At 45.8% G+C, this 144,179-nt stretch overlaps 3 protein-coding genes across 3 annotated transcripts in view; 1 reads left to right on the top strand and 2 right to left on the bottom strand.

Moving 5' to 3' along the window:
- The window catches only part of LOC149363323 (serine/threonine-protein kinase PLK1-like), a 15,877-nt gene extending 4,969 nt beyond the window's left edge, over positions 1 to 10,908 (top strand). The window contains exons 4-10 of the mRNA XM_089568454.1: positions 394 to 707; positions 1,509 to 1,708; positions 2,642 to 2,761; positions 3,725 to 3,805; positions 4,823 to 5,132; positions 8,836 to 9,079; positions 10,717 to 10,908. Coding sequence (XP_089424580.1) covers positions 394 to 707; positions 1,509 to 1,708; positions 2,642 to 2,761; positions 3,725 to 3,805; positions 4,823 to 5,132; positions 8,836 to 9,079; positions 10,717 to 10,908 — 1,461 coding nt within the window. The remainder of the gene's footprint in view (positions 1 to 393; positions 708 to 1,508; positions 1,709 to 2,641; positions 2,762 to 3,724; positions 3,806 to 4,822; positions 5,133 to 8,835; positions 9,080 to 10,716) is intronic.
- A 45,745-nt stretch (positions 10,909 to 56,653) lies between these two features.
- LOC149363322 (serine/threonine-protein kinase PLK1-like) lies at positions 56,654 to 77,252 on the bottom strand. The gene is made up of 10 exons (XM_089573455.1): positions 77,142 to 77,252; positions 75,243 to 75,350; positions 69,381 to 69,497; positions 67,636 to 67,949; positions 67,249 to 67,448; positions 66,120 to 66,239; positions 65,598 to 65,678; positions 64,101 to 64,413; positions 62,290 to 62,539; positions 56,654 to 57,200 (listed from the first exon to the last, which is right to left on the bottom strand). The coding sequence occupies exons 1-10, from the start codon at positions 77,250 to 77,252 to the stop codon at positions 57,009 to 57,011; spliced, it is 1,806 nt and encodes a 601-aa protein (XP_089429581.1). The 3' UTR covers positions 56,654 to 57,008.
- A 5,949-nt stretch (positions 77,253 to 83,201) lies between these two features.
- Positions 83,202 to 109,919, bottom strand: LOC149363321 (serine/threonine-protein kinase PLK1-like). The gene is made up of 10 exons (XM_089568453.1): positions 109,806 to 109,919; positions 108,389 to 108,496; positions 107,021 to 107,137; positions 101,675 to 101,988; positions 100,564 to 100,763; positions 99,287 to 99,406; positions 98,192 to 98,272; positions 87,729 to 88,044; positions 85,065 to 85,311; positions 83,202 to 83,410 (listed from the first exon to the last, which is right to left on the bottom strand). The coding sequence occupies exons 1-10, from the start codon at positions 109,917 to 109,919 to the stop codon at positions 83,225 to 83,227; spliced, it is 1,803 nt and encodes a 600-aa protein (XP_089424579.1). The 3' UTR covers positions 83,202 to 83,224.
- Between the last annotated feature and the right edge of the window lie 34,260 nt (positions 109,920 to 144,179).

The following is a 144,179-nucleotide window of genomic DNA, read 5'->3' as shown; positions in this document are numbered from 1 at the left end:
GACATTAACCAAATAACGCTATCACATCATACCCTTAACCCAGATCTTAAAAATCCCCTCAAGTCTTTCATGTAGTTATTGGTGCCATCCTCAGTACGCGATCGGCGGGGATCCGTGACGAGTAGGTAGGCATGGGTGCATGAATATAGAAGCTTGAGGACCGCAGATGTTCTGCCCACGTGTAATTGGGCTCGAGAACGGCCGCCTGAGGGTTATGGAAGGCGACGACTCCACGCATGGTTGTAGCGTTGGCTTACTTAAAGTTATCTTGTTCGTTTGTTGGATCTCGCTATGAGCATTCATTCAGAGCCAAATTTCAACACTCGTCAAGATCGCCGGGTTGAATGGGATTGCGGAGCTAGCTGCAAGCCATTTTTCTGCTTTATTTTCCAGTCGCTCATGGAAATGCAACGGCGGCGGATAACACTGACGGAAGGCGAGGCCCGATACTTCATGCGCCAGCTTCTACTGGCCTGCCGATACCTGAAGGAGCAGCGTGTGATCCACAGAGACCTGAAGCTGGGCAATCTGCTACTTAACGAAGAGATGGAGCTCAAGGTGGCAGACTTTGGTCTCGCCACCCGCGTCGGCCTCGGGCACGAGCGCAAAAAGACCTTTTGTGGAACTCCGAACTATATCGCACCGGAGGTCCTGTCAAAAAGGGGACACAGCTTTGAGGTCGACGTATGGTCGATCGGATGCATCTTGTGAGTCTTTTACGTCTATGGGCCTCATCACTCTTTCCGAAATACTGTGCAGCTCTCTTAAAAGGTTTCCTAAAAATTTCAAACAAGATGCAGTTTTTATCAAGAATGCACTGCAATTAATTGAGCAGTTATGCAAGGCACATGTAACTGCAGAAGCAGCTAGATGGGGTTTTCGAAGAGAAAGCTTTTAATAAGTTTTATGTCTGTTTGCACGTAGTTGGGCCGCCTAGATCACGTGAGCTCTTTGGTTTCCGCAGGCGCCGATCACGGATAATTAATAATTAATGATAGTTATTAATAATAACATTTTATCTACATAATTTTGCATGATGCTTGAAGCCTGCTGAAAAAGCTGCCCAAAAGCCAGGTCAACAGTCCGTTGAGAGAGAACGAAAGAGTTGCTTTTATACTATTCCACATCTTAAGCTCTTTCCTAAAGAATTGCAAAACTTCTTTGAAACAAAAACTTTAGTATAAATGAAACATATTGAGACCGAGGGCAGTGCCAAGTCTTGCACACACTCATAAAGAGAAAGTTTGAATAAAGGAGGGGACATTCAGAGACACCGAAGCGATGGGGCCTGCATATGAAGACCTCTGCTCTAAAATTAATACACTGGCCTGTTTATGCTTCAGAAACTGTTATTCTCTTTGATATACAGCAGTTTATGCGAGCGATGCTTGCTTTCAGTTCTTACATTTGCTGGTTTTCTAGCCTAAGGCGGACGCGAAATGCGTGGCTGTTGTACAGCTAAAGAAGCAGAGTGGCGTGAGTGACTGCAGTGCAGCTGTTCTCTGCAGGTACGCAATGCTTGTGGGCCACACTCCGTTCGAGGCTCCAACCGTCGCTGAAACGTACGCCCTCATCAGACAGAACAGGTACCACATCCCTTACACGGTGAGCGCCCCAGCACGTGACCTCATCCTCAGGATGCTTCAGAGGGAACCAGGAAAGAGGCCAAGCATCAACGCCATCCTGGAAGATGTTTTCATTACCGGAGGTATATTTCTTTTCTTTATTCCTCAATCATTGCAGCCACCTTTTATGCTGAAGTGTTCTTGCTGTAACCACACATCAATTCGCTAACCCTGTGTACAAAGGATGATGTAGGGAACGATCACAGCCAAAAGGAAGGCGATGACACGGCAAGAAAGAGTGTGAGTAACAGCATAAGATAAAAAAAAATCGCACTATGAAACGTATTATACGCTGTGTAACAGAATAGCTAACATAGAAGAGAGAATGTGGATTGATTATATACAGTGAAGCTGGAACGTTTATGAAACGTGGTAACATATACGGCTATGCGGTTGGAATGGAAACCTTTTCAGCAGTGGCCGTGCCCAGGTTAGGACGTCTTCGATCGAACGTTCACGAATTTTATTCCTTACTTACATCAACTACTAGCAAGAATCCTTTTCAGATGTGAATCCATGTGTTCGAGATTAGATTTCGTGTACACTTTTATTCAAAATCGAGCTGGTATACATAATGTCATGACCTAGACTGGCTCGGAAAGGGAAAGCAGCGATGATCGGCAAATTTTGTGTCGAGTACAGCTAACTGAAAATGAACTAGCCAGCTAGAGTAAAAGAATTTTTTATGGGCCATCATGTTGGCTATACGGTATTCGAGCAGGTTAATGAACACGACACTCATAAAACATCAGCATTGGGTAGCCGAGCTGGAGAAAAAGGCGGTTGTGGAAGCCTTGTGGAAGAACGCACGAGCGACGGTGCTGCTGTATTAATAGCGGAGGTGCCCAATCGCTACAGCTATCAGTGCTCCCGACTTTTTCCAGGCAGGGGATAGATTACTTGCTTCTTTGTTTGTCTAGGCATTGTTGCTTTGCACCAAAACCGCTGGTACGCGGAATTTATCTCGCTACACAGCACGGCGAAGATATTCATTTTCCTGTTCCTTCTGTTTATAGGGCCTCTACCATCGCACCTGCCTACATCCTGTCTGGTCACACCTCCGCGCTTTGACACTCTTAATGCCACCGTGACCACTGACGGACGTCGGCCTCTCTCGGAAAGAAACGCACAACGTGGTGAGTTGACGAACAGTACCGTCTATACCGCAAACGACAAAAGAAGCTTCCTCCATCGTCCGACACAATACAGTATATGCAGATAAACGCAACGTACTCGTGCGCCTCGACAAAATGATGGTCGCTGAGCCCTAGACGTTCACAACCAAGGTCGCAAGTGTGTCCTCTATCATGCCGGGTCGCAATCTGTTGTTAAGGCGCCCACATCTCAAAGGTTATAATGACCGCAAGCACGAGAACACGTAATACATGAAAGGTCATAGTTTCACTGCCCAGCGAAAACTAAGAATACAGTTTTATGACTTTCTAAAGCAATGAATGCATCTACTTCGTGGGCCTAGTGCATGTAATTGGTGTGCCTGTCCCACTTGGCGATCGTCTTGGTAAGGGCACACGACCTTAATGCAGACTTGAAGTGGTTTTACCAAGGTTACCTTCAAATTTGGTGGTGTATTTTAAGCATCCATTTTTCCCTGCATATTTTTCAAAAATTTCCCTTCCTGGTTCCCTTGAACGTTCTCGCGGCGTTCCTGAAGCAAATATTTTAACTCATGCCAAAAGAAGCTCTCATAGACCAAGGTAGAGAGAGGGTGTGGTAGATGGTCCTTGGCGATCACAAAATGAACAAGGGAGGGGAAAACCTCAGGGTGCTTGAGCCAACGTTTCGACAACGGCACTTGTCTTCGTCTGGGCAAGACAAGACGTCTTGTCCTGTCCAGACGAAGACAAGTCCCCTTGTCGAAACGTTGGCTCAAGCAACCTGAGGTTTTCCCCTCCCTTGTTCATTTTGTGATTGTCATAGACCAAGAACGATGTGCGCATCAAAGGCAAAAGTTTTTCAGGCACTTTTTATTATTGCCTAGTATTAAATAGGGACGTAGATAAACCGCAAATCATCGTATGTATGGCATGTCGGACCTTTCACCTAAGCACAATCTCTGTTGCACGACTATGCTTTTCCAGAGCTGGAGGCCAAAGTGACTCCTCTGAAGAAGCGACCCGAAAAGGAGGCAAAGCCGGCGCAAAACCCGCAGTCAGAGCAACGTGCGTAACATTTATTGTTAGCCCTCTTTTGCGCACTGAAGGTAAAGCTTGCCGATTTGTCTAGGTATGAAATGAGATGACCATCAATTTCCTGTCTTAAACTACCCTGGCCAGATACCGCATATGGCACGTCTGTCGTTTTGATATTGATTGGGAGTAGAAAATTTGCTGCCCGACGTAGACGAAGGACGCATCGTATGCACGCATGCGGACTTCACGCTAAACTTTCTATCGCCGATCTATCTGGCAAGGGCCCAGATTACGCCTTTTTGTTATCACGGAACTTATAACGTTACATTACTAGAACTCAGGTTAATTTTGTGCCAAAATTGTAAAAATAACTTTACAGGTGCTTTAAAAACTGTCGGGAATATATATCCTGACCATTCGTGTCTGAAGTGAAGTACATGTTCTCAACTCGACCATTAATTACATCATTTACAAGCGAAAGGAGGAGGGGGGGGGGATGTAGGGGTGTTGAAAGAGCGAGGGCTTATTCTACACGGGCACCTGCAGAAAACAGAAGCTGCGATGCTGGCAGCACCTGGCCACAGTGACAACAAATTGCCATGCTCACCGTCTTCTTCCCTGGAGGCTGCACGGTCTTTACGCACTCACGCTTGTCGGTTTTCTTACTCTCACTGAAAAAGGTACCCGAGTTTTCAGTCGCGCAAATGGATTCGGGCAACGCTAACCCAATCGCATCCTAATCTGTTTTTCTTCGCTTGTTCAACCGGGTGTCTCTAATAGTGTGCGAGCTGATAGTAGTGCTGTTGTCATTACCACCGCCCTACCCATCTAACCTCCCCGCACTGCCCACGATTCTATATTCCCTTCCGTTGTTGCGCACTTTTTTACACTAAGGTTTCAGGGGTTCTCTGTCCGCAATAAAGCGCTGCCTAAATGGTCATGATTTCACCTTGGGTGAAGGGCACACGCGCAGCTGTCAGCATTGCTTTGTTGGGCTTGTTGGACTTCTTTGACTTATTCGACTTGTGGGACTTCCCTACGGAGCAGCCGCAAGAATTAAAGAAGCTCAAGCGCCATCTCAAGCAGATATATTGACCCCGATGCAACGAGGAGTGCACCGACAACATCACCTGAAAGAGCTCCAGCTTCTCCTGCAGCAGCTGTTTATAGCAGAGCCGCCCGAGCGTTGCTTCGAACGCCCTGACGAGGCGGAGGACCCTGCCTCCGCGCCAGTCTTCTGGGTGAGCAAATGGGCGGACTACACCGAGAAGTACGGCATCGGCTACGAACTGTGCGACGGCAGCATAGGCGCGCTCTTCAACGACGACACGCGCCTCATCCTGCTCAACAATGAAATGTAAGTTTCTCTCTGTGCCCGTGCAGTTGCACCGCAGCACCACTGCGCCAGCAGTCATATGACTCCCAAACACCTATGAGTGTGAAGCAAAATTTGAAAGTTTCCGCGTATATGAGAATTAAGCCATTAAAGCTATCGCATCGCACCATAACGATGAAGCTTAAGTGACCCTTCCAATGTTATTTCGCGAATGGAACGGCTGTGGTCAAGCTCTTCAAGACAAACTGTCTGACGTTAAGAAGCTGGTCTGGTTGCAGGAGACAGAAGTGTGTTCAGTGTTTGCCAGAAAAGTCTGCACTGTTTTTTTCTGGCTCAGACGAGACTTGGAAACTTATCCCGCTTAGCCCCTAAACGAAATTACACTACCATAGTCTGAGCACAAGAATTTAGGCACAATTTTCGCTACAAAACCGGCATTCCTGAGCCCCATGAGTGCCTTAAATCTGAAGCCGCCCGAAATCTAAATTTCAATTAGAAGGGAGAAACAGCGCGAAGGAATACGGACACACGAAGAAACGACGCACACACGAGCGCTGTTTATTTCTTGAGTCAGAGGTGAAACAGCGCTCGTGTGCGTGTCGGTTCTTCGTGTGTCCGTGTTTCTTCATGCTGTTTCTTCCTTTTAAATGCATTACCAACTAGCCCGGAACCTTGCTCATCTAAATTTCCTAAAAGTGCTGTAGCGAAAATCGTCTGGATTTCACTGGGCATGCTTGTTACATATTTACCAATCTCTGGTGAGCATCTCTTTGCATTTGTATTATCGGCGCATAATGTGTGGCTCATCCAGACGTTCATAGTTAAAATATCTGGTCCCCGGGTACAACTCAGGTTGGCGTCTCTCATTAAAGACATCACCCATAAATAGCTTTTACGCAGAAACTAATGAATGCCCCGTGTAGACAAGACTAAACCAAGCCCGCATGTGCGTACATCGTTGAAATACGGTACTGCCGAGACTTCTATGCTACCTAATTATCGCTGATTTCCCTCGAAGATATATTCTAATAAACAAAGATCAGTCGCAACGTTGCTAGTACGGTTTCAAGACGCATGCCTCGAACTGTACTTACTCGATAAACTGCAACGTATCGCACATGAACTTAACCCACTGCCTTCCAAGATACGACCTGGATCGGGCATGTGATTTCACTGGCACTGCTCGGCAGAAAACAAAGCCCACAAGAACACTGAACTTTATAGATAAATTCTGAGAATTACACCATGTTAACTCGATAACGTTAAGGAGGTCGTGTAACATAAAATAGGGCTTCACCTTCAGCCTCGTCGGTGTTGTTGACCCTGAGCAAAAAATCAACGCGAAATCCCCAAATAAGCAACCTAAGAAGCAGGTGGGCCACATAGGTTACGTGACCATGTAGCGTTATAACAACCTGCCCACCATATGTGAGCAAACTGCGCACCGTAGCAGGTGGCAGTTAAATCAATGCTTTGTCGCTAGAGGTTGTTCGGCGGGAGCAACCTAGGTCGAACAAGTCCATCAGTGCTGGCACCTCATCTCAGGGCAGTGGCGCATCGCTTAACAATGGCATACGGTACCAGGGGGGGTATGAGGACTCCCAGGGACCTGTGAATGCTAAGCAGAGAATGACCATATACTGCATGTATGGGCATTAACCCATTAAGCTATCGCGTCATTCTCTTAAGGCGTGGCTTAAGTGTCCACTCTATTTTTTTATGCAGACTGTCCAAAGACAAAACTCCATAAAACTGCAAGTAATTTTTGCTTTGCAACGGCCACTAGCTTTTATAGCTATCGGTCCAAATAGTCTTTGTGTGTATTACCTGTTATCGCAATAAAGTTTTCATTTAAAAAAAAGTGGGAGAAAGTAGCCCATTATAATGCCCATCATTTCTAAAGTCGAATGCTACGCTGTCAATGAATGATGCTCTCCAGAAAATACAGAAAAATATGGAGAGAAGTGTTATTCACATTAACTCGCAGATCGTACTAAAAGCCCTAAAACCCTCAAACACAGACCAACCCCTGATTGGACCCCTGATATTATCAGTCATACAGCAGCTGCCACGGTGGCTCAGTGGTTAAGGCGCTCAGCTGCTGGCCTGAAAGACACAGGTTCGATCCCGACCGCGGAGGTCGAATTTTGATGGAGGCGAAATCCTACAGCCCCGTGTGCTGTGCGATGTCAGTGCACGTTAAAGAACCCCAGGTGGTCGAAATTTCCGGATCCCTTCACTACGGCGTCCCTCATAGCCTTAGTTGCTTTGGGACGTTAAACCGCAATAAACAAAGCCGAACCGATAATACAACTGCCGCAGCACAAAGACAAACCACCACATTATGGTTGGTCCCGAGCGTGGTGCATACCATGGGAAACTCACTGTACACCAGTGGCCAAATACCACTCCCGACCTTCCAGTTCTACCCTGTGATCGCAGCTTTCTATCAACCAAGCAGGGATACTTCGCCGGCATGAACGACATGGAGGAAATATCTCTTTGCCATAGAAATCGGATGCTATCACACTGCGTGTGTCTTGCCGTTTGGCAGGCCAGCTGCCATTCAGTGCAGCCACGCCATACACGTTCTGTAGGCGCTTTTATTTTTTCGAAAATGTGCGCTAGACTTTCCTCGTTGCGAGGGACGCCAAACGAGAGAACGTCAGACAAGAGTTACTGCTTTGTCGTGAAAGCGGCGGCTTTTTCCTGTGTAACAGATTCAAATTACGCCCAGAAATGGGCCGCTCGGCAAAGGTACAACTCGTTTTACCTAGTGGAAATGATGTTGGTTACTTGATATCGGCGTGTGATGCTGTCTCTTCACCTACAATATCTGATACCGTAACCTCGCATCGGGCGACAATCAGCTGGAAGGAATGAGTGGACGTATTGCTGGACAAGCAAAAATAGATCTCCAGGAAGTAAACATCACCTACTAATACTGCATGAATTTAATAGAACGTTAGGCAAGAAGCAAAAGGCAGGTTATAAGTGGGACAGCGAAGACATCCACCTAGTAGAGCTTACCTTAGGTGACTGGCAACGATGTAGACATCAAGAACGTTTCATCTAAATCATTTTGCGCCGCCTTCACAATGAACACACACCGTGCAAACCACATGTTGGTAATTAAACAAAACAAACCTGCCCCTGAAAAATTCGTACACAAGATCACAGTAAACTGCATTTTAAATGCTTTTCTTAGGACATGAAACACCGAAAAAAAGCAATTTTACTCTTCTTAGAACGAACACATTGTATGCGATTGTAGATATGCCATGAGTATACCGCTTTCTAAAGGAATCAAATGTTTCAGACTCACTTTCAACACCTTCAGGTCTTCAAATGCAACAAACGAACTTAGCCCTATGCCTGGCGCCTTAGCTGGTTATACGCTACAAAACAGAGAACAACAGGCAGGCACGAAGAGATCAGTTGACTCGTTCATTTACAACTGAGGCAGTTGTAAGAATAAGCTGACCACTGCATCATATTACTGGCTGGAGATCCTGTTGAATGATTTCAAATGAACCGGCAATCGCTGCTTCCGGAATCGGGCTTTCTGAAGCACGGCGTGTGGAGTTTTTAATGAAGGCCATTTTTCCTTACCGTTCAGGGGTAAAATTTTCAATCTCCTTTCTTCTAAGAACACCGGGAGGCTGGAAATGTGCATTTTTCCGCAGTATCCTCATCGGTGACGCTTCCACATATTTTTTTCCAGGAGTATGATGTATGTGGACGAGGACGGCTTTGAGTACTACCATACTTTAGAAGAGTACCCTTCGCCACTAGAAAAAAAAACCAGACTGCTGAAGTACTTCTTGACCTTCATGAAGAGTCTGCTAAAGACTGGCGAACACGTCAGTCCGCGTGACTGTGACAACCTTGTTAGGCTGCCTTACCTGGGTTCATTGCTACGCACCCGCCAGGCCATCTCCTTCTACCTGACTAACGGGACGGTACAGGTAGGGATAAAGGCGTTCGCTCTCTTTGCCCAAAGTACACCACCGCTGGTTTTAACGCAATAGCCTTAAGAGTCTTGTTCAGCAGAAAGCCCGTCGTCGTCGGTGGCGTGAGCGAAAAATCGCCAAAGAAGCGGGTGGCCCACCTGTTGCCTCGGTCACGTGAAGTTGTGACGTCATCACACCCTGACCACCACGGCAGTTGGCAGCGAAATTAGTGACGTCATCACACGCTAACCACCACGGCAGTTGGCAGCGAAATTAGCCGTTGGTCGCGAAGGGTTGCATTAGAACGGCAACCTCGGTCTCACAAAGCCCCACCGGTGGCTGGGTTGGAAACAGGCACCTGCCGGAGTCTCTGCCTTGGCAGGTGGCTTTTTTCAACACAGCCACGACAACAGCGACGACGCCGGGCATCGCTTAACCGCTGCACTACTGCACCAGGAGTGGCATGAGGACCCTCAGCCATCTATGAATATGAAGTAAAAAATTACCAATTCCGCGTATATGGGCATTCACGCATTAACGGCATCGCGCCATACGCTTAAGACGGAGCTTAACAGTCCGCGCCTTTTTTCTTGATAACAATCGCGGTCTTTTTCATGAAGACGTTTTGCTGGTAGGCGGCTTAAAGCCCGAACGGAATTCTGAGCAGAAGCCAAGAGAAAAAAATTCACTCCGATATCGTATTTGAACGCTCGAGAGAGAACAATGAAATCTAAGGGGCTATAAACGGCGACGCATTTATTTCCGATAAGGGGCGGTTTGATTCGTCCCCATGTGTATGGGGACCACCCCATGTATATGTAGTTGCTTCTCAGGCAAACATTCTTTTAAATAGACAAGGAGATACTGCATTTTTGTTCAAAAACTGGCATTATAACGTTTATTTTAGAGAACCCTTGCTAGACCTCAGTTGTGGTGCCCTGCTTCCCATTCCACACACTCAGCCGCTACAGTGGCTAGGTGGTGGTTGTGTTCGGCTGCTGATCCGAAAGGCGTGCGTTCAATCTTGGTCGCGGCGCTTCTATTTCGATGGAGGCGAAATGCTGCAGGCACGCGTGTGCTGTGCGATGACAGTGCGCGTTAAAGAACTCCAGGTGGCGGAAATCATCCGGATGGACTAAGTCATTACTCGCAGCCTGAGTCGCTTTGGAAAGTTAAACCACATAAAGCTACCAGCCGACCATTCCAAATAAGTTATATATGAAATCAAGACAGCCGTTGTCTCTGCGTATAGCAACTTTTGTCGAGAGCAGCGCACGATGTTTCCACAGATGTTTTCGTAAAGTTATTTCTTTTACTTTCCCCGAAATTTGTCAGTATGAAACCAGCGTTAGTGCCGTTGACTAACACGATGCTAATAGTTAGCATGTTGTCATTGATTAACAAGATACCATTTGCTAACATCTCATCGGTTAACATGAAGCCATTCGTTTGCACAAAATCGTCTAGCGCACTGCGCAAAGTTGAGCTGAAGCGGGCGCACTAGGCAACCCAGGACTAGAGGCGAAGTGGTGAAATTTTGTTTATTTATTCTAACTTTCAGTGATCAAAATCAACAAAATTTTTTCAGCAATGGACCAACTTTTATAGCCTACAGCAGCAACTCTACTTTTCATTATACTCCTCCTCCACAGGTTAACTTTTTCCAGGACCACACGAAGCTTATTCTCTGTCCCTTGATGGCCGCGGTTACATACATCGACGCCGACGGTCTTTTCCACACTTACCGGCTCAAGACACTTCAGGAAGGCTGTCCACCAAAATTACTACTGCGCCTCCAGTACACACGCTCTCTGCTCGGCGAAATGGCCTCCGCATGCCCGTAGCAGAGCAGGGTCACTGTTCTACCCAACAAGCTGGCCGCAATGTGCCCGCCGTAGTATCAAGAATAAAGGGCGTTGCATGGGGGTCATCGACTCACATATGCGTATTGTATTGTTGCAATAAACTTCAGTAATATATTTCTGTCACATGCGTTTTTTTTACCCTCATGCTCATAAACGCTAATTTCAATCGCACATGGTTCACAGTGCAAGTGAGCCACGCGAGGCAAGTTATGGTGCGATGCGACACAGTCATCAGTTTTGCAGTGCACAGGCATGCAGCTTGAACCACGGGCCTTGATTGCACAGATTTTCAGTTGCATTCCCACCTTCTGCCGCGTTCATCTTAGTTTGCCTCGCTCTACCACATTATTGAGCGACCTCTTCCGAAGATTGTTTTGCCCTTTTTGAATTGAAGGCTGTGTTCTGCTCTCACCTGTATGGACAAAACTTCACAGCCAGCGATATGAGAAGGGCGCATATCGCTTCCCTATGATTTGCGCGTCACATTATATTGCAGTGTTTATGTTCTTATTGTTCTTACTGTTAATCTCTTTTCAGCTTTTTTTTTTCATCTGTAAGCCTTGGAGTGAGGCACGCCAACCATTTCATGGCACTCACAGCCTGCCTTGCGGTGCGACTCGTAGCAAACTGAAGGCCAGTTACTCTCGGGCCTCTTGTCTCGTCATTTGCATTTCCCCGTACCTTCGCAATTTGTATCGCATTTACTTTTTGTGTGGATGTGCATTTCCACAGTACGCTTTTATATATACATAACATGTGTTTTTATGACGACAATTTCATTTGTATTGCTCTTGCTTTTAGTAGTATAGTACTGCATTCTTACATCAATGTAAGCACTCGTTTTCAACGTAGTTCTTTATAACTCCGTCGATAAACAGAGAAAGAAGTGCACTTATGCTGTTTTCGAGCATCCTTGCCATTTACTTCTGGTGACGCTGTGGGAGATGTTTTCGAACCTTAATATCCCACGGTACGGTGCAATATCGACAGCCCACCACCGTTGTGTTATAAAACCCATACATAAAATGATAGCATTAAAGCCACGATAAGAATGAAAAGCCTCAGAGGTCAACCACTTGGTGACCTGCAAAACCAGCCATAAAACGCTATGGAAGTACTGTTCTTCCAAAAGCGCTTTACAATTACTACTGTTGAGAGGGCAAGCAATAAAACTTCATGCAAAGGAAAAGACAGCTAGAGCACACTGTCGTCATTGTATCAGTCATGGTGACTGACAGTGATGTACGCCAGTACGTGTCGAGGGAACGAATGCCAGCAGTCGTTTATTGCACCGTATATAAAGCCACGTTGGGCGAGAGGGTAGTGTGAGGGTAGAGGGTAGGAAGAGTTATGAAAGGAAACGTCGGCACGTGCGTGCTTGGAAGCAAAGATAAATGCGCGCACAAGCACATATGATACATCCCCCTCCTCAATGAATAGTTCATTTGAAAAACTTTCGCCGTCACTTGCTGACTTGTTCAAAGTTCCTGCTTGCATGCGTAAGCGCGCTGAGATGGCGGCCAAGTATGGAGGCGCAGGGAGCAGCCGGCTTCAAAATATGTGACGTAAGCACCTCTCCTTGGTTCTTTCCTTCCTTCATGGTTCATCCCCTTTCCTTGACATGCCCTCTAGAGTGCTCGGCTGTGCTCAGCCCAGCGGGAAGATTCACTTTCCTGAATATGGCTCTGAATTTACCTTCTATGCTAATTGCGACTTTAACATAACGATTTTTAAGAATCAGTGAACTGGAAAAGGATCAGCAATTTTGTTGAGCCCAAATACTTCCTACTGATGATGAGGCTAATGTGCGACGTATAGCGCTTCTCGTAGCATTGCAGAAAGATGCACGCCAGACCAGAAAACTGCGCCTCGAGAGAAGGAATGAAGCAGTTAAAAAGAAGGAGGAAAGGACAAACGCTTCTGTCCTATCTCAGGGAAGTGTGGCGAGTATTGTCGATATCTCTTTCTTTTTCTTTTCTCGCTGCCCGTTTCTTATTCTCTCGTTCGCTCACCGTTGCACCCCCACTGGCATCATCACCGCACCTTTCTTTTCCTATCCTCTCCGACTCGTTTGCCGGGTTGGGTTCCTCGCTCTGCTGCTGCCTGCTTCTATTAGCCACCATGATCGTTTTCTCAAACTTCGCCATTGGTAAGGAGGCGGGTAGTCTTGACACCATAGGAAGCATAGCCCTCTTGGTATCTTACGAAGCATAAGAAGGCTCTGGCATATCTTCCGCCAACCCCATTTGATCAGGTTCCTACATGGCACTACTGGTAGGGCAGGACGTACTACGTCCGCCGCTATGGGCAAGGGTGGGGCTGGTGAACACTCCCAAGATTAGGTTTCCCTACACATAAATACTCCCGAAACAGAAGAATGGACAACCGTCGCCGCAGCTCAGTTTGTAGAGCACTACCCGCTCTTTGTGTCGCCGTTGAGCGTACCAATCGGAAAAGCCCCAAGCTATGGTTTATTTTCACTGGTTCCAAAGCAGGCATCCAATATTTACAAGCTCCTTTTCGCCGCGGAAATCTGCGAGTACATGGGCACGACATTATTTACCAATGGCTACCAGGACATAGCGGCAGGGCAGGCAATCACCGCGCGGACCAAGCCCCGCGAACTGCCCACCACTACGGCGAATGTGTGTCGATCCCCATTTCGAGAGCAGACGCAACAAGCAGTCTTGGCTCACTGACGCGGGAGGTCCCGCTTGCATCATGGAATATCGGGCAGTTTTCGAACTCACGTCTACAATCGCTGGGCCCTGTCTTGGAGCTCCGGCTCCTACCCAGCCTACCACGACGGCGAGCAACTTTGTTGTGCCGCTTATGGCAGGGTGCAGCTTTCACGAACCATTGCTTTTACTAAATGTGTGTGTGTGTGTGTGTGTGTGTGTGTGTGTGTGTGTGTGTGTGTGTGTGTGTGTGTGTGTGTGTGTGTGTGTGTGCGCGTGTGTGCGTGTGTGTGCGTGTGTGTGCGTGTGTGTGTGCGCGTGTGTGCGTGTGCGTGTGTGTGCGTGTGTGTGTGTGTGTGCGTGTGCGTGTGCGTGTGCGTGTGCGTGTGCGTGTGCGTGCGTGTGTGTGTGTGTGTGTGTGTGTGTGTGCGTGCGTGCGTGCGTGTGTGTGTGTGCGCGCGTGCGTGCGTGCGTGTGTGTGTGTGTGTGTGCGTGTGTGTGTGTGTGTGCGTGTGTGTGTGTGTGTGTGTGTGTGTGTGTGTGTGTGTGTGTGTGTGTGTGTGTGTGTGTGTGTGTGTGTGTGTGTGTGTGTGTGTGTGCACGCGCACGCGCACGCGTGTGAGCGTGTGAGCGTGTGTTCGCTAACGTGCTGATGACGCCGATGTTGAAGCTCTCAGTATACATATGCTGCTTTTCCGGCGTCACACACTGCTGTTCCTTCTGATCTCTCTGTTGTTATTATATAGCGGTGTGTAATAATGATTTACTATGATATTTCCCCACGCTCCACTTTGTCTCAGAAGTTCAAGTTTTTAGCAAGAACGCATTATCTCAGTGCTATGTCACTGCGACAATCTACGGCATGCGCGAAATGCAACCACCTGTCTAGCCTTAAGCAGGTGGCATGCAGTCCACAATTCAGTGCAGGTGCAATTATCAATTGAAATATCTGACCATTTAACGCGTTGTAACCGCCATGATAATGCCGGCGGCCGGCACTGTATATTCTCCTAAGTATCCGAAATATCGCCTAAAGATCCGAAAGGGTTTTGATAGTTACAGCTGAGTAAACGTCAGCAGGAGAGCTCCAGGACGCAGTTTCCTGCTCGGACGTCATCTTGAATGACACGTGCTCAATTTTATAGGCCTGATACTAGTAAAAGCTATTTTGTTCTGTTTATCGCCATCGCCATCACTGGCATTACCATCACGACCATTATGGTTTTTCCGTCATGTTTTATTTAAAGTAGTAGTAGTAGAAGACGTTTATTCGGCCAAAATTTACAGGCCGAGCATATCGACCGCCTGGGCGACCAGAAGTCGCTGTTCTTCCTCCCCTTCAGCGCCAAGCCAGTCGAGCCAGGTGGTGATGGATAAAGAAGGTGGGGGGTAGGAACCCGACTGCTGAGCAGCCGGGCAATAGAAGAGGCAATGGGCAAGGTCCGCATAGATACAGGGGCAGTTGGGACAGGAAGGGTCCGATCGATAGCGATGGAGAAAGAGGCGAGACGGGGTGATGATTGCATTCATTTGAACGTGCCGAAGAAGGCGAGCCTCCGGCACTGTAAGTGATGGATGAGGGGGAGGGTAAAGGCGTTTGTCGAGGCGGAGCTCGAGGTAGACCTCTTTTATGGTGCGGCGAAGGGTGAGTCTCCCACCGTCCTCCGAGGGCTTGGGCCAGGGGATCAACGGTGCCCGGAAAAGTGTGTCACGGGCGAGCTGATGAGCCAGCTCATTGCCGTCAATCCCTGAATGCCCAGGGACCCAGCGGAGGAAAACGATGGAAGGCTGCAAAGCGGAGACCGCTCGTTCGACCTCCTGTTGAAGAAAAGGGGTTAGGGTGCGTTTCTGTATGTGGTGTATAGCGGCTTGTGAGTCTGAATAGACTGTGTACTCTTGAAGAGAGGGAAGGAGGGCAAATGACTGGAGGGCATGCGCAATGGCGAGGACCTCGAGGGACAATGCATCCGGAGGGCGTAGAAACGGCCCGCTGGTGTGAGTTTCAGGAGCGGGGAGGTGGGGGTGGTACAGGGCGTAGCCGCAGGAACCTCGAGGAGCCACGAAGGAGGCATCCGTGTAAGCTACACCCTGGGTATCAAAGAGAGGGGAATGGTGCTGTGCGGCCGCATGACGACGGCCGGCGTGCAGAACGGGGGACATGTTGGACGGAAGGGGGAGGATCCGAAGATTGGGAGCCGGGGTGGGAATAGGAGAGGTAAACGGGGCGCAGGGAATGGGCGAGATACCCGCTTGAGTCAGTAACCACTGACCCTGACGGGTAAGGGAAAGCCGGGCAATCTGCGAGTCATGATGGAGAGAGAGCAGAGAACGGAGAGGATGAAAGAGGCCTGTTGCAAAGATCTTTGCAGTAGAGGTAGTGATAGGGAGGTTGAGAGCTGCCTTGTAGAGGGCCACAAGGGCAGTCTCAAGAGCGTTAAGTTGAGTCTGATTTAAGGAAACGTAGGGTGCAAAGTACAAGACCTTGTTGAGGGCCAGCGCGTGGGCAACTCGGCACGCATGAGCCTCGTGGAGACCTGAGCGCCGAGTGACCACGCGCCGCAGGAGGTGAGTTACGGAGTGGCAGGTGGTGACAGCACGGTGGAGGGCTTGCACGTTCTTGGCTGCATGCAAAGGAAAGCCAAGAACTTTGCACTGCGTGACGACAGGAATGGGAGAGCCAGAAAGGTGGAGAGAGACGAATTGGTTGTGTGAGCGCTGGTATGAGGAATGGTTGAGGAGAAGGAGCAGGAGAGAGGCCAGCAGTGGTGAGAAAGGAGTCGATGAGATCTAGGCCACGTTGCAGGGTGTCCTGTACGTGACCGGGAGAGCCAGACGAACACCAGAGAGTGATGTCATCGGCGTAAAATATATGATGCAGGTCGGGAATTTCAGCTAGCTGGGAGGCGAGAGGGGCCATAGCAAGATTGAAAAGGGTAGGAGAGAGAACAGCACCTTGAGGAGTGCCTCGGGTGAGGTTGTGGGTGTCGGACAGATAGGTGTCGACTCGAAAGCGAGCGACTCGTTTAGAGAGGAATGAGCGGATATAACAGTACATGCGGGAGCCACAGTCTAGGGAGGAGAGTTGGGAAAGGATGTGGTCGTGGCAATCACCGTCGAAGGCCTTGCGAACATCGACGGTCACAAGTGCTTGAATTTGAGTGGGGGTAGGTGACAGAAACGTGTGCTGGAGAACTAGAAACATGTCCTGTGCACAGACGTGGCGTCGGAAGCCGATGAGAGAATGAGGGAAGAACTCCCTCGTCTCGAGAAAATTAGAGAGGCGAGTCAGGGCCATTCGCTCAAGGGTCTTACCAACACATGATGTCAGGGAGATTGGGCGGAGGTTAGAGAGAGAGGGAGGCTTGCCCGGCTTTGGAATCATAGAAATGAGGGAGGAGGTCCAGGAGCTGGGCAGGCTGCCGCTGTCCCATGCATCATTGTAGGTTTTAAGGAGGAATTCTTTGGCGCAGTCAGGAAGGTTGCGAAGTGTGGTGTATGTAATGGCATCCTCACCGGGAGCCGAGCGTGTGGCATTAGCAGCCAGAGCCGATTCGAGCTCCCGGAGAGTGAAGGGTTGGTCCAGATCGGGGTTAGGTCCACCGCAGTACACCGGGTAGGAGGGTGCCAGAGGGGGCGGGAAATATCCAAGAAATTTTTCTCTCGGTCACGCTCACATTGCCGGCCTCTGTAGAACACGGGGCACAATTAAGTCGTGTCAACAAAGCTCGTAATCGACTCTGCCAGCTGGCGTTGACAAGGCACGTCATCCCCTGAACGACCGAAGTGAAGCTGCATGGCTCCGGCCTGTATTCTGGCTTGCCAGTTCGATGCACTGGGCGCATGCAGCATCCCTCTCTCCAAGCGTTCAGGATAAAGAAAGAGAACAGTAATTTGAATTGGCACTCTTCGCAGCTTTTTCGCTTTTTAACATGCAGTTCCTCTCACGCTTTCATTCTGGTGGAAATGTGGGACTTGTACCCACTGTGTCGCCACTTCTGTCGCCATTTTCACACGGGTGCGAATTAACTAGTAGTAGCCAGGCATCGGCAGAGTTGGAAAATTACTTCCAACGGCTGGTGACGATGCGATTTTTTTCGGCAGAGGAGCTATGCTAGTACTGCACGTAATTAGTGAATCCAGAGAAAAATACGGAGCGACGTCCTCCCAACAGCTGTTGCTAAAAGCATCCTCTGTTTCCTCATCCACGTGTGCCTCAGCATTCCTCCTAAGGCGTGTCGGGCGGGCATCCTTCATCATTTTTTTCTGTTCTTGCCGCTTGAAGTGGAATAATGGCTTCGTACTCCTGCCAGAGCCTGTCGGAAAACTTGTCAGCAAACCTGTCGGAACACCTTGAAAGGTTGGACGCTGCTTGCAGGTGATAGCCCTGTGCACAAAAAATTTGTGTCCGCCGTCGTATTTAATGCTTGCAACAAACGTAGCTAGCAAGCATCGTCATGGAAACGGCCCCTTTTGCAAATTGCCACCTTTTACAACGCTTTGAAATTATGGCATATTGAGCAAATGTTGTTTTCATTAGTTACTAATTACGATGTAAGCATTCGACATTTGTGTCGCTATAAGCGTTTAGTAGCGATTGCCGCATTCTCCTGCGTGTTGTATATGGGAGCTTTCGCTAATGTGCCCTCCGTGGTCATGTGATCTGGCTTGCCTTACGCACTGCCTGCTATCCCAATACTAACAGTGCTTGCAATGGACAAAGATTTGCATTTGTATCTTTTGTTCGCTTGTAAGCCACCTTAGTAAGAAATACCGCATGAGTGTGAAGCCACATTGCTCAAATGATACAACCAGAACCCAGCTACTAATAAAGATCGAAGCCAGCATTAGCAGAGCAGCTAAGGCCTTAAAGCGCCAGCCCATAAGACAAAACGGCATTCAATAAATATGTCCCTTTAGGATTGTTTCTCCTTTTGTTTCCCATAGCCTTTTAGGTAGTGCGAAGGCATGCCGGCCACCTGAGTTCTTTAACTACACACTACGATAGCATGTTTGCCGTCGTTTTCAAAACAGTACAGCTTGTAAATATCGGTACCCTTTTTATCTTTTGCAGTCGCCGCGGTTTGCCGCTTGCTTCCTTGGACTAGATTTTGTTTGCAGTAATAGATCCATAAATAAAGTAAGGGCACTTAAGCTCCGTATTTACGGGTATGATGGGAGAGCGTTAATTAACCCGGTCAGTGTCTCCTCTTGCTGTTCGGCCATAGCCGCTGTAGCAGGAAATCTGTCCCCGGCGACGGCAAAATCTCGATATATGTCCAATCAGACCACATCGGTAAGAAACTAGCTGGTCGCGATTATGTTCTAGGTGACACTCCTCGTAGGCAATGTCGAAGCTGTCATCGTACTCCGGCCGCTGGTGGCGTTGAGGACGAGCTGGCGCACTGGGGTAAGAACGGGTGATCCGAGCAGCGTCGTTGGAATCGATGCGAGGTTCACAGGTAGGGCCGTCACTGGACAAACTCCAAGGAGAGGAACTCTGGGTCGAAGCTAACTGCAGATAACTGCTCTCATAAACGGCGGCACCCAAGATCTTGATGCCGGGAGAGTTCGTCACGGACGATTTAGCCAATAAAGTCAGGAGGATTCACAGCATTCACGGGATCATGGAAATCCATGCCAGCGACGGTTATGGTCTTTGAAATAATGCGTCGTAGCTTAAAAACTTCAAACGTTCGGCAATGTTTGATAATATCTGTTGCAGAATACAAGTTGTCTTTAATAATAAGAAAACTGTATACGTCCTCTGCGATGCCCTTTGGACATCAACAACTCGGTCTTCTTTATACATCCCTAGACTCATCACTCTACAGAGCTGCACTGCTCTCTTTATGTATGGAATCCACGTCTCACCAGGTATTTGCGGTATCCCCGAAGCAGTTGCGGATCTCTTCCACAAAGCAGCCCCAACTCGTTGAGGACGCTTCATGGCTTCCAAATCAGTTAACGCAGCACCCTGAAAAAAGCAGGATTGGCCAGCGCATCCCACCGGTTGTATCGGCTGATCCGCTCATAATTGCGGAGCCACTTATTTAAGCCTTCGCCAGCTTTTCCAGGAAACATCTGCACTCTGCGGTAGTGCTGCCAAGTGGGCGTTGCTGTTCCTGGCAAAAGTGCGTCGCCTTCCTGGGTCATGTTCACTGGCAACGCGGGCAGTCCGGCGAGTCTCAGCAATGTCAAAAAGGTTTCGTGGTAATCGACCCAACACCTGCACCACACTGTTACAGGTTCTATTTACAAAGGCTGCTAGAAAGGCGGGTCGACCAGAGCTCTGTGTGTCAGCGCGAAGATGCCGAGCTCCTGTTCTTTTGTTGTTGTCGTTGTTGTCATTGTCGTCGTTGTTGCTGTCGTTGTTGTTCTCGTTGTTGCTGTCGTTGTTGTTGTCGTTGCTGTTGTTGCTGTTGGTTGTTGCTGCTGCTGCTGTTATTGTTCCACGTCTCCACTTCGTTGTTCCTTCAGTCTCCGTACGTAGCGCATGAGAGTTTAAAGCCCCGCTTTATCTAAGCCATACGAACGTACCTGCGCAGCCGTTATCGTGCTTGACTTGCAACCGAAGAACCAGGGGGTTGGATTCGCAACTAATTACAGCGATTTTATTTTCAGCGTTCTATTAATTTTTTTTATACGCTTACATGTCCCAATGCTGTTTAAGTCAAGTTTTGACCCGCTTATCAGCATTCCACATGCTTATCAGCATGTGGGACTTAGCTACCGGTTCGACCAGTCCTGATTATCTCGACACAACTCTGGCGGACAACCCCTTTTCGTTTTTAACGCTGTTGCTTTTGAAAATCGGATCATGCGCACGCTTACAGTTGCTGGCATGTAGAAGTTCTGCGAACAGGCCAGACCGGTGAGCATTACCACCTAACAGTGGACATGCACAAGCACTAAGCACATTATGCACATATTTCGTGAGCGGTTCCTCCCATTCCAACACCAAACTCAAAAGAACTCTCTAAGCGATTATAAGCACGCGTTACACGTCGAGAATAGCGCGCTATCTCGGTATCTCGGTGGATGTTTGAATCTTGATAATATCCCAGCAGGCAATATAACCGGTTGTTTTAGGCAGAAGCTCCGGCAACAATTTCAGCGCCAATGAAGGCGCCGCTGCAGCTACTAAACTCAGCACAGGTACTGGCACTAACGCGGGAGTAATACAATAGCATCGCAAATAAAAGTTCATTAACAGTATTTGATGTGTTAAATGAGCTTTATAGGTAGCGCGTTAGTAAATGTATGTGCAGTGTTCCCTACATTCCTCGTTAACACTCTGTGCTGCAAATAGTTAATGATGGCCTATTTTATCCGCACACAAGAGCACCACAGACGGGGAGAAGGCTTACCAATATGACTCTTTTATGTGAATACCATGTGTCACTACGGGGCAGCAATACTCTTTAATACCATTAGGTGACATGCAGGCATCAAAAGATAGTTGAAGTGCACATCCTATTGGTGAAACGATGAAAAGACCCAGCCAGAAAAAAAGAGGTGTGCTAACTAATGAAGTGAGTGAGGCAAAGCGTGTCGAATTCTCGCCTACCCGGAGCTTTCTTACGCGCGCCGGAGAGCTGCGGATCCAATTGTCTAACTTCGTTAGGCCGCTCGATAGTAGCCAGAAAGCACGAGAAGTCGGGGCGCTAACAGGAGAGAAGAATACCGAGTATTGCAAGCTTCCCGACTAGAGAGCTCACAGGGGCACAAGCACTCGTACGTTCGTTCGGCTAGATTGAGGGCGCATGTAACTCAAACTAGATTCCGCCCCATTAGGAGGCGAACTAATATTGCAGACTTCCAGCGCTCTTAATGACCGACATTTGTTCCCTTCATGCTTATTTTCCCCCGTGCCGGTCTTTAGAGAGCATTCAAGTACGTAGTTTCAAGCTTAGTTTTGAACTGAGCATAACTTTTTAATGAGCATACGTTTAATGCTAGTGAGTGTCCACAAATGAAGCAGAGAATTAGGTAAGCGGATAAGGCTGGGTGAGCTAATGGGCAGAACTGGGATCAGCAGCGAGAGTTGCCGGTAGTGCATTCATTATTTCCTACACGCTTGACTGGGTTCCACTTAGGTTCCGACCAGTAAATTGAACTTTGGTTTCACTTAATTAAAATAGTGGTCTAGCAATATAATTAGCGGAACCGCGGATAAATTTAGAAGGCTGTATGTCGGGATGTTTTTGAAATTCGGGCATCGAAATCAATGTACACCACACTTGAGCTGGAGGCTTGGCAGTCTATATATTCCTGGGCTACATGTATTTTACAGGCACGGGATAGGCGGACAGCTCGCGAACAGAGTGCTTAAATAGCATACGTGGCGCTGAAGAGTGTGCATAATGCCAACACCTTGGGCAGTTGAAGCACATATAGTTCATCAAGAGCCCTTGAAGAGTCAGCGCTCTCACTCGAAACCGTTCTTACTGGGTTCCACAAAATCACAACACGCGGGTGATATAACCTAAATGGGCTAGATTAAGCAAAAACATGGTAATAAAAAAATAAAAGCAAGCCAAAGAAGGAACACACAATATTTATCACTTTACTCGTATTAGACACAAACGGACCACAGCGGCCGCCTTGAGGTTTGAACATTTGCCTCGCATTCGGGAGGTGCGGTGTTCGATCCCCAAGGCCGCCGGAATCCGGAGGTAATACTGGGGGCACGAGCTTTCCCTTGGTCTAGTGCTCTGCTTATATAGAGTGAAATTTTTGGCAAAGAGGTTTTTGACCCCAGCTTCTGTAGACGAAATTACTTTGTGTCATCGCATTTCTTGGCCAAAGCTGCCGTTGCGCCATAAGAACTCATAATAATGATTATGCACAAAATTAAAAGACAGTTCAGGGACAAAGGCCCAGAGGTGCCGCACAATAAATGTCCTGATCACGTGGGAAATAAGAGGTATAAACGAAGGTTTTGTTACTATTGCTGACGCAAAAACAGCAACAGAGATGGCGCAGTAATTTCGAAAAGACCTTGCCGAACCTTTTGTTTCTTTTTCGGAGAAAAAATTACATGAGAAAGCTTATGCAACACCAATTAAAAATTTTGGCTATTTTTTGCAGTCGTCTTAGTACCGGTTTCATGGCAGTACGAATGCAACCTCTTTCGCAATGAATCTCTACATCTTTTCGCTACTGTCGCGAGCGCTTGACTCGGAGGCTTGAGTGCGCCGGCGAAGCAAATATAATGTGTTGCCCCAAAATGCGGGTTTCGCGTCAGCAGAAAACGAAGGGTGGTCTATGTAAAATGTGCGCCACTTGCTTGCAACAACCTTCAACATCCTGGCGGTTCGCAATCTAGAATTTTATTTTATTTTTCTTCCCTGCTCCCTATATGGAGGAGTCTCAGTAGCCACTGCTTCAATCCTGGCGAGAACTGTCCCTAACGTCGTGTTGCTGCAGCGAGCGCGTGTTTCGTTACTTTTCCCAAGTAATGCCGTTGTATGATTGTGACACTGACAACGCCCTGACGTCGAGCAGAGCTCCTAGAGCTCGGGGCCTGTCGCATCTACAGTCGTAAGCATTTTCATCCTTTTTGACGGAGTGACAACGTTGTGCCGCCTGCTTATTTATAGGCAGGCCGTAAAGTAGCCTGCAGCATTACAGCCGTGTAGCAGACAGCTGACGCTGGCACGCTGTCGAGGAGAAAGACGTCGCGTATGCGGCAGCTAGACGCGCGTGGCTCTTGTTTCAAAGGCGATATTGATCTGCGATTGGAATGCGTGGGAGCCTGCAACTGTCGTTTTCTTCGAGGCCGCATGACACGATATTCTAGCTGTTTGCTAGTTCTCGGGTTGCGTTTTCGCTTAGTTTGCGCCTTTCTATGGCGTTGAAAACGTCAGAAGAATGTAGCAAGGCAGTTTGGATAAGACCTGTCAGTATTCCAGAAGTGTCTCGTAATAAAGAAAAAGAAAAAATTGTTCTCTCGTTTATAACACACACTACAGGAAACAAGCAAGCACTACGATTCATTAGCTGTCAATGTAGCGAAGTCAAAAATAGTAATTTTTCTTCCCAAAAACGAGATATGACAAATATTCAAAGACATTTACTGAAGGTCAGATAGAATTCAGGTGACGCCTTTGCAGTGCAGATTCAACCTATGAACATTGTCTGTGAAATTGATTATTATCTACATTAATAGATCGCGCTCAGTTTTCATACCACTCCTGGCACAGTGATGTAGCGGTCAAGCGAAGCGCCACGCAGGTTGGCCTTCGAGAGCAACCCCTCACGACCAATCATAATTTAGTTGCCATCTGCCACAGGGCGCAATGTGCTCATGTTCCGGGGCCTAAGTGGCCGGATCTAGGCGGCCGGAGGGCCACCTGCTTTTCCTCTCTGAACCCAGACGACACCGGCGTTGCATTTTCTGCACAAGAGCCTTAACGCTCTAGCGTTAAAGTTTGCCAAATGCATATGTCGCCGCCGTCACAGAATAGCGGTTACTTGCTTCTGCATCTTCCAGTCCGAACATGGCGGTCATGTGGTCTGTCTCGACCAACCAGGGCTACCCATCCGGGCAGGTTGTGGTGACGACACAACGTCACAGGACCTCTCTCGACCATTCAGCGAAATTTGTGACACCACCATCGGCGAGGCTTTGGTGGGACGACACGTGTAGTGCTATTGCCTTAAAATTCTGTTGCATGTGCTAAGATCGAGCTCATAGCAACGTTATTCAGTATATTCTGTAAAGTGAAAGCATCGAAATAATCATCGAGACTCAGTCCAACTGCATTCGGAGAATTGTCGCTTCAGATGCCTGATCTTCCCGTAATATTTAGTTTCCAACTGTTTGCCGCTTCTTTTACGCATATGAAAGTACAACACTCTCTTGTGCTTTACTACATAGGAAATGCAGTCTAACCTTACTAAATCAAGTCCCTTAATTCGGAGTATATAGGCAAACAAGACCCTGGTTGTCTATTCCTTCTGCTATTGTTTTTTCTATTACAATTTTCACTGTTCTCGGCGCACAAGAGACTGCGAGCGCCTTGCTCCTTTCTTTTTTCTCCTATGTATTAGCGCCGTTAAATGTAAGCGATGCAGGCAACCGAACGCCATCTCGATGCCACCGTTATAACATCGCGCCTCTCGCAATTCATGAAAAACATGGCGGCATGTCTTCCACGGCTTGGCAATCATTTTCCGCTTTCATGGCAACCTAATTACACGCACAACAATTGCGCAGTTTCGTAATTCTGCGATGAGAATTTCCGGCGCTCCCACACACCTGTACACGGGCTCGTTCTTGTGTGTGCTAGCGTAGCAAACGCGATATTAAGTACCGCAGCGTTGGCAATTCTGCGGCACTTGCTCGTTAAGGGAAATGAGTAAGCAACATATTATTTGTTTTCGGAGAGCTTGCAGCCCAAGCGATGGTTTCCCATCTTCCTTTCTCCCGCATTAACTCTGTAGCAATTTTTTCAAGAACCATTTTTCATCCCCCGGTACTCAAACACCGCACCCTTTCTTAGGCAACAACACGAAAAGAGTTTCATAATGGGCGGATGAGGGCACAAGAATCGTCTTTCATTTATTTCGTTCTTCCTCTCACATTCCTCTCTCCGGTGGGAGAGTTTATTTCGTTCATTTACAAACCCCCAGTGCACAGGAATAACTACTAGTTCAATGCCTGTGATCGTGGAATTTGGCGGTGTTGATTTATCACAGGTAGTAAAACACGAACATTGCAGCTTTGCAATACCAGTCGTTTGCCTCGCAGAGACAGAGCACGGCTGATTAATCTGGCGGTGATTGCTTCACATTGTGCGCCGGCCTCCCACTACCCGTTTCTGAAGGCAATGCCAGCCGCCGCTGGCAATCTCCCACCGCGCCTAACCCATTGCGCTGTCTTTCCGAATAATCACTGTTACTCTTTTCTGTTTCTTCGTCTCATTTTCCCTGGAGCTCCATTCAATGAAAGCAGCCTGCATTCATTACGATTCGCTATGAAACAGAAAAAAGTGCATGTGGAGGCCATTTATTCTGATTCGATTCTTGATAAGAAGGCAAAATATAACACAATCTGCAATCACTAGCACGCTTCACTGATGTTCTCACAGTGGCGATTACCACTCGTTCACTGTTGCTGGAATGTTGCTCTGTTTTACATCATTAATGATGCGTTGGGTATGATGTCACCCTGTAAATGGGAGCGATTGTGCAACGCAGATCTTGGTTAGTGGTACGGACGTCAGTAACGATGGCAGAAGCTGCATTCTTGGTATGATGAAGGCATAGAATTTAGGTGCTTGAAGGCCCTAGATTTCATGCATTAAGCTTCATAAGAGTCACTGAATTGCGGACATGCTCGATGCGTCCGTGCAGATAGTTAAAGAGGTTGCAGTTCGAGCTCCCGGAGTGCTGACACTTGTTTGTGAACAGAATGTCTATAATGCACATTCCTATTGCACTCTGCATACGTTCAAGACATGGCTACTATGCTATAGTATAAAAATCTCGTTGAATCGAAAACCCCCCGATTGTCATTGTCGTCTCACCTGGAAAGGGCGCACACATGCCGCCTAGCAACCATCCTCCTTTCTTCCCCACCTTATTCTCCTTCCTTTTCAGCCGCTCCACTAGTAGGGAAGAAGGAGACACCGGAATTACAATGACTCTGCTCATATGAAAACGACTAAGACCCAGGCAACACAAATAATAAAAGATGCGATCATAATAGGAATGAATGGCATCAAGAGTGGAATAGAATTGGAATCGCCGTACGATCAGAGCCGGAATAGATAGGCGAGTAAAAAAAAATCCTATCGCATATCGCCCGCACCAATTCGATTGATCGCCCCTAAAGTTTTCATACGGTGACCGATAACGAGCAGTCATCTAGCACAACGACCATCTCAACCAAAACCGTATTTAGGCCATGGTCAACTATTTTACAAAGGCCATTCTAGGAAATCCGAACTAAAAACACTATCGTTATGATCACCACCACCTGGACCATAGGGAGTTTTCTGCGGTTCTCAAATGTCACACCAGCGCCCAGCAGGCAGTCCAAGCAGGTTAAGCCTTCCAGTCCACATGGTTAGAGCGTTCCTTCGACACTCTGTTTAGTGGCTGTCTCAGTAATTGCTAAAATACCGCGACACCTATGCAGATAAGCTTCCATGAAGAGACGCATGCGACGGTACCTACACGTACACGAAGATGATGTTCGACGCGCTTTTGGATTACGTCCAACGTGCTAATATCTAAGACTACTTCTACCTCCCCATCCTCCATACAGAATACCTCCTTTCTTTGGCCTTGATTAGAATTTATCACAAGAGTACACGCTCAATTCAGTCAGCAGGTACGTTATTTGCTTCTTGTTTCTATGGTTAGAGCATGAATGCAGCCGAAAGCCATGCGTAGCCGTTGATGGCCACTTTGAGTAAACCAGGTTAAGGCTCACAAGCCTTGCCTACATTTTTTCCCAGTTCAATTTATTCTTCTTCACCACCAGTATTCCTAGACTCAAGGACTGCTTGCGTCAGGAGTAGTTTGGCTTCTTTGGTTCGGACATTTTGGCTCTTGAGCCCTAATCTGCCTGATTGGGGACACCCAGTTTGTCTCTAGTGAGAGCTGCAAAAGCAGTCCCTTGATTGGATACAACCGAGCTTTGTGCATTCCCTGGAGTTACTCTCTGACATTCTAACTTGATTGCTACCACTCCTTTGTTAAAGCTGCACCTTCGACCAGAGTGGGCATGAGGCCCACTATGGGGCAAGAACTATGTACCAATCAAGCACCACTTAAAGGCTGGACGCCCTTTCGGGAACTCTGGGCTTTGAGCAAAGTTTGACTTCTGTCGTCCGATTTTTGCTTCACTTACTGTTCAAGAAGGAAGTATAGCACAGAAACTTAGCCGAAGAAAGAACTGACTTTTTCATGCCTTAGCTGCTATAATACTGCACTATCAGAGGAAAACAAAATTACTCCATTAAAGCCATAATACTAATACAAGCGCTTTTTCCACATCATTGTTTATATTTTTTGAAGAAGAAGAAGAAGGGTGCGCTCAGCATGCCAGCACTGTTAATGCACCCATGTGTTCTTGAAAGCTGTCCGAGTGTAATGGTGCTTTTACACTTTTTGAACAACTTTCGCAGTTGTTCAATCCAAGGAATTTTAAACTGGCGCAAACTATTCGAGCTTTCCAATCAAGGACAGCTGCAGCTTTGATGCATGTAACCCTGACTGCGATTTTCGCAACCGTAATGCGATTAATAGCTGAATTATTCAAGCTGAACGGCTAAGTACCACTGACTCCTAAATGGGGGCTCGCTCAAATGGCGTATATAAACGTGGAGAAAGTATGCCCGTCATGGGAAAATAAGTATTCCGCATAGCCTTAGTGTCTTCTGTGTTGAAATGTTTCAGTTGAGTAGTTTCGTGTGAATCATCCTAGGGACTCTTATACGTTGTTGTGTTCCTCTCGCATAGAAACGTTGGACACGCTAGCGTCGTGCTACTGCGAGAACTGGTTTGCTGAAGGTTAATCCTGTTAGCAAGTTTTTTTTTCTTTTTCCAGTATACTCCAAAATATCACGCCGGGAGCATTATGCAGGTATCAAAAAATTGACTACATCGCAAACACGTTCAGACACGTCATGAAAGTCACATTTGGGTATTGTAATTATAGTCGGGAAGGCCGTAGTTCTAACGAACAGTTGGACAGCTCGTCGGCAGCTTTCTGTTGCGAATATTCAGCTTCGCTCTAAAACTGCACGCTAAAAAAAAATCGAACCAGCGTCTATTAAAGCAATCAAAACTAACAAACCATAAAGCAGTCGGAAAAAGGGTGCAGTATTATTGTCAACCCCCACTGTATTGATGTGATAGCCATGATTCGCACCCTTTTGAGAGGGTGCTAGGTTGCGTGTTTTAGATGTGTGAATGCGCCCTTAAGGGTGCAATTGCTTTACAGAGTGCAGTGTTGGCTGTAGAGCGGATCTTTTACTGCTTCTTGCTCTTCATTCCTGAACTGGAAAAAGAAAAGAAAATTGGCTCTTGAGGAAAGGAAATGGCGCAGTAATATTCTCACATCTCTGTGGACACCCGAACCGCGCCTTAAGGGAAGAGAGAAAGGTGGACCACCAGGGGGATCTTTAACGTGCACTGATATCGCACAGCACAACGCTCTTTTTGCGTTTCACCTCCGTCGAAACGCGGCCACCGCGGCCGGGTTCGAACTGGGATACTCCGGCTCAGTAGCCAAGCACCCAAACCACTGTGCCCCCGCGGCGAGTCTGAAATCAAGTCTTTTGTTTTTCTGGACTTCAGGGACATGCCGTGAAAGTGCGGAATATTGCATCTTCATGATGCATTTAATTTTTGTCGGCGTTTTATAGCAGTGCCTCCTGATGAACGGGTATATTTGTCTATGTAGGAAGTCAAATTACTATATTTTTGAGAAAGAGATAATTTAACCCCTCTGTTTTATTCTTGAAGCTCTGGCCAACTTTGAGGAAACCAGAAGGTTTAGTCTTCAGCATGAGGTTATGTCGCACTGGCTTCAGATGTCTGAACAGCAGAATGACCCGTGCATATCATATTCCTCGCGCACGCCTTGTACCCAAATGTACCGTTTCTTTGGTCCCTTCTACACCGACGACGGTAGTCTGGAAGACCGGTCACATCCTGCAAGGACGAATAATGCATTTACACAGCCACCATCCACGCAACATTTCCTCCTTCTTTTGCTCACACTTCTGTTTTGTTTCATTATTTTATTTCCTCTATGGCGATAAAGTTATCATTTAAATCTCTTTGAGTCCTAGTATGACATTGATTATTGGCATGAATGAATACAAGCCAAGAGTAAATATTTTTTTCCATCGATACCACTGGTCATTAGAGGCCCTGCTTCACAAGCGGCAGGGGGAATTAGGACACAGAAGAGTTGTTAGTTTTAGCATTGACCTTCAATGCTTAAACTGTTCAGGCCTGAAAGAGCTTTCTTGATTAAGTCTTCTTATACACATAACCTTGATACAAAGACAAAGAACAATGTACCTTCGATTATTAAAGACAACGGCTAGATTTTTTGCCGCAGAAAGGGCCACTATAGCTGAAATTCTTACCTTCATTACCGAGTAACGCCCACCATCACAAAACCTGCTATGCGGTGACGCAGAGTCTAGAAGGTAATGGCATGATACAATTAAACCAAATCTTGGAGCGAAAACGAATGCGAAATGAACTTTTCTCAAGAGCTTCCAGGCTGTCTTATGGAAAACATTGCAGCTTCACACTGTGGAGCTTTTATAACCTTTGCTCGGCCTTCTGTGGACTTTCACGGAAGGAGCAGTCAGAACTTTAAGAATAACCAACTCCAAGAAATAATTCACCAGGCGTACGTTATCTTCATAAGCTATGACATTGTGAAGCCTGGTGACATCTGAGATTAAGAGCTGGTACCACTTTCGGTATAAACCGCCGCTAGCAAACTTACGCTGCCACTTTTGGGATACGTTCTCAATAATACTTTACAACAAAGAAAAGTGCGACCGCCGCTAGCCAACTTTGCCACTTTTAGGATACGTTCTCAATAATACTTTACAACAAAGAAAAGTGCGACTTCATAGAGATATGCAAATGAGGCAGGCTCTAACTCAAGCACTCGGCGTAGCACGCCCCAGCTGGTGGCAGAACAAGGCACGAGTCTCACTTCCGAGTCTGATAAAGTGTGGGGCCCAGGAGCTCCGCACTTCATCACGCAAGCGTGTGCATTGAGTACTCGGCGTCTACAGAACTGACCGCGGTGGTCCTGCGTTTCTTCGTGCTTTCGCAATGAAAGAAATCGAGCTCGCTCTTCAGGAACCGGTCTCCTGAGACGCAGAAGTTCTTGAACTAAGTTCCCAAGAGGCGGGATCACGAAGACACCTTTAAGAGGCTAGCGACACATTACGGCCAAGTGCACACCTGGGGCCTCTTCTGCACGCAATCGCAGTGAGCACTTAAAGGAAGGCGTAAATCAGCCTCGTTTTGCAATATTTCTGAGAAAACGAAGTTTTTTTGTAAATACTGAAGGCTCCTATTTTGTTGACACCAGTGTTGGTCTCTGATTTATTTGCTCGTTGTTTTTGAACTGAGTTACAGAGTTAGTATCTTCATTGCACAGAAGTAGGAAAACGAGAGGGATTAAAAAGTTCGCGTGCCGAGCCAAGTTGAACTTTTTTCTTCAGTTTTTCGTGACATAACGTCAGTAGCACTTTGCCCGGGTCCACTTATTCCACAAGGCAGTTGCAGGGCAGTGCACAAAGCGTTTTACAACTTAATTTTGTATTATTGGGCGAAGGGGTAGAGGCTTAGCAGCAAGTAAAATAGTCTGACTGAAAAGGATAATAGAAGAAATGGAGGCGGGAAAACTGCAACCGCCGCTAAAGGTGTAGTAAATCTGGGCCTTGGACCTACCATTTCCTGTCACATTTCCTGGGCGTACGGCAGAAAACTTTCTAAACTTCCTCTCCCTGTCTCTGCTCAAAATCACTGCTCATATCGGTCACCAAATGCAAGGCGGAGAAAAGGTTTCATAGCGAATAAAAACCAAACAGAACGACCAATTATTAAGTGGCAATAAAACCAGATTTCGTTGAGGCGTGAATTTGGACGTGTTGGTTCTCCATGGAAGCAGCTAGCGCAAGAAACGGGATCAGAGAAGGGCTCTCGTGATGTGTCCTTCTCTCGTACCGTTTTTTGCGCCAAAAGCACGCGCATAATATCGCCGCAAGAAGTTAACAATAAGTGTGGGTTTTGTACCAAACGGCTAGGAACTGTCCACATCTTCTTGAAGGCCGTACGATGACTGCGTGTGGGCGACGTTTCTTCGTTCAAGCACCAATCTACGAAACACAAAGGACAAGAAGAAACACATGCAACTGGCTTTTTTGGTTTTTGCGATCTTCGTAACTTGATGCAGAAAGGTGAGTTCATTATAATCGCCCAACTAATTATTTTGCAGCCGCCAAAACGCAGACAGGTAATCGATATGCTTCGCATCGCAAGGAGGGCGAGACGAGGGGGGAGAAGAGTTGGTGAGATGGCAGCTGTCACCAACAGTATAACCCACGATGGGCCTTTTAAGAATAAAGAATGATTCGGCTGGCTACATGGGCTAAGCTACCCTCTTATTCTCCTGTTTAGTTACTTCTCCTTTCTAAGAATGGATTGCACCTCGGCACTTTTCAAATACGACGGGACCTCGGATCTGTGTGATGGCCTCGGGTACTGAAGCCTAGAAGTCTTCCCTCTCGATAACGACGTGTTCTATCGTTTTGCTGTTCCACGAACAAATATCGCCTCTGGCGTTGAATCATTGCAAGGAGAGGTTCGCCTTCAAATTCTCTCACATAGCCTCTAGAAGTAAAATCCTTTTAGTTTCGCCTACGGCGCTCTATTGTCGAAAAGAAAACTTACTTTCGCTGAGAATAATTAATAAAGTGAGGGACCCTTTAATCATAATTTCAGTTATCAAAATTATTCAGTATGACATCTCTCAGATGCACGAATCCGGTCGGTGCTCGTAGTAAACTCAGCATGTTATTCTTCATCCCCGATTGGTTCTTCATCCCCGATTGGGCTAAACGTACGTCGACTACTCTCTAAACAATGTTGTACCCACTTAGGTGGCCAGCGCAAATTGCTCACACGACGTAAACTCCAGCCGAGATTTTCCCGGTTTAAGAACCGGGATCTGCCTTCTGGCCTCGAAACTCTAAAGTGCACTGTCATCATTCATGACTAATTTCACCGGAAGAGGAAGTATATGGGACCTCTTGCCCTAGATGATCGTATTGGAGGATGGAGGCGATAAGCGCCCACCTGCTGCCAAAACAGCCCAAGTTCTTGCATGGAAGAGAAAAAAAAGCATCAATTGTGCGCACTCAAGTCGTATGGGCAGCCACTGGCGTCACCTGTTAGCCCACGTAGTTATTTCTTCTGCAATGGAATTGTGGCTGCGGCCTGAATAGGTTGAGAAAAGAGCTGAAGTCTGCTTTTGTAGCAGGGCCAACCGAAGGCCTTGTATTGGTCTTGATACTATAAACACATACTCTAAAGGCCTCTGGGGCATTACATAAGCGGGTAGGAAATAAGACAAGAATAACAGCAGTTGTAAACATAAATAATAAAAACAAGCAATGCTGCAAATGTGTCACAGATAAAAAAATTCAATTTACGAACAAATTTAAAACGTAGTTTTTGAGGTCTGAGGGGCTTCAAAAATAACTGCCAGTGCTGGTTCTTAAGTTTGTCCGATTTTCTTCTGGATGCGGAAACTATCAGGTATTGAATATATTGCATGCCTAGAGTGGTGTTCATGACAGTAGCGAACAGCTTGAAGCCCCCCAACCTTCTTTTTCTCTTCTTAAACCTGCGGTAAAATTCCTTCTGCAATGCTTCCTTCGTAAATTACCTCTGTCTCGATCTCTCTACACGTTGAAAAACATTCCACGCGAAAGTTCCTTCGAGCTCGAAGACCTCAATTTAGGTTGAAATGTGGTCGCTTCTGTGAACCACAGGATACGCTACATTAAAAAGACTTTTAGGAGAAACAGATATTAGCCGGTACTCAAAAATTACTTCCTTCTCATTTCATGGAGACTACTTTAACAAAGCATTTATAAGCTACAGAATGTTAGCAAATGATATTCAGGTGCCGCCGCCCCCGGCAGTTCTCGCAAAAAAAGTGTTCATCCCTGAGACCGCCTTGCATAGCCATCAGCTTTCAAGCGATCATCACAGTGTTCCTTTTGGCTTTCACGTAATGGATTCATTCGGGTGGTGGGAAAATTTAGCGAACAAAATTTATCGGCAGTAAATGCGTCTTTTGCTACTGACGGAACACCAGCACAGCCAGAAAGAGCCATGTAACTGTTTTTTTTTTTAGTGGGAATGAAAGTTTGGTTGATTTGCCTTCACTCTGGCTTCAAACACTAAGATGCCAAGTTTAAAGGGACACTGATGGGAAGCTAAATTTGGCCTGTAACAATATATTGTCGCTTTATATTTAAACAGATGGCACATTAATTGAAAATTGAGCTTTTATAAGACAGAAGATGATGAAAAATGAAAAATGAAATGAAAAACATGTAGAGCGGTTTTCGCGAGAAAGCGGTCGTAGATCGAAGTTGTTTCACCGCGGACCTCTGAGGCTAGCCCACCTCTTAATTCGCTTCCAAACAAAAATTACGGACCCATTTTCGGTCTTGACTTGATTAGATTAAATCAAATCGGCGGGGGAAATTTAAGTGCCCTTTTCTTGGCACTTTGTGCACATTTTGCGCCGGAACAATCGCCCTAGCAGCCTGAAAGGACCAAAGAGAATGGATTTTTACCGCCATCTGAAGTTGGATGCAGTTGTGCTCACTGTGCCTTTTGAGTCTAAGCACTTGTTCTACGAGTCATCCAGCAAAAAGGTTCAGCTCCCGTCCCTGATAAAGAAGGAGGTATGGGCTCGCCGACAAAGTAGACGAAATTGGCGCTCGTCGTACAGCTTTAACGCTTCCCTAAAAACAGAGACTAGCACTCATCTCATCAGTTATAATCAAAAGGGAATCCTTAGGACAGAATATACCTACCAGCGCGACTCGTAGGTGGTACAGTTCTCAGGTTAGATACATTTGATGACCAGGTCGTCTTCAGTTGCCATTTATTCACTTTATCGCTCTACGCTAGCTAGCACGGAGCCATCGTTTTTGCCTTGCTAGTAGCCGAATGAACATAACTTTTCTGCCCGTCAGAGCCGATCAGTAGGTTGCTGAGCTGCCACGACGTTTATGCTGTGAATAGCGCCAAAATCGGTGAACATTCGGTGAACATATTTTCGTCACAGTAAGACAGGGAGCGACATCCGCATCAAACATATGTCCAGATTTGCTGGGCTTGGGCGGATTCGATTCAGAAACGTAGAAGAGTGAAAGGGCATTCCACTAGGGCCATACATCGTCTTCTACCGTATGCCCTAACAGTTGTCAAATTAATAACGTGCCTGCTTCTGCAGTAAAAAAACAAACGCTTCATTTCAGCTAGAAAAACGGCGATATTCTCTTGAACACATCGCTGAAGCCCATAATCACTTCCTACTCGGCCTAGTTTAAATATAGCGTTGGTTTCTTGAGGTTTCTCCTACTTCCGAAGTGGATCGACCCTCTTCAATTGCCGTGAACTGCGTTATTCTATACAGCTTTCGCAAAACAACTTGCGTACCTCTTTTTTTCTCATATCTAGATCAACCGCCACACGTCGTTCTGTCGTAACACAAGGAATTTGTGTTCAGCCAATATAGCCTGCTTGTTCCTCTCCCTCTTGATCAGTTTCTACGAGGAGCTTGTATGCTACTAAACCGAATATCCGCCGCGGGTTTGATCCCGGCCGCGGCGGTTGAATTTCTTTGGAGGAGAAATTCGAGGCCCGTGTACTGTGCGATGTCAGTGCACGTTAAAGAACCCCAGGTGGTCGAAATTTCCGGAGCCCTCCACTACGGCGTCTCTCATAGCCTTAGTCGCTTTGGGACGTTAAACCCCATAAACCAACCAACCAACCTAAACCGAATATCCCCTTCATTAGCAACGTATATGCTGGACTTCTGAGAGGCAACATGTTCTGACCAGCAACCAAAAAACGTAACAATGCTTCCTTTTTTTTTCATTCAGGCTATGCAATAGAAGTATCTTTATTTCTTGAAATATGATAAAGCACTCTTGAAACCTGACGCCACTGTTCTCTGCCATATTTTTTTCTTCGTTGGCAGCAAGCTCTCCAAGAAAGTGTGGACAGAACAAAACGCATTCTCACAGTGAAGACTCCCTCCACACATGTTAACAAGCACACAGGTATTAAAGTCAGCCAAGTAAATTGCGAAGTCTCTCAAAAGCAGCGATCTTTCTGGAGTCCGCGCACAGTGCGTCGTTTTTATCATCTTCAAATGGAACTTTTCATTTCCGCAGTGTGTGACCAACATCGAAACTCATGGTTCCAGTTAGAGCTGACGCCATAGCTAGGAGCGTACAAAACTTTTTACCTTTTCTGTTGAGTACAGCGCTCCCTCCTGGCGTCTAAAAAGGGCCTCAAAAAGAGATCAATGCGGTGGGGTAAGCGCCCTGGAAAGGGCTCCCAAGAGGGAGATAAAGCTCGTCTGGGTGCCCACAGCCTTTCTTTCCATTATTTCCTCTTGCAACATAGTAATACAGATTGCTGGTTCCTGCAACTTCGGCTTTGCACGGTGGGGACTGGGTTCACCCCTAGACCGGTACTCTTCCAGTCCTCGAGAAAAAGCACAGCTCACAGCGTCCGAGGTCCCGCGGGCCCGAGTCAGGCAGCAAATTCCCGCCTCTCTACGACGCAATTGCACGAAGCATTGCATCGGCCTCGCAAAAGGCCTTAACGGTAATTGCGAAAACGCAAGGCGCTCAGCCTGCATACTCCAGATCCTCACTGCCGTCACCTATCTAGATGGGTGTGAAATCCTCGCCGCCGCTGACGTGGACGATGCACCACCATTAGGTAGATGGGAATCTGCCTCAAAACTGTGTTGCTGCGCCTGGGATGAAGCACAGTACGAGGCGCATTATACCCGAAGTAAAGCTGGCCTGCCGCTTTGTATATACACGCATTCAAGGCGCTGATATGACGCGCGCTTATGTGTGCCATTTTGCTCCTCCATAATCGGCCGGAACTAGCTGTATGCGCTGAAGATGCTAATCGCAGGCAGTTGAGTTCTCAGGAAGGATGATTATTGAGTAGCCATTATTGCCTCCCTCATGTGTGTCCCCTTCCGCTGCTCAAATGAAAGATCGCTGCTTTTCGATTCTTAATGCGTTGTCGGTCATAAAATTCGTCCATTGCCTGGAGTGAACGGACGTCACCAGACCGCAAATTCCCATTGGTTAGAAGTATCTGACGTCTGCAGACGGGAGTATTCTCATTGGCGGGAGGGAAGTCACGTCACCAGAGTGGAAGTGACGTCAATTGCGTAAAGGTATAAGCAGCTTCCAGCGATGTCACATTGGTAACATGTAATCGAATTAGATGTCACTGAACATTTTTCGTCAATATCAAGGCATTGCGTGGCTTGGACACATGTGTATAATGTGAGCACTACGCGGTGACCCTGAGCCCTTGCAGGGCCCAAACTCGCTCGCTCAATAAAGTTTTCCATCCATCCATCCACATACCATAATCGTAAAGCAGACGCAGGGTCCTACGATGTAAACAGCACCTCCACGAGCTCACACTGTTTTCATTCATAGAGAGTTCCTCTCACACTCACTTTCTATACAATACACGTAAAGCGAAAATGCTGCAGTGCAGAGCATGACACTATACCGCAGTAGTCTCATGTCTGTTATTAGTTTCGTGCGTTGAGTCTATGCAACACTACTCCTGTGCTGTTTTCGCTTCCGTGCTTCAGCAATTGTGCACCGCCGCCTATGACCAAACATGGTAAAATTAGTTTTGAAGAGTAAATTACACTAGTAACTATTTTCATCAGTCAGGTGAATGTAATTAATTCACCATCATCATCATCAGCCTGACTACGCCCTCTGCAGCGCGAAGGCCACTCCTGTGTCTCTCCAAGTAGCCCTGTCTTTTGCCAGCTGCGCCCACCGGGTCCCCACAAATTTCTTAATCTCATCCGCCCACCCCACTTTCTGCCGCTCCATGCCACGCTTGCCTTCTCTTGGAATCCAGTCTGTTACCCTTAAGGACCAGCGGTTATCTATTCGCATTACATGCCCTTCCCATGCCCATTTCTTCCTCTTCATGTCGACTATAATGTCATTAACCCGCGTTGGTTCTCTCACCCACTGTGCCCGCTTCCGGTCTCTTAACGTTAAACCTACCATTTTTCTTTCCATAGCTCGCTGCGTTGACCTTAACTTAAGCCTAATCATTTTTGTTAGCCTCCATACTTCTGCTCCATAGGTAAGTACCAGCAAGATAGAACTGTTGCATGCCTTTCTCATAAGGGATAGTTGTAAATTGCCAATCATGGTCTAAGAGAACCTGCCATATGCCCTCCACCCCGTTCTTATTCGTCTAGTTATTTCCCTCTCATGATCCGAATCAGCGGTCACTACCTGCCCTAAGTAGACGTACTCCCTCATCCCTTCCAACACCTCGCTACCAATTGTGAACTGCTGTTCCCTTGCTACACTGCTGAAGATTACTCTGGTTTTCTGCATGTTAATTTTTATACCCACTGTTCTGCTCTGCCTTTCTAACTCATTGCTCATTCTTTGAAATTCATCTCCTGAGTGACTCCGCAAGACAATGTAACCAGCGAATCGCAGATTATTTATGCATTCTTCATTAACACTTATCCCCAACTTTCCCCATTTCAGGCTTTAGAATGCCTCATGTAAGCAGGCGGTGAATAGCACTGGCGACATCGTGTCTCCCTCCCTGACACCTTTACTCATTGGAATTTCATTGCTGACTTTATGGAGGACCATGGTAACTCCGCAGTTGCTATCGATATATTGCGGTATTTTCACATAACGCTCTTGTACACCCTGATTCCCCAATACCTGCATAACTGCTGAGGTTCCCACTGAATCAAATGATTTCTAGTAATCATTGAAGGCTCTATAGAGGGGTTGGTTATATTGTGCGCATTTCTCTATCACCTCATTGATCGTGTGAATATTATCTGTTGTGGAATATCCTTTAGGAAAGCCTCCCTGATCATTTGGTTGATTGCAGTCTAAGGTTGTCTTGACTCTATTAGCAATTACCTTAGTAAATACCTCGTAGGCATGGGACAGTACACTGATCGGTCGGTAATTTTTTAATTTCTTGGCGTCCCCTTTCTTATGGATTACGATAATGTTAGCGTTTTTCCAAGCTTCTGGTATGCTCGAGGTGATAAGGCATTGCGTATACAGGCTGAATAGTTTTCCTAGCACAATCTCCTCACCGTCATTCAAGAGATCTGCAGTTACCTGATCCTCACCAGGTGCTTTCCTCTTTTGCATTGTTCCTAAGGCTTTCTTTTAAGGCTTTCTTCAACACTAGTCGAATTCGACACCTTACCATTCTGTGGTCGCTACAACGCACCTTTCCGAGGACCTCCACATCCTGCCCGATGTCAGGTGAGCGCACAGTATGAAGTCTATTTCACTTTTAATCTCACCATTGGAGCTCTTCCAAGTCTGCTTTCTGTCCTCTCGTTTGCTGAAGAAAGTATTCATGAAGCCCAAATTATTTCTATCTTCGAACTCTACTAATAATTCTCCCCTGCTATTCTTAGAACCATTGCCATGGTCACCTACTGCCTGGTCGCTAGCCTGCTTTTTGTCTACCTTCGCATTGAAGTCGCCCATCAGTGCAGTGTACTGTGATATTACTTTGCTCATTGCAGATGCCACGTCTTCATAGATGCTTTCAACGAACTGAACCTCATAGCTGAATGTAAGCACCCAGACCTGCCCCACCTTCAGCTTGTACCTCCTATTGAGCCTAATTACGATAGCTGCCACCCTCTCGTTAATACTATAGAACTCCTCCACGTTGCCAGCTATATCCTGATTAGTAAGAAATCCCACTCCTCGTTCTCGCTCATCCGCTACTCCGCGATAGCGGATTAGTGGATGAGCGACCTTAAGCACGCAGTACTTAAGGTCTTAAGTACTGCGGTCTTAAGACCTTAAGACTAAGGTCTTAAGGTCTTAAGTAAGGTCTTAAGTACTCGACCTTAAGTACTGCGTACGCCTCACCTGTCCTCCTGACTACACTAAGCTCTATGACATTCCATTCAATTCCCACTAGTTCCTCTAACAGAACTCCTAGCCTAGCCTCACTGGATAAGGTTCTAGCGTTAAACCTTGCCAGGTTGAGATTCCAATGGCGGCCTGTCCGGAGCCAGTAATTCTCAGCACCCTCCGCTGTGTCACAGCTGTGAATATCGCCTGGTTAGTTGCTCCTCAGCCGCTGAGGACCGAGGGTTAATTGGTTTGTTCATAGAAGATTATGTCCAAGTACTAACTAATTACCAATTACTCTTTCCTGAAAGTAATCACACCACATTATGATTGATTCCGAAAAATAATGAAATTACATTAAAATTACTGCTTTCCAGGCATACAAAATCTAAAGCAAACACACAGCGCAAAATAAACACGAAGGTCTCTCCACACGCGACGCACATCACCTTTGGGCCTCCATGCCAAATTCTGTCCCAGCAAATTGTTCCCCAATACCACTTTTTTTCCTATAGTCATTACAAAAGATAACACAACGCCAACAAAACGACGAAAACAGAAGCATGGCTCAGCGCTCGCTGCTTTCCAAGACACACACGAGCGGAGAACCTAACGCCTTTTTCCCCGAAGCTGTCTCCATCGTTTAAAACTTCGGAAGCAGTTGATTTCTGCTTCGACGCAGCCAGGAATCGGCCTGGCAGCTTGCGGTCGGTAATATTCGTGCCAAGCGCAATTCTGGCTGTTACCCGCCTAACTCTGTGCCGAAGAGCGTAAGAAAGCACCGCTCTGTCCTTTTCTGACGCTACCTTCAGGTGCCTCTGCGCTCTGCTGACTAGCTTTAAACACCAACTCGACATTCTGCCTCCTCGATGCCTTAAATCTTGCTGTGAGAGCTGGTCGCGACACCTGCACGCCTGCTTACACATCGTATACCTGCAGGCAGTGCCCCGACTACTGAGGACACTAGAAGTCTCGGAAGCACAGTCCTACTCATTTCTGTCTCTACTTGTTGATCTTGTACACTGGCTCAAGCTTGCCGCCCGTCGGTTTCGCTTTCGAAGCGCCCTACCGGGTGTACAATAGACCAATGTTTTGCAGATACAAAGAGCAGCGGTGCATTTTAATGCAAGTAATTTCGAAAAAAAGTAATTATTTTTTTGGCAAAATTGCTGCCCTGAAGCAATTCATTGCAATATTAAATTACCATGCCAGGAAATGAGTTCATTACACTACAAATTATGGAGAAAAGTAATTTAATTTTAGTAATTCATTACAGAAATTCAAGTATTGCATTGAATGGCTATGATGTTTCAAATACGTACACCTATTCTAGCTGCTCCAAAAGCATTGCCGTAAGCGTACTTTCTCCAGTTTCCAAAGGCAGCGCTGAATAAGACGCGTAAAACAAATATGACCTGCTCAGCGCCTAATATTGTACTGATAATGGAAAGATTCTCTCAGAGGCACACCTGTAGTCCTCTATAATCTACCTCTTATTTTATGTCTTTCTTGAATGGATCATTTTTTTTTAAGAGCAAAAATCAAAAGACAGATGGCAGACAAAACAAAACACATGCTACAGGCTCTTTCTCTGTATGCAAATTGTTTGCTGGAGAGAGGGAGAGAAAATATTTATTTATCGACACTGGTCCGAGTTGCCGTCTCAAGTCAGGGGGTCGGAACTGAACTATCTTGTCAGAGCGAAGCAGAGTGCCGTCGTTAAGAAATTGTTGCTTTAAAAGCAGTGCCAACTTTTCATCCCTTTATTTTGTAAAGCATCGTAATACTATTTGAAAAGATCGGCTAATTGTCAAAATGACCTACACTGACGTAGCTCCTTGCAGACGCCGGCACCAGAAAATGTTGCGTCGGCCACGGCTGCATTACTCATGATATTAGAAACTTCGTCACTCGAGCTTATTCGTCATATCACCTCTTGTGTACAGCCTTAGACTGCATCTGTATTACAATATAAGTTGTATGCGTATCCTGCGCATGCCTGGCTGGCCAAATCCTAACTTCTTCCACTCAATTTGGGGACGTGTCAAATAGGTTGCCTAATTCTAGCAAACATATTAATCACGACAAAAGTGCCCTCGAGAAAAGCAGTGACCATGAGGTTAAAGTTAAAACTTCAGCACACCAGAACAGCATGAGCTTGCCGCAAGCTGTTGGTAAATAAAGGAAAACATTCACGCTGTCTGAAACAAACGCAGAAATGCTCCTCTTTCTCAGTGAGAGCCCTCCGAGTTGGGAAGCAGCCGGGAACACACGGGTTGTAGGAAGGGTCCCTTGACCTTTTTCAGATTTATGCCTCCTGTGGGGCAATGCGAATATAACATGGCTGCTATGCTGAGGGTCTGGCCTTGCGGACATCACTGTCCTTGAATCAAAAGGACGATGCCTTTGCCGCAATACTGACAGGCTAGCGCTGAGGTCTGAAGTTTTCCGCCTCTTTCTCCCAAGTTTAGCACTCGCATGCGGCAGGCAGAAGTGCCAGAGAGCGAAGCTATGGCGCTCGGAAATAAATGGCCGCTACTCTACGCCCCCGAAGGTCCTGAACTTGGTAGGAAATACGGCGCCCCATAAAAATTGCCGGAACAACAGTGGAGCCCGACTCCGCGGCGCCTGCGCTTTTGTTGGCACCATTGTTCAGTGTGCGGGTTTTCGAAAGTTGAGGGCGAACATGAAATTCAATCACTCGAAGCAGAGGCATGGGGACAACCTTTCAGTGAATGGAAACAATAAGACAACGGCACATTTCTTGTAGGCGTGATACCCGTACCTAAATATACCACCGAAAGTAAACGGACCAGTGCAGACAGGTCTAAATACACAGAACACAATCTTTAGATACTGCACACGCATCACGTCCTTAGGTGCGAACGTTTATGCCTAATATTTGAGCACCAACGTACTTTCACCCAACGAATTCGCAATGCCCTCCACGCATAGAGTAGTTAGAACCCGTAATCATATTTTGATTCCAGTTTGAGCCGACTGGCAAGGATATACAGCCACGAAATGAAGAGAAACGTAAAGGTAGGACTATTCCAAACTAACACTTTCAGCGTAATCCTGCCCACGCGTTAGAAGAGCGGTCACAAGAAGTTTCTCCCGTACACGGAGTAAATGCGTTTTGCTGACTTTGCAAGTGTTATTGAGTTTGAGTGGGGACCTTATTTCAAATGAAATATATTTGTGAGCCTGTGCTTCTTGTTTTGTTGCTCATTTGAAAAAAAAAAACAGCAGCATTTCGTAGCGACGTCCATCGTAACAGCTAGTCGGTATGGTCTTCTTTCTATCACTCACGGCTTTGGATTCTCAAGATAACAGACTAATTCTTCTGCTTCAAAACGGAATAATTCATTCCAGAATGAAACATCTGGTGTTCTGCGGATATAACTGTTAGTGAGCAAAATTTCCATCAGCGCATTTTTGGATTCACTAATGAGCTTACTCGCTGGTCATTACATTGCACGCAATCACTACCGGGCGAATATAACAGTGTGCCCTTCACTACCCTCTATGCCACCTGAGAAGCAAATAGGGGGTTCTGTTATCGGTTGTTTCGCCATTCTGTTTATTGATGGGCCGCTGATAAGGCCCACTGTAACTATTAATTCTTTCCTAGAGCCACTAATCTCCATCCCTATTTTTCTCCTTGCTGGACTGAGTTCTCGTTACTCGACCTAACGAAACACGACACTCCGGTGTTCTGGTCTGACGCTCTTAATAATCAGCCCACAGGTCATGAAAATTTCACGAACTTTTGCCCGTACCTCAAGCTTCTGTTAAATCTGCGGCCGTTTCTTCGACATTTTCTATTCAGGGCCTGTCCGTGGGAGTGATTTGTTTGGTTTAGTTTATGGGCTCTAATGGCTATGTGAGACGCCGTAGTAAAGGGCTCTGGAAATTTCGACCACCTGGTGTTTTTTAAAGTGCACTGACATCGCACAGTACACGGGCTTCTAGAATTTCGCCTCAGTCGAAATTCGACCGCCGCAGCCGGGATCGAACCCGCGCCTTTTGGGACAGCAGACGAGCGCCGTAACCACTGAGCCACAGCCGCGGGGCCAGCCGAAGAATGAGACAATTAAGGTTGGTCCGTGGGAGTGAACAACTCCTCTCCAATGTAGAAGAACATGCAACCTTTAGTGCGCTATATACAAAACCGGCGAGAATTTTGTGAATGTAAACATATCGTGTCATCTGATTTCATGTTAGAGAAGTTTGGTTTACCTTTGTGCACCTCATGAGCATTTGTCGCGTTTTCAGCACGGGTTCCTTTGGAAACTCGCAATTTACGATCGTATCACTTTTCCTGTTTTTACGCCCTCTTAAGGAGTGCTTCTTGCACATGTCCACTACCCGTTATGCGACATACATGGTGTTTCACGTAACTTGAACCAACGATTTAAATAAGAAAGCATCGGAGCTGGGTGAAACTAAATACACATTGTTTTCCGTCGTGTGGCGTTCATCGGAGTATTTTTAAATTATTTTAATTAGTTAGTTACCATAGATTAATTATGCAAAAAATATTAATATTTCCTTTAGGATCACTTGCGGGCTGTTAAGTGTGAGTAGGTTACGAAACAACCGATCTATTTTTTTCTAGCAACATATCTTCTACGTGGTCCTTTTTACAAATACATAAAGAAAGCCCGCAAAATATGAAAAAGCCAAGTGACTGCGTTCTTCCGCTACCGTAATGTAGCGCTGTCAAGTGTGTCCTGAGTGAACGAAGTGTGCGCTCTCACTGTCTGGACGTGAGCGGTCGACACCGCTCTCAACATAGTCTTGAAAGTCCGTCAGCACATCATTGCTGAACATGGAAAGCGCAAGCCGTTATCGGCGATAAGTGACAAGCAGGCCATCGATAGCCAATTCAAACGGAGCTTCTATTGAGCCATCGCATCGCAAAACAAAAACGATAAAATAGCAGTGAAGTCGCGTATTTCAAGGTAGCTTCCACATTTTTATTTTTTGTCATTTTGCCACTCGTCGAACTGAGCGGCGGACGCTCACTTGGGCACGGTCAATGCGCACGCTTCATCAGTTCAAAACACGGTTCGGAGCGCTGGAATATGGTAGCGCATACTCCAGCACGAGGAAATACTCGGGGAAATATTCTCATAGGAGCATTTTTAATGCAGATGGCGCACAGTCTTAGCTCACCTGCCTTTCCAGCGCAATTATGTCGAACACATACGCCGTCCTGTGTCCGTAGCATTGCGATCGAATATCTTCCTATTTCCTAAAGTGTGAGTACAACGACCGCGGCATGGAATTGCGTGTATTCTACTACTGGACGAGCGCTGTATTGTGGCATAGGCCATTAGAATGGGACTGCTTTTATTAGGAAATTATAAGTAGCGAAAGGACGAAAAAACGAATTGGCGCTGATTTTTAATACTCCTGATCAGGACTTCGTACAACGTAACAATGGCAGGGCAGCATTTAACGCTAGCATGACCTCTGATAAGATACGCCCAGTTCATTTTCTCGATGTATGAAAAGAGAACTTTTGGGTCACTGGGTCACACAGGATAAGAACACACCGCATGTCCAAGCAATCGATGATGCCAAACATTGCACCGACCCTAGTTCCGCTCGAAGGGATGGATAAATTTACAGATTATTGGAGACTCATGTCGCAATGAACCATGTGGTGAGAACGCGTTTCATTGAAGGGTTGACATTCTCACCTCCGGCCGAGAACCGCTCACGTGCTGCTCGAGTGGGAGCCAGGCGATTTGCAGAGAAAAGCATAAGAAATAATAGGAACATAACTAATTAAAAAGGCCTCAAACAAAAGTGGTAGTCCTGTGATAGGGAAATGAACAGTTGTTAAGTTGGTGCACCATATATGGTATAGGCTTTATATGAAGCCATTAACGGATGTGAAACATGTCTTGTAAGTTATAAAAACGTAGCGCGAAAAACGAGACACAGAAAAGGTGAAGACAAGACACGAGCGCTCGTGTCCTGTCTTCACCTTTTCTGTGTCTCGTTTTTCGCGCTACGTTTTCCTAAGATGCAATTGCTCCGACTAGCTCAGTTTAGCTTACTTGTGCAGTTGATGTCTTGTAAGAACGGACCTCTTGCACACATACACTTCACTTACTACGCGATGGCGCCACAAACATATATATCTATAGCTTGCAATTTTTCAGAAAAGATTTCGGCTATGCTACTACTGAATGCGGCATGTGTAAAAATATTCCTTCTTTTTAGCCACCTCACTTCGCACATGAGGTGAGCGAGACCAGTTTGATGAGGATGCAGTTCCCAGTTCTTCGGCAGTGAAGGGTATCTATTAAAAACAGATGGTGTTCAGTTATATATTCGATGACCTTCTGTTTCTTCCAAAAAGAAAGTCGAGGATGAAGTAAAGGGGAGTTAAGCCTCAAATATTGCGTACGTTTAGTATTTCCGTAATACCTAGAAGTATCTTGCATTAAGCTGCCGTGATTCTCTTCCACTCACATAATTAATCTCCTCTGTGTTCGCAAGAATGCACAGACCGAAGTGCTTTCGTAATTCTGTTTGTGCGAAAGCCAATGACAGCAACGCAAAAACATACCTCACAGCTGACTTTCATCCTTGCTTCATTCTTCTGTGTATAATTTCCTTCATACACCTGCTCTTTCCTTTTCTTGCCCGCTCGGAGCTCTCTTCACGTAACTTTTCTGCCTCTCCTTTCTTTCTCTGTCTAGTGTTGTTAACATTTGTGAACAGCTGCTCGTATGAACACCGAATTTCCGGCTGATGCAACTCGCTGTTGAAGTGCTTTAACTGTATTAGCTGCCCATTAAATTGTCTCCGACCCACAGTTTACTTTTGGCAAGGGAAATATGAAGACGAAAATTTCATCTTTTGGGGTTGACTGGTGAAATCAAGGTGCATAGCAGTGAAACAAGCGTGGGGTCTGACCCACCGATGCCTCTGACAATGCCGTTAAGAAACCGTCCACCAAAACCTCACAAAATGCGGCGCCATGGATATAACATCACAGCAATAAGAAGCTGCATTTATAAAACTTTTTTAAATCAATTTATCTGGCGTAGTACCACTGGTGGCTGTCGAGTGTGACTCAAGGGTGTGCAGCTAGTGTGCATTTAGATTACCTGCCGTAACACCGGAAGAGCTTGTGACGAATGAAACTCAATCAAAAGAACGAAGCCGTAACGAATCCTTGCCGACTGCGGCCGTAGATAGCATTTATGTTTTAGTTACTCTGGTGTACGTATAGCGACAATGAGCGTAGTTGACGACGCGCGGTTAGAAAAAACTTTTCGCCTTCCTTGATACCTGAAATTGACACTGTTCCTTCTGCTCCTAAACCCAATTTTTTCTTTAATCCTTAAATTTATTTATTTCATTTCAACATTTGACTACTCTATTTTTTCTGAGGGAAGTTTTCTTACTCCTATCAAGAAATTTGTTTTAAAAATACACGCTAATCAAACTTTTGCATTTCGGCCCATTTAACAAGGAGTGAAACTGACTCTTTAGGCTCGGGGCAAAGAGAAGGCCCACGTAAAACTGGGCACTTGTACGGGCACAGACTATAGTAAAGGGAGCTTGAGTCATCTGGCTGCGATTGTTTCGCACACAGCGTCGTCCCCTATTAGCGACAGCTGAATGAAATGGTCCAAGCGTGGGCGGGAGCGAATCATCTCTCACTCTAACATTAGGCAGGCACCAACTTTGCGAAATTTTCGGGCAGATTCACTTTTCTTGTGCACTCATCTTTTGCGTTCCTCGTCATTTTCATCGTCATTTTTGAATGAAAAAACTAGGGGTAATTGTCGCAGTCACATACATGGGCTGAATGTGATTTAGAAGGATCTTATTTTTGGCTCGTATTTTATCAAACACAGTTCAATGACATAATCTGATATGAGAAATGATTTACCGCTAAGAAAAAAGGGAATACGTTCTTTTTAAAGCAGATTGCCACTCAACCTTTTTTTTGTATTCATTGCTTCACAAGAAGAGTACACTCCTCATTATTAAAAGGAGATAGCCATAGGAATGACCACCTGCCCTTATGCCCTCCTGACAGTTATGCAAGTTTGTTGAGCTGCTCCAACTGAGCAAGATCCTTCTCAGCTAGCATTGGGCTTCTTTACTGTGCTAACTCCTCTAAGATAACATAGCAAAGAGGGACTATAAAGGCTCAAATAGTCACTATAAGATTACGTTGTGTACGTTGCGCACTGGTTGTACAATTCATGTAACGGAAATAGCACAGTGCCTGAATGAGCGTATCAGAAAAGTTATATCATTCTTATTATCCAGTCATTCCGGGACTGTGCTATTTCCTCCCTACTTCCTGTGCTAGTTGCGGGTCACCCTTCATATGAAAGATTCTCCGCCATACATTTGTGAAGTAAGGAGAATGCGCCCGAATTACCGAGGGACCGAAGGTCCCCGAAGAATTGATTATTGGCCTTAGAATGCCAATGACAGCCATAGTTGTAAAGGGTATTTAACAAAAGTGTGCACTCAAGACGGCTGCTCTGGTGCTCAGAAACATGTTTTTTGAAAGCAATTTTTGTCGACATTATCGTTCGGTAATAAAAGTCTCAAGCTATTGACATTTACTATACTGTTACGTTTAAATGGCAGCTCTTTCGCCCGAGATAAACTGCTGTAAGTACCTCCTTAAGGTAGCAAAAACTAATGACAGCTGAGGGTGGCGATCTTGAAATGTAGGTAATGTGCGCTCGATGAACAATGTGTTTTTTTATCAGTGGAATTTTTACAAATACCATGCATCACAGTAAATTTAAAGTGCAATGAATAACTTTTGGACTGTTATGAGTGATGACACGAAGAAAAAGCCCCGAGGACTATGAGGAACATCGGAGCGGAACCCTGAACAAAAATATTCATTCGAAATTGAACATTGAATACTGAAATGCAATTGTGAACTTGGCTGTGGTAAATATTCAGCGTTTGTCAAAACTTTAGAGCCCATGAGGTTTGCTTCTGAGCTTCGCCTTGCAACATGCTATTCATCGCTAGCGTTAAAATCTCTTCAAGGTAAGATAAACATTGATCTCCACTACCCGAAGGTTAGGACTTCCACGCGTGCTACAGGAGCCTCACTGCAAGACTTAGAAGAAACTCCTTTCTGCGGTAAACTTTTCACAAAGCCCGTACGTCGAATAATTCCTGCCTGCACACTGCTAATAAATATTTCATCATCCTTATTCATGTAAAAAGCCCCTAAATGGTGGAATAGTTGAACTTTGAGAAAGTCTTCCATCTGGTTTAAAAAATAACCACTTTACTCTCAATTGCTGAGGATCTTAATAAAGGTATCATTGACTGTTTCGTTGAACAAATGCTTAATGCGAATTTAACTGCACTGCTTAACTTCTGGCCAGACGATAGATTGCGTCTACACGCCGTCTAAAAACGAGGGTTCCTTCAATCCATACATTTCCCTTGATTATACGAACGCTTTGAAGCAATGACTTCATTTTGTCCTTCCAAAAAGCACGTAGTTTGAGGAAACAAAATAGTTTAGCCCTTGAGCCGTCCCCTCCCCCTTCCTTTCCTTAAAAAAGAAGCTCAATGGTTCAATACAGAATAAAGCCGGGGTGAAAAAAAAAGACTGGCCAGGCATTCTTCTGCTTTTTACTCCTGGAACTCTTGACAAAGTTTTGAGCTCTCCAAAGCACGCAAGCTCTCTGTTAAAACCTAAACGCTCAGTCAGACAGAACCACTTCATCATTCACGAATCGCCTGCTCTCGACAAGAAACGACTCTCGATGGCCTCTGAGAATGTGCAGAGACAATACAAAACATTTCATACAATGCTGAAAGTCGGCCTGGGAGTAATTCTCGATATAGATTGACATCAAAGCACTGAAGTTAGCACGTGGGGCGTTCTCGGTTGAATTAAGTTTGAAAACCGGCTCAGGCTTAAAAAGCACTATGTTCATTTTCAGTATTGGCCTTTCTCATATTTTCACTCCTACTGCGTTTTTCTTTTTTTTTTGCAGATGAAAACTTTTTGCAAGCAGTTAAAAATGGCAGTACTAGATGCCGTGCGCAAAAGAAAAGATATCTATCTTACTTGTTGGCTTGAGTTTATTTCAAGCGCCAGGATATCATATCTTCACGTCACAAATGCTGACGTCTGAGTGCGGATTTCAATACCTTTGAGGAAAAAGCATTAACGTCAGTTCTCGAATATCATCAGAGCAGGGTGCCATAAAGGAAATACCCCTGGTTTCGAATGAACAAGCATGTGTGACCGCACAGACACCATATCAGAAGACCGCCACTTTGGCTTGTTAATGTAATTTTGCTTCAATATATCCTGTTCAATTATTCCCTGGCTGCTTATTTCGTTGATTTCAAAAATACCGTGTTCTTGCTACAATAAGAACAAGTGGGAGGTAGGTTAATTGGTACCTGGGTTTCAGATCTCGGAGCTACACATTGGCCGTAGCGAATTGTGTGTGCCGTAGCGGATTATTGTGGATTTATTTCCACAGCCTGGTGTTCTTTAACGTACACGAGACATCGCGCTGCACGCTGGCATTTCTTCATTTCGCTTCCATCGAAATGCAACAGGAGCCTCGATTAAATACCGCGTCCTTAGACTCACAGCCGAATGCCAAAGCCACTTACCAACCGCGATGGGAAAATGAAAAAAAGCAATCTGAAAGCTTAATTCAGATCCAAACAGCCATAAATAGTTCAATGTCAGTCTGTGCACACCGGCGAACTCATTAGCGCATGCCAGTTATTTGTGGAGGGTATTATGAGAGAGACCTACCTTGTCGACAGGTCTCTTCCCGCTGCATTGCATGCCTGATTGCCCTAATCTCTTCAGTGCCACAAGAAAGCGACCAACCGAACGAAAACACAAAGCGAGAACTAACGAACCGCTAGAAAATTGTGTCAAGCGGCCTCTTAGCAAACCACAGACGCTCACGAATTGAATCGCTGATCGATATCGCATATGAAACAACAGCCATGACATTGCCAGGATGCGGTATACGTGTCGTCTTTCCTGTCCTCAGAACGTCAGCGTCAGCTGTCTCCTTCGCGGCTGTAATACTGCACGCTAAGGCAGAAACGGCTAACAAACGAGTGGGCGGCGCAACGCTGCGACGTTGAGAAAGAGGATGAAAATGCGGACGACAGAGGATGCGACATTGGCCTCGGGCTCTCATAACAAAGACGCTGTGTTCATTGTATCAGCCGGTCGATGTCAGGACCTTTTCAGCATCATATTTATACAATGGCGACTATTGGAAACAGCGACGAGAAGCGCGTCAGCGCTCGCCTCAACGACGCAACGTTTGGCACAGCCCTCGCGAGCCTTCACGTGGTAGCTATGCAGGCTGCCTGCACATGGAACAACAGAAGAATAATAAAGATAAAAGACCAGGGTCGCTAAGTGAGATTAACTAGTATATTGCAGACTGTCGCAACTACCCCCTTTTTGCCAGAAGAACACGTCATTTTCGGCTGACTCTGAACAAGCATTTCGCGGTAACAGCGCCGATTCCTAGCCGCCGGGCACCGCCGTGAGATGCTGAAACAAGTGCTCAGAGAGTGTTCGGCTTAGCGTCAGCATCGGCTGCACCGTACACGCCGTTCTAGCGAGAGGTAAGACAAATGCTTCGAGAAAACAGCAAGTCGATCGGTCTTACCACGAGACTGGTACTAAGGTGTCCGTACAAAACTTACAAATTTACTAATGGGAATTACCTTACTTATTTACTTATGCTGGTGTTTCTAAAAAATAAAGTACAAGTCCAACAAGGAATTTTGGAAAGTTCTGCGGCGGGCTATAGTTTTTTTTTTTCGTCACTGGCAGTAATATAATCCTCACCTATGTCTCTTCTGGTGAATGATGGCGTAAGAGTTGCTATGCTGCACCTCTCCATCCTCATCCTTTCTATGTCTTCTTTTTTCATTTCTGGCAAAGAAATCAGTATATTGTCAATCCCTTTTTTTGGCAGCCTTTTCATTTCTATTGGTATTATTTTCCCAGTCTTAGTCATTTCAGCTGCATCACGCCTCTCGCGTTCTGGCAGAATTCAAAACGCAATTTCAATCATCAATCACGCACCTCCTAAGACAGGAATATCCAAATTTAGAATCTCGTGTATTATAAAATTCTAACATACCGACATTCGTGGCTTTTCGAATTTTAAAATGTGTTTTCCGTCTCTTGAAATAGGAAATCATCCCCGTACGGAGCCGTTTTGTCAGATGAGTCATGAAAGAGGTGCTTCTGATGCCTTACTCAGGCTACTGCATACAGCAGACAATTTTGCAAACGTTTACATCCCTGCCACTAACCGGCAGGCGAACGTGGCAATCGTTTATCAAGTCCTATTATGGCGCCTCCCTTGGCGTCATATACTTCGCAGAAGGTCGCATAAAGAGCAAGCGCTCTAATAAGTACCCAGCCGTATGCAACGCATGTTGAGCAGGCACTGTTAATCTTGCCTTTATCTAAAAAAAAACCGTTGCCGAGGAAAAATACGTTAACTACGCTCGTTGAGAATATTGAATATGGCGGCGCACAGCGATTTTCCACCCAAGATCGTCCTCTGCTAACAGCGCCCAACGTGTCGAATATTTCCGAGAGTAATGCCTGGACGTTATCGCGCTGCAAGCGGCGAGAAAACGAAAACATCATAGGGGGCTCCAGTCTACAGGCCCGAGAGCAACGCTGACTGCCTCAGGATAAGAAAAAAAAAGGGTTATGATAGCGAGAGATGTTGTCACAACGTCGCCGTGTGTTTTTTCCCGGCTTCTCCACATCTACGCAGTGCAAGGGAAGCTCCAACCACCGGAAAAAATGCGCCGTCTCCAAGAGCTGCAGCGAACGATGAAGCTGTACCAACCGTGTGGCGCTGAAGTGTTCCGCCCGCACTAGAACAAGCATGGTGAACGAAATGCGGCACGAGTGAACGCACATGTCCGACGGCACCAACAAACTGAAGGCATTCATACTGGTGAACAGCGCAAAAAGACGGGACAACGACAAGACGCTGTTCACCAGTATGAATGCATACCAACTCGCCCAGATCTCAGCTTTACTAAACTGAAAGCACATAAATTGGGGTTGAAGCCAAGAGGTGAAGCAGCCGGGAGCCCTAATCCAAATTTCCGTTCACTTTCGTTACTCTGAATTAGTGAGACCAGGGCTGAGACATGGGATTGCAATGCAGCGAACTTTCCGACACGCAAGGGAAGCTCTCGCCAGGCCGCTTGACTCCGGCAGTTCTGGGGACGACGTGGCTTGTCACCGACACTTTGCGAACTTAGATGTGAGCTTTAGTGAAGGCGACTTCATTACGCCTCGTGTTCTACAGCAGTCAGAAACATGCGACAAAGAAAAATTCACGGAGGCCTTAATAGGGCAGGATGGACGAGTTAATATAAGGGTGACAGTGATGTCGATGCCGGCGATGGTGACATGTTCAAAACTAGATTTATTGAAGTCAGCAATTATAGTGTGAACATGCATCATCCAAGCTAACATCTGCTGTGCGGATTCTCTTTTGATGTAGTCCTTCGTACATTACGTGGAAGCGCTCCTACCTCAGCCCTCATTGTACCAATATGGTATATCAGAGAATTAGTAGAACATATAATGTTCATAACACGTAGTAGCATTGTAGGAACACTGTTTTAAAACAGCCACTCCTTCAGTCTGACGACAATACGTCTGAAATTAATCATGGATGCCCATACAGTCACAAAGACTGACATTTTGCGTGTCCGGTAGATTGATATGTGACCATCGCTTAAACGCCGAAATTCGTACTTCTTAACTTATAGTTCCAAAGCGAACAAGAGTTCTGGGCTGAAAAATTGATAGTATTTCATTGCTCTATTTTTCTAAATATTTACGAGGTGCGTCATAGGTAATAAGAGCTGGGCGTGTCGTTAGAACTGCAGATCATCTGCCACCCGTCAGAAGTTCAAAAGTATTGATGGTTCCAATTTCGGTATGGCTTGTAATTTGCTTCGAAAAAGAATAGGATTTTTAACTCCAAGACAGAAGAAGGATTTTGGACATTCTCTAGTGAAACGGTAGAGGGCATGATGTGCGCCTCAAAAAGGACCATTCCGGTCGAGTGTGTGATAACAGGTGTGCCTAAGAGCGATATGAGAGAAAATGTTAGTCTGAAGTTAAAGCCAGATGGCCGTCTCTTGTGGAGGGAAAGTTTTTGTTCGGTGATGAGTATGTTCTGCGCGGCGACAATTTGTGATATAGCATGTGCGAATACGCGAGTGGAATGGACACCAGCTCATCTGGTTGGGATGGCCTTCCACTGGCACCCGCAGGATAAGTGCACGGGCTGTCGCATGAACGCGTTCCATGCCGTGCTCACGTATCTAGACTAGGAGGTTTTCCGAGATAAAACTGATATTGTAGGATGCTGCGGTCCATCGTGGTTGTGACAGTTGTTTTGGGAGTCTGATGAATAAATAAACAGTGGGGCCTTGTTCGTATTGCCAAGGGTGTGGCACATTCTTCCGCCTTTGTGCTATTTCTAGTGCGTACTGAGGCTCCGGTGGGTCCCCCCTTCCACTCGGTCACCGCCGCCACCATATCATTGCTGTAGGGTGTGTAGCGGCGCCCATGTAAAGAAAAAGCGTGCCACTCTGCCGCTAAAGTGGCAAATAGTTATTTTCATTGCACAGGGACAACACTGTGCCCTCGTGTCATGCGTGAATGCCCCGGTTCCGACACCCCAAGAATTCTGAGTGATCAGCCTACGTGTGCCAGCTTCATTTTACTTAATTTAACTCTTCGCGTTTGGAACACTCCCATGCTGCGGAGGGATGTTCCCGAGCGCCAAAGTTACTTTAGGCAGGGAAGAAACATCCCATAGTGCAATCAAAAGACCATGTCGGAGCATTTTCAAAAAGACAAAGTGCAGTTTATATTGCGTTTATTGTCGTAGTAATGAACAACAATGTTCAAAACATCAACACTGCTTAGAGTGATAAGAATACAATACTGATAAAAGATAAAACAGCACAATTGAAACAAAATTGATAGCCTTATATATAAAATCAATATATGTAATGTAAACACAAAAGTGTTAAAATTCCTTGCTGTGATGAAAATAGGTAATCCTGTCCAATTGCACGATAAATACGTTACGCATGTAGAGGCGAATGAAAACGTCAGAAACATTTCTTTCGAATTTGTCATGCATTGTATCATAAGGAGCGTTCTGCGTGCAGAACGATAACAGACAAGCCTCGCTGTGCTGATCGCGATAATGGGAAAGAAAAGTGCGTACGGCGGTAGAACCAGGGTCAGTAAGTACAGGTACACTGTATGGGGCATACACGACACACTACTCTACAATAAGTGCATAATAGACCGATTTCACAAGCAGTTGCGCTACGCCACCGCCGCCGCGATGCACTCTGGGAGTTGTGGTACTCCGGCCGGCGGCCGCATCGGTGTGGTGCGTGGCGCACGCACAAGAAGCAGTCCTGTTTGAGTCGCCACACGATGTCTCTCTGCATGAATGCTGGATTTCTGGGACAAGTGTGCTCACCCGAGGGGTGCCAAGAGCTCCGACAACTGAGCGAAGCAGAGGGTCGCGGATTTTCCGTTTTCCAGACGAGAAAAAGTCATCTAGACATTGCGTAGAAGCTGTTCACGAGAGACAGCCAAAGAAGTTATGTTCAGTACATTTAGCAGTGTTATCCCTGTTGACCAGTGGACATTGACAAATGGCAAATTTTCAAGTTCTGAAGCTGTATGAAATGGCTTTTACGCGCCGCTCAGCTTTGAGGCAGTCCCTTAAATTGTTAAAAAGAAGGCCATCGGATTTACCTTCGTGCTGCGTCGTCAAGCCGTCCTTTCTGTGATTTCTGCCCGGTGTAGGTTGTACGGGAACATGTGTGCTCAGTTTTATTATTGTATTCAGGAATCCACGATGTATGTTTGATGCGCGCATTCACTGCTGATATCGCGAGCTGTCTTACTAGCGATAGTGATTTCTCTATTTCATGGAATGAGAAAGCGAGGCTATAAAACCGTGGAAATGTGGAATAATTCCTAATGTTTTGTTGCACACTGGTCGCTGAGCCTACGTGGTATTCCAGTTTCAGCCACAAGCCATTTATGCCGGGATACACCCACATTTTGCTCCTTGTTTTCGGAAAAAAAAGCCGATCTAGTGTTTACCCATCAGTCAACGTCTTCAGACTCGTACTGTGAAAATAGCGAGAGTGAGTCGTACGGGAGACGCCCTGGCAGATTATTTTAACCTAAATCAAAAAGTAATTAGTGTAGCAATAATCAAAAAACTATTGGCCACGAAATTAAAAAACCCAGATCCTAATTTCGCGTACTCAAAACCTGCACGATTGGCTTCTCCTTTTCTCTTTTTGCACTGAACACAAGCATATTTCACAACTCCATTTAGAAAAACGGAATAGCTCGCTCGAACCGCTCACCTTTCCTGCTGGTGACCCGCCGAGCACGTCATGAATACATTTATGTGATTACGTGAATTAAAAAAAAACTATCGAATGGCCAGTTTTGAACAAGGGCTATGATGAAAAAATAAAGACAACAAACGCTGTGTGACACGTCTACAGCGAATGCCTAGATGAATACAGCGAATACTGAAACAGCAAAATGAGGTGGCAAGAAATGTCAACACTGTCTGAAGACGCTAAAAACCGCGTGCATCGCTATGCGTTGAAATATTCTGCTGACAAAATTAACTAAAGTGGCGGTCAAGCGCGTTTTCATCGTCACCTGCAGCATTTTCCAAAACAAGGTTCGAGTAACAAGCGCAGCGTCGCCACCCCGGTCACTTCACTTCACGCGGCAACTGACCACCCTCTCTGCGCTGCTGCTACCGCGATTAGTATTGCACACCTCGAACTCCGTCGTGGTGCCTCTGTTTCCTTTATAGAGCTCAACACAATAAACGAAACGGCGGAAAGCTACTGTGGCCGGGTATAATGCCAATCAAGGCGCAAAGTATGTGGGCTGTCGTGCAGACGACGCCACAGAGGACTACAACCAAGATGGCGACTGGCTACTTCCGGTAAACGCGCGCATGCGCAGTAGGCTTTGTGAAATCGGTCTATTACCAGAGCAAAAAGATCTGTTGAAACCCACGCGTCATGCATGATATACAAGCTGTTGATAACGCCGAATCGTTAGCTGCGCAGGATGGGTCTGCTGCATCAGAATACAAAATAACCAAGAGCGCTGAAATCTAAAGAAGCAAACAAGTGCTCTGGAAGAGGTTGTCCAATATTGTAGTAGTCAATAAAGTAAAAACACCAATGCAGGAATTGAGGTCCGCCGTTCACGGTGAATTTTGGTGCAGTAAAAAATTAACGACGGCAAAGCAGCGCGTTGTGCACCAGCAAAGATAACCAGGAGCGTCGGTGAGATAAAGCATAGTATGCAGTAAGCATAAAAGAGGCGCATATAGTATATATATATATATATATATATATATATATATATATATATATATATATATATATATATATATATATATATATATATATATTCTTACGATGGATCTTTATATAAACTGATATGTATGCGCTTGGTGGGGAGCAGCGCAGCCGCACTGCACGCTGCGTGTTGCCAAACAGCGGGCCTGTTATGCTAGCATGACACAGCGGCCATTTTGTCGAGGATGGTGCGCGCATACCGGAGGCGCGAAAGCAGTTTTGGTGGGCAGCCACGCTCAAGTGTTTTGAGCCTATAAGTGTGAAAGATGCCGGCGTTGTCGATGTACGTTACGGCGGCCATCAAAGGGCACAGGACGAGCTTCGTGTGGTCCTGGAAAAAGTTGACCTGAAGAGAAGCAAAACAATGACAAGCATGGCTAGTAACATAACACAAGAAACAGTCAAAAGATGCCTTAGTAAAATTCAGAAGTTGGTGTACTGTACGAAACCTCAATCCCAGGACTGCACTCAAGATATTTTACCCGATGCACCAGAACATTGTACTCTTACAGAGATGGGCGGGCTGTCACCGAGCATAATCTAAAACGGACAGCCAAGGCAACTAACTTTACTGGACTTTTTTGCTTAGTAAAGATTGATTCCACGACCCTTTCTGCCTGTGTTGAAAACGACAAAATATGCACTTAATGCAGAGAACTTTCAATTCGCAATTTTGGATGTCAAGACCGCAAGGTGTGAATTCGGGCTAGTTGGTAATTCGTCCTTGACAACAAAGCGCGTAGAAAACTACGAACTCAGAGAAGCGTTTGAGTGTCTTTTATTGTCTTCATCGTTTTCTACGTCCTTTGTTCTGTGATCACCATTTTGATAGTTAGTTATATGGGGTTTTATGGCGCATAAGCAACTATGGCTATCATGCACCAAACACAAGGTTATATGATGTTATGTCAAGTGTTCAGAGGTTACATTATAATAGATTTAAAACATTGGCTTTCTTTAGAAACTTACAAACAAGTGAAAACTCGACAAGTGTTATCTCGCCTAAAAGCAATGCGGGATGAAATGGAATGTGTTCATTCTAAAACACCGTAAAAATTTTTTTTCTAAGTTCTTCGAGACGCGAACAAGAAATTAAAATGTGATTTACTGTGAGCTCCTCACCACACATTTCACACAGAGGTTTGTCTTTTTTTGTTAATAAGAAGTTATGGGTGATGTGTGTGTGTGGCCTATGCGTAAACGACATAAAATTACTTCGATAAAACGCTCTTTATGGCTGCATGATTTCCATTCTTTTAAAATGGGCTTTATGGTATGCAGCTTGTTGTGTCCTTCATTTTCCCAAGAAGCTTGCCACTTGGCTCTTAGTCTGCTATGCACTAACTTCATGTAATCTCTAGGAGGCAAATTCACATGTTTTATTTCCATGGTTCTGGTTTGTGCAGCACACATGTCGGCTCTCTCATTGTCCCTAATGCCAATGTGACTGGGAACCGAGCATAATTTTATAACATGTTTTTGTGTTGTGTGATCGCCATTTTGAAATGATGGCGTTGTGGGTGGTCAGCGCGAGAGATGATCTCGGGCGCCAATCCTGTTTGCCTGCGAAAACGACCCGAGGAAGGCGATACCCGTATTCTATTTCTTCACCTCTTCGTGTTTATAAAAGCTCAGTTCAAAGTTCAAGCAGTGTCTTTGTCAAATTTAAAGCGGAATTTATCGGTAAAAGCAAAACCTTACAGTTTTCGCTGCCCCTTTGAACAATCGCAGACTATACCTCTTACTGTTCTAGAACATTTGCGCGAGAGTGCAACAAGATTAGCATCGCAAAATAGCAGTGAAAAGCTCGTATACTGCTCTTAGCAGAACCTGGTATGCGTAAAGACACTACATTTCGCATTTAGATCGGGAAGCGCAGACACTGAGTCTTAAACCTGTATTACTGTTCCTTAGTTTAGCTCACAACTACTAAAACAAACAGAAAATTTCACTGCTCCCAAAGAAAGCCATTCGTCATATTGGATTACTTAGGTCATACTCGACAAGCTCTCCAGGCACATAATGTTGTAATGATTCAAAATATGTACGAATTGCGAATTCCGTTGTCATATTATTTCCCTTCCAGCCTCAGATCAATGGTAGAAGGTACCACACTGCTAAAAGAAAATAGCCATCCAGTAAACACACGCAACACAGACAAATGGCTAGTACTCTTTTTTCGAACAGACTACAGGCTGCAGACACTAGAATACAATCTTCCCACAATTCTCAACAAATACAGACACGAATAAATCTACCAAATCTACACTACGTCATTATTTTGTAATGATGTAACCTAATATTCTTTCTCTTAGCTGAAAATTTGTTTCCAATTTTCCTCAGTTTGTTTTACAAATTTCTCGTTTAAAGCGTTAATAAAGTATATAAGATTTGCTGTCATTTATTTATTTATTTATTTATTTATTTATTTATTTATTTATTTATTTATTTATTTATTTATTCATACTGTCAGCTGCTGCCAAGACAGGAGTTGAGATCCTTGAAATAAACAAGAACTAGATGCAGTACATAAGCAGATCACCGCCTTAGGAGAAATACAAAACAATACAACAATACAAATTTATAGGAAAGACAAAATGACAAGTGATATGGGCCAAAAACATACCAGTCAAACCAGTCACAAATACTTCATGAGGGCGTTTTCAAAAGCCTTTAAATCCGAACATTGAATCACTTCTTTTGGTAATTTGTTCCATTCGTCAATAGTGCGAACCAGAAAAGAGTATTTGAAGGAATCTGTTCTAAAATCCAGAGGTGTGATATGTTTTGAGTGTTTTGTTCTGCTGCCAGAAGCATTCAGTGGTTTGATGTATCGGTCTAGATTGACCTTACAGCTACCTGTCAGCACATGAAAAAAGAATATCAGTCTGTTAAGCTGCATTTTCTGCTTCACAGTTGTCAGCCCGGCCCTGTTTCTAAGTTCAGACACTGATTGGGTTCTAGAGTACGAGTTAAAAATAAATCTTAGAGCTTTGTTTTGTACCCGTTCACATTTCAATATGTTTTGTTTAGTATACGGCTCCCAAACATGACTAGCGTAAGTCAGCACTGGAAGCCCAGCCATCTTGTAAGCAAGTAGTTTTACCTCTACTGTGGCATCATGAAGTTTTCTTCGCAATAACCAGAGCTTCCGCGTGGCCTTATTGCAAACATTGTCAATGTGCGTTGTCCAGTTTAGGTCATGTTTAAGGTGAACTCCTAAGTATTTGACATCGGTTACTTGAGTTAATGCTGTACCATTGATACTGTAAGTGAAGGTTAAAGGGTCTCTTTTGCGTGTCATGCACATAAAAGATGTTTTCGTTGCATTCAGTTCCATTTGCCACTCGTCACACCAGGAACTAATTTTCTCCAAATGGTTGCTAAGTTCTTGCTGGTCAGAAGAGGAATATATTTTTGAATACACAATGGTATCATCTGCATAATGTTTCATCACAACTTGTGGGGAAAAACCTGTGCTCATGTCACTGATATATATTAAAAACAGTAAAGGCCCTATTACCGATCCTTGCGGCATACCTGATCGAACTGATTTTTTAGAACTATGAGTAGAGTTTAATGAAACAAATTGCTCCCTTTGTGATAGGTATGCCTCTATCCATTTCACTAGCTGATTGTTGCCGAGGGTAAAGGACAGTTTTATAAGCAGCTTTCTATGCGATATTCTATCGAAAGCTTTCCGGAAGTCAATAAAAACTATATCGATTTGCCCCTTTCCATCAATAAATTCACCAATCTCATGTACAAGCTCAGTCAGAATTGTGGATGTTGAGTAACCTCGTCGAAAACCGTGCTGATTGATCCCCAGAATGCCGTTTTCCTCCACAAATTTCATCAAGTGGTTGGTCAAAATATGCTCCAGCGTTTTGCAACATGTACTGGTAAGGGAAATTGGTCGGTAATTCATGACATCATCTTTGGGACCTTGTTTATGAATTGGTATTACCTTAGCCAGTTTCCAGTCATTAGGTACTTGACCAGATTCAAGGGATTTCTGGAAAACATCTGCGAGGTAAAATGAACACCACTCTGCATACCGCTTTAAATAAGCATTAGGAATTTCATCAGGACCTGGGGATTTTTTTTCGTCCAGTTTGAGAAGTAGATTGAAAATGCCGGTATGACTTACTTTAAGCTCAGGTAAAGGTTGTATATCAAGAGATTCCGTTTGGGGCGTAGTACCGTCATCCAAAGTAAAAACTGATTCAAAGTATTCATTTACGAGGCATGCCATTTCAGTCCTATCAGTGATAGTTCTATCTTTACTTGTCAAAAATTCAATGCCAGATTTTGGCTTTGAAACAAATCTCCAAAATTTTCCAGGAGCCGTTTTGATAAATCTAGTTAGTGTTTGACTCATATAAAGGTGCTTTGCTTGGATAATTTCCATTTTCAATTCCTGAGAGAGTACATTAATACAATCGCGAGTTGTTTTAGAGGTGGATTTTTTAGCCCTGAGACGTTTCAAAAGGCGCTTTTTATGAATAATCGTTCGTGTAATCCATGGGTTTCTTTTGTTGACTTTTTTAGTGCGCATGGGAACAAATCGCTTTATCGAGTCAAACACCACTGTTTTAAACCTCTCCCACGCATCGTTTACAGACGTAAGTTCTAGAGATATATAACGAGTGAAGTCATCATACCCTAGTTCCAGGCTATCTAATATTGCGACATCATCAGCTTTATAGAAGTCCGGGATGGTCAAGATTCTATTGTTCTATTGAATTGAGTTGATTGTATGCATATTTCCTTGCAGTTAGTGATACTTGCCAAATTAATATTTTTGGTGTCATTTTAATATAACTATATGTTCACTGCATTTACTTGAATCCATGATACTCTTGTTTCGTTTTATACATGTATCAACTATTTGCTTCTCGATGTATATGAATATTCTTTTAATGTGTGCTGTTATGCCTTGTAACGGCTGGCTGGGCCTCGTCAAGCTGTTTACGCACAGCTTTTAGCCCACGCAATCGACCAGAACCTTCTGGGAAATCAAATTGAATTGAACTAGACTGAAAAGAAATGTTCAATGCCACTTTTCAAGTAATTCGTTGCCTCCATGGATGTTAACGTGAGACAGAGGTGGATTAAATTCACGCTAAAGCTAGTTGGTTCAAGATCCGCTAGTCCATTATGTCACAGCCACTATACGTCGAACCACGCCTGCTGAAAATGAAATACATAGTTAAGTGCAGTGTGTTCGATTTTTCTGCACATTCGAAGCGCGAGCTACTTTTGAAGCATGCCTTCAGGCTCAGAACTTTCTTTGCCTTTTGCTCCGACCTCACACCAGGTTTCTTTGATCCGACCGTCACTGGAACTTCTTGATAAAAACAAACTACAAGTCTTTTGAATAACATCTTGAGTAACATGCAGAAGACGACGCGAGCGAATGCATGCCTTCCTACCTGCACCGTCCCGTTGGTCAGGTAGAAGGAGATCGCCGAGCGGGTGCGCAGCCATGTCGCTAAACACGGTAGCCTGACGAGGTCGCCACACTCGAGCGGACGGATGTCCCGACCGGTCTTCAGCAGCGTCTCCTCCATGTAGGTCATGAAGTACTTGAGCAATATGGTTTTCTTCTCTAGAGACGAGGGATACTTTTCCAATGTGTGGCAGTGCTCACTACCGTTCTCGTCCACGTAGCAAGTGGTGTTCCTGCGTAAACACATGTCATTGTGACCAATGCATACACTGCACAATGAAGCAAATATTGCTTCTCTTCCGATTAAACCCTGGCATCCTTTTTAAGCTCCTGGGATATAGGAGTTTCAGCAATTTTAGTAATAGAGAAGGGTGATTTAAAAAAAAACTAAGTAGCCTCCAATAAAAAACTGAAGTGCGTACATCCTGTACTTCTCAATTTGAATTTACGCAAAAAATACTTCCAGGTTTGTCGGTGACTGAAGGGATTTCTTTCCTAAGTTCTGATTACATTTCTTACTTTCTTCATCCAAAAAATCTTAGCACAGCAAGTTATCGCTTACTTCCGCTTACTGCACCACTGAATAAGGCGCGCGCTCCAAGACATTCTGCTGAAACACATCCAGTATCGCATACTTCACTGACGAACTACTGCAGCACAACATCGAAAGCAGAATCTGGAAGATGGTACATGAAGTTTAACGTCCCAAAGCGGCATGGGCTATGAGGGACGCCGTAACGGAGGGCTCTGGAAAATACGAAAGTATGCAAAGTGGGTGTTCCAGCGAAGCTGATCTATTCGCGCCACCCGAATTAAAGCTGATAAAGACGACGATACCCAAACCCACCGCGAGAGATAGGCAATTTAGCGCGTGGTTTTGGCGTCGCGGTGATGGTGTAGTGCTCAAATAAAGTGTCCATCGAAGCTGTTCCCACGATCTCCCAACGTCGACATTTCACTCTGTAGCTCCAAGTGACAGCTTTGTGCGAAAATATGACGTCCATTCGTTTTAATTCAGTTCGGACCGAAGTGATAGCTCCTCCCAGCCCGGACTATCGACAGGAGCTCCTTCCTAACTGTCGTTTTGCCGCTGCCCTGGACCTTCATGGCTTTCAGAGCCTCTCTGAAGGTAACCGGCATGTTCTGAGCATTGTGTGTCACCAGCATTGCTCAGCGAAGCAACTGAAAGCCATGGGCGCGAGAAATTGATTTTGTGTAGCTGGCCGGAAAGTTTAGCATGGAAACTTCTCTAGCTCCGAATACTCATTTTTGCCCTAGTCACGCGCAAGGCGTATATTCTAGTTTCCTACTAGTGGATACGTAGTAGGATACGTAGTCTTAGGTTTCATAAGCAACAAATATTCTCTTTTTTTCTCGATTTCAATGAAAAGAATTCTAGCAGCTATACTATGATATTATTTAATGCTTAAGAAGAACTTATACACACCGCTTTGAAATTTCCTTAAAGGGGCAAGGTCGGGCTGAACATCACGTCAAGAACGCCATAAATAATCCATTAGGAGCAAGGCCATCAATTCCGCCCATTTGCGTATCGCTGCAATGGGGCACCCAGTGACATCCGGAACAAAGCGTCTAAATGCGCGATCAATACTTTAAGCACTTTTCATCGAATTTAATTAAACACTAATCGATGTGATTGCTGCTATCATGAGAGATGCCCAAATTTGTTCGATCATGGCAACTCTCCTTGAGGAAAGCCATGTGATGTTACCTCCGTTTTTGTATCTTTGTAATCACAAGTCGTAACCATAATTTTAGAAGCAAATAGCTTACACGTTGTTGTTGGGCAGGATCAGACGTGTGTTATCATTGAACAGCACACCGATGCTGCTGTCGCATAGCTGGTAGCCTACACCGTACTTTTCGCTGTAGTCCACCCATTTGCTGATCCAGAAAACTGGTGCGTAGGCAGGGTCTTCCATATCGCCGGGCCTGTCGATGCAGCGCTCGGATGGCCGAACACTGAGCAGCTTCCGCAGGAGACGCTGTAACTCCTTCAGGTGCTTTTCGCGGTGCTCTCCTTGTTCTACTCGGCTCAGCAATTTCCCTGATTCAGCCGGCACTTCGATTTCCTTCAATGTTCCGGCTGCAAAGAGAGGAGAGTTGAACATCGAAATCAAACGATGCTTAAAATCCTGGAATATGGTCCGCCCTAGATGAAATCATGAAGAAACTTTTGGTAGTGAATCATTGGGAACAGAACCCCCTGTTCTTTAGGGCAAGAGTGCATTCCAAAGGAAGGTGGCAAATAACTGTGGGAACCAGGGAGTATGCTGAAGACAAAATATAATGAAATTTGCTGCGTTATAGCGGCCCATTGGCTACAGAACTGCCATCGGCTAATACACTGATAGACGCGTCCAGGGAATTGAATATATCCGGATTATGAAAAATGGACAGTCCTTTAAGCGTTCCTTTCTTCGGTAAGACAACAAATTAGAATCCTTGCTCCTGTGCATGCAAGCGCATACGCGAATCTTTTGTTTAGGGTTGGGGGAGGTGTATTTAAGCTTTTTCTTTCCGTCTAGGCCAGTGATCAATTCGAGGTACGCCCGGCCAATGAAGCACGTCATTCACAGGCGCATTTCCATTCTACTGCGGTGTCGTTACGCGATCTTTTCACCCCCGTTCCGAGTACTGATAATATCTTTGTATAGCGTTATGGAGGCAGATATTACGCATGGCGGTTTGGTCTGACTCTGGCCACAAACTGGCGGCAGCGATCAAGAGCCCCCAGCACTCGAACTTTTCTTTCTCTAAGCGTCAAAGTAGAATGAGGTTTTGCACTTTGTTTCATCGTTCTTCCTCTTAATTATTACACATCCTCATCACTATTATACATTGATCCAAGAATGCGCCAGGTACCCGTGATGGTTGTATACAATTGAATCCCGCAACCTTAACGAAACTTGCGAGATTATGAATACATGTACTTCACGTAGAACATACCAACTTCAATATGCACAACTTGCCAGAATGCTACTCATGCACTGTTCTGGGTTTGCGATAAAAAAAGACAATCTCAGCACCTCAATAGTTAGACCGCTTATTCCATATGGAATGTAAATTGCATGTTCTTGGCTGAACTTTGCGTCTAGACAACGTCAGAGCATCACATTTCTTCTCCCAATCAATATCAGAACGATGGGGGCTACGCCATATGCAATCTTCTGATGAGAGATGAACAAAAGAACTTTAACGTCGTTTCAGTTTGTAATTTCACGCTGCAGCTTGGTACTTAAACGAAGTCAGACAAGAAATGTCACTCACGCAGCTGCGACTTCAGGCTCTGCACTGGCCTTTCCTCCGTTTCTTGCGGTTTCCTCACAAAGGTGACCATGGCCTCCAGCCCTGTAAAGCGAAGGAACGGAGTGAAGGTTGTACTTGCCTATAGGTTCAACAGGCTAAAAGTTTTCCCGCCCATCTCAGCCCGCATTTGCCACAAAGCAACGGCGAAAATGTCTATAGAGTTGTTCTACCGTTTCCCTAAATCAGCTAGCGAGATCGATATGTGCCGCAGCGTATTCTGCATAAACGTGAGACTATCTGCTGCAGAAATCCCATAAAAGTGTTTAAGAGAATGAGTAGATGTTTAACAATGAGCTATTCATAAAAAATAGTATACCTGAACTGTGGTTCAATATTTTGACACAGAACTATAAAAGCTCAGAGCTTACTAATACAGCTTGTAAAGTCTACGCCAAAGCGACTACTGTAACGTTCACAAACGATATCTTTTATAGTTTTTTCACTATAAAGTTATTCTCGTTCAACACATTGTTGTCAACTCACCACGTTCTTCGTTTATTTCCAATAGAGGGCGACGGCTTTCAGTGGTCATGGTAGTATTAGGAGCGTCAAACCGCGGTGGTATAACCAGGCAGGACGTAGGAAGATGTGAAGGCACAGGCCCTACAAATAAACAGAACAATGAAGACGATGAATTGCTATGGCTCAAGCAAATCCGTGGCCAAAGAGCGCTAGAGCACAATGGTTCTTCGTCCACTCGAGGTGAGGTCTTACATTTCCCAAGCATTTCACTGCAATGGGGTCCCACAACGAAAGCGTCATACTATTTGTGCTTTCATGGTCACGGCAACACAGTCCTTCAATACGGCGTAAAACAACCCTCGAGTGTCCGTAAGGTATAAAAGAATTTAATGGCGTATGCGTGCGGTCATGCAGATGATCGGCGCTAACTGGCCCACTTATGATATTCCATTGTTTCAATTTTTAATGCTGCCTCCACTCACGAGTATGACGATAGTATTTTTTAGGTGAGTGGCAACGAGCGCTTTATGCTGAGAAAAATCAGTTCGCACTGACTTGGCGGTCAGCGTGCAGAGAATGTTTGGCCCACCACTGCACATTTCTGCCTGTTGCAGTGCCCAACCAGTGCCTGCTGGGCGGTTAAGTGAAAGAGCCCTGACGCAGCGGTTGGCAGCTCTCGCTTCAATACTTAGGGCTGCAAAAAAATATGAGACACTTAAGCTCCACCATAAAGGCGTGACACGATAGCGTAATGGGTTAATTGGCATATGTGTAGAAGGTCACTCTTTACTTTCATACACCCCTGCGAGTCCTCAACCTCTCCTAGCGCCGTGTGGCCGTGGTTAAGCAATGTGCCACTGCCCTGCGATGGCAGTTGCTCCCAGAGGTGGGCCTTGTGCGGCCCAGGTTGCTCTTCTGGAGCGACGAACCATTAATTGATCTGCCACCTGCTACGATGAGTAATTTGCTCAGAAACCTGTGGGAATGTTGTGATGGCGCCGCATGGTCACGTAACTTAGGTGGCTCACCTGCCTTCCAAGTTGCCCTCTGGGCACCACCAGCCAGAGTCATGCTCATGGTATTTTGCTCACCACGCAGACGCCGTATTTTCTGCAACGGGGCACTAAACGTTATCGCGTTAAAAACTTACTTCCGGTAAAGAAAGCATCCTCCAGGATGGCGTCGATGCTAGGCCTGTTTTCTGGCTCTAGCTGAAGAATCCTCCGGATGAGGCAACGCGCTGGAGAGCCCACCGTTGAAGGGAAGATGTACCCGTTTGCCTTTATGCGTACGTAAGTTTCCTGCATGGTGGGAGCAGCAAACGGGGGGTGGCCCACGAGCATCGTGTACCTGCATTGAACAGTCATAGTGATCAGATAGGCTTAGGCTTCTACAATGCAATTATCTTAAGAAACCGGTGGACAGTTTTGGAGCACAGGATTGGCAGAAAATGCATCTGCTTCAAAATTCTTTGTCTCGCTATCATCTATGCTGCACAATACTTTAGGCAGTAAGCAACCCCGGTGACAGAACTCACAGAATGCATCCGATCGACCAGACGTCTACTTCGAAGCTGTGTCCTTTCTTCAACAGGACTTCTGGGGCGATGTAGTTGGGCGTTCCGCACAGGGTCTTCCTGCGCTCACCCTCGAAACCGATGCGGGCGGCGAGACCGAAGTCTGCCACCTTCAGCTCCATCTCCTCGTTCAGTAGCAAGTTTCCCAACTTCAGGTCCCTGTGGACGACCCGCTGCTCCCTCAGATATCGGCAGGCGAATAGAAGCTGCTGGATGAAGTACCTCGCCTCGCCCTCTGTCAGCGTCTTCCGACGCCGGTGCATTTCCAAGAGCGACTGGAAAGCAATGAATGAAATCTGTTTTACTGCCCTCGCGAAACCCTGCAACCCTGTGCTCTTCACCAGTGTAAGCGTCTGGTGTTCTGGGAGCGCATACCCACTAAGCAGGTCCCTTCAGCATTAGGTAATATTTCTTGAACATAACTGTTGAATAAAAGTTAATTTTAGTGTATACGAGCTCGTGAATAGATGTACCTATCCGTAGTCATTCTATGCTTGGTTTTAGTTTGTTTTTGCATGGATTGAAATCTATAAACGACTCAGGCTATGAAGGCCGCCGTAGTTGACGGCTCCGGATAATTTCTACCACCTGGGGACCCTTAACATGCACTGACATCGAACAGCACACGGGCCTCTAGCACTTTGACTCCATCGAAATGCGACCGCCGTGGCCGGGTTCGAGCCTACGTCTTCTGGGTCAGCAGCCAACCACTATAACAACTTAGCCACCGCGGTGGCCTTCACGTACCCAAGGCGCACAGTTTACTTGTACCACATACTATAAAAGCGGGAACTCTAATGAATTGTACTTGATGCAGCGCATGAATTAAACAGCATTAGCGGCAAGTGCGTATGTCATAGGCAATAATTACTCATTTTGAGAGGTAATATTGCTCCACCCCGATTCTATAGACCTACACACTGTCGTGCAACGTAAATAATATATAGGAAGGTCCAATAAACTGAATTCTTGAATCTTAATTCTTCATGGGTAACAATGGACGGTAAATACTGTAAACTTATTTAGCACGGTATGAGTGGGTGTGAAAACCAGTGTTGGTGCATGGTAGGTAGCTTCATTATGGCCATGTAGTTTGGATCGACATTTCCTTACAAGCACCCGAAGAGCAGTTGTTAAGACGTCATCACCAATATAAGAACTAAACTATGGAGACTTCGTGTCCGCTGTTGCGAAGGCACAGCCCTCCACATGGAAAGAGATCGGTCACCGCCAGAGAACTTCCTAGAAGCTGAAGAAAAAGACAGTCCTGGAAATTGCTCTCTGCTCCTTGCAAGGTACAGCTATATCCCGATATGCCCACAGATGTGCCCTGCTGAGCGTTCTAACCAACGATCGAGCTAAACCTACTCGCCGTAGACGCAAAACAAACTGCCGTACAATTGCCTTAGCCGCCACCTTTTTCCGCGCTACTGTACGTTTTTATGATGGTGCCGCACTCTACACAAGAAGCATTGCTTTCGTCAGTCGATAAAAATGCCTGGACAGCAGGAAGAGGCACACATGCAGAATGAGCGTGTAGTTCTCTTCTCTGTAGTGTATTGTAGGAAAAGGGCACAGCGCTCGTTTGTACTTTATATAGTTTTTTGTGCACTTGTGCCGCTCTTTAACATGCAACCCAAACTAGCCCTGAAAATTTTTAGACATTAACCAGAAAAAACAGGAAGGTACTCAATAGAAGTTCATACCTGCCTTTTGCACAGTTCAAGGATGATGTACACATTGCGTTCATCCTCGAAGTAGCTGTGGAAGCCGACAATGTGTTTGTGGTCCAGAGCCTTGTGGATTTGGATCTCCTGGGTGATCTGCACACCAAAGGAAAAGTCTGAAAGCGCGCAGCGTTTTACACAGCACAAAAATAGGGAAAAAGGAAGTACGCAGCATATCACTCGGAACTGGCGACTTGTTGGTGGACGGCTGAAAAACTGAAATTAGTTATGAGGTAAAAAAAAAGACCTAATGGCGTCACTCAAAAGAGAAAATCTAACTGCATCTTCAGGTAAAGCGTGAATAACTAAGTGAATGAAAGAACCGAGAAGGAAAGGGCACCACAGTGGAAGCCTCTAGGTTACTTTCGGCTGCCTGGTTATCTTCAACATGCTCCGACATTGTACACCACGCGCGTTTCCAGGGCATTTGCCCTCCATTGAAATGCGGAGGTCACGGTCTGCATTTGATCCGTCGTCCTCGTGCTCAGTAGCCGAACGCAATAATTCATTAGGTAAAGTCGTGCGGTAGAGAAAGCTCACTGATGAATTCAAGAAAAAATTCAACGGAGAGGGATCGTGTTGTAGCCGCGGCGAGCGAAGCAGAGGCAGAGCGACTAAGCAACATGTTTATTCGGCATGCTGGGCCGTACAGATTAAGGGACGCACGAGCGATCTGCTCGCTGACTTCTTAACAAGTGCAACGCTCCCATTCTCGGCGTTGCCATTCACACACGTCACAGCATCACGTGACACTACATACCAATCGCGCACAATGCGATCACATGATACTTCATTCCCTTTCCCCCTAACTGTTTTACACCAGCTCTATGGGGTATAACGATCAGGAGGCTTCCGAGAACGAGCACTGCGCCGAAGAGGTGGCGTGTCCGGAGGTGGCGCATGCTCCCGGAGCGGTGGTGCAGGCAGCGTGGACCTTGCAGGCGAACTGGCGTTCTGTCCCCGCAACGTAGATGCTTGGGCAGGCTGTGGTGCTGCGGAATCCTGTGGCTCAGACGTATCTAAGGAAGGGATCTTAGTAGACGACTCTTCCGGTACAGAATCAGGCATTGAACTAGGCACAGAAGGATACACAGTTGGCCCGGATTCAACACTTTGAAACGAACACGGACGTAGGTTGTCAGCATGCACAAACCTCTGTTCCTGCCCTATTCTAACATTGTAGGTGGATGCACTGCACCGCTGTTCTACAACGCCTCGCAACCACTTTTCCTCCCCTGGACGTAGTCCTTGCACGAGCACATGGTCGCCTTCCTCAAATGATCTCCATGACCGCCCTCTCTCGTTAGCCTTCTCTTTCGTCTGGTAGAACCTCTCGTCCATACGTTTTTCCAAGTTCGGTTGGAGAAAGGTCAGGCGTGTGCGCGGCTTCCATGACAGAAACAATTCCGCGGGTGTCAGCCCCGTGGTTGCGGTTGGTGTGTTTCGGTACGTGAACAGAAATTGGTCAACCCGATGTTGCAAGGTTTTCTTGATCCCTGTTCTTCTCTCGTCGAGAACCTGTCGCAAAAGGTCCCGTTTAATGGTCTGTACGTACCGCTCTGCGCTTCCATTTGATGCAGGGTGGTACGGTGGCGTCCTGGTATGCCGCACCCCATTCCTGCGGAGAAAGTCTGCGAAATTCTTGGCACAGAACTGTGGACCATTGTCCGTAACTACTTCTTCCGGCAGGCCGTAGGCCGCAAAGACACTCCGCAGCTTTTCAATGGTCTTCTCGGTAGAGGTGGATGGCATGACGAACACTTCTGTCCACTTGGAATGCACATAAACTAGGACTAGGAGCCACTGGTTATCGGTAAAAGCAAAGTCCAGATGGATTCTTTGCCATCTGCGAGTTGGCCAACCCCAAGTTAGCAGTGGAATACTTGGCGGAGCATTTTGTGTTAACTGACACGTGTCACAGCTTTTCACAATCTGCTCAATGTCCTCCGTGAGCTGAGGCCACCACACAAAGCTACGGGCGAGCATTTTCATGCGCGTCATCCCGGGGTGTCCTTCGTGCAAAAGATGGAACACCTGTTTGCGCAACCCACGAGGTATAATCCCTCGATTTCCCCATGTAACACACTGCTGATGTCGGCGAATGAAATAAGGTATTAGGTCATCTTTAACATGCGGCGGCCAACCACTCATCGTATAACACAGTACTTTCGACAATACTCTGTCAGTTCGAGTGCACTTCTGAATTTCAACAGCAGACAATGGCACTTCATCAACAACTGAAAAGAAATGTGCATAATCCGAGACATCATTGCGATTTGCAAGTGGTAACCGTGAAAAAACGTCAGCATTTCCAACCTCTCGACCTTTGCGGTAAACCCAACGATAATCGTACGCTGCAAGCAGTAAAGCCCAGCGTTGCATGCGGGCTGCTGTCATCCCTGGTACGGGCTTGCCATGAGCGAGCAAGCCTACCAATGGCTGATGGTCGGAGTAAATCTCAAAGCGATGCCCGAACAGATATTTGTGGAACTTTTTCAGCCCAAAAACAACAGCCAAGGCTTCTTTTTCGATGTGAGCATACCCCTGCTCTGCTTTACTTAACGTTCTGGAAGCATAGGCAATTGGCCTTTCGTCGCTTCCAATCTTATGAAAAAGAATGGCTCCTACGCCGTAAGCCGAAGCGTCGCACACTAGTCCTATCGGCTTTTTCTGGTCGTAGTATGTCAGCACATTGCTTTGTGTCAACCAGCTCTTACTTTCTTGAAATTCTTGCTCAGCTTCCTGTGACCACTGAAATCCCTTTTCTTTTTTTAGAGCATTGTACAGAGGCTTAAGCTTAGCTGACATGTTCGGTACAAACTTCCCGTAGAAGTTAATCAAGCCCAGGTAAGCTCGCAACTGTGCCGCATCCTTTGGACTTGGTGCCTCTTTTATCGCTTTCACCTGTTCATCTGATGGCCGAACGCCCTTGTCATCCAGAATGTGGCCTAGGTAAGAGACAGACGTCTGAAAGAATTTACACTTTTCCTTTTGCAATCGTATGCCTCTTTCTAGAAAACGTGCCAACACCCTTTCCACTCTATGAAAACATTCGTCAAATGTTGAGCCCGCGATAAGTACATCATCCAAGTAGCAGCTTACCCGCTCAAGCCCTTTTAACACATCATCCATGACAGACTGGAAAATAGCAGGTGCACTTGTGATGCCATAGGGCAAGCGCGTGTACTTGAATAGCCCCAGGTGTGTATTGACAACCACCATTGATTGTGCCTCCTGATGCAGTTCCAGCTGTTGATACGCTGTTGACAAATCAAGCACTGTGAAATACTTGCATCTTGACAACTTTGCAAACAAATCTTCCATCACGGGAAGCGGATAATGGTCAGTTCGCAGGCACGGATTCAATGTAACCTTGAAGCCCCCACACACTGACTTTGTTGTTCGCCTTATGCACAACAACTAGGGGCGTCGCCCAGTCGCTTTTCTGTACAGAGACTAACACTCCCCTGTTCACAAGAGACTGCAATTCAAGTGACACGGTTTCCCTCAAAGAAAATGGCACCTATCGCGCCTTGCAAAATACGGGGTTGCTCCCCTCCTTCAAAACCAGCCTGACTGGACTACCTTTGATCAGCCCCAGAGTGGGCTCGAACACCTTTGCGTACTTCTCAAGTAGCGCCGCAACTTTGTCTAAACACACGCCATGCACACTTGACCAGTCTAGCTTAAGAGCCTCCAGCCAGTCACGCCCTAGCAACGCAATGTCGCTATTGTTGTGGGTTTTAACAATAATGAGCGGAAGTTGCTTGCACTGACCATTATGTTCGACTGGAACCGTCAACTTCCCTGTGACTGTTAGCGGCGACCCACCGTATGTCCTCAGCTTTATGTGGCAAGGCTCTTTACGTAGACTGGGCCAGAATTTCCTGTATAGCGTTTCTGGCACAATGGAAACATACGCACCCGTGTCTATTTGCATGTTAACATTCTTCTTGGCTACCTTAAGGCAGATTTCATAATGCCCTGGGCGTTCTGCACAAGAATAGACATTGTACAACAACACTTCGTCACAATCCGCGTCCTCCACAGCTACCGAATTAGCCGCGTCTCTAGACTTGAACTTGCACATTTTCGCCAAGTGTCCGTAACGCTTGCATGCACGACAACGATACTTGCGAAATTTGCAGTTCGATGCTTCGTGCGCTGAACCACACCGGAAACAGTCCGGCGATTCAGACACTCGGTCCCTTGCTAGTCCTGCACCGGATGAACGCTGCTGCTGGCGTTTCCCACCGCCTGGCTTATGACGTACGGCGTCGACTGTACCATGCGTCCCTGTCGGTTGAAATTCCCGACTTTCCTTCCGCGCTAGCTCGATGCTTTTCGCAGCGTCGCAGGCGTCCGAAAACGTCAACTGGCTTCTCTTCAGCAACTCAGCTTGCGTCGCGCTGTCGCAGAGGCCCACTACAAAGCGGTCTCGAAGAGCCTCACCGAGGAATTCCCCGAATTCGCATGAAGCTGCCAAACGCCTCAACTCCACTGCATATGCTGCTATGGACTCTCCCTGATGCTGGTACCGCCGATTAAACTTGAATCGTTCTGCGATGACCATGGGCTTCGGTGCGAAATGACTTCGCAGCACTTCTACGAGTTCCGCATAAGTCTTGTCCTCTGGCGTTTTAGGCTCTAGCAAAGCCTTCTGCGTCTTGTAAGCCCTCTTGCCTATCGCCGTAATAAACATCGAGACCTTGAGGTCATCGCTCACCTGGGAGGCCTTCAGGAAATGCTCGAACCTTTCCACGTAGGACCCAAAGTCCTCGCCTCCGTCCTCGACGAACTGGTCGAAACTTCCAAGCGTTGCCATCCCTGTGCCTCGCCCGAACGCTCTCCACGAACGCCGGTTCCTCCACGAACGCCGCGATGAGTTTCACGCACTCCAGCAGGATCACGAACGCCACGATGAGTTTCACGCACTCCAGCAGGATCACGAACGCCGCGATGCGTTTTACGTAGTTCAGCAGGATCCCATCCTCGTCGCCAATTATGTTGTAGCCGCGGCGAGCGAAGCAGAGGCAGAGCGACTAAGCAACATGTTTATTCGGCATGCTGGGCCGTACAGATTAAGAGACACGCACGAGCGATCTGCTCGCTGACTTCTTAACAAGTGCAACGCTCCCCCTCTCGGCGTTGCCATTCACACACGTCACAGCATCACGTGACACTACATACCAATCGCGCACAATGCGGTCACATGATACTTCAGATCTGAAGATCGAAAGCCTATGCCCATCAAAATAACATGGGCAGGGGCAACGCGCACCAGATTTCTGACCGAACAAGTACGAGTGCTTTCATGGGTGCACTCTAGAGACAAGTCGAACCTAAGATAACTAGCGCGGGCCTCGCGAGCTCTATTCGTCAGCGCATTTCGACTTGAATAATGGCGATCTTTTGTGACCTAGTGAGCCCAGCAAGCAAGTTCAAAGTAAAGAGGTACAGAAGGTTGACATTTAGGTGGGTGGTGATAATGATGCACTTTAAAAACGAAACATTACAAAAATCCGCTGCACGATGCCCAATTTTTAAGGTGATACATTGCAGTTGCATAACGAATAACATAGCCACGACGATGTGATCTCAGTACGCGGCACAATTAACAAATATTTGCTCCAATCTTCTACCGTGGAAAAATACAGCTATGCCGTCACAACATTAATATACGGAACTTTACATGACCTTTAAATAAATATATTGGGCCTGTTCAGTGTCCCTTTTACAAAGGGCGATAGCGACAGGTTAATGTGCACAAAGACGCGAATGAGATGCAGGATTCACTTTGTGAAAGCTGGAAAGAAGGGTCCTGTTACAAGATATACACACCTTCGCTTTATGGCTAGGCTTCAGTAGGAGTGTCTTGGGAACTATCTTGGCTGCGAAAAGTCGACTGGTTTTCTTGTCCACAACTTCGTAGCATTTGGCAAAGCCTCCCTAGAAAACAAAGGAAAAACTTTTGGAGGATACTCTGTCCTCCACACGTTAAGTAGAACCTTTGAAATTTTCAAAGGGGGGTTACATATGAAGTCTTTTAACCAGCCAAGAAGACGGGGACAAAGGAGAGACGAGGCACACACAACGCTGTCGTTGTGTGTGCCTCGTCTCTCCTTTGTCCCAGTCTTTTTGGCTGGTTTAAAAAATTCATAAGAGTGCACCAACTAACCCAGATTTCAACGCTCCTGCAGGTGTTACATGTGCAACCAGTGCTAACGAAATAATTTTCGGAGCAGTAGTATTAGCTGGTGATGACTGCGACCCTCATTACACAGCGCGAGAGTGTTGCAGATTAACACGTGACGTGATCGGCTACGCGATAGCATAGTGCTCTCCTGCAGTGGCCAGCGAGGCTGATCTGTTCGTGCTGTCGCGGGTTCGAAGCCCAGTTGCCGCAGCATTAATGCGAGAGCGTTACTTGGCTCGTGCGAAAAGCCAACCGTCGACTGAAAGCCGCGGCAGAGACGAGGCACGCCAATGACGTCATCAACCCTCCTGGAGAAATACGTTATCACAAGGCAAGGGTGGATCGAGAAAGCCAGGTCGACTTTCGAAGCGATTGGAAACAAGTTTGAAGGCGCCCCTCCTCCCTCATCGTCCTCATCGTTGGCAGCGCGTGCTACCCGCTCACTTCTTGTCATTCAAGGAAGGGGCGATAGCGCAAGCTTATCTCAGCCAGTTTGCACTCGCAGCCGGGGAGCAGCGGGGCTATATAGCTTCATTTTGCTGCGCATCTGTTTTATGTACAGTTGACACTAGAGAACACGCGCTCAGCATTAGTGGCAGAAATGAAGTGACTAAATTTTCAATGTATCTTGCGTCAGATGTATAAAGGGCATTCGCCGCAAGTGTCTTTGCACTATCCGGCGGCTGCGTGCCATAAACTCAAAAGCCATTTGTGATCACGTTCACGCCAATGCTTTGAATTTACCGTATTTCTGACTGCAGCTTGGTGGAAGAATATCACAAACAGCAGAAGCGGCGGCTTCGGGATGGCTTCACGGCTCTTCGCGTTTTCTATGTCAGCACGATTGATGCCAAGCAGCCTCTCAAATGCAGACGACACATTTCAAAGCCACTGTAGGTGTTTTATCGTTATGTGCCTCAACAACTGGTAGGAGCGCTCTCACGGCCGCTTCGTCTATGAAATCTTCTGCCTGAAGATGTCGCCTTTAGAGTCGCGCCACGCACATGTAGGCTCCCTAGCTACCCTAGCCGCAAGCGGAGGTGCCTGTCCGCACCAGTGCCGCCGGCGGGGATGGTGCAATTAAGCAAAATTGCCAGTAAATGTGCCAAAACGTAAGTTCAAAGTAGCCAGGTCACCAACCTGAAATTTTTATCGCCCGGTTGGGTCGTAAAGTAGCCAATTTGGCGCAAAGTAACCCCCAACGGCAACTCTTGTTTGCGGTTCAATTCCGAACGGAACACTACCGTCGCACAGGCAACCAGTATAGCACGAGGCAAAGATACAAATTACCCGATGCGGCTCTGGGTAAAAGTGTTGCAACAAATAAAAATTTTCAAGCTATACAGCACAACCACGATTCATATCGCGCATTGAGAGGTGTGAAAGTAAGTCTGCGGAGCCCTTAGTATCCCTGCAACTAGAGACAATGAAGCGCTTTGAACGTAGTACTAAATGAACTAAGCCTCCAAGCATTGTGCCCCGCAAAGCCTCTGTGGCGCTTCCTGTCAGTGATTGCAGTCTGAGGTGTGGAAGCGAAAGCTTACCTTGCCCAGAAATTTTCCGCGGATATACTCCGTCTTTGACCCTCTGTCCACGATGACCGCTGGGAGGTCGTTGCTGGCGGCAGAAGATCTTGTCGGGATGGCGGAAGCCATCGTGCGCTAATGAGCCGCTGCTCACAGTTCAGAGAACCAGGAGCTCGAGTTTGACACCACCAAGGCGAAATGACTAGAAGCCGCCGCCGACGCCCACCGATAACTATTTACGAACGTTGGTATAGTGCATGCGTGCGCTCAAGAAAGGGGGTGTTGGCCGATACTGATTGGCGCGGAGTGGGCGCGTGCACGGACGCAGCGTCACCTTGCGGCACGAGCGCATTTTTCACGCGTATCACGCGCCCTCCCTGCAATATGTATGCTTCGACTTTCTCGAAGCGTATCAGCGATGCCTTTTATTGTGGCCGTTTTCGCTGCTGGAACTTCAAAGAACACTGCAGCTCGAGCCCCATTTCAAACACCGGTACTGCTTGGAATATGCTTGGCTAGAGATCCGTTATTGAATGCAGTGTATCACTTCCCACTATGGTAGCTTAGGCGACACAACGTTCGATTCCTGAGCTTCAGCGTGGCAGCTCCATCGTGACTGCGTTCTTGGTTTTTATTGAAGATGCAAGGGAAAAACTGCCATGTAGGGGAGTTTTAGTGAGTGTCAAAAAACCAAGGCGGCGGTGGTAATTAGTCCCGAGACCTGTACCATGGTGATCCACAGATCCCACAGTTCTGTTTTGGATTTGAGCACTTTATTTACTCTAATTTAGGACAAAAAAATCGTTCTTTTGAAACACAAGAAGACATTCCCGGTGTATGGACTTCTCTATGGTCCCTGAAAACGGCTCTGACTGCCTTTCTGTCGTACGTGTCCTAGAATAACTTAAGCCACATTCCTGCTCAGAATCAAAACTGTTAGTGCGATGAATTCAACATTTTATTCTTGTATCATAGTTGCACAATAAAAAAATAATTTTTTGCATATTTAAAACATGTTTGGTAATTTCCATAGGAATGTAGTAATGCAGAAGTTTGTGTGATTTGAGTTAGAAATTTTCTGCAGCTGACTGTGTTGTTATCTAATCGACCATGCCCCATGGTTTTATAGTCCAGCTCTCCAACTTTTTTTGAGCATTACTGAAGCGTGCTGTGATTGTATCCTTTCATGATAAGGTTTGTCAGCATATTTTGCTTGTTTAGTATTTTGACCTATTACTAGCCCTAAGGCTATGTGTCGAACCAGCTGCGTGCGTGCCTGTTTTTAAAATTAATATAATATATATATTATAATACCTATTTATTTTCATCACCATACAGTGTTGAAGGGAATGGGAATAAAAGCGGTTATCGCTTGACAAGGTTCCCACCCCCCTGTACAGCAAGTGGGCAGTGGCATGCGACAGCGCTTCTGAGGAAAAAAAGAGAAACAATACAACAGACAAATACACAATCACCAGCGTGTGTAGAAAATCAATACGGGTTTAAGAAAACGGAGTGTCTAGCGTTCCGTCCAGACGGAACGATTGCTGCTGCTGCAGTTCCGTCCAGACGGAATATTTACAGGAGCTATAGAGTTCCGTCCATACAATAGACAGTTTTAGTTTCACGTACGTAGAAGCTTCACGTAAGTAGAGCGCTTACGGGTCACCAGTGCGCATGCGGAGAACGTGAAGTGTCTGCGTGGGTCACACGGACGTACGTAAGACTGGGACATTTGCATTGCGGTCTTCACGTTGCTTGCGTACATGGCGTCGGCAAGATGGCGGCGCCCTGCCCGCCCGCTTCACAACGATAACAGCTTCGTCGCTAATCCCTCGACGAGGCATCGTGCTGTAAACTGCTGTATTTGCCTTCAGTTGGTCCATTCTTGTTCTCGCATAGAGTTTTAGGTGAGAATTAGCTTTTGTTTTCCAGATAGAAATCCGTTTCAGCAGCTCCTATGCCTGACGGAGAAGCGTTTGTGGTCGTCATAGCAACGAGTGTGCCGACGGTCTCGCGAGACCACGCGAAGCTCAAAACCTCGCGGGATATCGTGAGACCCTCGGCACAGTCAGCGGGACAAGCAAAACGGTGCACGTTTTGGCTCCATACGCACACGTCGTCAACATGAGCGGGACAGCAGCGCGCCTTCGCTTCTCGAAACGCTATGATTTAAATATGCTGCGGGACGTTAAGGAATGCAATCCCTTTGAAGATAACATGCAACATACAGTTCGGAGGAATGAAATCGTTCAACGTTTGTCAGAAGAAAGGGGGAAAGTATTTACCGCCCACACTGTGGCTTGGCCTGGCTCCGCTCCAAGCAGCTCGGCTAAAGAAAACTAGTTTTCTTTACCTGTACTAGAAGGCGCAGCACATTTTTAGGTTCTATGGCAGATCTACACAGTTTGTGTCCCGTACGTGCAGCTAAAACTGCACGAAGCGACACGAGCGTACGCTACGTAGACTGCTCACGTTTACGTGCTTGAAGGTTCTACGTACGTAAAACTAAAACTGTCTAATGTCCGTACTGTCCATACTATAAAAAGGGGTGATTTCTACCCACATAAAGCATTTCTTTGCCTCTGGAATAACCAGTTGACAAAGCTGTATCCAGATGTTCTCTCTACGCATGTATACGGCACCAAAATATCTGTCCGCGTACTGCGTTTAGTTACATCCTCGAAGGTATGACTTCCGTGCATGCATGCAAGAGCGGGAAAATGTCACTGTTAGAAGCAGAGGGCAGAAACTCTTCGCGAAGTGATGTGAAGCCCTGTCGCTGTTTGTGCTGCAAGATAACGTCGCGCGAGAAAGACTAAGACGTACACAAACGGTCAACAAGCATTATGCAAACGCACCTACATACCCAAGCCAAAACTCGTTCTATTGCCATTTCTCACTGACTGCTTGGAAAATAAAATGATGCGGCAGAGTATCCTGTCACACATTAGGCGGAACAGGATTGCCACTTTTTTAAACGGACATGCAAAACTCTGCAAGCAAACTGGTTTCCCAATCTCTAACGCAAGCTTTAATCCGTCTTGACATAACTCTTGTGGCAGATGATGTTGGACGGAACTGTATGGTGTCAGTTACAGTTCCGTCTGGACGGAACCCCATTGCTACATGCAGTTCCGTCTGGACGGAACTCTAGCGCAAATTGTAGTTCCGTCTGGACGGAACTCTAGCCACAGCCTTAAGAAAAAACAACAAAAGCAAAGAAGGCTGTTATAAAGATTATAACAACAGGAACCAATACATAAATACAAGTTTAAAGTATGAATACTTGAAAAATGTGGCTTGAGAAATAAAGTAGTTGAAGAGGTCACAGCAGCTAATGTTTCCTATGTCAATGTTTGCAGCAATTAATCTATTCAGGAGTGAGGGAAGTTGAAATGTTACCATTTGGCGTCCATAGTTTGTTCTCACTACAGGTACTACACAGTGTGGTTTGCGACGGCGTGGGTATGTGCACTGAAATAACTGAATCGGAGCTGAATAACTGAACGCGTACGCGTGCGTGCGTGCGCGTGTGTGTGTGCGCGTGCGTTCGCTTGTGCGCGTGCGTTCGCGTGTGCGTGTGCGTGTGCGTGTGCGAGTGAGTGAGTGAGTGAGTGAGTGAGTGAGTGAGTGAGTGAGTGAGTGAGTGAGTGAGTGTGAGTGAGTGAGTGAGTGAGTGAGTGAGTGAGTGAGTGAGTGAGTGAGTGAGTGAGTGAGTGAGTGAGTGAGTGAGTGAGTGTGAGTGCGTGCGTGCGTGCGTGCGTGCGTGCGTGCGTGCGTGATAACGCTCGATGGTGCCCATGAAAAGATGCCGCCCTCACGCAACATGACATGCGGCGGTTAAATAATGATTGGTCGCACGCGAGGTTGCTCGGAAAGAGCAACTTGGATCGCACAAACCCCACCAGTGGCATCACTTAACATTACAAGGCAGTGACGCACCATGCACTGCGCCAGGAGTGTTATGACGACTCCCAGGGATCTATGAATGTACTGCTGAGGATGACAAGCGGCCGGGGCATCCGAATGCAGCCTAATGAGGCAGCTGGTAGGAGAGGGCGACGCGGGCCGATGAGACGGCGACTGCCTTCACGGCGGCTACGTAAAGCTATGCAGAGGTAGAACTGCCAGGTGCGTGGCATCGAGTTATATCACCCCGCAGCGCGCGGCAACTGCTTTTACTAAGTGAGCAGGCTGGCTTACATCTCATACATAAGCAGTCTTATGGTCTCGGCCGACTTTTTTTCACACAATTTCTTTGATTCAGCTCTAAGTACTAAGGGTCATATACATTAGCTGCCTTCACAGTGGTCTTATCAACGCTATTCTTTATCGCTTGCAACCAACGTTTTACCACCCAGACGCACAGCTAGCTACAAACGCGTTTTTCGATAAGCCGGCAGCCGAACGTGGGCTAGCATAGTCTGTCCAAAAGCTGTTGCAACTTCGCAAACAGCGGTTTTGGCGCATCTCTGTGTCCCTTTCCCCCCTTCGTATTTCTTCCGTCCATGGCTCGTGTGAAAGATGTTTCTGCTACTCGCTCCCTAAAAAAAACCTCTTTCCCCCTTAAACGAGATATTGGACTGCGCTGCCAGAAAACGTTACGTGCGGCAGATAAGGAACCTACGCGCGACTATTGCGAAAGCATTGAAATTGCATTCCAACTCTAAGTCCGTGCTTAGAGTGCGAGAATTATGCACAGTAAATGCATCCAATTGACCGTCGTGGGTAAATACGACACCTTCCACAGAACTGTCGCGTCGCATGTGTAATTCTACCGTTAATTTTTCCTTTTTTTATTCCTATAAGAAAGTATTTTTGAAGTTCTTAGCAATATAAGTTTCATATGTTTTATAGTTCGTGCAACTTTTTCCTTCTGATTTTACGGCACCAGTTGCTTAGTCTTCTCTTCCTCGTGTCGACTGCTGGTGCGTTAATTTTGGTTTCGCTATCCCTCGCAAAGCGACTGGAAAACTAATTATGTCCTCTTTCATTTTTGGATGTATGGCTTTGCAGTCTACAGGAATATGTTTCTTACCTGGCTACCCCAAGCTGCACAAATACCACGTCTTTGCTAATCCGTGCGTGGTTCTAAGGCAACCTGATCTAACCTTCAATGCAAAAGTCCAGCCTCTTGAATAATATTGCAGCATTTGCTCCCAGAGTTCGCACTTTCCAGCATTTTATTCACGCAATGATTCTTTTGCTGCCATTTTTCTATCTCTAGTTAGCAGCTTCAGTTTCGCGGATTTTCTTATTGGTTTAAAAGGAAGAACAGCGCGAAGATACACGGACACACGAAGAAACGACACACACTCACACGACACTCACACGAGCGCTTGTGTGAGTGTGTGTCGTTTCTTCGTGTGTCCGTGTTTCCTCGCGCTGGTAAAATGCATTACCAACTAGCCCGGAACCTTGCTCTTCTTATCGATGTTCGTAGTAGCTTCTTTTTTCATGTTGTTGCCTTCGTAGCTGGTCGTAAGTTCTTATGCCCAGGCACGTGCCTAAGCTTTGACTGGGGCAATACCTGAAGACTTCGCTTGTTACCGCTTCTCATCTGTTTTCCTTAGTCACTACTTAAGTAATATTTTTCTCTGTGCTTACACGCCTCAAAATACGGACAGCCAACCGTTCTCCCCCTGTACAGCTTCACTTGTTGCCTTTCCTCAAGACTCTAGAAATAATCTGCTCTCGCGGTTTTGAAGCCATCGAATGTGCGTGTAGAGGGTTGCCGAGCTCATTCAGACGGAGAATAACGCATAGCAGATTTTTCGCTCCGAATGCATCTGGTAGTGAGATGAAAACGCCCATCTGACATACCTCTATAATCGAGATACGTCCGCGGATAACGGAGCTTGCCTGTCCAGCACAAAAATCTACGGCAATAATGCAAAGCACCAGGAGCCTGCATGGTGGAATAGGTTGCATTCGAACCACGGCAAACATTGAGCACACCAATATGCTGAGTATTTATTCGTATATTTCTTCCCGAACATGCTTGTATTCGTAGTTGACAGCATCACACAACACTTGTTTCTGAAGCCTACGGTTGGCTCATTGTGGTCAGCATGTTGTTCCAAACGACGAGACTAGCATTACAAAGTGTGCATTTTGTCAAGGATATTCCGGGCGTACTGAAGGCGGGAGAGCAGTTTTGGGGGGCAGCCACCCTCAAGCGTTTTAAGCCGATAAGTGTGAAAGACGCCGGCGGTACTGATGTATGTGACCACGGCCATCAAAGGGCAGAGGATGAGCTTCGTGTGATCCTTCAGAAAGTTGACCTGCAAAGAAGCAAACAATGGCAACCGGGAATTTAAACGCAATTAACATTTAAGGAAGAAGAATTACTCAGGATACCACGAACATTCACATGTTGAAGTACTGCGACTTGTAATGATTTACCCAAAATACACGCGGATAAAGCCCCTAGCTACGTTCAGACAAACAAGGCCGCTTCATTCAGGCCGGAAGAAACAACTACATAAAAACACCGGTCAAAAACAACAAAGCCACGCTTTAATATTGAATGCTGAATAATTAAATACATAGGCAGCTACGCCTTTACGACCAAATATTTCTAACTTAAATTTCGAAGCGAGGGACCCCATCTTAAATTTCCCCTGTCGGAAAAAAAAAGCAGTAGTTCCGAGTTTTCGTTAAATTTTTTGATGGAAGAATTAGGAGGTTTAATACTTATGGCAATACATAAAAATGAATGTAAGTGCACAAACTTTTTAAAATTAAGACTTCCGTTGAAGTTTTTCACGCCCTACTATCGATAATAAGATTATTATTTTATGAGAAGACTTCTCAAATTTATTTGTAAGGTCAAGGCTGCTAGACTAGCAAACATATGCTTGTTTACACAAACAAAAATTTAAAACTCGCGAATATATAAAATATCTGCCGGTCCAATAATAAATACTTCGGAAAGGCAAATTTCTGTACTATAAAAATTTCCGCCCAAAAAACAATCACTTTGGCTCAATAGCTGGGTCCAGCAATGGGCGAAGCAGTCAGACGAACCCTTCGCAGCGCAGGCGACATGAAATTGTGCCCAAATAGCGTGAAAACCGTAAAGCCCTGACGAATTATTTTACAACGTTAATACCCTTTCAAAACGGTCACCGAGTCGAGCAAAACTGGCCGACATAACTAGCCGAGGGGCTCCCATCGATGTTCTCGGCTGTTTTCTCGTGTCTCCGCCCTCTGAGCTAAAGCGACATAATGAAGCCGCATTCTTAGAGTCACCGTAAGTTATATCATTGGCAAAATCAAACGTGGGCACCATCAAACCGCGGTATTTTTCATGTTACAGGGCGTGTGCCAGAGTAGATTAGGCGGCCCATCTCAACTCTACAGTCTATTGTTTTCACAAGGGGTTCAAAAATCACCGCTATGCAGCAAAATTGAAAAGTAAAGAGAGAAATAAGCTGTAGTTCACAAGCTTCAATGCACATAAGGCAGCGTGTTCGAGAACGGCACGAAATCGTTTGAAGCTTGCGTCTGCATCCATCGTTACCAGTCTAACTATGGTCAATGGGCGGTTTTTGAGGGAGAATTAAACCTGTCAGGTTTTCTGCAAATAGTAACAATAATATTGAAAGTTTTGTAATATAGGCAATAATAGCATGGTTTTTTACAAAATCCACAACAGAACCACATGAAAATGCCACAAAAGCTTGTTGGTTCTCGCTGAAAATGCACTTTGACACACCGACCAAGTACCAAGCGGCACCTCACGGTTCTGAAATGCGTGCTTTTAATCCGTCCGCTGGATTCCGGAACTATAGTTTCAAGACATTCTACATTCCGGACAGAACGAGAGTCAGATAACCATACTAATACTAGAAAGATTTCCCCAAAAAGCAGAAATCCTGTTGAGCAATACTTTAGCAGTATAATTTAACACAGAGTGAACGCGCTCACTCTTACCTGCACTGTCCCGTTGGTAAGGCAGAAGCAAATGGCCCGGGTGGTCCGCAACCACGTCCCCAAGTATGGCAGCCTAACAAGGTCGTCGCACTCGCGCGGACTGACGTCCTGACCGGTCTTCATCAGGGTTTTTTTCATGTAGCTCTTGAGGCACTTCAGCAATGTGGCTTTCTTCGTAAGCGTAGAGGGGTACTCATCCAGTGTGTAGTAGTGTTCAGTGCCATCCTCGCCCACATATGTCATACTCCTATAAAAAAACACGTACAAGCGTGACGGGCGTATCTATTTTACCGACGCAAAAAATTCAGTTCTATTTTCTTTGAGCTCTCCGGCTTTGGAGGTGTTTAAAGTAACCCAGTACAAATCCGGCGGCTCATGATAAGCTATTCAATAAGCGTAAGCTAACCGACGAAGGGAAGTAGAGTCTAAAAGCGGTCAAGAGGAATCTAGGTATAGAAAATAATCAGATGTAGGCATGAAGAAAATGGGAACAATGACATTAACATTAAAGACACATAGAGCGGCGAAGGAATCATAACAGTATCTAAACAGTAACCAGAATAATCACTAAGCTAATCACGGGATAACTAGTGTGGAGTAATTGGGCACCCCGGCGGTAACAAAATGGGAAATAAATAAAGCCTTACAAGCAATGTAAAGCGGGAAAGCAGCTGATAAGGATCAGGTAATTGCATCTCTCTTGAAGAATGGTAGACAGATGCTCGAAAACTTGGCACCCTGTATACTCAAACGCTCACGACCTTGAGCATGCCAGATTTTTAAAAAATATGAACGTTACTTTAATTTATAGCACAAGAGATATCAGCGACTTGAAAACTACGGACCGATCATCTTACTGTCAGTAGCCTACAAGATACGCGCAAATAGGATTAGCGCAACGTTAAAGCTTATTTAACCAAAGGACCAGGTTGGCCTTCGTGAAGGCAGCTCGACCATACACCATATTCACGCCATTATTCAGGTGATAGAGAATTCCTCAAACCATTTATATAACCTTCACAGATTACGAGAGGCATCTCACTCAGCCGAAAGATCAGCCGTCATGCAGACGCTACGTAACCATGATGTAGAAGAGGCCTGTGTAAAAGTACTGTAGAATATCTAGGAATGCACAGCCACCTTAGTCCTCCATCGCAAATCTGATAAAATCGCCATCAGGAAGAGTGTCAGGAGGGATACAGGTTCTCTTCAGTGCTACTCACGGCGTGTATACATCAGGCGTTCAAACATATAGATATGAGAGAACTGAGGATAAAAGCTCATGAAGAATACCTTAGCAATCTCCGATTTGCCTTTCACAAATTAACTCGGAGCATGAAAGGAAAAGAACGATCAAGGACCAAGACAGTAAAAGCAGAACAAAGGCTCTAAAATTGATATGAAGCAACCTAACGTAATATTCTGAAGACGACAATTTGTCGGGTCTCGTTTGGCAGGGGATAGACGTGACGAAGAAGGAGAAACACATCTCAATCAAGAAACGTTCTTTCTTCATTTCAGGACATTTTTTCGGTGGTCGATGTTTCGCTTTCCTCTCCAAAATAATATTTTCATATGGCCAAAGCAGTTTACGACAGTAAAAGAAGCACTGGAAGTTGTCAAGAAATGCATCCACTTAGGAAATGCAGTTACCGCTGATCGGATCTGGGAAATTAAATAAACCGGAGAGTAAGATTTGGGTGGAGTGCATTTGGCAGGCCCTCTAAGGTAATGAATAGCGGCTTATCACATCCCCCAGGAGTAAAGTGTGGATCAGATTTACAGCACCCGTACTCACCTATGAGGCATAAAGAGAGAGGCTACCGAAAAGACTAGAAATTAGGCACAGGACAGCCCAGCGAGCCATGGAAAGTAAGATTATGGCTGTAACGTTGAGAGACAGGTAGAGAGCAGGATAGTTCAGGGAACAACCACGACAGATTGATATAGAAGAAAAACTGAGCGTGGGCCGGGCATGCAGTTCGAAGGCACGGTAAGCAATCGTCCTTTATGATAACGGAAGCGATAGCAGAAGAAGGGAAGCGTAGCAGGGAGCTACAAAAAGCTAGGTGGGCAGATGAGATGAGGAAGTCTGCGGATATAAGATGGTCACAGGCTGCACACGACAGGGTTAGCAATTGGGATATTAAAGAGGAATTTGCTATGGCATGTACGTAGATAGGCTGGTAATTATGATAATGAATAAGAAAGAGTAACCTTGGGGCGCTCTATTGCACTTCAGATAAGAACACCGAGCCCCCCATGCAGATAAAGTAAAGCCGCATACATCCCAGCCGAATGATATAGCTGTATAGGTGAGTGCTGCTTTAAATGCACGTACAATTTTTTTTTATTTGGCGGGGAAATTTAACTACATTTTCACAGGAGGCAACAGGGCGGTTGCCCGAAAAGAGACAGTATCGAAAATGCATGTAACTGACAAAGTTGTCTGTAATGTTCTTTTGTTTAGTGTTCCTAAAACGGCCAGGTTATTACTACGTGGATTACGGTTAAAGCGTCAGCACAGTAATGACTTTCAGGTCCTTGTACTAGCTCTTCTAACTATGCTTCAATAATGTCACGTGACGCTGCTTCCTAGTTCTGCCCTTCTCTCGTAGAGCAAACGGGTACCGACACTTAGCGCACAGTAAAAAAGAAGCTTACACATTGTTGCCCAGTAAGATGAGACGTGTGTTATCATTAAACAGCACGCCCATGCTGCTGTCGCATAGCTGGTAGCCCAAGCCGTACTCCTCGCTGCAATCCACCCATTTGCTTATCCAGAAAACAGGCACAGAAGCCGGGTCTTCCGCCTCCTCAGGGCGTTCGAAGTTACGCTCGGGTGGCCGCTTGCTGAACAGCTGCTGCAGGAGACGCCGCAGATGCTTCAGGTGGTCCTGCAGGTCCCTTCCTCGTTGCGCAGGTCTCAACATTTCTGCTGCTGCTTCAGGGGGTGCTTGGGCTTCTTCCGGTTTTGCGGCTGCACAGTGCAAGCAGTGAGACATCCAAATCAGCAATTAGGTACCACTCTACGACTGCACCCTACGCAAGGTGGAATCATGGAAAGACAATTTGGGCGCTGCGTGCAATACCCAGAACAAAGTCTTCAGGGTCTGTTCGGGCATCGAAGCGCCCATCTGCACAAGGAAATGTTGACCGTCGGACAGAGCAAGGATACAGAAAAGTAGCTGTTGAAAATTCCCTAGGGTTGGATTCCCTAGAGATGGAGGGCTACATTGACAACAACGATGCGATCCGTTGAAACAGTGACAGGCGCACCCTATAAAATAACTGAACGATTAACGCTAATGATAGTGATGAATGCATCAGCAGGCATACTTTTTGCGGAATTCTCCACTGACTACTAAGCTCTCATATTATCTAAGCTTTTACATCGAGTACTGCTACACAGCTGTTCGACCGAATGAACATCTGTAGACTGTCGCTCCTCAGAGCAGCCACATTACCCCAAACCTTGGGGACCCGCAGGCCAGGTGTCACCGTCCACCGCGTACAACAGACACACACGCATCTCCACAGTAGAGTCCCGGGCAAGTTTTCAGAGTGCCACGTTCCTTTTCCCCGTACCGCAAAGCTTAGGAAATATAAGACCGCTACAGCCCAAAGTTGCCAAGCCAAGAAACGCCAGCGATTGCAGGGAATTTCCATACAGATTCAAGCTTCCAAAGCCTCTTGGGCTTCCTCTTGGACCAGCATACATGTGCAAGGTGCTACTTCAAAGAGTTCGAAAAATAGTTTTTCTTCCAGTTCATCTCAGTGTCCGTCCACAATATCTACGAAGTCAGCTTTGCCAACCATTCAGAAATTAAATTTATCACTTATTATAAAAAGATGTTGAAAGGCGAATACATAGGGTACCACGGAAGCGATTGCAGTGCTCTAAACGTCAGGCAGAGACAGTCGTGTAGCTACTAAATCGGGTGCCGGGGAAAGGAGGTGCCCGATACTCTACAACAGAGTCGCTCTTTCTTGCAGTTCGCGCCCCGCGCTTCGGCGCGGCAGGACACCCGTATGATGGGCATGCACGCTCTTACGTGCCGGAGCAACTAGTTGAGTATATTATAGCCAGTTTTTCATGCCGGACACGGTGCCCACGTGAAGCCTCGCACGACTGTGACATAATTTGTGGTCAAACCGACAACCTGCGTCAGCTACGTGCTGAACTATTCGCGTCAAGCCAGGTGCCTAACCATTTCAATCTTTTTACCGTGTGCTTTACGTGAATTTTCCTTTCCTTCGGCAGCAGTGATACGTTTATGAAGGGCCATCCCTCCAATGAGTGGCTTATTGTCAGCGCCGTATTGGGCACGTCCTGCAAAATGGGCAGCCGATGAGGGTGCGCGACAAGCATGCAGTGTAGTGATATCATTCGTATACCTCTTATGGAAGCATACGGTACATTTAAGCTCTCACTGCGACCAGACGCGGCCAGTACTGCAGCGTCTTTCTTGTTGTGTTGCTCAAGTGTAGCGTCTTTCTGTTTCAGGCGCCTGAGGTGTGTAAAGTGGCGCCCTGTTGCCATCCATCGTTTTGTTTTGTTTTGTTTTGTTTTGTTTTGTTTTGTTTTTCTCTTGTAATTATTGGCGGAGCTCTGGAAACCTCTAATTTTAGATCCTCAAGTTACGAAGAATGTTCAATATACCCCTGAAATCACTGAAACTTCAGGCACAAGAAACAAATTATTGAAGTTTGTAACATTAACAAGATACTGACCTTAGCGCAGCTCTGTTGTCATCATCATCGTCTGCCTGACTACGCCCACGGCAGAGCAAAGGAGACTCCAATGTATTTCCAATTAACCCTGTCATTTGCCAGCTGCGGCCACAGTATACCCGCAAACTTCGTAATCTCATCCGTAATCTCAACCTAACTCTCTGCTGCCCCCTGCTACTCTTGCCATCTCTTGGAATCCACTCCGTTACCCTTAAGGACCAGCGGTTATCTTGCCTTCGCATTACACGCCCTGCCCGAGCCCATTTCTTCCTCTTGATTTCAACAAGGATGTCATTAGCCCGCGTTTCTTCCCTCAACCCCTCGCCCCTGCCCGCTTGTGGTCTGTTAACGTTACACCTATCATTTTTCTTCATCATAGCTCACCTATCATGGCTCGCTGCGTTGTCCTTAAGCTGAACCCTTTTCGATAGCCTCCGCGTTTCTGCACCATAGGTGAGCACCGGTAAGATACCGTTGGTGTACATTTTCTCTTGAGGGATATCGGTAAACTGCCATTCATACTCTAAGAGAACGTGCCGTATGTGCCCCACTCCATTCTTATTTTACAAGTTATTTTACTGTAACAAACCGGATCAGCGGTCACTACCTGCCCTAAGTGAGGTAATCCCTTACCACTTCCAGCTCCTCGTTACCAGGTGTGAATTGCTCTTCCCTTGCGAGACTATTGAGCATTACTTTGGTTTTCTGCATGTTAATTTTAAGACCTACCGTTCTGCTATGCTGTCTAACTCATTGGTAATGCTTCCCAGCTCATCTCCTTTCTGCGCAATTTACCTCACTGCGATCATGCAAAGTTCCGACCTTGTGATGAGAAAAAGACGCAGATGCGCGAGGGCCGGAAGAGGCATATTGTAATTTGCAGAAGGCATTGGTAACCCCAATGAACTCAAGGCGTTAACGTGCGGTGTAGTCACTCTAGCTGATGGTGATGGCTTCTTGCTGTCCCGTTTGTATCCGGTGACACAATGTACACATTCTGGCCATTCTGGTATGCGAAGATCTCGCGCAGCATCTCCTGACGCTGCGGCGTATAATCTGCCGCGCTCGTAGTTCCGACGGCTGCCGCATGCTGGCGCAGGAACAGATTATAGAGGCTGAGGGAAAATGTTTAGAGGGAGACGATGCTGTGAACTACGTTACATCATTTATAGCTGCGTCTTTTAGCAACGACAATTGGGTAATCTCCCCAAGTGAGGCGGCAACACAGGACAGCACAATAGAGAACAGAATATATTCCTAAAACCACATTCGCAGGGAGAGACGAAATTCCAATTAAGCTGATTAATGAACTTGGCCCAAGAAGCAAGGAAGCGCAGATAAAAGCATTGGAGACAGTCATAACAAATCAGCAAATTCCGCACAGCTGGAGACAAAGTAAAATGAATTTGATTTATAAAGAGAAAGGAGATAAGATGAACATCAAATCCTACCGTCCGATTACGATAACGTCTGTTATGTACAGGCTGGTAATGCAGGCGGTCAAAATTAAAAATGCAGATAGATAGATAGATAGATAGAACTTTTATTCACGTCAATTGCCAGACAACATAAATCAGGCCTACCAAAGCCTCAAAGGGCTTGAGTGGCAGCGCCTGGCAGACAGCTAACATTGGCAAAACAAAGGAAAATAGAGACGTTGCAATGAACTTTGCAAAAAAAGAAAATGGTCACCAAACAGAATGAAACAAATATATAACTATTACAACATCAAGAAAGATTACAGTGATTTGAAATTAATACAGTAAATAGCTGAAATAACTACGGGGCAGGAAGCAACACGGAGACATACCGCAAAGTTTTTTTCAGGGTGTATTTAGTTTTCATGCGGAGTACAGTAGGAGGCAAGCTATTGAAACAGGCAGGTACATAGTAATGACGTGTGCGCTTACCGTACCGGGTTGAGGAGCGAGGAATGCAGTAGCGGTATTTTGGTCTTAAATCCCGAGCAGGGACATATGGAACGGTGAACTGACTGTACCAGAAGTGTTTTAGCACAATAGTTTCTGTTAATAAAGAGTTAAAACTTGGAAGCTTTAGTCTTCTAAAAATATCAATGTCATTACCAATGGACAGGTCGTAAGCAATATTCTTTAGAAGCAAACGCAAAAGCGAATTCACCCTATGTTGCCAGCGAACCGTGCAGTGACCATAAACAGTAATTCCGTACCTAAGTACACTATAGGCTAGAGCATGTACAACACATTTACGGACAGAAAAAGGCATAAAATATCTAATGTTATACAGGACACACGATACAGCACGAAGCCTTTGGCAAACAAAAGAAAGGTGCGATTTCCAAGAGAGATCACTGTCGAAGGTCAGGCCAAGATATTTGACCGAATGCGCATATTCAACTGGTACACAGTTACAATTAAGACAAGAGGAAGTATGCAAATAAACAAGGTCAGTTAATTCAACTTGTTTTAATGGGTTATGAAAACAGATCAGTTTTGTTTTAGAAGTATTAACATTAATAAGATTAAACTTAAACCAGTCCATGGCTTTAACAGCAGCTATCTGTAATGCTGTAACAGCATCAGTGTATTTCTTTGCACATGCAACAATAACAGTGTCATCAGCATACTGAAACAGCAAAGATGGCACACTGTTAGCAAGGTCGTTAACGTATAGATCGAATAATAAAGGACTTAATATAGAACCTTGCGGGACTCCAGAGGCAATTGCCGTGAAATCGCTATGGAATCTTGAAATCGACACATATTGGCGCCTATCTTGTAAAAAGTTAGTAAGCAGTTCCAAAAACGAACCTCGAAATCCCAGCGCAGAAAGTTTATCAAGCAAAAGAACGTGGCAGATGCTATCAAAAGCCTTGCTAACGTCCAGAAAAAGAGAACATGCGACTTGATTCTTATCAAAAGCTGAATTTAGCACGTCAGAGAATTCTTCAAGAAGAACCGTTGTTCCTTTTCCTGCTATAAAGCCGTACTGACAAGGTGATAGAACACTGTGCGTATTCAAAAAATTCGTCATGGTGAGTAATAGATGCTTCTCAAAAATTTGGCCAATGCATGGTAGAATAGAGATAGGTCGGTAATTACTCATAATGTTTCTGGAGCCACCCTTGTACAAAGGTATAACTTTAGCAGTTTTCATTGAAGCAGGTACTATACCAGTAGAAATGATAGTGTTAAGGATAACTAGTAGAACACCTTTAATTACTTCAAAATTTCTGCACAATTCAGAAATCGTGAGGCCGTCATGACCAGGAGATTTGCTACGTTTAAGACTGAAAAGTATACACCTTAAATCACTTTCAGTAATATCAGGAAGGAAAGCAGATTCCATCACACTGAGAGGCATAGGACAGTCGGTAGGAGGGGTTCGAGATGCACCAGAGACCAGAGAAAAAAAATTGAAGTCATTCGCAATGCTCTGTCCATCTTTATGAAAATGCGAGATGAAATATGTATCATTGTAGATAGCAGCGCTCCCTCCTTTCAGACTATTCACCAATGACCATGTTTTCTTGCTGTTAAAACGTGCGTCATTAAACTGAGACCTAAAGTGGTTGCGCTTGGCAAGACGGATCATGGCGTTGACACGGTTTCGTTCATGTTTAAACTGCAGTCGTAGCTGAGAACAGTTTGGGGCACGTCTTGATCGAGCCCAGAGCAGATCCTTCTCTTTAATGGCTGCCAATATTGCGGGAGACATCCACTTATTGTCTAAATTTCGTTGTTTAACATTCACCATGCGAGAAGATTCTGCTTTGTGTGAACGAAAAACATCGACGAACCGATCATATAGGTCCGCAGGGGACACACTGTGTATAAAAGAATCCCAATCATGCTTTGCTATTCTTTCGTCAAGACGCTTATAATCAAGTACTGAGACCTTTTGCTGGCTGTGCATAGATGCAGGATAGATGCAGGCATGGGTAGAAGGTAATGGGATACTCGGAGAACTTCAGAATGGGTTCAGAAGGGGTAGGCGTTTAGATGATAGCCTGTTCGTGCTTACCCATAGAAATAGCTAAGGCGGAAAACAGACCTCTGTTTCTAGCCTTTCTGGACATAAGCGGTGCATACGATAACGTGAACAGGGAACTCCTGTGGAGCATAGTGAAAGATTTAGGTATCGGTCATGAGGTAATTGATTTTCTACAGGAAATCTACCGAGATAATGAAGTTGAAATTACATGGGAAGGAAAAAAAAAGTACCACAACTGTGGGGATGCACAAAGGATTATGGCAAGGTTGTCCTCTATCACCGCTGCTGTTCAAGCTTTACGTGATAAATATGGAAAGAAGGCTAGAAGAAAGTAATCTAGGTTATAATCTGCCGTACAGATTAGTCGGAAATGTAGTTGAGCAGCGACTCCCGGGTTTAATGTATGCAGACGATATTGTACTATTAGTAGATCGCCAGGAAGATTTACAATCTTTGGTTAATTGCTGTGGAGGCGAAGGAGACGCTCTAGGATTCAGTTTTAGCGCAACTAAATCGGGTGTGATGATTTTTAACGATACAACTGACCAGGTGCTTACAATACAAGGCCACAATATACCCAAAGTGGCCGAATACAAATACCTCGGGATATGGCTAAACGAAGGGCAGATATACACGGAGAAGCACGAACAGGCTCTTAGGGCAAAAGGACGAAGAGACGCCGGGATAATGAAACATAGGGCATTATGGGGGTACAACAAATATGAAGTACTAAGAGGTATTTGGAAAGGAATAATGGTGCCGGGACTTACTTTCGGCAATGCGGTTCTGTGCTTAAGGGCAGAAGTTCAGTCGAGATTAGACGTAAATCAGAGGGCTGTTGGAAGATTAGCACTAGGTGCCCACGGCAAAACCACAAACGAGGCAGTACAAGGGGATATGGGCTGGGCATAGTTCGAAGCACGGGAAGCTAAGAGTAAAATACTATACGAAGAACGCCTGAGGAAATTGGACGGTAACAGGTGGGCAGTTAGGGTATTTAAATATTTATACAGAAAGAGCGTTGACTCACAGTGGCGGAAAATACTAGAAAACTAACCAGTAAGTATGCAGGTCATGAGGACGGAGAAAGAAAGAGCATTAAACGACAGGTTAAAAACGCGGAAGTTAAAAATTCGATGAATTCAATGGAAAAGAAACAGTGTAGAACTATATCCATACTGGAAAAGGCAGATCAGGAAAGAATTTTTCTATGATAACTCAAGAGGCAGTGCCCTACTTTTTGAAGCTACGGCAGGGTGTCTTAGAACGCGCAGCTACAAAAAGAAATTTAACGAAGAAGATGACACATGTGCAGTGTGTGGTAGATCTGTGGAAACAATTGAACACCTCATAATCAAATGCGATGGTATCCATCGGGATGTCGATGCAGGCTCAGTCACTCTTCCTGAGTTCCTAGGGTTTAAAGATAACAATGGTCATGTAAATAAATCTGCAGTGGAAGTTAGCAAAAAGCAATTGGAGGATTGGTGGCTGAAAAGCAGAGATGTGGCATAGGGTTAGAATTGTAGGAAACCGTAGGTAAAGATGATGGCGATTCTTAATGAAAATTGCCAACACAGTAAACAAAAAAAAGAAAAGCGGAGCATGGTGGCATTTGCCACCACCCCGTTTCAAAGGGGGCGCTCCTATCCATCCATCCATCCGTCCGTCCGTCCGTCCGTCCGTCCGTCCGTCCGTCCGTCCGTCCGTCCGTCCGTCCGTCCGTCCGTCCGTCCATCCATCCATCCATCCATCCATCCATCCATCCATCCATCCATCCATCCATCCGTGGTAATTGCCACCATCCCGTTCCAAAGGGGCGCTCCTATCCATCCACCCATCCAAGCGGATTTCGGTCGCTTGTTCGCATAGGCTTTGTTAATCGGTGACAAGAGTTGGTAAAGAAGTGGCATATCTTAGGTAACAAAATGTTGGTGTCCGCTCTATAGCGTACTCTGCGATGCGAGTTGTTCACACAATGCCTGCTTTCATCGCCCTCCACCCAAGCTCCTCGGCGGTCGAGCTCATCAGCCGCCCTACGATGGCAGGCAGCCATCGGTTTTATGAACGCGCCAGACTCATCCTCTAAGTCGCAGTGACTGAAACGCCCGTCTCCGCAGGACCACAGTTAACTCGCGCCCTTCGCTTATCCTCACCCACGGGTCTTCCTGGCGTCCTTCGTCACATTTCCATCTTTCGACCACAAGTTTTCTTTCCAGCCAAAGACAGAAATCGCGTCTTATCTCGAGATTTCCTTCACTCAAAAAATCGACTTTCCTCTGTTCTTTTAAACTTTCACGGCCCCGCTGCCTATATGACGAAACCCAAGTTCCATTCCACGAGACCTCCATTTCATTAGCCGAGTCTATCCCGCAATGTTATTTTTACTTGTGTGCTTAGGTATAAAAAAGAGTACTCAATTTCTTTTTCACGCGATAGGCTTAAGGCTTCCGTTCTGCAGAAAATCCGGCATCGGCGTTGCCGGTGTCGTGAGCGAAGAAGCAGATGGCCCACCTGCCATTTAAGCCACATGAGTTTGTAACGCCATCGCAAATTTCCCACCCACCGGACTGGTAACAAACCGCCCACAGAGGCAGGTGGCAAAAAAAAAAAATGAATGATTCAACGCAGGAGGTACTCGGGCAGAGCAGCGTGGGTCTCAAAAATCCCGCCGGTGGCTGTGTTTGAAACAGTGACCAGCCAGGGCAGCGGCGCAGTGGCGTGTCGCTTAACCACTGCACCATTCGCCAGGATTGGTTTGCTTCCCTCTCCCACTTTCTTTCTACCTCTACCGACATCCTTTTCATCAAAGACGAGAGAGTAGGGGGTGGTGAAGGGCGAAACCCGGGGGGGGGGGGGGGGGGGGGGGCGGCACTTTACAGTACCTTATTTATTCGCATATAGGTCGACCTGTTTTTATTTTTCAGAAATGTTGCCCATAATTAGTTATCCACCTATATTCGTGACCAAAGAACATAGACCTATATGACGCAGGTCTTCATCATCATCATGCGGGTGCACACAGTGAATTGCTCTGTGTACCCGCATTGCTCTTTCGCTCATTTCTGTGGTCTTATCGTGGTAGACAGCTTAGGAAGCAAAATATTTTGGCGTTATGGGCACGAGCGATGATAGTAAAGCACGGGAGGTTTTGGAGGCGTATTACATAAGAAAAAGAGGAAAGTTTTGTCAGCGATACATCTGTGAACCTTTTTAAAGCTGAGATTTTATATCATGAACGGTTCTCTTTATTGCACGTCAGGTTTCTTTCTGCGCATGCCTAGGTTTCTGTATATTTGCTCGCTTTTAAGAGATTAAAGTCAGATGAAGTGTATGGTTGTCCTACGTCGTATGTGCATGTTTTTCAAAAGATATGGGTCGACCTATATTCGAATGTTTTTTTTTTATTTCTCGTCGAGCGCAATGTATAGGCGTCGACCTATATTCGTTGTCGGCCTGTATGGGAGTAAATACGATAGTACATTCCATGATTCGCCTTCCGATAGGGATGAATTTAAACAACCATTTCTTGCAGATAGGACCCGCTTTTACCGCTGCTTTCCTTTCTTTCTACCAATAAGCAACAGCGCCAAAGCGAAAATCTCCGACTCCCCGCAGCCCATCAATGCAAAGTATACAATGACCGTGGCTGAGAAGCAAACGCAAAAGGTACCCAAGACTGCTGAAGGGACACATGAACTCTACCGCATGATACGGTTTCCCATCAAGTGTTTAGACTCTATTCGCTCTCGTTTTACCCCTGTCCTGTTTATGGTATCGCAAATAAAAGTAATTTTGTTCTCGGGAAAAAAAACATCCTACGTAGTCGAGCAGTAGCCCGCCTAGCTCTCAACCCAAAGGGTAGATGTTCGAGTCCCAGCCACTCCTTTTTTCTTTTCACCAGAATTACATTTTTTTTTCTTCAGAGGCACTGCGTAATGGTGATGGAATAACGCCACAACCCTCCAGAACCAAGAGGAATTGTGTAGTGAAGTCATTACTGTTGTATGTCGTGATCATGGCGGAGCCGTTTAAATTACCCGCGCTAGCTCATGTGGTTGTGACGTCAGATCATTATCGACCAAAGGAAATTCTGTTTTCACATTACATGGATCGTCAACGAACGGAATTTGGCATTTACACCCCTGGTTTTGGTGCCGCACGTGCCCTCCAATGCTATTGGGTTGCAGTAGCAAGTAGAAGGCGAAGCGTGAAATTAGTTACATTGTTCACTAGATTTTGCCTACTTCTTCGCTCATATAGTAAGCATTCGTGATCCAAGAAAAAACTGGACCTTACGATGCGTGTAGTCTTGCAATGAAAAAATAAAAAGAGGCGAAAATCGTCCTGTTTAGAACTGCACAAATCTCTAATCATTTCCACCAAAGCGCAAATGAAGTCAAGCGAAAATTTCCACGCACATGACTGCAGCTTCAGGCTCTCCACTTGAATCGCGATTTCTTCTGGATGTTTTCTTATTGGTGTCACCGTGGTCTCCAGCTCTGCGAAAGCGAATATGTAAACTCGAGGTCACGTTCGAGTAAATGCTCCAGTAGGCCAGTACTATGAAACCACGCTTAATTTAGGCCAAGGTATGCTGCAGGGCAGCCACATATGCACGCATCCGGCTGCAAGCTGGCCGATGTCTTTTTTTTGTATTCTGAAAACACGTGTGAATTACTTTTCTAGCAATCCCGCAAACGTGATTAAGAAAATTCCGAAGAAATCCCTCACGAGGAAATAGTCAACAAAATAAAACAATAAACGCATTTAGTTCTAAGCATTAAAATTATACTTGCTGAACATCTCTTTCATTCAATCCTGAACTTATTACCCTATTGCACAAAAGTCATATCTGCTCAAACATTGAACAGGTGCACCTACATCACATACTAGTACTACGAGAACTATAATTACGTTTGGCAAAGAAAGCAGTCGTGCTTAATGATTTACTAGCGTGGAGATGATCCCTGTTGGCGCTTAATATGTGTTCCTGCGTTTACGATCATTAACATGCCTTAGCTATGTTGTCCAAGAAAAATGTCCTCATTGTACTCATGCATTTATAGAAGCTATATTCACTTTTTCTATGTGCTTTCATGTACAGTTCAATCTCGTTATTTAATCTTCATCGTTTACTGGATACCTGCATCGCCCGTAGGGCATTACAGCAGGGGGGCTACAAACGTTAACTGTCACTTTACATATTATTTCAACGCATGGTAAAAAGCATCGTTCATGGGAATATACACAGTCGAAAGCGGCCCGTGATATCTTCGTCACAGCCGTTGCTTTCTTTGTTTCCGTAGGTGATACTCTCCGGTCCTGTCGTACTGTATTCGGCGTCCTGTCACTGTACGTCGAGGACAGCATATCTGGAGTTTTGTCTCCAGCTGATAAGCGTTGGGGAAGCCTTCAAGACTCTCACCGAGCGCCCTTAACGCGGTTCCGCGGTTCTCGGACGCAAAAGGAACATTCAGTTTCCTGCTTCATATCATGCAGCTGTTCCAACTCACCTCGTTCTTCGTTTCGTTCCGCAAGAGCACGACGACCGTCAGGGGTGACGGTGATATTAAGGGTGTCAAAACGCGGAGGTGTCGCCAAGCAGGACGTTGGGAGGCGCGAAGGCAGGGGCCCTAAAGGTGCAGCGAAGAGGATAATGAAGAGCATTGTAAGCCTCGTGGAAACACATTTTCTTTCTCTCATTTCTTATACCCTGACTGCTATGCAAAAATTTTATCAGGCTCCGGCCCAGTTAATCAACTTCAATTGACTTATGTGCGTTGCGCCATTGGGGGGGTATTGCCAGAGCATGCCCACTGATTTTATTTTGATAGCCCCCACATCGCATTGGATTACGCTATCACCACAAATTCAGGAAACGAAAGTTACAAGTGCAGCGCTGCAACACTGCCTCTTCTGAAAAGAAAGCTAATGGCTTCCATGTAGGACAGAGAACTCTGAGTGGTTTTCGGTTACCAATGTTTCTGCTCTACGCAGACGTCCGATATTCGTTGGCAATACTTTCGGCTTCGCAATCCTCAAGGAGCCGCATTGTCGATAATCGTTTTTTTTTTTCCTGCTTGTGTCAGCCTAGCGCCTCGTTCAAGACATCACTTATGAGCGCGACTATGAAACGAACTGCCTAACTTTCCTATGCAGTGCTTCATATCTGAATAAATCTTTTTCACGAAATTGCAGTACAGTATAAAGGATTTACTGCAACGTTCCGCTCTAGCCTCATCCATATATCTATTCACATAAGAAGGCGGCAAAGATTAATGCTCTGCCCCAGTACACGTTTCCAAGATCTCCAGAGAGGCCATAGAACTTTGCTGCCAGTAAAGCGCTAGCCGTTCCGGCGTACTTCAAGAGTTCTTCTCACGTTTGTTCATCATTAAATATGCCTCTCTATAGTACTAGTACATGGTATCTTCTATACTGCTGCCCATGCTGCTCTAAACTTTTTCAAACTATTCTTCCTACGGCTGTCAAACTTCTACGCTGTTTCTGATCCTGATAGCGGCTATGGTTGTACTGACCTTACTTAATTTGCCTGCATACAGACGTTAAATATACCCCCCTTCAGCTTGCCCTGCTATCCTTGGAAGAAGTGTTTCCACAATGCATGTAATCCCTGTTGCCAGGGAGTACCGACCGAAAAACATACAAAATTCGGTTACATAACCAAATCTACCTAGTACACTCTGCATGTATCGCTATGAAAATAACGACGTTCACCTCCCGTACAAAACTTCTTTGAGTATATGCATTGAAAAAAAAACTGCCATACCGTAGGTCATGAAATCATCCTCCAGGATGGCGGCGATGTTAGGCCTTTTTTGTGGCTTCGGCTGAAGCATCCGCTGGATTAGGGAACGCGCTGCTGAGCTCACCGTCACGGGGACTTCGTATCTGTTTTCCTTAATGCGGGCATACGTTTGTTCTACAGATGAAGCCACGAACGGAGGTTGGCCCACAAGCATTGTGTAGCTGCGCAAAACAATCCCATAGGAATTACTGGCGGCAGTACACTTCATTAGCAGTACCTATACAAAGCGAGCATTAAGAGCTGCCCATCTGAGATGAATTGTTATGACAGCTAACAAGAAATTAAATGCTAGCCTTTATCAGATACAACGTATCTCCGAGAAAATTTCATACCAATTCTTTTCAGCCCAGTGCATTTCATGAGAAGGGAATCTTTGCTGCTCTTGACATTTTTTAGGTGTCCAAGAGATACTCTTTAATGGAACGTTATGTTCTATGATCGCATAGAAGTGTTCGAGGTGATTGGTGTTTTGATTGAAGAATTATTCTCCAGAAAGAGTCATTCGTTTCTAAAAACTACAATTTCGTACACAAGTTCGATATTTTGTAGAACAACATATCTGCAACTTTTGCGCACGTAGTGCAAATGTCTGCTATCTGTGTTTCCTACGATTAAAGTAAATGCTTATCAACATGATCTATTCATTATAGAATAATAAAGCTCGAATAGACCTAAAATGGCTACAAAAATCTTTTGCTGAAAACACATGTAAGACTTCACCAGTGTCCGATTAGTTTGGAATGCAAGCACGCGAATCCGTAGGATCCAGGTATGAAAAATATGAGAGGGAACAAACTTCACGCAGAAAATTGCAAATTTCTTGGTTATTTCTCTGCTAAATTGCACAACGGCATTGGGATATTGTAGGCGCAGACGAAAACTAGTTAAAGAGAGAGAAAAACTGCGCTTGTCACAAATAATAACGGAGTAATCAATAAATGAATGCTCCAACTGTGTTCCCCACTCATATTTTTCATACCTGTACGTGTATCGATAAATTACTCGGCTGGCTTGTCTGGTGCTGCTAGTAATTCAAAAGCAGTCAGTAAGTCCAGCAGCCCAGAAAACTCACAGGATGCATCCGATCGACCACACGTCCACCTCGAAGCTGTGTCCCTTCTTGGACAACACCTCCGGGGCGATATAGTTAGGTGTTCCGCACAGTGTCTTCCTGCGCTCCCGTTTGAGGCCGATGTGGGCGGCGAGACCGAAGTCTGCCACCTTGAGTTTCATCTGCTCGTTCAGAAGCAGGTTCCCCAGCTTGAGGTCCCTGTGGACGATGCGCTGCGCCACCAGGTATTGGCAAGCGAGGAGGAGCTGGCGCAGGAAGTAGCGGGCCTCGGCCTCGGTGAGAGTCCCCCGGCGCCGTTGCATCTCCTTCAGCGACTGCAAAACAGTGCAGTGAAACAATTTCTAACTCTCCCCGCGGACGTTGCAACTCTGCCGCTTAGGCATTCGGCTCTTAATGAAAGCCTACAGCTAAGTTGATAAAGATGAATTAGCAAATGTAACCGAGAACACCGGGCTTCTCGGATCCCCTTCCCTTATCCAACAACGAGGGATAACACTCTTTATTACAAACATCAAATAAAGCTTAACTATGACAACACTAGAGAATCTCATCGTATCCTATAGTTCCTGTCAAACCTCCCAATACCTGCCAACAATGCACTCTTCGACGCATCGAAATTCATACACTACACACCCCTGCCCGTTCCTTCCTCTACCGGCTTCGACCCTCCCTTGCATGCCCCACTGCCCGAGCCAAATGCATACCTTCAACGTTCCATTTTCTCCCGATCCGTCAAGTTAATTACCCACATCGTTGAACCCCCCCCCCCCCGCCCCGCCCCCCAGCGTGGTGTGTTGACCAGCTTCAAAGCTTAATATGCTGCGTCGTAACAAACATTTCTCTCTCTCTCTCTCTCTCTCTCTCTATCTCTATCTCTCGTGCGGGTGCGTGACTAATCCCTTAGCGGAAAAGAGGATGTGCTAAAAATGCATTTCAAACATATTGTATTAATTTCATATTTATTTCGCATTTTCTTGCCCCTGTGCTTGAACTGCGATACGAATGCTTTCTATGTATACCAGGAATAATATTTTGAACATTCTTAAAAATACGTGAAAAGTATATTTTTACCCGCTTAGTATATTTATAATGCATTAAAAATATACTAAAAATATACGCCAAATCTATTAGATTACATTAGAAATAGACTAAAAATATCCTTTTTATACATTAAAAACATATTTACTTCGGCTTAAAAAAGGTCTATTGGTCGGTTTCACAGAATGAGACAGGTGTTAATGCTTCAACTGCAGAACAAATTGACCCGGCTATAAGCATAAGGAGCCAATACATGAGTGCACGCGTAGTTATCATCAATCAAGAGTATGAGTATGAGAGTATAAGGTCACGTGACGTATTGGGATACCTACACACAGCAAAGCATGACGAAAGTCATGCAAACAAGAAGTGCTCCGACAAGTGCCATACTTTGCTTGCCTTATATACACCCACCGAAAGGAAACGCACTATGTTGCCCGGTGAGGCGCTTTTTGCGCAAAGACTGTTGGCCCCCAAATTATCGCAGAAATGCCGTACTGGTCGCGTTCGAATCTCGGGACGATGTAGAACCGAATTGCTTGCGTCAGGAATAGGTAAGGAGTCGAACTGGCAACCAACAGATACACGGGCGTCTAAGGGAGCCGGTCGGCCTTGCCAGTCGGGTTCCTTTTCGCTGGCATATTCGGGTCCGAAAGTACCCAAGGCGCCTTTGCCGCTATAATGCTATCACGTTCTCCGCACGTGGTATAAATAAGTGGTGATTACCTTCCTGCTAGAAGTTACCATAAACGAAAGGACGACATGAAAGGGAGAGTTTTCACTGTTCCCTGAAACGTCATTTCGAGCTCTAGATTGTTCCACTGTATCTTGAAGTGTAATGCAAACACGGACTACCCATTTGTTGGAATTTAAGTATACTTTCGAATGAATTACTGCGTATTTATGAAGGTACATATACTCTAAATACATTGCCAACACCAAAATGCGATTTCCCGAAACTCGATTTCGAGCATTAGATTGTTCAACGGCAGCTTGAAGTGTGCTGCAAATATGAATATGCGGACTGCCAATTTGCTACAATTTAGGTATTCTTTGCTCGAATTAATTGCGTATATACGGAAGTACACTTCAAATACACTGAAAACACACAAATGCCATTTCCCGAAACGCGATTTCGAGCACTCGACTGTTCAACGGCAGCTTGAAATGTGTTGCAAATACGTTTAAAAGGCCTGCCCATTTGTTAGAATTGTAGTATACTTCGGATGAATTATTTTCATATTTACGAAAGTTCACTTTTAATACATTGGCAAGATGCTAAAACTGCATACATATTTTTTCACGTATTTGAAAACTGCTCGAAGTATACTTTAAGTGAGGTATTTTTGGCATATTTTAAAAATATATTTCGAATACCAAGCATGAAATTTCAGGAAAGTATTTCCTACATATTTTCAGTGCATTCGTGAATACAAAATACGTTCAAAATACAATTTAAATAGCCCACCGTATATTCCAAACGTATTAGTTTTCACTAAGGAATTTGTCGCGTGCAGGGTTAATTAAGGAAGTAGTTACTTAAACCCTTGTTGGCAGCTCCTGTCTGGGAGCTCTGAAATAGAGCAGGTGAAATGTGCCCGGCAGGGTGTCGCGCTCTTGTAGGTTGGCTGCCTGCATCCTCGTAGCTGATATGCACTTAAATAACGGTGAGCTGCACATCTGCAAATAAATTCCACGTCTAACGGCAATAGATAAAAAGTTAAGATTTTTCCTCACCGGCGTGATAGTTAACACTTCAGGGCTGCCATCTGATCTGAGCCGCGGGCACCCTGTGCACACATGCACATACATACTCTGATGCATTGTATTCTCTGATAATCAACTTGGAACTTGAAAACTTGAGGCGCTACGTCCTATACATGTGTCTAAAAGTTGTACGAGATTTCATTGTAGTGGCTTCCATAGAGATACTTGTCTGGTCATAGCCAGAGAATCGAACTAAAATATAAATGGGAAAACCAAAAATTTACAGTCGTGGTCAAAAGTCTTAAGGCCAAAGGCTGTTCGATTCAGCCCCGTATTAGAGCGATTACGGCACTTTTAAACACCGAAGGGCATTGAAATGCTAGCATAAGATTTCTTCTGGATGTAGAGAAGCTTCCCGCCTGACCTGGTTTTGGATGAGCAGCTACAGAGAGCATACTAGGGACATTAACTTCGCTGCAGGTGAACGCTGTAGCCTAGACTTTTGACCTAGACTGTACGTGTTATTTCACTGCGTGGGCATTGCTCGCTCAAGCCTGTGAGGCGCAACGCAGTCCGGAACTGTAGAAGTGTCGTGTGCTGTAACGATCTTTCAAAGTAACGCCTTTTGCCTTGGCGCCGCCGCGGTGGCTCAGCGGCTATGGTGCTCGGCTGCTGACCCAAAAGACGCGGGTTCGATCCCGGCCGCGGCGGCTAGAATTTCTTTGGAGGAGAAATTCTAGAGGCCCGTGTACTGTGCGATGTCAGTGCACGTTAAAGAACCCCAGGTGGTCGAAAATTCCGGAGCCCTTCACTACGGCGTCTCTCATAGCCTTAGTCGCTTTGGGACGTTAAACCCCATAAACCAAACCAAACCAAACCAAACCTTTTGCCTTGCTGTAAATCGAGACAGGAAACACACGGGTACTTTGGCTGCGCCTTCGGCCGGGTTTCGTCATTTTCTGTTCGTGAAGAGCTGTGCACACAATACTCCGCCACCGTCGCTCGATGAAACAGCACGGAGGCAGTTTTTCGCTTTGGGTGAAATTAACCTATTAGCCTTTGTTACACATTATAGTGTGATCCCGGTAATCAAACTCAGTTCTCCTTGAGAACTAATCGCTTCTTACGCCCATATCAAAGCTCCAGTAAGATTAATCATTTAGAGATAGTGCTGATCTGGAGGCAGTAAAATATCTCAAAGCGAATGTTGAAATCAGAACTCGAACAAAGTGCACAACAGAGGCAGCTTCTTTTCTGCTCCTTTAGAAGTAATCAAGGTAGGGAATAAGGCTAAATCACAAGCATGCTGCATTCCTTGGGCTGGAAATGGGGAAAGGTCCGGAACTGTGCGATCAAGGTCCGGTTTGCGATCATAAATCTCTCCACTGCCAATTTAAATGGAATAGATGGTCCGACACTAGGAAAATTCATTATACAAGTCACTATTATGCAATCTTCTAAAAACATGTTTTTATGTACTCAGATTCCAAATGCGCCCTTTAATTTAACGTGAAATAAAACCTTGCGCACTTACCTAACATCTTTGTCCCGAACTTTCCAGAAAATGGTTACAAGAAGCTATTTAAAATGCGTGCCTTTAGTTTTTCTTGACACCAAGAAATGCAACAAGGGTAAAATCACCAGCCCGTTCACGTGAGGCAGAAGAAAGTGTCGAGCTGATATTTCTGCTTGAAGTTTCATGTGATGCTCATGAACACGCTAGCGGGTCGGGCTGAGGAAGAGTCAACTCGTCTTTAACGAACTGATTGGCTCAGCGCAATCTACTCGGGCAGACTCCATTAAAAGAGCCTTGGTCGGGTTGCGTCACTAGCGTGCATGAACAAAAAGCAGGAGTCGTTAGCGCGCTTTGTAAGCCTCAGTGACAGTAGCCGCGGCAATGGTAGCCGCGAATGATGGTAGCCGCGAATGATGGTAGCCGCGAATGATGGTAGCCGCGGATGATGGTAGCCGCGGCAATGTTGGTCCGCTAGGAGAAAGATCGTGTGAACATCGCCGAGCGGAAATTCCTCCGCTAGCCCTCAGAATCGATAGCCTCGCATTAAGTTCCACATGGACGAAGTTATTGTCCTGAGGCCGCATGCAAGCTTAGCGATTCGTTAGATTGCGTATTAGCCGGGTACCGTAACAAATGGCGCAGCCAATTGCATAGGGAAAGAAGAGGGATGGATGCGCAGCCCGGAAGCAATTGTCCCAGCACAATCACTTCCACACAATGAACGCTTGTGGCACCAAATAATTTGCTATATGTTTCCCTCTCCTGATCTACTGTCTACGCCGGCACAAAGCAGCGACAAAACTACCATTTGCGGTCCGAACTGACACTAGTTCGTTGCGGGACTGTCATAACCAAGTGGCTTTTAGTATTATAACTCAAGAAAACTCGCAGATATTATGAAATAAGCGTCTTCGGAACCTAAGACAGTGAAGAAAAGGACACACATGTAGCATTTCCGATTGTTTTTCGCAGTCCTGTGTTCTGGAAGTGCTGCCTATAACAGCGTGTATGGCTGTCCTACGTTATACGCAAGAGAGGTAACTTCAGCAGCATCTGTCCACAAATCAACTCAGATAAATACGAACCTGTCTGCTGCAGAGCTCTAGGACGATGTACACGTTCATTTCATCCTCAAAACAGCTGTGGAAACCGATAATGTGGGGGTGATTGAGGGTCTTGTGGATTTGGATCTCCTCGATCATCTGCACACAGCAAGCACAGCATGCAGAGGTTATTCGGAGAGCATTTGACACAGTCGCCAAATGTAAAAAGGCAAGCAAGCGACACATTACAAGGTGCTAAAGAAAAATTGTAAATTGTGGGGTCTAACGTCCCTAAGTGACACACGGGCTATGAGGGACACCCTAGTTTAGTTCTCCAGATTAACTTAGACCACCTGGGGTTTTTTAACGTCCGTCTGCACCACACAGCTCACGGATGCTTTTTGCGTTTCGCCTTTATCGAAACGCGGCTTCCGCAGCCGAGATTGAACCCGGGTCATCTGGCTCTGTAGCCGATCGATCTAAACACCGAACCACCATAGCGCATGCACGCTAGGGAGGACTTACATGCATGCAAATGCATCAGGGGTTCAAACTCCAAGCGCTTATGAGGTAGGAGTTTGAGGACAGGAGCGTATGCACAAAGATTCAAATGAGTTGCAGCGACGGGGACGTTGTCTATGCCACCAATGTCTGAAGAAACCGGTGCTGGTACTAATGGTGGTTTTTAACAGCAGGTGGTCTGTTTAAAATCAGCTTGTTGGGAACTGCTGCCTTTGTTTTGCATAGTTTAAACAGTACATAACTTCTACCACTGACCCGAAGGAGAGTGCATCATAAATTCTCAATAGTAGGCTCGCTATCACGTGGCTTTTCCGAGCACCTTCAGGGATCACGAAACGAGTGGTAATATCTGGCCGTGGGGCTGACTGTATTCAAACTGGGCAACACTCTGGCAGTAATTAGTATCAGTTTCGCAAACTCTGTTCAGTGCATTCAGACATGCATGAAAGCGATCTTTCATGATCCTGTCGACCCTGGTGAGCGTATGCAAAATAAAGCACAGTGTTTGACAGAGACAGCTGACAAGGTAATTTCGCGGGTGGTGAAGATCACTGCGCTTGAAACGCTAAGCAACAAAAAAAAGTCGCGTAAATATGCGTGGCTTTCATCATGCTTTGAAATTAGCCAGCGATGGCAGCATATCGATGAGTTATCCATATATTTCACAAGCTGCGAGCGTATACTGTTATCAATGCCCTTGGGCCAGTATTTATTCCCACCAGGATACTCAATATGTAGGGCTTTAAATATACTGTGAAAAATTGATAACATATCTAAAACAATAACATTTATAAAAGCCAATACCTATTGAATAGCAGACACTAACACTGAAAGAATATATATTTCGCTATATCAAAAGCGGTAACATTGTCAACAGAAAACACTCACCTTTGCCTTGTTGGCCGGCTTCACTAGAAGCGCCTTCGAAACGATCTTTCCTGCATAAGTCGTATTGGTGTCTTTGTCCAGTAATTCGTAACATTTTGCGAACGCCCCCTAGAAATACAAAACAATATGCAGTTAGCACCCCATTTGGCACGCCAAGCCAATTCTAATCATGCTTGCGATAACTATTATGCTTAGTATGTGTATACTGCGCAGGTTGTAATGCTGCGTTGGTTTCTACACGTTCGCTTTAGCACTTTAGAAATGCGAGCAGCCTAAAGGTTCCTTCATATGCAAGTCACTGAGCAACTAAGCGGCGCGATGCTTCGAAAATTTGCGACTTGTTCGAACCTCGCCGCTCCAGCCGCTGGCCCTGCCGCCGCCGCTGGATAGAGGGAGTATGTGCTGCGGCGGTGGGATTCGCGAGCGTTTCGCTTGCATGTGAGCCAGCCTTAACGCTCAGCGGAAGGTTGCTGAAGATCATGCTTTGTGAACAAATCAGAACCGTAAGTGTGTCGAATGCAAGCATAGCGTTTGCCTTGTGTTCGTTGGAGAAGTAGAGTGCCGTGCGACTTCGTGCAATCAGCGGTAGATAGAAGATCGTATAAGATGAAGCCCGGAGCCAAGTACCGTCAACTACTAGCAGCAAGTTGCAGACACGTTCGCCGGCTCTAAGAGATCTTTATCGTCTTTTAACGCTTAGTGGCTTGCGGAACTGCCTTGCGGCGAATGCTTGAGCGTTATGAGGTCCTGTATGGGGCGACACTTTACCATGATAAAGCACCCATCATGACACGGCGGAGAAGACAAAAAAATAGGAAACGCTATTGCTAACAAGCCTATAAACAAATAAAATCGGTGTGTGATCTTAGCCAATAGATCCATGCCATCTCTCTTGTCTTGAGCGCTTCTGCGGTCTTCTGCGCAGCACATGAAATCTAATCTTCGCGCAGCTGCTCTGCTAGGGGCAATGAGCCTTTGCCTTTGCGGTCCTCGTGTCTATTCGGCCGCGTTCGAGCACAAGTGTTATAAGTGTAGACCATTAGGTGCATAAAATTTTCACTTTATTTCCTTCGCACAGCACCGCTCGAGCGCTCTAGGCAAATGTACTCAGGCTTGTAGACCACCGTACCAGCACAATGAAAAGATATAGCGTTCGGTTAGGCACTGGAAGGCACGGCTACATAGCCTTGCAGCAAACTGTGCGCCATACATCCTCTACCAAAAAGATCTTGGAAGCAGATGCAGAGCCAAATGAAGAACCATTGCGACGGCACAAAATGAACAACACCTACAAGTGCTGTGCTCGGCATAACTCGATGCCCTTGCGTTCCGAGTCCCGAGTTTTAACTAAAACATAACAAGAAGGTACAAAGCCGTCCGGGGCTGGTTCCCGCCTACCAACGATTGCGTTGCTTACCTTGCCCAGGAACTTTCCAAGGATGTATTTCTTCTTTGATCTGCAGTCGGTGATGACCTCCGGGATGTGCTTTCTCGCCGCAGGACAAGACCTTATTGGCAAGGCGGAAGCCATCGGGCGCAAATGAACCGCTTCTTGCACTTCAAAGCAGCAGCTGCCGCATCTTGACAATGACAATGCGACGATGCTTACAATCGCAACAAACTCCCAGCGTCAACGGTTTCCGACCTTTGGCTCAGGGCTCCGGGCACAGAACAGAGCCGTTATTCACAGGCCAGAAGGATAAAGATGGCGCTGATTCGTTCGCAGCCGGCGCGAGAACATGTGCCCTGTCACCGGCCACAGCGAGCCCACTGGTCACGCGTATCACGCGCTTTTGCTGCACGGTGTGCTTCAACTTTCTCGAAGCAAATGAGCGATCAGCCTTCCGTTCGAAGCTGCTTTTCCTACCCGGTAAGTGTATCAACCATTTTGTTTCGCAGGAAATTTTCAACGGTTGTGAACAGTGAAAGATATGTCCAGTCGACGGGCTTCTTCCAGGTCAAGGAAAACAACTATGACTCCCGTTTTATCACCTGTATTTTAAAATAAACTAAAGCAGAATTGTCCGCTACGACAGCCTGTTAGACCCCACTCCTACCTTGGCCACAAAACGGCGGCTGGCAGTGTTCAATAAATAAAATAAAGTGCCAAGTTTAATCCGTTTTTGACGGCCCATAAGCGTACTCCAGGCTGTAAGCCGTTGGATATGACGTGACGCCTACCGTTAGCGCTACCTTAGCAGCAGTTGTATGACGCTTTGCTCTCGCTTTGTGCTCTCCGTACGCAACTGAAAATTTGTTTTGAGAAAACGAAAGGACGCACTGCATATTTCACTTCTTGATGGCCAACTGAACCACGCCGTAAGAGAAGGGGTGAAGCAGAGAGTGAAGTAAAAGAGGAAAAGTAGAGAGAGGTTACCTTATGTTGAAGAAAATACTATGTTTTCTTTACGAGTCCTGCCTCCTAGTCCAGCAGCACTCTGGAGACAGCCTCGAACTGGGCCTGGAAAACCAGTGCTGTATTATACCATATGATACGGGCCTGCAACCGAAATCAGTCTATCGATATTAAAATTACGGAGGGCACTTAAGACTACTTACGTGCTCTGAATGCGAAAGCATGCATACGGAGTGTTCGGCTGCGTCGATGGCGTACTGCTGTAATGCAGAGGCCAGCGACGCTGATCTGTTCGCATCGCCCGACTGGAAGTTGATGAAAACGACGATACCCAAACCCAGCGCGAGAGACTGGCAGCTTAGCGCGTGGGGTGGTGGGCTGCGGTGATGCTCAAATGAAATGACCAGCGAAAGCTGATCTTTGGTCCCTGCGTGCCATGGGTTCTCGGCGGACTTCGGAAGAAAGTTTATTCTTCTTTCTTTCCTGGTGATGTAGGCACACCCGATGACATCACGAGGCCACGGGGGAGTTCCGATCTGTTTCTTGTGGACGGTCTGTCAACGCCGGATTTTCTGATTGATTAGCGATATAATTATTTTGCATTAATAACCAGACACTAGAGGAGGAGTGGGAAGCAGCTCTGACCAGCTCGGACGAAACAAGTAAAAAAAAAAACTCATCGAAAGAGCCCGAACAGCAGCCTGTGCCAGTACGCTTCTCGACTAAGAACTCCAGCCACCACTACTACCTCGTAAAGTGCTTTAATAAAATATTTTTAGTAGTAGTAGTAGTGAAGGACTCCAAAAATTATCGATTACACGTGCTTCTATCGGAACGCAGCGGCCGCGCCCATATAGATTACCCACGGCTAATTATGACGGCACGAGTGAGGATTGTCGCTCTGATGTTAGCGGGAGAGGCGTACGCATACTATAGTCCACGTCATCAAGGAAGAACAGTGAGCAACCTCAACGACCCAGCGTAGTGCCCATGCAGTTAGGTCGAGCAACATGATGATAATAGAGTAATTAGTCATTAACATCCACTGAAGCGCATCCATAGAGCTACTAAGGAAAGCTACTGAGCTCTCACAAAAACGTCGTAGCTGAAGAAAAATTTGTCCTGGTCCGGGGTTCGAACCCGGGACCACCGCCTAACCGGTATGGTCGCTCTACCAGTGTGCTAACCGGGAAGGCTAGCATATGGTAGGACGGGAGCGAATTGATCAACAGCTGGTATTGGGAACGCTACTAGTCCCACCATCTCGGTCTGTGGTCTACCTTGGGGGGAGTCCCCTAAACGTTGGACTAATATGATGAGTGTTTATTCTGAACTATAAGTGCGTGTTGTCCCAGACAGGTCACTGCTTAGATGCACGATACCATGAGCGGAAGCATGAGAGTTGAATCGCTTTCACTATGCTGCAGAAGTCGTAAAACTCAGCAAGAGCAAGCGTCAACGTTGTCCATCTTTTTTTTTTATTTCTACCCCTCTAACCCCTTCATTAATTCTGGCTTTCGTGGAATAGTGCAGGTCGTGGGGAAATTTATTCGGTCTGGAGCCCTCCACAGCGGCCCTTCTTTCTCTCTTCTTCTCTTAGTTTCCTCCTTCAGTACTGCTCTCACAGCACGGTTGAAGTGTCCACTGAAAATGAGGCAGTTATGCTATGCAATTCCTTTCCTGAAAACCACACTTTTCCAGGCTTTCACCTAGAGTACAACTGCTACCGCGTCTGTCCCAAATAAGTCATTTTATGAGTTGTTTATCGTGTTTTTCATTATGCGATTAGGTGCGTTATCGTTTTCATTCAAATAAAACTGCTTGTAATATTTTCTCATGTTTCGCTCACGGTTCCCTATTGATGCTATTGTCTATTTTACAACTGCTCTCTGTATATTTTTTTACAATTGTCTTTACAGGAATTCCAGCCCTCAGACTCTGACTTTGGGACCTCCTTCAGTATTCCAGTGTTTTTGAAAACCTGCTACCTGCAACATGCAATAAACAAAACTTCAAATGATTATGCTTACACATACACTCACAGAGCGGCCAAGAGGCTGTTTTTTTATTTTATGGTCTCTAACATTCTAAAGCGACCCAGGCTATGAGGGACGCCGTAGTGAATGGCTCTCTGGGTTATTTTGAACACCTGGTATTCTTGAGCGTGCACTGACATCGCACAGAACACAAGTTTCTAGCATTTCGATCCCATCGACCACCCGCGCCTTTCGGGTCGGCAGCCGAGCGTCATAACCACTGAGTCGCTGCTGCGTCAAAGATGCAGAAGTGTTAGAACTGTGTTGCGTAAAACCAGACATACAGATTGCAACGCAGCCATGCGAAAACGCTGCGTTCTGTTGGGATTGCGGATCCCACCTCTGCCACCACTGTTGGAACTGGGCCTCCGAGCCAAGAAACGGTCGAGGCGACGGTGAGTCAAAGGACGTTTATGTACAGTATGTACAAGGGCTTTTACATGATACAAGTGCCGACAGCACCACGGGCTAGCGCAAAGAAGCGTGGCTCCGGCGTGATGGCTCTTCTGCTGCCCGTCTGCTGCTCGGGCTGAGCGTGGCTCCGTTTTCATAGCCGCCGGTGTCCGTTGCGGCAGCCAGCAGTTCAATCCTCCAATCAGGTCACGGCACTGGCCACCGTTCAAATTAGACGAATGGTCGAGAGGCCCCCGGCCGTTGAAGGCTTGCAGAGTTGAAAGGGCGGCCAGCGAAGCGTCGTAGGAGTTCGAACCGACGGTGAGGAGGAGGAGGAGGAGGAAGGGTCCGCGCCGGTGAGGCGGGATGATTCACGCCGCAAGCCGCGACATGTCCGATGAGTGTGTGGGCTTGCTTTGCGCAACGGCGGGCGCGCGGCGTTAGTTTCCAGAGAGGCCAGCGGAATGTGAGCAAAAGCACAACAGTGCGGAAACAATTTAGAAAAGAGGAGTTATAGTAGGAGGAGCAGACAAGAGCAAAGAGGAGGAGCAAAGAGGAGAGGAGGCTTTCTCTCTTTCCACTTAGCCGCGTACCAGCTCCCCCAGCTGCACAGCTAACCGGCCCATTATTGTAACTGTTGGCAAAGGCCGGTGCTACGAAAGACCCGAGTGAAACCATCCATTTCCAATATTGGGCCGATTACCTGTGCTGCTTGGGTCAGGCTTCACACGTCGACACTAAAGCCTTAGACTGTTTGCGATAATGAGCATTGTAATGCTAACGCATCGAAAGAAAACATAGAGAATAGACTTTAGGCAAAGTCACGTAACATCCGTTCCTTTTTCCCCAAACTTAAAATTTGTCTTATACGAAGAAACAGAGAGGCGGACTTTAGAAATGGCGAAAACATTCGTGCCTGGCTTAGGCTGTTATTGCCTCCGATTCCTTCGAAATGGAAAACGGTCCAAAATCGTCTCATAGTAAGTGATAGTGATGACATTAATTATAATCATGCAAGAAAACGCAATTGCCTACACAGCCACCGGTTTGCAAGAAATTGCAACCGTCAAAGTAATACGGTACTGCTGTGAAACAAATCTCAACTAGTGACTCTTCTACATCTCGCACACAAGTCTAAAGCACGCTTCCTGAGCAACAGACCTTATTCAGGATGACTGCTCACAGAATGTCACAATAAATAATCATGCCTTCATCGCACGTGCAGTAGGACAAGAACGTCCACAGTCGACGTCTCTTCATCCACAAGTGGCATCGCGCTGGCAGCTCTCTAACCCCAACTGCGATCATTCTCAGCACTGAGGCAATGCTTCAAGCGCATGCACCATTTTGCTTACTGCATGCAATGCCGGACCTTCCAGCACCTGAGATCCATGCAATCGTCATGCCGAGAAGAAGCAGTCCATTAATGTGGAAGTTCAAATAATAAAAAATTGGAAGTGGCTTAGCTCTGGTAGAGTGTACTAGAATAGGTTCTAGTACACTCTAGCTCTGGTTAAGCCTGGTTATAGAAGCGAAAAGCTGCAGTTGTGCTTGGTTTGACGTCATGGCTGTCGCACTTGGCACACAATGCACTGGGAGCACCACGATAACGGTGTAGGCAAGCGCGTTATATAGCCCTCCTTGCGCGTGCGTAGTAACTGTGGTAAACACGCGGCTCCAACAAAAGGTAACGAGGAGGCGAGCGCGCAGTAGTAGCGGCGGTGAGGAGGAGGGGCACATGCGCAGTAACGCACGGCTGCGCCGAAAGGTCAGGCGGCGGAGTCGGCGCGGCGGCGGCTGCGCCACCTGCGCCGCGCGTGACGTCGCTTGGTTTCGCGCATGCGCAGCTGTGGCAAATCTGGGCTCCGACGGCTCACACGAAGCGCGGCTGTGGTGAGGGTAGTGAAGCTTCTCGCTTCAAAAAATGTAGCTCACAATGACTGCCATTTGAATCAAACGCAGCCGCAGAATCGGCAACAATGCATAAAAGACGACAACACTCGTGTCACAGTGACGAGGGGTAAATACCGCAATAATCGCAGCAAGAAATCGTCACTGATTGCAGTTTGTAAGTTATATTTTGTCTTCGTATTCAGCATACAATCTGAATAAATGTTCTGCGCAATTTTATCTCTTTCGCCGATAATCGTAAAGAAAGCAGGCCGCATTCTAGGAATTCAGCTGCAACAAAAATGAAACGAAGAAAAAGAAAGCAGAACAATCGATGCCCATGCCACCAAGGCAACAGCAACAACAACACCCTGGCCAATCCCCCGCCGTGGGTCAGTGCCATTAAGCCTGAGGACATCATCATCCTCATCATTTGAGCTTTAGGCATCACTTTGAGCATGTCAACCGTTCAGAAACTGTAGTATGAGACTCCATGAAATGTCGACGTTTGCTCGTCTACGTTGCATGCACGCTTCTTACCTAGAAGACGGATTACGCCATTATAGTGATTGTCCGAAGCACGAATAAAGCAACGCATTACATAATGCATGCCATTTCCAGGGTAATGTTCGTATTAAGCGACGTCGCAGTACTGTCAGCCATGCATAAACGAGAAAACGTTCCCGCCCTACATAACGAGCGGTGATCATCGAACTGATTGCAACAAGGAACTATAGCATTGATTGCAAATTGCGTGTTATATTTTGTCTTGTTATCTAAACAAAGCCGGAATGAATGGTTTGCACGTGCACTTTTATCTGTTTCAGACGTAATGAATGTCGTCCGCCTTCTCTGAAGGTAGAGGCAACAAAAATGAGACGAAGAATCAAAAAGATAAACGATGATTACTCGGAAAGATAGAACGGTATTCAGCCGTGTTGAGAGATGGTCCAGTGCATTGCCTTCGGGAACGGTCAGTGCGAGACCGGCGCTCAACGTGAGGCAATCGCCGCCCGATTAATCAGCCGTGCTGTGTTTCTGAGAGGCAAATGACCGGCTACCTGTGATAAATCGGCACCTCGAAAAACCGCGATCTCAAATTTTAAAGTACTATGGTTATTTGCACTGCATTGCGGGTTTGAGTTTGAACGAAATAAAACTTTCGAACCGGGAGAGTGAGTCGTGAGGGAAAGAACCGTGATGCACATTTATTAAACCCTTTTTTTTTTGTTATTGCTGTAGAAAGGGTGCGACGCTTCATTACCGGGCAATGAAAAATGGTTCTTTAAAAAATTGCTATAGCGTCAAAGTTCAGGAGCGGAAAATGGGGAACAGCTGTTGAGGTTCGAGCCTCTCCGCAAATCATTTGAAAAATGTTGCTTACTCCTTATACTTACAGCGGCAGGCACATCGGGGGTGCCAACGCAACGACGTTTAATATCGGGCTTGCTGTGCCATCGGCAACAGCCAACGGCTTCATGGACACGCCTGTAGTGGCATCGGGAATTCTTAACGCCAGGCTGCGAATATTTCCCAATTATTATGGGCCATCTCATTCAGGTGAGAGCGAAAAATTGGTTTTTGTTGGTTGGTTTATGGGGTTTAACGTCCCAAAGCAACTAAGGCTATGAGGCATGCCGTAGTGGAGGGCTCCGGAAATTTCGACTACCTGGGGTTCTTTAACGTGCACTGACATCGCACAGTACACGGGCCTCGAATTTCTCCTCCAAAGAAATTCAGCCGCCGCGGCCGGGATCGAACCCGCGTCTTTCGGGCCAGCAGCCGAGCACCATAGCCACTGAGCCACCGCGGCGGCGAAAAATAGCTTTTGTTCTTGACATACTCCGGAATCATGCCGTCATGTGTTTCACAAAATGGGATAAAGTTTAGTTCATTACGAGAGTGGTGGGGTGGCGGTTGATAGATCGAATTGGTTCGTTTTAAAAGCTCGAAGACAAAGAGGGAAAAAGCAAGGCACCGACAGCGACTTGTTTGCCTGCAAGTATCAAGAGACAAACAAGGACTTCTGGGCTTACTTTAAATGACGCCCCTTCGATTTAATGATATTAAATTTTACTTCCTATAACTAAAATGAAGGCCGCTGTGGTTTTCCATGAATAAATTCTCGTCGAAAGGAGGTTGAACAGGGGGAAGAGGTGCAGAGGCCGCTATCCACCATCGGGATTCCAAGTGCAACGGAGATCTTGAAGGTGTTACCGTTCGTTGTAAACTAGAACAACGACAGACTCGTCCGCGAAACTTCGAGGCCCCGACCATCGATGATCGCAGTCCTTCAAGCGTGAAGACACGATCCATTGCTCGAACGAATCCGAAAAAGAGTGCTTCTCTGTACGCATTCAAACATATTGCCAAAAACATGTTCACTTGTACGTTTTCTATAAACGTTGATGTGGTTACGTCAATATATTTATCTTTAGGTAAGTGTTGTCTTCAGCGCAAAAGGGTACTTGTCTGGGCTCGTCAGTACATTTCACAGGAAAAGGCCGAGAGCAAAATAGACAGGACTAAAGAAGCGGACAGACAAAAGCGCTGACTTACGACTGATGATTTCATTGCTAAGATGTCGCAATAAACAGGAGAGCCTAGGCACAATCAACACGTGGCATTGCATCGCGGATTGAGTACGTCAACGAAACAGGAAGCAAGAAGGAAGGATGTAAAATCAGCACTGGTCACTTAGGCGTTCAGATAATCAGTTTCTTTTTGAGCGAGCGTGAGAGATGGCTTGCTCACTCACTTTTCTTGCTCTTGATGAATCGGGAACGCTTCAACCATTTCCCGCGTGCGCTGGTCTCTATGCTTGTAAAGAAAGGTTGTCCTTCTTAAAGCTTAAGCTAATGCAAAGGAAGATTGGTTTTGGGGGGTGTTTGGATAAAAAGCTTTGGGGAAAAGCCAGGGAAATTGCTGATAATAAAGTTCGTTTGACACTGAAGCATTGCTTACGAGCTTTTCTTCGCGGCGCCATTGAGTTCCGCGGTGGTGCCAGAAACACTGTTGGGCTTAATAGCTGCATGCAGCGGCTCTTGAATTCACTTCGACTCTTTCGTTTCATTTCATTTCACTTTCGAATTCACTTCGACTCTTTCCATTCCGCACATATAAGAGCGACTCTCATATGTGTGAATAGGCAAGCGCGAGTACACTGGCGAACGATCATTTTTCACGCTCTTCGATGGTCTTTACTTTTTCTTATATTCAACACGTGTAAATAAAAATATGCTCCGAGCGAGCAAGCAAGCAGCGCCGAACAATTTCCGAAAAAAGGCACTCATAATCAAAATACCGACATTTTTAAAAACTAAAACGAACACGCGATTGAAGTGTGGTGCAAACAGATAGTAGGTCGTAAGCCATACTCACTTCCGAAAAGGCTACGAGAAAAAAGGAAATGAGCTTAACCAACCATGTTTATAGAAGGCCTTTTTAATTATAATTTTTGCCCTTGGTGGCCCCTGATGAGGCAATACAGAAGGGGTCAACTGCGCTATTTTAGCTGGCACCTATTTTGAACAGTATAATTCCTGTAAAAATACTTATGTCGAGCATTATGAATAAATACCTCATACGCTCCTTCTTATAAGTGCGTTTTAAGCTAGCGAGGTTTAAAGTCTGTACAGAACATTAACTGCACACCTTCGCAGACGAGGCACAGCGGAATCACTATCAGAGCCCATTTATATCACATAACCATGCAGTGCATATTAAAGAAATCGGCCGCAGTCCTGAATCCAACGATCAGGTGCACGCAGGAATCGCTGGACAAGACCTCTTATGAAATCTGCGTCGACGTTGTTTACAAAACAAAACACTCCATAAGCAGATATATAGTGTGACAAGCATAAAACACAGATCACATATACTAAGTGTGTAATGATTTGAAGTCCCTATTAAAACTGGTTCCGAAAGAAGCTGTCACCTCAGTAAAGCTCACAACCTCTGCTTGTTGAAAATATTGAATAGGGCCCGTTTCACATGCATGCGAGTTTCTCCTGCGACGCTGCGAATTCTGTCGATCTGCGACTGGGAAGGGCCGTCGGTCTAGCTGCAGACGGCTCGCGATACAGATGCAGCGTCGGTGTGTTCGCTCTGCGACTGACCAATGGGGAGCGCCGAAACGGCGTGCGACGGGGGGTCACCTGGTTGCTGTTCCCGCGGCGGAAGCAAAACTGTTGATTCTAATCAAACATGCAAAATATTGCCTTGCATCTAAACGCAGGCTGATCATAACATCATCAGCACATTCCTTGTAGCGCTTCTGTCGCGTTTAATCATGGATTATCTATGCGGACATCAAGCAACCTTGCGTGTCCCTGCGACTGAATTCGTTGGGCACAAGTCACATGTGAAAGAACTGACCGAAAATCGCACTGCGGCATCACCGACTAGGCCGACTATTTTCGTTCTAGTCGCATCATGTCAAACGGGGCTAGACGGCTCACAGCGGTGCTTTGCAAAGAGGGCTGTGACCGGCTTACAGCGCCCGACATTCCAAAGTTTTTTTCCGGCAGGAATGCCTCGTTGTTGTCGCGCTACAAGCGGCAAGCAAGCGCAACACAGTTCGTTCTGGCGACGCGGTTAAGAGGAACGCTGACGTTCTTTCGGCTGAGAACTATGATAATGCTGTTAGCGGCGGGAGGTGGTGTTGACAACGTCGCTGCGTGTTTTTCCCCGGTTTCTCTAATTCCGCGCAGTACCATGGACCTCGTAGTGGTGGACAAGAGGCGCCACCCACGAACTTTGGAAGACACTCTCGAACTCTGGCAACATAGGGTGCACCGGCACGGCATAGCGAAGGAAGATGTTCCGTAATAATGAGTACACATGTACAAGAGTGTAACGAGACATGCGATTAGCGTGACGCCAAGAGGCGAAACAGCTGCGAGCCCTAACTCAAACTGCCCTGCTCTTTCGTAATTCTAAATGACTGACTCGAGGGCGGCTGCAAGCGCATGCAGTGCACCAAACTATTGACACAGAAAGTAGACCCGTGCCAGGCCGGCTCACTCTGGTCGTTCCGCGGACGACGTGCCTTGTCAACACTACTTCGCAGGGGGGATTGCGAGGTTTAGTGGGGAGGCCTAATTGCGCCCCGCGTTCTAGAGCGGCCGGCAATGTTAGCGAGTGAAAAATCTGTTGAAGGGGTGAAAAAGCCAGGGTGGAAAAACCATAACGTGGATGGGTGTGATGCTGGTGGCAGTCATGTGGATAGGAGGAATTATATACATAATTCATTCTGCAAGTCCGCACAAATACGCGTAAGTCAGCGCGGTGTCTGAGGACACATAAAACATGATACACAGGAAAAAAGTTTCCTTCTGCTTATTTTGGCGACCGTCTGCGCGCAAGGTTGAAACGTGCTATCGTAGACAAGTCTTTAAGACGCGACTGCGCCGACCAAGGGCCATAACTTTGTTACTTACTGGTGTTTTGAGAACACACTTCTCGAGGTGAAAGTTGGATTTGGCTGCTTCAATGTGTGCCAGCGGGTGAAGCGGTTTTGGCACGCATCGCAACATTACGGCTTAATGTATATTTTCCGAGTTCTACAGACTGGTCCACGATAGTGTGACAAAGGAAAAAGCTATCAAGCACACTGACATAATTATGGAAGCAGCGTGGTTCACATCCAAAAACTCTGCACGAGCTTCGGTGGAGATGGGGGCTTTTAGCGGACCACCAGGGATGGCGGTGGCTTTCGCGAGAGTATTGTTCACGCTGTTGGGGGTGTTGATATGTCTCATTACAGTTTTGGTCACTCTATTAAATTATGACTCCTTACATGAGAGCCAAAAGCATCGTACCTGCATGCTTTCTCAAAGATGTGTGACGATTATGTGCGCGTGAAGCAGCGGACCGTTTCTCAGCGTATGAAATAGGGCTGGTATTATGCGTCATTCAAGGGGAATCAGCACGGCCTTGACCCGGACGCTTGTCTAAGTATCTAGCTTGTGCACCTTCGCCTTCCAGGCATAAGCCTGTTTCACATGCAAGCGAAAACGCTCGCGATTTTTGTCGCCGCGGCGCAGAAACCTGTTTCGAGCTGCCGCGGCGGCTTGAGCGTCGAACAAGTTGGGAATTTTTCGCCGCGACCTGCTGCTCAATCGCCCAATTCGCCTAGTCGCTTGCATGTGAAACAGTCTTCACTACCCCACGCCAGGTCACTGCGATGCTTGCTGGGTTTGCGTCGTGGAGCCGCGGGTCTTCAATGGTGACGGAGCACCTGTGGGAACTAGAATACTTTGCGCCATGTTTTCGGTCAAGAATTGAATGAGCGAGGTTTGGTGAAGAACACACTTCCTGCAGTATGGATTTTGCAAAGACGGCATCCTGTATCGCCACGTGGCAAGAGGATTGAGCATAATAAAGGCCGGGAGATCCCCAAAGAATTTCATAAACAGCACATATATTCCTCCACCATACTTTAACTCTGCGAAATATTGCCTTCATTATAGGATTTTTAGACTTTAAAACGACTATCTTGTAACCGCCAGCAAATTGCAAAACATTATGCACTCCTTTTTGCTGGTGTGTACAGAAACGCAGCAGTCGAGTGCTTAATGGAATAATGCACACGACAGGAAAGAAACAGGATTATTGCACGAAAGAAAAAAGCTGGGAACGCCTTGCGCAATGTCCAAAATGAAAGCTTCTCTTGACATCAAATCAAATTATGCTTCGCCAGATGAACGCTTGTTACTGGATGTCCTATGACGTTTACGAAGGATACATTTCAATGCACGGATGGTTTGGTTTTGTCCCAGTCACATACGCAATTTAGTGGATAACCTGGAGCATCATTTACTGGAGTACCTACGAAGGCCATAGCTTTTGCCAACCCAGAAATCCAAGCGAAGAATTATTTTCAATCGAAAGTTGTCTGTGAACTCAGTTTTTTCATATCTCGTAAGGTTCCACTATAACAATCAGTTTATCCGCAGATATCCCCTCGGCAGGCCTGTATTTTTTTTTGCTATTACCGCTTCTGCTATCGTCAAAAACGTTCCCTATAAGTTATCTATGGTAGTCGAGTAGTTACATTGAGTAGTAACTACTCAATGTGAGCGTTGGACAAACTTTAAAAGAAAGATTTTTCTACGCATTACAAGAATGGACCATTACCCTTAATATTTCGGTACTAGTAAGTTACAATATTCCTCAGTTGCCGCACAATTAAAACTAATGACCATAAACCCTGGACTTGGCTGATCAACTTGCAGGATTTTTTGAAGCTTCTTATGGTTTGATAGCACATAAGTGTCTTGAAAAGACTGTTTGAAGGATGGTTGCAAGTGGCCGCCTGTAGCTGTTCTTAAATTCACGACGAAAAGTCCGAGGGACAGAGATCAAATTACGCTGGCACCATCTGATCACGGTGAGAACAAAAACAATAAGACAAACATTGAGGATGCGGCTTTCCATGACACGTTCTTTTTTACGTGAAGTAATCCATGCAAATTTTTTAACACACGAACACAGAAGATAGTTCTTTCTTTGTTAGTGTCAGTTAAAAAAAGTAACATCGAAGAGACTGAGCCTATTAAACTAAACCCATGAATCCAGTGAAGAATATAGTGACAGAAATTCGTTTGTCATGTGAGAGGGAAGCATCGCCATTATTAGACGTCTATGAGGCGCCTAGAAAAATGAACCGAAAAGAAAACAATGCGAAATATAAAACTTTGAAGCGCTTATGGAGGCTCATCATGCATCTCACTTACTAGAACAAGTGGATTAATTCAGGCTGAAGCCTAATTGGGATAGTAAATGTTCTGCTCCTGGATACATCTCTCACTAGGTGTCGCATCTTTTTTCCTTGTAATTCCTGATACCTTTTCATGAGTAAGAAGAATCGCTTCAATTGCTCTCGGCTCTTGTACATTAGATCTGATATCAAACATTTCCCTAGGATGGCTTTCAGCGCGTTGAGCAAGTTCAGTGTTTTTGATCTTGTTTCGCCAAGTGTCTGGCAGCAGTTTGCTGCGAGGGGAATGGGCAGGTCTGGTGTCCAATTCTCTCTTCTGTTTAAGAAAACTCTGATTTTCAGGCATTCGAAATAACATCAAGAAAAAAAATTAAAAAAGGCCAAAATTACACGCGATCCTTCAAATAAAAACTGCTAAAACTTCCTTTGATTTTTTTTCTTTCATTACTGAGAAACGATCTGCTCAATCCGTCCCCGTCTCCGAAAGACTTGTCTTGAAGCTTTTTTTTTAATCTTGTCCATGTGGACTAACCGAGCTCCGTCGGCACGAAATTGATAGGTTGCGAAGCTCTGCATGCTCACGTTACTCGGTATACCAACGAGAGTGGGGTTTTATGATGTCATTGAGTAAACGGATGCTAATTATCTCTGTCTGCGTCTTAATATCGAGTTACCACGCAAAGACCGAGCACCGATCGTTCACAGCAGTGCTTACCCTCGGCACCAGAACAAGCAAAATGCGCAAACAAAATCTCAGTCGCAGGAGTAAATAACCGGCTAGGCTAGATAAGAAAAAAAGCACGGAAAATATGCATGGTGTGCCATACCTAAGTAAAGTGCGGTTGCTTTGAAGTAAGGCGTCTCCAAATTAAGGGCCTATTTCGTAATGCTCGTCGGTGAGAACAGTCCCTCACTGACTCGCATCCATCCCCTCTGTATTAGACCGCTGCTTTCTTTGAGGCTGCCAAACGTGGTTTCAGTAAATGCCAGCAATGATGGGTGAAATGACTGCATTAGTTTTTCTTCAAGCGTGCAAGTCAATTCAATGGCACTCACCGTATAACGTGTCACAATCAGGATCTCTTGCAGAAGACAAAAGTACTCGGATTTCAATCACATTGGGGTTGTTATATAAATAAAATCGGCATTACCGACTTGTCTCCTTCTCTAGAACGTAAATTCTGAAACCAAGCTTTAAACACATGAATAGAAATCAAAGTACCAAAGATACTTTCTAAGCTGTAACAGATGAAGATAAGGGCGAAAATAAAAGCTCGACATTGAACCTAACGTATTGGCCGGTTCTCCTTAGAAACCGTAAGGAGAAAAGAAACTCGAACGAAAGGTGCAAGAAGGTAAGGGACTTGACCACTAGCCCTAGCGAAGGAGAATTTAATCAAAACATCTACGGTGTAAATATTCGAGTAAGTAAACATCTGACGCAGTGGCTTCCTACTTTGCTTGACATGGCCGCTTTCCTATTTTGTCCTTGATCGGCAAACGAGAAAGAACTCCAAGCATAGAAGTCAAAAGATGAGGACGACAAAGGTTCCCCAGAGGGCGTGCAATCATTTGGGTGTTGTTCGAAGATTAGGTCGAATCTCGTCTTCTCGTGCGTCCCAAGCCGGCTTTGGTCCTAAAGTAAAAGTGTAAGAAAATGGTGGTGAGAATAAATGTAAATATTCAGACACGAACTCAGAAAATTGGGGAAAGGAACAACTATCGATTGGGCCTAATCAAGATAATCATGCAGTACCTCTGCTGTGCTTCTCATTCAAAGCAAACTGAGCATTCCCGAACGGCCAGTTTAGGAAACCAGCGGCTGATGAGCGGAACCAAAGTGGCCAAAATCTCTCTAGAGAGGTAACTACAGCCAAGGTTGTTTCGGGAGGTGTAACAACAAATTCGCCTTCAAGAAAAGCAAGCTAAGCTTGCTATTCTTATGCCACCTTGCTTGAGTAGGCTGTTTCCAAGTGAATTTAGGCTTTGGCCTGAAATGAAATGCGTATATAAACACGAGATCACGAACGCGGTGCTTGAGTGAGGTGGTCTTATTGGTACTCTAGTTTTAATGTGAAGTTATGGACGCCAAAGGCAGTTGATTGCATGAAGTTAGCGGTAGCCTCCAGCCTTAGCATAATTCAAAAAGTCATATTGCAGCGTTTTCCTGTACCTTGCCAGAAATATCGAAGATTTGAACCCGGCTGCGGCAGCCGTATTTTGGTGGAGGCGAAACACCAAAGCCCCCTTGTGCTGTGCGATATCAGCGCATGTTAAAGAACTTGAGGTGGTATAAAATTATTCCGGAGCTCTCCTCTACGTCGTACTTCAATGCCCTAGCTTGCATTTGGAACCCTAAACTCTCCTATTTGCAGTTTGCTTATATCAGACCCTTGTGTTAAGCATCCGTGGAAAACAGTTGGGTTAAAGATTCTTAATGACTCAGCATACAGTACGATGATGGCTTGGCACGTGGTTGCTCTATATTGTCTCTCTACTAGTCAGTTTAGGATGCAAGATGGAAAGTTTGACAGCTAAAAGCCGGTTTCATAGCCTAACAAATTATTACAAATGCTGTATATTTGCCCCAACACAAAGGCGCCGAGTGGCATGGCCGATGCGTTCATGTGATATGAGAGATGTGCTGGCTTGTACGCTTGGCATTTACTTACACTTTTTGTTGTGATTTCTTGGCGTGCTGCAGCATTTGTTCTTAAACCTGTTCCCACTGGCGTCAGCATTGAACAGCACGTTCACTAAGCGTTAACTTCAAGGCTGCTCGCGAGGGCAGATTTCAGTTACTATATATGCTGAAGCGGATCTTTAACACTCCTAGAGAGTCTTTAAGCAGTAGTTGCAGCACAGTGTTTCGAATACTTTCTCGCAGATGAGAGTGTAATCCATGCACAAATGTGGAATAGGACAATGGAGTATCGCGAAGCTAATATTTGGTGAAAAAAAGAAAACTGGATTCAGAAGCCATGCTAGCTTCTCGTCCCTCTCCATTTGCAAAGCGCAGACATTTTCTCATAACCAGAGACCTATGCCATTAAGAGGATAACACTGACGTAACTACACGTCTTCCCCACAATTTTGCCCATAACGCGGCAGTGACAGCGGTGCGTGTGTCGCAAAACGAAATGCTGCTTAAAAGCAGAGCTTGATAACCGTCATTAAAGTCGGCACCTTAAATGTGGGGTTTGGTTTGTGGGGTCTAACGCCCCATAACTGCACATTGGCTGTGAGAGACGCCATTGTGGTGAGCTCCAGGCTAATTCCGGCCGTCTGGTATTTTAGATCTTTTGCGTTTTGCTTCCATAGAAACGGGACTGGGATGACCGAGACTCGGCCACGTGCCTTTGGGCTCAGCTGTCAGGCACCATACTAAGCCACCGCGGCTCAGTCAAGTTCCATGAATGAAAAAGGACAGTGTGAATAGCATGTTTACCAAAGCCACCTTAGAGCTGAGATGAGAGTGTAGTAACCATATTTCACCTCATTCTACCCGCGCTCCCAACTACATATTGGCTGGCTCCCTTCTGTCACCGTACAATACGTAACTCTCTCTGACCATAGATGTTATGTCCCCTAATATTTTGTGCCCTGCGAAACTGCCACTTCTTCCTAGTTAAGACTACATTGATTTAAACGTATTTATTTTTGCTATTTACCAAAACATTACCAATGAAAGTTGCCTCGACAACGGCAGTAGTCTGCTGCACATAACCAAACCCCACGCGTGCAAAAAGTTAAAAAAAAGAATAAAAACTCTTGTGAAAAGTATAAAGCAATCGCCAACATGCTGGGTAAAAACTGCAGCATAAACACCAATCTCGGTCCCTCTAAGAACGGGAGGAGATTCCAAGCGGCTGAAAACAAATACAAGAAGGGAAGGCGAATAGCCCCAGCCTCCGAAGATTCATGCATTGTTTCTAGTCGTATAAATATCACACAGCTTCCAATGCGACAGTCGTGAGATAGCTTTGCATACAACACACCGTACTTTACTTTTCTGGCCGAAAGGTCTTCTGGAGTAATGAAACAAAGAGTTGCGCGACTCCATTTTTTTTTCTTTGTTTCTTTCTCCCAAGTTCAGCGCTCGCATGAGGACAACGCAAGCGTCAGCGAGCGCGGCGAAAGCATTTTAGATAAATGGATATTAGTCCGTGTCCACGAAGGTCCCGGCCTTGGAAGGAAATACGGTGCCCCATAAAGCGACCGGCCAACAGCTTATTAAGCCCGACATCGAGGCGCCTGTGTTTGTGCTGACGCCAGTTCTCCTGTTTCGGAACTTCGGGTTTCCTATAGCTGGAGTAGTGCATTAAAAGCATGACGTCGAAGTGCTTCCAGCGCTGCAGTTGCCAGGGAGAACGATTGTAAACATAATTATTCCCAGGCACTGTGCATCATAAAAGCTTTTTTGTAAAGAAGAATAAAGAAATGATCGGGCAGTGATCGGGAACATAGTAGCGCATCCCCAAGTTGTGCCAAGAGTAAAAGAAAGATATCGAGGACCAATCGACAGTAACTACAGACATCTTCGTATTCAAGAGTGGTATCCTTCTCAGCAATACCGACATTAAATCCGACGTACTATACCGTAAAAAAACTCCTCCCCCTTCTTTTTAACCCACGGAGCACGCTGTTGGTACTTGTTCTTAATTCGTTTATTCGTTTATTTCTGATCTTCTGTATTTGCTTTAAAATTTTCTTTACTTACAGTTCTTTCATGTTTTATTTGTTTTCTTTCTTTTGCAGCTAATCTCACCTCATGCTGTTTCAAATGAAAGCCCTCTCACAAAAAAAAAAAAAAACATTTTTTAAACATCGCCCGAAACAAACGCATGGATTTCGGCTCTTCACAGTGAATGAAAGGGCCTCGGAGCCCGAAGGGAAATAGGCACGGAGGGACTAATCATTTCCATGGTTGGGGCGGACTAAAGGAAGGGCTTCTTTGTACCGCGGTCGATTGTTTCGCGCCCAGCGTATTACCGCATTACCGGCCGCCGACGGAAATGGTCTCTGCGCGGACGGAAGAGAATTATTCCACGCCGCAAGAATAGCGCATCTGCCGCCCATTTAACATTTTTTTTGCCCATTTGCAAGCTTCCACCCGTTGAGAATGCGTTTAAATCCATGCCAATCCCATCCCAGCTTGATGCTTATGATAGCGAGGACTAATTGTGGCACCACCATAAAAGGACTCGATGTGATTGGGAAGAAGTTTCTCTTTGTCCAAGCGTTTCAAGAGAAGAAAACGTGTAATGAGGTTTTCTAATCTCGGCGAGAGATTCAAAGCGCCCATCACCGAATTCAATTACTTTGTTCGCAGCGAGGCCTGAGTGGTGAACTCACGCAAATCTATCCGTAAATGATCATGGAACTTTACATAACGACGTGCGAAGCTTCGTATATATGTGTAGGAAGGGAACAGGGTGCGTCAAAGTTCTTTACACATTACGACCAATTCATTCCTTTTCAAGCTATACATGAAATGATTTTGCAAGATGCTGCAACAAAGCGAACAAAAACAAACTCTTCTTTAGTTTTGGAAAACGCGTTAGATCACATAAACTGCGAACGCGATCGAGAAACATTTAGAACACGCCGCGAAATTAAATTTGTCATTATAGAGTCGTGGTGCGTAAAAAGTAAGCCACATCCGTAAATTGAGCTATTTCGACTTCTTTGGGGTTTCGAAAAAAGAAAGTGCGGTGTTTATTATTATGAAGGCGTAAATTTTTGAAGACTTGAAAGCTGCGCATCAAGTACTAGGCTTCAGCGATTTCCTGAAGTTGCTCTGAGACACATGGGCTAACTAGGATTGATAAAATGAAGGCTCCTGTCACGTACACAGCATTTTAAAAATCCTACAGAGAATGTTTGCTACAGTCGAATCAGTGCGCGACTTTTGCTACGTAGAAGACGACGATGACCACGCACTGCGATGACCACGCATTGCCAGCTGCGGAAACGTAAGGCACAATTTTCTCGAGTCAGAACCACTGGATTAGTGCCACGTAGAAGACGACGAAGAGTGGGTGGCGCCGCGGGACGAAGCGTTCGTGCTAGGCGAAGAGATAAAGAGCGATTTTGCTCAGGGTTGGTACCCATTGGATTAGTGCTCATGCACTGAAAGTTTCGTTGTCATATGGCCTGCTAACGGTAACGTCACTGGACCTTCGGGTATACACGGCTTCTGTCGCACCTCTCCCGCCGCGCACACGCTTTCGGCCGAAAGCATATAAATAGTATCTGTTATTTTCAGCGTCTAACGCTGTAGGGAAGCAGACGATGTCGATGTACACGACATGAGTTTACTCTCGCACGCACATTGGCGGCGCGCTTCATTATAATACGGATGATGATCTTTTGGCTTCACCCTTTGTAGCGGGTTTGACCCTTTGTGTCTTGGCCAACTTATAAAAAACATTGGTCATATAGGATGCACACTATGATCAAGTTTGTGCACGTTGGTGTCGGGGATGACAACTCTAGGTGGTAAATGCACTTCGTCACGTCACTGCAAGGGTTCACTACCAAGTTATCCGTCACCATCGCTGCGCCCGAACTTTCGTAGTGGAAACAACTTCGGTTCCGGACCCGCATTTCTGGAGTGCCTATAGAGGGTATAGCAAAGCATAGCGTGATTTTATAGCAGCAAACGTCGTGTGCATTTTACATCAATTTGCCGAGCACATTTCGCTTCCCCTCCCGCTGGTGGCTGCTGTCTGCCACGAAGCCGAACAAAAAATTCGAAAGCCATGTTTTTAAACCACTCACAGCTGCAATGCACTATTGCTTCTTTCCAATCATGACACGGCAAGTTGATGGAATGCGATTGTGCAAATATTGCATAATATCGTAGTAGATTTATTCACGAAACCTGTACACCTGATAAATTTCTAACCAAACACAGGTTTTGCCCCGTATGAAGTTAATGAAGGTGATGTCAGGAGAACCGGGATCCCTGAAAGCCTCCAGAGACACGTTCCAACATCGAGCCTATTCTGCACAGCGACATATCCATCCGAACTGAATCGGGAAACAAGACCGCAGAAGGGGAAAGATGGTTGGGATTCGTCGCCACGGCGAAAACTAGGAATGTTTCAAGAAATATTTTCAACTATTTCGAGAATCCGAAACTAGATGTTGGCGAAATAATATATCTAGAAACATGTAGAGCGGGGATTCCAACGACCTCGCATTACAGTATTGAGTGTTCTACGATAAACGAAAGGCACTGCTTATCCAACGTGACCTGTAGGCAGGCTTAACTTTTGATGCTTATTCAGCGCTACCAATCCACCTTGCCAATCCCAGGAAGTCACGTTCTTCGGTATCGCCGCCGCGCCAATATTTGCTCGTGGTGAAGTCGTATAACGCCTATACACGTACGGGGCTAAAAAATTTCGCGCTTGTTTAGTCTGACGCGCTAAACTAAATCGAATAGACAATTTATAGTGTAAATCTTTAGACCATCCTTCATGTTTTAGTTGCTACCGTGTACTTCATTCAAGAACCTCATTTCAACACTGCATTCATGTTATTTCTTTTATCTGCGCTTCACCCATTAGGAGGTACAGCGTGTGGCGCCAACATTTCTTGGCGGTGGAGGAAGTAGTACAATTGCCACTTCGAGCAGTCGCAGACTTACTCCTTTTACCTCAACTTTTCAAAATCAAGTGGACACCGTTTCCATCGTCTCCTTATCAAATATTCTCCCTCACCTCCACTTCTCTATTCTCCCTTTGGAATAGGCGCCTTTGCAACTCCTCCCCACGCACGATGACGTCCGCAATCACCCAGAAAATACAAGGACTCCAGTCGAAACTCTGGTCACCAGACTGAGGCTTCCCTATAACCCGTTGTTCACGTATGTGCCTCAAGAATTCTGTTTTCCATCCTCTCGTCTACCGCACTTATAAAAAAAATATCAGCCATGCTATTTCTACACGGAAGAACATTGCAGACATTCCTTAAGGCACGCCACGGTGGCTCAGTGGTTACGGCGCTCGGCTGCTGACCCGAAAGACGCGGGTTCGATCCCCGCCGCGGCGGCTGAATTTCGATGGAGGCGAAATTCCGTGTACTGAAGGCCCGTGTACTGTGCGATGTCAGTGCACGTTAAAGAACCCCAGGTGGTCGAAATTTCCGGAGACCTTTACAACGGCGTCCCTCGTAGCCTGAGTCGCTATGGGACGTTAAACCCCCCTAAAACCAAAACCATTCCTTACAGTTGCAAATTTTGCCTTCCGCGTTTATCTTCCACACGCAAGTTCGCGCTGGGACCACGAATACGTTACAGTTTCTGCTTACGACGTAAAGTTGTCTGATGGTCTAGTGTATTCTTTAAGAGGCAAGTTCGACATTTCTGCTTGTCATCTGCGCACCATGCTCTTCGAATAAAGTATGCTGAGTCCCAAAGGCTTTTTGACAGAGGTACTAGAAAAGCGGGTCTGTTTCAGTGCTTCCCAATGCAGTAAAGTTCTATTTGCCATCAAGTCTACACCGAGGCAATGACAGTTACAGCCGGATCTTTCCCTATATTCTTAACGATTTCTTTAACTCAGTGCGTTCTCCTTCATAACCCTTTGGAGCACGGCGTCTACAGATGTGCACGCGATATTTCAAACTTTTTTTTTACTGTTCTCGCAATTTCAGTGATGCCGGTTACATTTAAAATCCCTGCTGGACAGAATGACAGTGTCATTACATGCCTAAAAAAAGGTTTGGTTTCCAAAATCAAGAAATAAAGATAGACGCCGCGAAAATCTACGGCCAGCCTAGGAAGAGCTTTCTGGTGCTGTAACATTTTTTTTCTCTCATGCTGTAGAATATTTTACTAAAGGAGATTGTAGCTAATTTTTCGTTCGGAAAACAGCTAACGAAAGTGATTAATTTCGCAAAAATTGTTTTTTTTTTAATAATAAGGCTGAAATTTCTTGAGCGTAAAAGTTTGAGCTTACGCGAATTTCGGAATTTTTTTACCCAATCTTTTTAGCTTTCTGAAGTTGGGGTTCAGAGTACGCTCGTACAAATTTTTATATTTTTCTTGATAGTGGAACGCAATACGCCTCTCAAATTGTTAAAAAACAGCACTCTAGGGGCTCAGTGAAGTCCCTGCGAATGCTGCATTATGCCTCCCGATATTCCAGCATTCCACCCCCAGAGCCTGCACAACACTCTGCGAGAAATATTTATTTATGCCGTGCAAAGACATTGTGCAGCTGTACACATTCAGTTTATGGGAGTTTAACGTCCCAAAGCGACTGAGGCTGCGAGGGACGCTGTAGTGAAGGGCTCAGGAAATTTCTACCACCTGGGGTTCTTTAACGTGCACTGACATCGCCCAGTACATGGGCCTCAGAATTACATTCACCTTATAGGACTAAATATTACAGAAACCAAGGCAAAAGTAATCACAGAAGCAAACAATTTCGACGGTTCCTTCAATATCACCGTTAATCTGCACAAACCCCGCTCACTTCCTGGTCTCTGTTACTCATGTTGCACCTCTAATGAGACGTGTATACCTTGGATTTATCGGCAGCGGCGTGCCTCCAACTGCTGCGCCCCTCCACCGGTTGCAAAGTGAACCATTCGCCCCTGAGCGCAATCTCTAGCATGGCGCCTATTCTTTCTCTTGTTCCGTTAACAATGCAATGTTTTTATTCCAGTGAGAGTTTGAAACTTCAGGAGCCGGGCTCCAAGGTATCCTGCACTGCTGAAAGGAAAACGACGTTTTTGTGGCTACGCAGTCACTCTGAAGCATACCTAGTTCTTCACCAATGTCACTATTCAGAATGAGTGCGCTTATGTGGGCTGCCAAGTGTTCGGCCTCAGCTCACGTTGTCTCTGTGAAACTCAGCACTGGATACCTCAAGCATATACTTCTGTGAAGAAAAGAATGCGATGGCACCTATTTCTTTTGTAGGCTTATAGGTCGTTGGCAGCATCATCGCAAGATAGATTACGTCCACTGCAAACGAAAGGCCTCTGCCAGTCTTCTGCAGCTTGTCTTTCGATCTGGGTTTTCTTTGATGTCCACCCAGCTATCCCGAACCCCAAACCAGCAGACCATTAGTCATGTCCTCTTGAGGCGCTAAATACATTCCAGTCGAAGGAAAATGTTCAAATTTTCATATTTTTATAAGCAACTTGCCAAGAATGCAACAGTTAATTTCGGCGTACTCCAAAGGATAACTATGCAGCTTCTGTCTGGTCATCATTAGTCCAAGTCAAAACTGAACAGTGTTTCGAATGTCTGAGTTATACGTTTTTCGCCACATACTGTCGCCTGAAATCCTTAAACAAACAGATCACCATGATTAAGGCGCTTCAAGGCGCTCGTGCTTCCAAAGTAAGCAAAATATACCAGCTAAATTTTTATTTATTTATTTATTTATCTTTTATTTATTTATTTATTTATTTATTTATTTATTTATTTATTTATTTATTTATTTATTTATTTATTTATTTATTTATTTATTTATTTATTTATTTATTTATTTATTTATTTATTTATTTATTTATTTATTTATACAATACTGCAGGATGTTAAGGCCCAAGCAGGAGTGGGATAAACATACAGAGAACTCCGACGACCAGCAGAAGACGACGCCAACAGCAGAATTTAGTAGAAGCGATACGGAGCATGAAAATAAAACAAGTCGCTACAAACAACAAACAATAGTTAACGGTCAAGTACTTGTTCAATGACGGAAAGCACATTTTCGGATACAAACACATGAGGGGGTAGGTTGTTCCATTCTGCTATAGTTCGAGGAAAGAAAGAATATTTAAAGTTATTGGTGCGGGCAAACAAAGGAGATAATTTATGCGGATGGCAATGCCTTGTTACTCTAGTTGTTGAAGGTTTCACATACAATGAAGGGTCAAGACGGAACTGAGAATGGTAGAGTTTAAAGAGGAATTTAATTCTTGCTAGCTTTCTCCAGTACTCTAAGGGTTTGATGTTGTTGATTCTCATTAATTCAGATGGGGAGTCATGTCATCGGTACCGGTTATATATGAAGCGAACTGCTGATCTTTGAATCCGTTCAAGTTTGCTAATGTCTTTTTTAGTGAAAGGGTCCCAAACCTCGCATGCGTACTGCAATCTAGATTTTATCAGTGTGTTGTAGGCCAGAAGCTTTACATGGGAGGGGCTATATTTGAGTCTGTCTCTTAACTGGCCGAGTTTGCGGCGCCCCGAGGAGCAGATATTGTCAATATGAGCGGACCAGCTTAAATGTTCTGTAATCGTTACACCCAAATATTTAAAACAGTCAGTTTGAGTTATGGAGATCTGCTTGATAGTGTACTGGTGAGCAAGAGGAAACTTTTTGTTTGTGATGCGCATGAAAACAGTTTTATCAGGATTCAGTTTCATATCCCAGCGATCACACCAACTGGAAACAGCATTAAGGCTGTTTCCGCGGCAATAATTCGATTACTACTATAAAACACTTGAAAACAATTTTGTACGTTTTTTTGCATGCTTCACTTGATATTTCCTGCACATGACTTTCCAGATAAAAGCACATTTTACTGCGTCCAAAATTCTGACAATCACGCTTATTATAAGAGAGATCTGACTGTGTTCATGTCATACCCCAAATGTCAACGCAGCCCCTGTTCAGCCATCTTGCGGGTTCGCTTCCCAGCTTTAGATGCCGCATTCGCACGGAGGTGAAGCGCAAAAGCACCGGCGTAGGTGGTGGAAAACGTTTATTTGCTCTATTTTACAGTGGTTTTTGCGTCTTCAGATGGAGTCTTTCACCTTCTCTTCAAGGTCGGTTCCTCTAGTCCAGGGCTCCGCGAGGGTAGCTGCCCTGCGTGCACTCCTTACTAGTCCTTGTTGGACTTTCAGGATGTCGCTGGATAGCATCCTCGCCCACTGTTCCGCCCTCGGTTTATCTATTATGGTTAACTCGTCTATTTTCTGGCCAGCACCCGCGTAGTTGGACTTCGCCGTCAAAGGACACCAGATAGCCCAATTCAACTCTAACTCCAACTCTTCCAGGCGTCTCTCATAGTCTTAGTCGCTTTGGGACGTTAAGCCCCATAAACCAAACCAAACCATCTAACTCTTCCTCTACGGCATCTCCGAGTGTTGCTCGCAGGCATAAAACAATACAACCACGACAGCCTCCGTTTGTCATCCTGGCTTGTCGGACATTTCTCCAAATTTCCTCGCGTTGCCTCCCTTCTTTTCCCGATGACCGCACTGCTGGCGCCCTTTAGCCGGGCGCTTCTGCTGCGTAAGCATGCCATGAAGGCGCCAAACTGCCACGCCGTCCAGCCGGTTGTTGCCAGGCCATGGCTTGCTTGCCTTGCGCCGTTTAGCCAGCCAAGCGGAAAAGCGAAACAAAGCAAAATGCTCAGCCCGCTGTTGGAGCTTTAATTGCGACAAAGCCTTCCGTCCCTGAGCGTCAGCTTTCCAACTCATTGGTTTTGCCGTGGCGCTGAGCGGAAACAGTAAAAAGCTATCTGCAGGGCTAAATCGAAGAAAAATACTTGTGGTCGGCAACAAAACCGCCTTTTCTCAACCGCTCGCTGCATGGTGCCCTGTTTCTCACGTTGCCGCTAATTAATTGGCCCGCACGAAAAGCCGCGACACGACGCCCACTCCTGCCCTTTTGTCGCACTTCAGTTTGTGTCAGGTGTCTTCGCCGACTGCTTGGGTTGCTTTCCTGGCTCCTGTCTTCACTCTACTTTTTTTTTTCTTGCAACACGAGGACAGTGGTAAGGTGCGCTAATTATCCTTGTCGCCCTTGGCATTCCGGAGCCACCAATGAGGCACCACTTAATCTTGAACCTACCGAAAGAGAATATGCCATTCATCTCTAGAACACCTCTTCAATTCACTATTATCGGAGAAGTGCTGCTGTGGAATTATTCTTATCTGAAAGAACGCCCTCAAGGACGTTCAGAATATCCTCGGGTGGCTGGCCGCCTATCCCGTGGTAATTAGCTTGCTTACAGCAGCTGTCTCTGGAGTAAAGTCGAAGAAAGTTTTACAGTAAACATGAGGTGCCAGTGTTTTTGGGCGGCGTATTGAATGTCTTGGTTGAGAACATAGTTTGTTTTTTCTTATGCGTAAGACAGGGGATGGCAAGGCAAGGGCGGAAATGCTAAATTACTGACAGAGAAGTGTCTTTGCCGGGAAATAATGGCGCATTGACAAAAAGTGGCGTCATAAGTTTCACCCCATTTACTGTTTAATGAACATTTTAAGATAGAATAAATTTCGGGGCTATCTGTGTAAACCTATGTGCAGATTATACGTTCGGTTTATAAAGAGATTAGAAAGCAAGTGTTCAAACCAACTAACCTGAAGGAAAGCTGGGCAGATGTCCGCAGGTTAGCCTGCAGCGGTTTTAAAACCGGTGGGCCCCCGACGGTCTGATACTGGAACTAAGTACTATCCTCAAACCCAGCCACATTTGTTTTCTTTCCTGTTCTTTTTCTACTGTTCCCTCTAGCAGCTTTTTCAGCTTACATTTGTAAGTCTTCGTCTGTCCTCATGCATATAATTGTGATATAAACGCTGCGTGTATAAAACATTTTAAAGTAGGAGCTACGATTATTTAGCGTTCCATAGTGACGTGTTACAGATTATTGCATATAGTGAGTTGTCTAATCTCTCCTGAAGGCTGCAGTCCTTTGAGCACTGTCTCCCGTTTGACTATAACAGATTTCACAAGCTCAGATTCAGTTCGGTGCCTTCTGCCAATAGTTCATCCCCGAAGGCTGCATAATTTTCGGACAGCCTTGACAATGATATCGTTCACTTTTGCGAGTTATTACTTTCGCAAAAGTGTTCCTACCACACCAGGAATGATTTCATAACAGGGAACGGATATATTTGCACGAAAGCGCAGAGTGCTCTGCCTCAAGCATCTTTTCCTGGCCTGTAAATCTCCAGGAGGGAGTATGTTTGGGCGTGTTGGCCCATTATTACACAGAAAGCGTAACGCGATAACTATGGAGGACGAATCGAGCGCTTGTCCTATACTCGCTTCGTCCTCTGTATTTACCGCGCAATGCTTTCTCTGTCAGTCTCCACCGGAGGACGCGGAAAACGGCGATTAGTACCTGTAGTAAGGCTTAACGTTGAAGACTGACCAGAATGGCGGATTTCTACAACCAAGCGACAAACGGCCCTTGCAAGAGCCGGCAGTCGAGACTACCACCACCCTTCCGTTGCCGACTACGTGACTCCCAAACGTGTGGAAAGTCTTGCAAGCATCTCGGCTAGTGTTAAGTACAGGGTCCTCCTTAATAGACTTTAGTCAAGATGGATCGAGGAAGAAGCCTAATCCATACACTGGCGAGCACGCAGGAGACAAACGACTATTTTTTGCTCCTACGGCAACCAACCTTCCGTGGTAAACAATCTTTCGGGGTTGGGCAACATTAAGTTTAGGATACAATGATAACATGCAGAAAGCACAGCAGCGACAGGCAGAGATTCGCGTGATGAAATGAAATCATGAAGTTACCGGGGAGAATGGTCGCAGCTGTCGCCAGACAGGTTGACTTCGAGGCAAATGGAAGAGGACTTGGTCCTGGAGTGTTCGTAAAATGGCTTAAAATGACATGTAGAGTCTATGTCCGCGTGAATTTTTGTGCCCAAATTCTGTGATGACTCATGAATTTCTCGAATTCTTTTTTCTCTACTAATTGCTGTACTCTCTATTTACCACCTCCGTTTCCACAAACCACGTTGCTTACGTACAGTGGGACGTTAAAGGTCGCATTTTATTTAAATCGTCTCCTCTCAGTGTCTGTCTCCTTCTCTATCACCAAACGACATGCCGCTCTCTTCCCGCTCTTTTGCGCTAGGTTGTCCACCCTTCGTGGTTGATAACGAGATCTCCACGGGGGGTGGCTGTGGCGGTCACAACTTTATTTTGAAGCAAAACAAAGTAAAACAAGGTCCTCAAATCAATTCAATTTCAATTTCATTTATTTTTCAGAAAATTCTGGCGGCTGCCTGGACTAAAAGCTGTAGGTGGGCTCCTGTATGGTGGGCTCCTGCTTTCGCAAAGATTCCCCGGACCTTGGAATAACGGAGACCTCTGTCAACTAGCCCAGTCTGGCCAGCTGACTGAACAGCTCGCAGAGCAGCCTCCGGTGATGAGGGGAATGAGCTGTGTATGGGGGTGGGGCACTTCCATGGCAGTGTATGAGGCAGTGTATGAGGTTGGCCTTGGCCACCTTACATGTTGAGCAGAGTGGGAGGTTCTCTATGGGAATGACCACCTGCCGAACCTCCGAAGAAACCGTGCTTCGTTGATCTCCTCTAAATGAACGAACTCAGAGTGGAGGACTGCATGATACCGTTACCAACATGGCGTTCTAGAACATTCGCTGAACGTCTGCAATGGAGCACCACTGTTGCAATGCTTTTTGTCTATACTGACCTTCACGCATGGAAAGGATGACACTTTATGCGGTTTTGAGATTCACTCCTCAAGTCACGAAGAATCATTGGCACACCGCGAACAAATGCTGAATTACTACAACAAACCGATAAAGAAGAGAGAAAGTCCTAAATTAATACAGGAGGGCACCCGTGTTTTTCCACTCAGTCAATAGCCGTTACCCGCAGAAAGTTATGAAAGGCGAGGTCCATGAGCCAATAAAATTTTGCGTACGTTCAGAAAAACTCACTTGCTAACAAGTAGGGCATTGCGTTTGGGTTCCGTTCTCTTCATCTCTTCTTGAGCAAGGAGGGCCTTAGGCGCAGTAACTCTCAAAGTGAGCGGCAAGTCATCATTAACAATACAAAATCACTTTTCATAGCAAATACTCCAGGGTATTCCTCTTTCCCAGGATCTGCGTTGTGAGCCTTGGAACATACTGATTTTGATTAGTTTACTTGAGAACTCATGCGTTTTTTCCTATAACTTCGAAAACTAGCAAGAACTTTACGCGCTTTAAAGCGTTAAAAACTTAAACTTAACTCAACTTAGCTTTTAAAATTTAACTTTAACTTAACTTTTAAGTCAACTTTTTTCTTTGATAAACTTCATGTGTTTTTTAACGAACCATTTAAACATTGACAAAGCGTTCGGTCCATTGTGAGGCAACACATATCCAAACGCATGCAGAAACTCGAAAGCGGAGTTCAAGCCAAAAGTGATACGCCGTCCGCATAGACGTTGCTAAATTGATATGCGCCAGTTCCCCGCTTCTCTGCCCCCATATTTTCGCGAAAAGGACGCCAAGAGCTCTCTGCTCTGTCAAGTTCAAAGAAAGATCGCCCCGGGTAAGCGCGATGATGTGCGACGGTCGTGTCTCCTGAAATTCGCCTCTATACTACCGCTTGGAGAACACCCTTGACCATTTTCATAAAACGCGAAAAGTTAAAAAGAAAAAGGGAGACAGAACTAACTGTACGTGGAGCGAATCGCTTCCGGCGTGAATTTTCATTTCGGGGCCAGAAACAGCAGCCACGGCAGCCATGGAAGCAATCGCGCCTATTCAATGTCTTCATGCTTATTTAGGCCGCTCATTGCCCCAACTTCTCTGAAACGGTGTTCTCCACGTTAACAGTTCTTCACTGACATAAAGAGGATATGAACGCGAAACGAATATCTTCGCTACAAATCATCTGTGTTTGTACTCTCGGAGTAGCAGAGGCAAGATATATATTCTTGCACTGAATTCTTAAAACCTTTCACAACGTATAGGGAGTACTACTGTGGCAGCATCAATCCACTCCGGTGCTTTTGTTTCATTGCCTACAAAAGCACCGTATTCCTGCTTCTGGATTGGGAATAAATATAACGTTTTATTACAGAATTTCAAAAAAATTGATTTGCACCTGTTTCTGCATGCGCGCAGACGAGTGTATAAACGTGCGGGTTGTGTGTGCAGTGCATAATATGATGCCTCATTGTGCCCCTTCCTCCCTTTTCTTACAATGCTCCATTTGTTCGTTTAGCGCTACAGGAAAGCCGGCTACAATGAGAAAACTACACGGGATATTTTCTGGGTCAGCTGAAAAACGTGCCAGACGGCTACCGGGCAAACAACAGGCGCAGGCGCCTGCTCGTAGGACGAAATCAAAAATAAGAATTAAATAAATAAAGAAAGAACCACAGCACGCCTCGCTGTTGTGAACGCGGCATCCTTCCTCTTCAGAAGACGTCAGTGTCAGCGGTCCTCAGAGCGACGGTGACGTTGCACGACTTAGTAACAAGTGGGTGTGCGTAACGCTGTCAGGCCGTAAAAAAAGATACTAGAAGGTTTATACGAAGTTAAGCGTGGCAGGCAGTGTTCACAAAGCGCAGATGGTGTTGTCCTCAGAACAATGGTCGATGTAATGATTCTGTCAGCGTCATTATTCTATGGCACCATCTGGTTGCAATAAACGACAAAGCCTGTCTTTCACCACTCGCTGCGACGACACCTCACTACAGATGTGCATCGCTATCTTTTATATGGTTATAAAGCCGCCTATGAGCATTAGGGAACTATGGGGACGAAAACCAGACAAGAAAAGAAAGGGCATAACAAGGATACACACTCACTACAGCTTGGGCCAAATATTTTGAAGACCTTGAACAACATTTATTTTTTCAAGAAGAACGCCTCAGTTTTCATAACTATCCAGAACCGATAGTGTGCGATAAAAGCTCGCAGTGCACCCCCGACACGCTCATGCATGCGGCTCTGTGCGAAGCGCATCAATTCCCGCTTTTCCCCTATGACCCAAAGCGATAGGATGACCCTAGACGTCAAGCGCGCAGCCCTAAGCGCTAACACGAATGTGCTCCAAGTAAAAGAAATTACTAACATGCCTAGCGTTATCCACTTAATCTCAGTCCTTCTAAAAAGAGAAACAGGCTCTGCATGGCCGATTTTGGAGAAAAATGTCTGCCATATGGTTGTGTTGTCGGTGATGGTAGCAAAATTCTCATGTGCTGCTTATATCCTGGATAAATATCCTGGATAAAAACCTCTATTTCCTCTGGTATTCTTTCTCAGCTGATTTCCGCACATATTTGTCGCTCCCATAACCTTCCCTTCTGCGCACATCTCGGCTGCTCGTTTCTGGTGCTGCTCACGCGATCATCGCCTAATCAGCACGCGCTACTTCCCTTCGCCTTCCACTACCTCACCAAGGTCTTCGCAGCTGGTACGCCGAGCACTGCGCAGTTGCAGTTTTAATCAACAGTAAGGTATAGAAGAAAGGTATAATCAAAAGGAAACATGTTACTCCTCAAGTGTCCCGCCCCACCACTGTAACGGCCCCACGGCCAACAGTATTTGCAAATAATAATAAATAAGTGGGAACGCTGTTTAAAGGCGCTGAAGTCTGTGAAACGCGGCGCTCTCCCGACCATCTCCTGTTAACGGATGCAAACTAACAAAGATATCGTCTGGCCAGAATGGCACTGCACCGGCACCACTTTGGGTTAATCAGCCAGGCAGTTATTCAAGTTTTAAAACAAAAAGCATCCTTGCTAGCAGGAATAGTGCTTCCTTTAGAAACGTTTACTATACTGATTGCTACTAAGTTAATGCAGAAGCTTAAAACATCGAAAGAGCAGCATATAATGCATGGGCGTCGCCTCTTCTTTTTAATTTAACAAGAAGGCATTCCCTTATGAAAAACTTGGTACCGCGCAGGATCAGCACATGGCATTCATAAGGAGGAAAGTGCTGAACTTGGCGCTGTTCTGAAGTTGTGAATGCGTAGTTTTCTAATGTTTTTTAAAAACATTTTCATATACGCAGAACGTCGAAGGTACCCTGTCTCTTACCGCTGAGCAACGATATGTTTAGTGAAAATGGTCGCCACATTCTAGTTTTTTCGCCCAAACTAGCGGAAACGAGACATCGCCTTTCTCCGAAACAATGTCAACAAAAAACGCAAACCGCACGTTCTAGGAGAAACGAGAAAGCTGCCTTCTCAATAAATATACGGCAGGCTTACAATATAGTTTTATTTTTCAACGTAGAGAGTATCCTTCCTTGTCATAGAAAGGATAAATTCCAGCGTTTCGACAACATAAGAAAGCACAGCACGAAAAAACATCATTTCATGTTTTGTTCCTTTGTGTTTGGTAAAGTTGTTTAATAAGCACTGCCATTGTCCTTCCTTCTTTGTCTTCACATAGTAGCAGTGGTTGCCGCACCTCTCCTGATCAGTCGTTCAAGAATTGCTTCTGTTCTTAGCGCATGCTACTAACGCAGTGAAAAGTTCAGCGTGAATTCCTTCTTCTTTCTGCCATCCCTCCTGCGCTTTCGTTCATCCTGATCCACTCCATTTATAATACGCCTTTGGTGCTCGGTTGTGACTCTCTTATAACGGCTCTGAGCGAGGCTACTCACTTGAAAGACGCCCTATACACGCGACGTGTAGCCACAGCGTAAGGTGGACCCGGTACGTATTCTCCATAGCGACTTCATGAAATGGCAGTAAGCTCGCTCCTATACCCATGATATTCTCTAAATCCTGTTCTTACAAGAGCGTTCATCTGCAGCCCGTTAAGCTACGACCTGACAGATGCGGGGAAACTGAGTCTAAATTAAGTTCCAGTATGCTCATTTTGATTTTTGCGAAACTGCAGCCGGCACTGTTGCCGAACGCGAACTGATAACCCAGACAGGCATCACTGCCGGCTTGAAAACTGAAGCTCGTCCAATAAAAATGCATACTTGTCTCTGGTGGTCACATTTCAGATCATGGCTTCAGTGTATTTGCGCAATACTTTTGTCAGGAGAAATCTACTTTGAGAATCACGCTGTGGTCACTCATTATTTCGCGTTAAGACATTTTCAGAACACAACAAATCACTTCTGGCATTCAGCTGGAAAGTCTGTTCTCTGAGGCTGCGCTTTTAGGCATGAAAAATTGAATCAAATTACAAAAAGGTCTTTTCGTTTTTCGAGGAAGCCACTGCGTTTGAAATGGTACTGGGATTTCAAGCCTTGTACCTTGCATCCGAAATACTAGGCGCGTAGTGCTACAACACGGCAACCATAGCGCCCGAACTTCTTTCATGTGCCTCGTTCTTGGAGAGCAACGAAAGCACTTCAGTTCACTATCTTGGTTTCAAAGCTTGCAGTATAGTTCCAGATACGTACTGCTGCAGATATATCTCATTAAGCCAAGGATTCCTAATTCACACGGAAGACAGTAGATAGTATTGCTTATCTGGAGCGTTTCTCCTCCACACACAGATGTGTCATACAGCGCGCAGAAGCAGCTTAATGACTGGGCCAGAACCATGAAACAGTTGTAAACTAACCACTGCACGAGTACATCTCCAGTAATGAGGAAGTTACGCTGCCTCTGTAGCCAGAGGTGCCTGACTATACTATAAATAGCTAGTTCTTTCTTCTCAACCAGCTGCATTGATCACGAGCCGGTCATAAGCCTCTCAACAGCCCTAAAATAATCCATTTTTACGCCCCCCTCCCCCGCAAGTGGCGCTCGCATGAGCCTTTCGAACAAGTTTAAAGCATGCTTTTCCAAATACTTGTTATTTCCATCCCATGACTTACCAATTCTAATCTTCTGAAAGAAGCGGCAGTCTAATAATTTCATAGCTACAAAGTAGTGATAACTTTCGAGAGTCGGAGACTGAACTGTAAAGTACCGATTTTGAATCTCTCTGAAGTAAAGCAGGTGGATGCGCATGCATTTTGAGCGTTGCAAAGAGACGGGCACATTAGTTGGCCCACCAAAGTAACTTTTTCTGGCTACTGCTAACAGCTGCATATAATCTCGATCGAGTGGAACGAACGTGTTGGTAATCGCGCTCCGCTCATCTTTCGGGATGGAAATCTCGCACTGCTCGCAATTCATCTTTCCTAACAGGATCCCGACTTCTAGTCCTCCTTGGCAACTATCCCGCCGTGAGATGCAACTATATTCGGCAGATTGGATTCGTAATTCCGCTGCGTGTATTGCAGAACTTCTGGGAGACAAAATTAGGCACTCCTGGCAACGCTCCTAGTTACTCCATAGATCCCTGTCTTTGCGGCTGAGTGCTTGCACCTTTCCGCTAATGGGTTATGCACTATGCCTCTGTGTCGATGCTTTCATGCCGCCCACTCAAGGTTGCCGGTCGGTCAAGCAAGCCGGTCTTGATATCAGATGTGTGCAGTGTTAGTGCGAAGCCCCTTTGCAATCGAAAGTATCTTATTTAATGAAACGATTTATTTATAACTTTGTGGTCGTTCTAACTTTCGTGGTACCTTCTGAACACTGGCCGCCTGGTCGTTCCGTGGTTTCAGCTATAACATAGCCTTTAGGACTCTCTCATCTCTTGAACAAACTTTATACTAAAAAAGCGAGGTCGACTTCGGAGGCGCGGTATGTCGTAACACAGCAATATCGTGGTATTTTTGAATGGTATTATG

Source organism: Amblyomma mixtum, chromosome 2, assembly GCF_055824585.1.
Source record: "Amblyomma mixtum isolate Tamu chromosome 2, ASM5582458v1, whole genome shotgun sequence".
NCBI lineage: Eukaryota > Metazoa > Arthropoda > Arachnida > Ixodida > Ixodidae > Amblyomma > Amblyomma mixtum.
This window is presented reverse-complemented; position numbering and strand designations above follow the sequence as displayed.

Coding starts and splice junctions, on each gene's coding strand:
- LOC149363321 (XM_089568453.1), bottom strand. CDS start 109,919: ATGGCTTCCGCCTTGCCAATAAGGTCTTGTCCTGCGGCGAGAAAGCAC. Junction 100,764..101,674: donor TGGTCGATCGGATGCATCCT/GTGAGTTTTCTG, acceptor TGTTTTGCGCAG/CTACACAATGCTTGTGGGCC. Junction 88,045..98,191: donor GAGCCTGAAGCTGCAGTCAT/GTGCGTGGAAAT, acceptor TGCACTGTGCAG/CCGCAAAACCGGAAGAAGCC.
- LOC149363322 (XM_089573455.1), bottom strand. CDS start 77,252: ATGGCTTCCGCCATCCCGACAAGATCTTCTGCCGCCAGCAACGACCTC. Junction 67,950..69,380: donor TTGAACTGTGCAAAAGGCAG/GTATGAACTTCT, acceptor ATTGCTTTCCAG/TCGCTCTTGGAAATGCACCG. Junction 67,449..67,635: donor TGGTCGATCGGATGCATTCT/GTGAGTTCTGTC, acceptor TGTTCAATGCAG/GTACACGATGCTCGTGGGCC.